Here is a 121,896-nt window from a genome sequence, read left to right as displayed (position 1 = left end):
TACCTAATCTCTTCCACACCAACAGGCAATGAAACAAAATCTCAAATCAAAACTTGACCATGCACGTATTTATATGTAACAACCACTACATAGGAATTGCCTTAAATTTCATGAAAAGTGGCATTATATTCATGGTCATGTAATGGAATCCCATAGAGATGTTAAGAGATTCTTCTTGAAGCTGATTAAATTCAGCTATGAAACAGAAGCAAGGAGCTGAGCAGCTGTGAATTATGGAGCTGCCAGAAGCTGTGGGATGGGATATGTGGCTTGGCTTAAGAAGGAGAAGTAGGAGTAAGGAGCATGAAGCAAGCAGTGTCAGCCCCAAGTTACTTCTGCATTATGCTTGATTCATTTTGAAGAAATGTATCAGGAGGCTGCTCTGAGGAATAATGCCTACACGGTGACTACTGCAGGTTCCTTATTCTTTGCTCAACGGTAGTCTTCAAACCAAAAAAGATCTGCAAAAACGCAATCTGTTTGGAATTGGTGTGAAATCTGCACTACAGGGACATTACTTATCTTTGCGGAAGTTCTTGACAACTCTGAAATATACTCCTATGCAGTAATAGACTAGCAAAGTACTGGAACTAAATGAACATAACATGTTCCTGAGTTTGAACATTTAATCTTTTTCTTTTCTCAAGATCATTTCCATTGCTGACATTTGAGTATAATGCAAAATTGACTGTGTCCCAGAAAAATTCTATATCTTATAATTAAATAACCAGCAGGCACAGTGGTGGTTGGGTATATTTGGCAAGGAATATCGATGAGAATTTCTTACTGTAACAACATGCATGTGTATAAAGTTCAGCAACATGAGTTCTTTGTCTCTGAACATTGTACAATCAATATTCTATTACTGCAGTGTGAACTCTTGCTGCATTGTAGCTAGATTAATGTGCAAGATTCCAGAATGCAACAATGGAAGTTATTCTAATTTCTATACCTAAAATAAATGTAAGGCATTTATTTTAATATTAGCTCTACTCTGATGCCTGTTGCTTCAGTTACTACTGATGTAACTTCGTTAAACAGCAGTGCCGGAAGTATTATTTTAACAGGGATTTTCTTCAGTAATAATTTTAAAGCATTTTCATTTTCTCCTTGATGACTTTGTATTCTTTCTGCTTGTTTCATTTCGTATAATGAAGATCTCGGCAGCATTAGGAGATACATTAAACAGATAGCTTGTATTATTATTTTTTTTTAAACAGAAATGATATTTGACTCAAACCCAACTGTCTATTTTGTGAAATGAGGCTGTTCTGAAAGTGGGATGAAATGCTCCTTCAGAGCAAAGGGAAGGGTGCGAAGCTATTACAGTACAAGTTAATGTAATATTTTGGATATCAGTAAAGTTTTTGATAGTGTTTCTCACAGTACCTTTCTGGACAAAATGTCCAGTGCATAGCTAGAGAAAACCATAATGTGATGGGAAACAGCTGGCTTACAGGTGGCTCTCAAAGGTTTTTAGTAATTGGAACCACATCAGGTTTGTGACTGGTCAATAGTGGGATTCCACAGGGCCCCGTTTTAGGGCCAGTTCTCTTCAGTATTTTTTATTAATGATCTGGATTTAGGTCTCAAATGCATACTAAGTAAGATTGCAGATAATACTAAATTGGGAAGAGCTGTTGCTTGCCTCAAAGGTACGTAGGCCCCATGGAGAAGTCTTTGTAAATCAGAGGGTGGAGCAATCACAGAAAGAGAAAAGCCTCTGCTGTTCTCTGGAAAAACTGCTGTGACCTCTTTTGTCTAGGATTAAAAAAAATCTTTTATTCACCCAACTTGTTTTGCCACTTTTGCTGAATTGAATTTTGAATTTATTTTGCCCTTTTCTTTGGGGGATGGAAATGAAGTTTGTCCACAGGACAAGTCCTGTCTTCACTTTTGCTTTAACTACTTTGTGCAAGTATTCCATTGATGTTATGGAGTGGATATCATACTGCTCTTTGTTCCTCCTCTTTCCCAAATCCTGTGTGGAAAACATAGGAAAACAGTGTTTTTGGAGAAATCAGGATATACAGTTCTCTCTCTCATTTTTTAAGTGTCAAAGCACCATAACACATGTTCAGTATTTGAATGGATTTTCTTTCTAGGACCAGTGCCCAAAGTGAGAAGTCACAGAAGATCATTCCTCTATAGGTACTGATAGAAAGACAGCACCTAGGCCTAACTACTACCCTCTGTAAGATACTACTCTATACCATTGACTCAAAGCTTGCTGCAGGACACAGACGAACAAGTCCAAGCAAGTCACATAGAATCACAGAATGACCCGGGTTGGAAGGGACCTCAAGGATCATGTAGTTCCAAGCCCCCTAGCAGGGCCACCAAACATACGCCTTTACAAGTCCTGGTCAATTATCGGTCCTATCCTTCCCCATCTCCCCGATTAAGATTTGTAATAAATTGATTGGCTCAACATTTGAACTGTTGTTTCTTATTCTCATGCTGGGTATACATATACCAAAGAACCTCTTCTCCCTCCTATAAACTGGAGTGGGACACCCTCAAAAAAGCAGGAAATCACTGGTGTGGGAAGAGCTGTGCTGCAATGTTATGCTATACTAGAGGGTTTCATTTGTTGTAGAGGTGTCATAGGTGGCAAGGATGAAGTGACCTTAAAAGGTCCAGACTGCTATGCCTCTTTTTTCTTGCTGACATTTGTCATATTTAGTAAAAGGCTTTAGAATCCTAATCCTTTCCTCTGGTATGTGTGTGAGCCTTCCTGCTGCACGTCCAGTATGAGCTGTTTCATCCAAATCATCAGCGCAAACATTAAGTTGTTCAAGACTGAGGGCAGACCTCTAGGGAATCCATTGGATGTACAATCTAATTCACGCTTTCTTAAAAGAATCAGCTGAGACAATGTCATAAACCACACTGAAATCTAGGTATTTCAAAGCTATTGCTTCTGCTTGCCTATGAAGACCATTATTCTGTCATGGTAAGGGAGCAGATCAGCTTACCTTGTTCTTGACTGCTATTTATCATGCTTTTATTTTCTAGGGGTTTATAAGCTGCTTGTTTCCTTCCCTCCCCCTCTCCCCCTACCAAGGAAAAGCTGTGGGTTTTTTTGTTTGTTTGATTGTTTTGGTTTTTTTTGTTTTTTGTTTTTTTTTTAAAGCGCCTCATTTGCCTTATTTTTTGGACTATCCATTCTCCATGATATCTCAATGACAACAGCTAATGCTTCTGTGGTTGCTCAGTTACTACTTCACATAAGAGTGAGATTCATTAGGCACAACTGATGTGAAAACAGCTAATTTATCAAAGTATCTGCTGCATCCATCTGATGTCTTACTCCTTTTTCACTGATGCTAATTATATTAACTGCTTGACATAAGATGGTGTTTTTATTTTCTTGGTAACATTGAATTACAAATTGCTGTTTTTAGCAGGGCAGGAAACATTCACCTGGGCTTCCATCTCAATCTGCTTGTTTTCTCTTGCTAGTGATATCTCCTTTTGGACTTTGATCTTTGCAGTTTTTTCTTTTTATCTGGATAGGCTCTTCTTTCAAACTCACTTGTATCAATTCCACCTGACTTACAGCTTCTATGTGATTTGCTATTAGCTCTCAGAATTTCTTAAACTTTGCTTCATTTAAGTTTGCTGTCCTTAATTGGCTGGACAGTTCTGCTCATCTGTCATTTTGTATATGCTTCCACCCAACCTCGATTTCACAAGCAAGGTAACATCCACTTCTCTTTTTCCCTATGCATCTCTCCTTTAGAAGCTGTACTTGTTTATGGCTAAGTGAATTAGTTCACCATGTTTGTTGCAGTGATTAAATAATTTTAAGACTTCTGTTTATTCACTATATTTATTCTATTAGTTTTTTGGTTATCAAAACATACTTGTCATAGCTTCATTATGAATAAATATTCTCCCTAAATTATGAGCCCTTCCAAGTATAACCCTATGAGGTATTTGTTCTTTGTTGCATGAAGCCCTTTCTTTTTTGCCTGTTTTTGAGAGCAGCATGCTGTGTTATTTCTGTGCTCTTCACAGACATGAATACTAAAGCATTTTTAAAGGAATCATTTGAGTTGGAAGGAACTTTTAAAGGTCATCTAGTCCAACTCTCCTGCAATGAAAAGGGACACCTACAGCTAGGTCAGGTTGCTCGCTCAGAGCCTGGTCCAGCCTGACCTTGAGTATCTCTGAGGAGAGATATCCACTGCATCACCAGGCAACCTTTTCCAGTGCTTTCTTACTTTTTCCTTCAATAAAAAAACGTTTTTTTTTTTGTTTTTGTTTTTGTTTTTTTACATCCAATCCATATTGCCCCTCTTCTAGTTTGAAATCACATTCCCTTGCCCTGCTACAATTAATTCTGCTAGAAAGTATTTCTCTTAAATGCAAAATGAAGTTTCCATGAAAAACCAAAGCTCTGAGAAACCTGATTGCCCCTGTGAGAACTGCCTTAAACTTGTGAAACACAGGAACTCAGTGGCCTGCTAAGGCTATAATGAAAGTAGCTAGGTTTACAGTATAGAAAACTGAAACACAGATTCCAAAAGGAAATCATGAATTGGAATCATGAATGTATTTTTAAAATTCTAGTCTCATTTGTATAGCAGCACATGATTACTAGTAGTTGAAGAGTCAAGAGAGATATCAGAAGTTTTGTTACTACTTTAGTGTTCATGATGCAGATAATGCCTTTTGAACCTACCATCATTTATTTACTTTTGTCTGTTTTCTCAGTAAAAGCTAAGGGATATTTTCTGTCCCTCAAGTGTGTTTTTTCTCTCCGTATCTGGCCTCATTTCCTCCCAAAAATAGGTTAGTTATATAGTATACCTATGCAGTCTATTTCTAAGCATGCACCATCCCCTTTGCTATGCCTGTCTGCTAGCTATATGAGTAGTAACTAGCATGGGGCAAAATCACATTGAGACATTCAAATAGTTAAATAAAACTTACTTATGGGCTAGGAAACTACTTCCTTCCTCAGTGCTTTTTTTGCAAATGCAGTTCCAAGAAAACCTCTCATTAAATTGCTGTTAGCTTTGCAGTGACATTCTCAGGAAAGTTGCTTTACTTGTTACTACTAAAACTTTAGTTTTAGAGTTTAGATTTTCCAAACATTTTACCCAATGCATAACTGGAAGACAATGATTATTTCACCAGAGTGAAAAATGTAATAAGTTGTTATTTAAAAATATATATATATTCAACAGCATTACTGTGCATTTCATCACAACACAAATAGAAAAGTTTGAGGAACATTGTGTGTTTAGAACAACAGTTTGATACCAAGAGAAAACTGGGTTCTGACAGCTTCTTCCTAGGCCACGTTGTAAACAAAAATGGATAGACAGGCTGTGATGTCTATGCAGGGCAGTTAAACAAAAATGGCCTTTTAAATTTTGCATTTCTGTCTCTTTAACGTGAGTGATTCAGCCTTGAGAATTTGGGTCTTAAACGTTTGTGTAGAATTAAATGAATAGGTGCTACTTTTAGCAGTCTTATTTTTTAGTATTACATGTTATATAATACTTAAAATAATATATATATTATATATATAATATATATATACTAATACATATATATGTATTTAACTTCAACACTTTTTAATGTATTATGACTGATAATAAATTATTTTTTTAAACTGTAATGGAGCCTGGGTGGTACAAATCAGTGCTATGTACTGTCTGGTGCAGCATGCTGTTCTCAGCAGTTATTTTGATTCTGTGGAACTATGTCTGAAGGTTAACAATGAGTGTAAGCCCCCAGTGAAGCACAGTAATCAGCACAACTTCTTCCCCTGCTTTGTGTCTCTCTCTTGTGATACATCAAGCCAATCCATTTGTATATATCATAAAAGACCTCCCTGGTTTGGTCCCACTCAGGCCAAATAGAAGACCATGGCTCTCTTGTCCATGACAAAAAATTTCTCACCTTGGGTGTGCTATGAATTATGATTGTTTATTGCTAAGGGTTAAAGCTATGTGACAAGCTTAAGCCAGTCTAGAGATTCGGGTATACCTCGAAGGCAGTTCCACTCTCCCATTCTGTCCCATTTTCCTCGCTTTCACTCTTCATCTTGCAGTCTTGACCTCTCTGTTGTGCTGGCTCTGTGTTTCCTCTGATTTTGCTCCAAGCCAGTGCAAACTTGCACAAATAGTAGAAAATCAATCTAGTGGAACATGATTTATTTATTTATTTATTTTACTTCTGTGTTAGGCATTGGTTACTGTTTGTGCTTTAGAGGTAGAATTGTGTGTGTAAGAAAGATGACATTCAGAATGTGCATTTGCATACGTACATGGGGTTCCTTTTTGATCACAGCAAATATTAAATGGGCTCATCTGCATCATGTAACCCCCGCACTTGGAACTGATTCAGCTAGATAGACAATTTACTTCAGGGTAAGTGCATCAGCTGAGTGGCAGTAAGATGCAATAAACTCAGCCATGGATATGACCTTTGCCTAGCTCCAGTTATTTGAATAATAACTCTCTGGTAAGTGCAACACTTGAACTTTGGTCAGATTTCCTCCACTGAAAAGTGTATTTGGATTTCTGGACTTTGGTCAGCAGAAAAATCAATGGATAAATTCCAGTCTAATTCAGCTAACAGCCTTGTGCTTCAACTTAAATGCCCCTACTGCTTAGACAGATAAAAATTTGTCACTGAAGACATTAGCCACTTTCTATTGATTAGGGAGGGAACTTTGACCTTTAAATCGGGAGAACCAAAAGAAGTGCAAATAGGATGCCTAAGGCTGGGTGATTGGATCCTGCTCATTGAGCATTCGAATAAAGATAGAAGAAAAAAGAAACAAAACAAAGGCCAAGTTTGGAAGGCTCCTCTGGAGACTGCTTAGTTCCAAATTACCGCTCAAGGCATGGTCTCCCAGAGCAGGTCCAGGCTGTGTCAGGGAAGATTTTGAATATTTCCAAGAACGGTAACTCTAAAACGTTTCTGTTTAACCGGTTCCATTTTTTATTTAGCACTGTTTATGTTTTTTCTTATGTTTAAATGTACTTTCTTGTACTTCAGTGTGTGCTCATTGTCTCTTTCCTTGGCAACACTGAGAAGAGTCTGTCTGGTTGTGCTTTCTTTACTCTCTGTCATCAGGTACTTATGCACATGTTGTGGTTTTATCTGTAGATCTGTGTCTGTGGCAGGCCCACAAGCTCATCAGCTCATAAGAGAAAGGAGAAAGGGAGAAAAGAGAAAGGAGAAAGGGAGCGAAAGGGGAAGGGAAAAAAAAAACTACCAAAAAAAATTGCAGCAATGCTCTAAAGAGGAAAACAAATAGAGTTCACTAATTATAATAGTGAAAATGAAGTTTCTGAAAACTGGAGTTCTTACTCTGATCCACCAGTGAGCAAAGAGACAGTCCAGTGACTTCCAGTGACTTTTATCTTTCTCCTCAGAAGACGGAAATGAAAAAGCAGTCTTCACTTCAGAGTCTGGAGCTGCAGCATTAACTCTTTATTTCCCAGCACACTCCATGTTATGATGTGGAATTCCAATAACAAACAGCAAAATTGTGACAACCTGATTAATAAGTTCCTCAGAGCCTTCTCTTCTCCAGGCTGAACAATCCCAGCTCTCCTCTTCTGTGTTAGGAAGTTGTTGTTGAAACACTCTAGAAAACTTCTGGATTGCTTGTGCCCCGCTGTTAAGTCCTTCCAGCTGATACTGGGGTTATTCAAGTCCCCTATGTGGACAAGGGCTTGTGACTTTGTCCAGTTTTCTGAAGAAAAAATCTTAACCTTCTACTTGCTCCTGATCAGGTAATCTGTACCACAATAACTTTGTTTAGATAACAATATTAAAATAGACAATTTTATTGTAGTATGGAAACATTTTACATATTTCTAGGAAAACAATCATTCTAATAATCTAGAAATTAATAAAGAAAATTTGAATAATGATATATGGGTGGCACAAGTAGGTAAGAGACAACTAATAAACCATCTAATTTGAGTGTACATGTTTTGCTGTATGTCATTATATTATAACCTTAGTATATTCTAGCTCCACTGTTAATGTTAATATTTTAAAATAAATTCCAGGGCAAAGAACATGTCTTCCTTTGTGTTTTGTTCGCTATGTAGATTGTTGCTGTAAAGTATGAATAACTACTTAGTGATCTCAGCAAAAATGACTGAATCTGTAGAGTAACTTTGTGTAAGCTCTACTTGTCCTTGAATTTTTTCTCACTTAAATATTCTATGTATGCAAGTTACTCTACAGAGGTCAGTGCAAATGCATATGCAGTGCTTAAGCAGAGTGACATAATAGAAGATAAAGCCAAGGAACTAGGGTAAAAACAGTAAATTTAATGGAGAAAGGTAAGCTATATGACTCAGGACAATAGAACTAGGACGATCAAATACTATACTAGGAACATAAAATGGTTTGATAGGTGGGATGTGGTTAATGAGGCTAGACTTTATAATTGTAAAACTAAAATACTAGGACAGCACAATGGGTAAGGAAGTAGGACAGCAGTGATTGAGACGTCTTAGTGGGAAGGCTTGTACTTCTTCACTGTGGCACTTATAATCCTTGATAGATGTTGTAACAGGATTCATTCAGATTTGACAACTTTCTCTCTAGTTACTTGGTTTGTGTGGCTTTTATTTCACTCTCCAGAAGTGGTACTCTGTCAAGCCAGGAGCTTGAGTGAAGACAAGTTGGTGCTGGCAGGGCGGCTCAGCTGCAGCCGGCAGGGCAGGCTTTGGGGCTCACTGGCAGTGTAGTGGAGTGCCCCAAAGGTTTTCAGTGCTGTTGGCTTCCTCGGAGTGTATGATCCATAGCCACCCAGCAGAAATGAGCTGGGTTAGCACAATGACAGTATGTGCTGGTGAATTTTTTCTTTAAGACTATCAAGATTCAAAATAATTCTTTCTGAGGACAGCAGATCATAAAGGTGGATATTATTGCAAATGATACTGTATGAGTGGCATCCAATTGCTGCGAAAGGCAATGCTAAATAACCATCTCCTTACCTCTAACAACAATGAAGAGCATATGTTACTGTATGAGTAACAGCTTGGTTCTGAAATACCAGAGGAGAAAGTTTCTAAGGGAGATTGCTGAGTTTTTAATATAATTCAAGGAAACCAATTTTCTTAGATTTATAAAAGTTTGTGGGATTAAAGCCCAGCAATTTATTGTATGTTAAGCTGGTAGAACAGAGCACTCAGTTTTATACTTGCATTAATCTTCATTGTCGAAGTATAGAAGGACTATGTGCCTGGAAAGGCAAAAGCTATTGTGAATACTGCATTACCATGCAGTGATGTAAAATGCCTCATGTGAGTTGATTAGGGATCTAGTTAAACACGCAGGGATCTATTTTGGTATATGTGAATATCAAAAGCATTGAAAATACAGCTTGGAAAAAAAAAAAAAAGCTGAAGGATAAGACAGTGTTTTCCAACCACCTAAGCTGGCTGCAAAAATGAATTCTCGGGACTTTCTATTTCCAAAAACACTGAGCATACCATTAAGACAGATTCTTGCTTTATTTCAGCTCTCAGATCTTCTGTGTCTTTCCAACATCAGAATACAACAGAAATAAAATGGAAATTAAATGTTAAGTTAGAAGAATAGAACTCCAAACCAAATCTCTTAGTTTTGGATAATGGAATAAATCTGTCATTTTTTATGCTGTCGGTCTCCAATTCCATTTTATATGCTGTTACACCGTATCATTCTAACTATAAAATTCAGGACAATTTTTAAGGAAATAGTTTGTGAGTTTGGGGGCTGGGAGACATTTTCTTATGTAGTGAGAAAAGTGGAGAACTGAGAAAGTGGATCACGAAAAGAAGCACTGCTTCTGGTAGCAATTAGAAAGAGATATTACTAGACGTGAGGAATTTCAGTAGGAAATAATAAAAACCAACACAATGATAATGATTCACATTAATATTATATGCTTATTTGGAAATAAATGATAGTGATTATGCAAATTTTTATTTCTGTTTTGATAATACACGTTGGTGGAAGTATAGGGAATTACATAATTTTAAAAAATAAGTGCTTGTTTCTGATTTAGATACATTGTCACATCCCTCCATGCCGCCTGGTTTAGGAATTGTCAGTCATTTTTGGTCTTGCTGATCATGAAGCACAAGAACATTCCAGTATGAAATTTTGTGACAAGGACAGCATTTCGCAGCAGTCTCTCCAACTTAAAGTCTCATGCCGAGAGCAGATAAGCACCAACACGGCCAGCTTATTTGTCTCAGCATTGCTGACCAGTTAAGTTTAGCCACACTTTTGTCCATCACCAATTAGGGATACTGATAAAGTCATCAGATTCTAGTTCACAAGGAGTGTGTATTGTAGAAGGTATAAGTCTGAGCAGCACAGTCTGGCCCTGGTTGTTTGCCTGAGCACTGTATCATTCTTGAATTTCGAGATTGTGTCTGTGTGTAGGAAGGTAAAGTGTGTGTGTTAACATATATAAATAATATTGATAACTTATGTACATGGAGTAAGGGCTGACATTTCTTAAATGCAGGAAATGAATGTGTTTTTTTCTGTCCTTTCTCTGGCAAATAAGTATTTCTCTGCTGGATTTCTGAAGTAGGCTTCACATGATGGGAAAGGTTTGTCGTAACTGTACAGACAAAATGTTCTAATGTAGGTGCAGCTTTATCAGCATAGAGAGATTGCTTATACCAGTTCCCCAAAGGAAACAATAGTTGCAACTTATCCCCTATCTATGCTTTTGTTTCTAGAATTAAGCCTGAACTTTTATCTATCTATTTATTTATTTATTTTGCAGAGAAATGAGCACAGAATAACACAAGTTTTAACTATAAATCTATACTGACATTTAAGTTTTGCCTTAGTGTTTTGCCTCCTTACTCTCCTACCTTTACTTTGTCTGAATTTCATACAATGGTAAAGACAGCTTCCACTATGTTCTTGAATTTTTATTTAATACTTTATTAATTTATTTTTTGATAGGTGTTGACTTTTCTCATTTTAACCTTCAGCACATGAGAAAGGAAAAGACGTTAGGTCTGTATAGGAACAAGAACAGGAAGAAGTCACCATACTGCCTTATTCCTCTATTTTACCAGTCCTCATATTTTCTGTTTTTCTGCTGCTTATGTCAGCTATGATCAGGAGCAGGAACAACATTATTTAAATGTCTGTGGAGCAAAAGGAGAGCTGACATACTTAGGGGCAGAAATATTTCAGAACAAGAAGAAGAAGGAAGCTTAAAGGTACCTAGTTTAACCTCAGTAACTTTTCAATAAGTAACTGTTCAACCTTTTGTTATGAAGATTCTGTCTAGCCTAGCATACAGCTATTGCCTTCAAGTGAATTGTTCATTTATCTTGCAAATAATGTTTACTATATCACTTCTAGGATTTTACAATAAGGACATAGCTAGAGAAAGTAGGACTCCATCTAGAAAAATCAGGACAGCATGTTCCCATGTCCTTTAACATCAAGTGGATTAATCTCTTGAATTTGCTTTTACCCTCTATGTAAATATGTAAAAGCAGGTTGGATTATTGGGCTTACCTTGTACAGTTGCTCTGGTGACACTGACCTACACATCAGTCTCCTAGAGTTCTATTGAAGATAAGATTGGTAAAGAAATAAAGTTCAAGGGTCAGAATTTTGGTAAACAGCTGAAGTAGAAGGAAGCAGTTAATTGATACAGACACATCAAATAGCTGTTGAGGTTTCAGACCTTGGATTTGTAACATAAGTAGATACAAAGTGAGGCATGTAAGGCAACATGCCCCTAATTCGGATATCACAGTGAATGAAAACTTTCATAAAACTTCTCCCAGACTTTCTAACTACTACAATATTGAAAACTTGGCCATCCTTCAGACAGAATTCTGCCTGTGGGCTTGTCATCACCCAGATGCTACTTTTACCTCGTGTTTTACTTTTACCTGGCTTGGGTAGGGTGCTTGCTCTTGCTCACATTTATAGTCTTTTCTGAGAGATTACACTAAACTCACTGCGTGCTTCCTCAGACCATAGGGGAGAAGCAGGTGGGCTTGCAGGCCTTTTCCCATGCAGAACCTCCTGCAGTAACAGATGATTCAGGGTTGATGCCCGTGATTGTGATACCTGCAAAAGCAGGAAGAGATGTAGTTGCAGCTCTGGAAGTGAGAGAAGTATAGGATATAGGAGAGATTAAATGCAGTTTGGTAATCTGTCTGAAGCTCTGCTTAGTAGTTGCTGTGCTTCACTGCTCACTCTAGGATTTCTGAGTTGGCTTTCTCTTGAATATCTGAAGAATGGACTTTACCCTTTGCGTAGGTTTAGCTTTAAGAGTATAGTGAATATACAGATTTCTAAGGACTGCGTGGATTTTGAACTTTGAGCTTCTTTTTGAAGCTCAGAAGCATGTGTAGAATGAACTCTTATTGCTGGCAACTGTCTTCAGCAATTCCTACAGATATAAAAGGACTTGAGGATCACAGTGGGAAAAGAGGAAAGAAATTCAGCCTTTCTTTCAGAGCTGTGAATCTTTTATTCCCTTTGATCTTTTGCTCAGTATTTGATTAAATGTTTGGATGTAGGCTGAACTACCTAATCAGAGGCAGTTCGTAATAACTCTGTATTAATGCTATATGGTTCTATCTACCTCTGTAATCTTGCAGATCAGGATATAAGGACTTGGTGGTGGTTTCATTCATAAGTGAGAGGATATATAAGGTCAGATTCATGCTGCTTCTAGATATTCAGAGGCAATTCTCCAGGTACAACAAATTCTGTATCTGTTTACTGAATCAAATTGACAGCATAAAAATAATGTCTTATTGTTAATATTCACAGCGGTGGTTATAGGGGGAGAGTACCTCATACTTGCTAGCTAAGACAAACATCAACAGAGCATTTCAGATATGTAGGTAGCTTAACCACAGCCTCAGACCCAGATATCCTTTATCTGAACAGCTCTCTAATGTCAGGATTTTTTTTAATCCTCCTGTGACTTTCACAATGATTCTCTTTTTCATAATGAGTCACACTCATTCTAAAGATAGTTCCAAATGTAACTTCCTACCTTGCTGCTACTTCTCTAGATTTAAAATCTATTTCTGATAACTGAGATTTAGGCTACACCTATGCTGCTGAATTTAACAATACTACACCATTCACAGAAATTTGCTAGAAAGGTCCCTGGCACTGTTTTTGCCCAGGATTGTTAGCATTTTCTGAATCATTGTCCAGGTACAGTGAAGGGCTTAGAACAAGCCAGAGAGCATGTTTGCTGTGGCAGTTTGGATGACCTTTGTTTTGGAGGCTAAGCGAACTTAATTGCAGAGACAGGGCTGTGTTTTGCCAGCTGCTCTTAGGGTCAGAAAATGGGCCCTGGCATGTTTCCTTTACTAGCATAGATATAGCCTTCAGGTTTTTGTCTTTGGTCTTGTTAGGAAATATTTTCCTTCAGATGAGGCAAAAAAATAAATCACTTTACCTATTCATTTATGACTTGGAACTAAGTAGAAGCTGGTGATCTCATGGAACTTTTCAATAGAAAAACAGGAAGTGCTTGTGTGTCCCTTGTTTTCCTTTGTCAATGCTGGTAGTATTTGAAAGGTGAACTACTTTTCTTAAATCATGGTGATGTTGCTGTTTGACTCTCTGGATTTCAGGGTGATTTGCCATATGAAAACCTGAAAACCACAGCAGGCCCGTGAAAAAAATTTACTTCATTCCTTTCTGGTCAGTTCTACCCTAATTATTTGTTGTCTTTGTAGGAAATTTAATTTCAATATGAAGATAATTTTTCTGAGTGCTCTCCTGAGAAAACTTTCTTAATGCTCAATACCTACTGATGTTAAGCTAAAGATGAAGATAATTTATTATCCTCATTAAAAATATATGTATATTGATGAAATAAGGGAAGAGTTATTTGTATTTGCACCTCTAACGTATCACAGGGCTAAGCAGAAAATCATAGTATATGAGCTACTGAATTGAGACTATAAAATTTAAATTCATCTTTCCTTTTTTACTAAAAATTGTGGTTATTTTTGTACTTTATAGAGTCATATTGGTCTCAGTGGTGTGAGGGCAGCACAGGCCTGTGTCCTGAGAGGCACTGGAGGGGTTTGTCCTTGTTGCTTGAAGGTAGTGAAGGACATTCCAAGGATGATGCTTTGGCCCAACTCATTCCATGGTTGAGTGAGAGCTGTGGCAAGCTGATGTGTATCCAAGGTGCAATTCCTGTCTAGAGGAAGCTGTTATGATTACATTATAAGTTGTCTTTATCTTCACCTGCAACACTCAGTCTGAAACTTCAGGGCACATATACTAGTTTGTGGAAGGGAAAAAATGGAATGTAATTAACAGAAAAGCTTTGGGTCATGTAGCCCATGCTTGTCAGCATGATTATAGCTCTTGTATCAGACTTGAACAGACTGACTGCCTCAAATAATAAAGCTTCTGTCCTTTCTGTCTGGGGGCTTTTCCATTGTCAGAAGAACTTTTCTGGTAACTTCCTTTAGATATTTATTTTATTTTATTTTATTTTTTAATGTTAGCCTAGTTCAGATTCTTTTTGTTCCACACCCTACAAAGGAGAAATCAGATCCCAAACTAGTTGCATCTTAAATGTGGACTCAGTAGAAGATCTGAATTTCACATCCTGTGTCATCGCATACCTTGATATATTATAGGGAGCTCTTTATTATCTTTGTAATCTTTTCTAGTTTCCTATTATGTACAGTTAAAAAGTAGATCACATGGGTTGTTAGACTTGTTCAAACAAGCCTAATGGTATTTTAATTCAGCTTTGTTTATGGGGGAACTAAACACATCAGTCTAAATTATGAGGTTAATGGGAATAGTTACAGTTTTCAAATTTGGATTGCACATCATTTTCTTCTTTGTTCTCACATTTTCTTTCTTCTTCAAAGTGTCCATTTTTGAAGGGCAAAGATAATAATAGGTTAATCCCTCCTCAAATGGCAAGATAATCAGGATATTATCAGAGAAATGATCAATTTAATCAAATATGTGAGTATGTAGTGGAAAGACAGAGGTCTACACTGCAGTTTAGCCAACAGCCTGCATCGGTATTGAGGCAACATTGCGTTAAGCAGCATCGATCCCACTGCAGAGCTTAGAGTAGATCAGTGATCTGGTGACTGAGAATGGGGCAGGAAAAATCAAAGCTCTTAACACTTTTATAATATTATATAACACACTTCATCATATTTGAAAAGTTGTGGCTGTCAGGTGAGGTCCTGGGTGACTGGAAAAAGTGTCACATCACTCACATTCAGAAGAAAAGGATCCAGGAGGATCTAGGGAACTACAGGCTGGTGAATCTTACCTCTGTGCCTGAGAAGATAGTGGAGCAGATCCTCCTGGATGACATGCTTGATCACATGAGAAATGAGCGTGTGATCCAAGACAGCCAGCATGGCTTCACCAGGGGAAGGTCATGCCTAAACAGCCTGGTGGCCTTCTATGACTGAGTGACAGCACTGGTGGTCAAAGGGAAGGTGACTGATGTCATTTATCTGGACCTGCAAGGCCTTTGACGTGGTCCCCCACTGCATACTTATCTCTAAATTGGAGAGATTTGATAGGTGGACCAACTGGTGGGTAAGGAAATGGTTGAAAGGCTGCAGACAAAGGGTGGTACTCAATGGTTCCATGCTCAGGTGGAGGCAGGTAATGAGTGGCATATCCTGGGGGACTATATTGGGATGTGTGCTCTTTAGCATCTTTATCAGTGATGCTGATGATAGAGTGCACCCTCAGCAAGTTTGGTGATGACACCAAGCTAAGAGATGCAGTTGACATGATAGAAGGAAGGGATGCCATTCAGATGGACCTCAACAGACTTGAAAGGTGGACCCAGGTGAATCTAAAGAGGTTCAGCACAGCAAAGTGCAAGGTTTTGCACTTGAGCAGGAGGAATCCCAGGCATATATACAGACTGGAAGGAGTAATCCTTGGTAGTAGCCCTGCAGAGAAGGACCTGGGGGTACTGGTGGATGAAAAACTTAATGTTAGTAAATGGTATCCTAGGCTCCATCAGAAGAGGGGTGGTCAGAAGGGCTGGAGAAGTGATTGTGCCTCTCTACACTGCACTTGTGAGGCCTCATCTGGTGTACCGTGTCCAGGTCTGGGGCCCCTGTACAAGAAAGACAGAGCTGGTGGAGAGGGTCCAGAGGAAGGCCACAGAAATGATCAGAGGGCTGGAGCACCTCTCCTACAAAGGCTGAGGGAGCTGGGCTTGTTCAGCCTGGAGAAGAGAAGGCTGCTGGGTGACCTCATTGCAACCTTTCAGTACCCAAAGGGAACCTAAAAACAGGAGAAGAGTGAACTCTTTACAAGGGTAGATAAAGGCAGGACAAGGGGAAGTGGATTTAAGTTGAAAGAGGGAATACTTAGATTGGATGTCAGGAGGAAGTTCTTTAAAGAGAGAGTGGTGTGAGGTGCTGGAACAGGCTGCCCAGAGAGATTGTGGATGCCCCATCATTGGAGGTGTTCAGGGCCAGGTTGGAAAGGACCCTGGCAGCCTGGTCTAGTTTTAGATATGAAGGTTGATGGCCCTGCATGCAGCAGGGGTTTGGAGCTGCACAATCCTTGAAGTCCCTTTCAGCCCAAACCATTCTGTGGTAATGAGAAATAGTAAGTATCTGTAAGGATTATGCTAAGTTTGCACAATCTATCTAATAGTACTTGCAGTCTCTCTGTGCAAGTTTATGGGGTTGCTCTATGTTGAACTATATGCTGATAAAAATACGACAGTGAGCTAAGGATATGTATGTGTACATATATTAAAATCTGATGGATGTTATAAAGCATTCTTGTATGAAATATTAAATTCATGTTAAAAAAGGATGCCAGTGGATACCAAGTCTCCGAGGTTTCCCACTATTTCTCACTCATTTCCTCCTTGTGCCGGCCCCTGTGCTAAACTGGCTTAGGTAATGCCTGTACTATAAGCTGTACAAAAGAGGCTCCTCCTTTTTTCACTAGGCTCTGCTATCTATATAAGATCCCTGCACAGCCCTGGTGACTAACAGTGCGATGCTGACAGCTCAAAGTTGTATGGGTAGTGATTAATACATCTCTTTTCCCAGTACTGCTTCTCTGATTGAGTTGTCTCCCAGTGCAGAAGCTTTTAGTAGGTTATGGATCAAGGTTAGATGTTTGGGAAAGTGTCCAAGCTGAGGCATGCAACACTGACTTCAGTACAAGATGCACGTACCATTTTCAAGAGAGCTTCCCAAAGCATTTTGTGAGCCATACTTTGCCAGTGAGGGTGTCTCTGGACTCTCCTCACCTTATTTTATGAAGTCACATGCTGATGGTTTGTCCTAGATCATGCCACTGTGTGAAAAGAGAGAGCAATTGGCTCATCCTTTCATCTTTCTTCTTTTGTTTGTTTTCTTTTCCTACTCTTCAGTGACATAAATTGATAGTCTCCTGCAAAAAGGTAATAGCATCAGGTAGCTGTAGTATCATTTGATGTTCCAAAAGCCTTTGATTATCTGGCAGCAGTTTAAAGTGCGGATCTACACTGAAAAAATGATCTTAAAAATGGCACTGTGGGGTTCTGTGCCTGTCATCCCTAAATCATTTTCATATCAAATGCCTTCAGTGTGCAGTGAAAAAGGTGCTTATTTTTTTTCTTGCCTGTCAGCCCCTGTGAACTCAGCCTGGACTTGAAGTTCACACTGGGTTCTTTTCTTCTCCCATGTAACTGTCAGCATCTGAGCACACTATGGGCCAAATTAAGCCTTCAGCTATACCACAGTAAGTCTATGGTGTTTGAACTAGACCCATACTGCCACTTGTAAAGCCCTGTCTTTTCTCCAGTTTTGCTCTGGTGGTGGTAACATATTAATTGGTTCTGCTGATGCATGACAACAAGAAATATAAATCATTTCCCTACATTTATCCTGCTTTTGGTATGTGAACACGGGTGGAAAGCACACATTTTTATAATTTATTGTTTTAGGGTTTTTTTTTGTTTGTTTTTTTTTTTTTGTCTCTAATGCTGCACTGGTTACCAGTCTGTGGGGAGAATGTCATAATTTTTTTACAAAGTATTTTTCAGATAAAAATTATACTCTAAAGAAGAAGCAGCCTACTTTTCATATAACATTCTTAACTAATTTGCTTTACTTTCTTACTTTGCATATGTAATTCTTGCTCAGCATGAGCTACTCAGTCTTGCTTTTCCTGTTATTCTTGCTCTTTTTGTACTTTTTTTGAAGGTCTCTGTAAACTTGTCATAGAATACACACCTTATCTGATGACTATGTTTTCCCATCTCCCTACCAGTTGAAGATTATTTGCTTTTCAAAATGTGATATGTTTTATTTCAAACAATCATAAAATCACAGAACAGATCAAAATCATACATTTTACATACATATACATGCAGCAGCATGTTTTATGTGTTGCATGTGTGTTGTAATAGCTTTCTGAAGGTGTTGTTTTCACAGAACAAAGTCCCAATATTCAGCAATAGTAAAAAACAAACAAACAAACAAAAACAATCAGCAGATCCCAGTAATTGTATTTTATCAGTCAAAGAGAGATATAGGGCAGGAAAGGCATGCAGTTCAAAGTAGTTTTGATTTATTGGCCAATGGTTTGACAGGTTTGCATGAAAGAGAAAAGCAGAAGTTCTTAAAAATCAATTAATTCCAACTTTCTGAATAAAAGGTTCCAGTAGTCCTTAGCAGGTTGCTTGTTTCCAGGACAACTAACTATGATGAGCTGACTAGTTCTCTGCCTGTACTCAAGGCATTGCTTTTTCATAGAAGAGCAAAACAAATCCCAAAGAAACCCACCACTGTTCTTTCATACAAAACTAATACAACATACAAGCATAAAAAGAAAACAAAAAAAAAAAGAAGTAATTTAAGCAAATCATGCTTGCTTTGAATTCTAGATGTTTAGTTTTGCTTAATTCAAATAATGAGCTGTAGACCCTCTACAGTGGCCTACAGTCTGTCTGGCTTCCCAAATAGTTCTTTGAAGGTGGGTCCAGGTTCCCTCTGAGCATCTGAGACTAATTTCTGAGTGTATTTAGTAGCACTCCTTTTGAGAAGTTATCTGAGGAAGTGCCTGTTAGTTAATATTGCCCAGTGGTGGGGAGGGTGGGGAAGGAGGAAGAGATTAATTTGCTAATATTAAAGACAATGAAAACTGATTTGTAAAGGAGCAATTTTATCCTAGAGACTGTGCTCTGTATTGGCTGATTCAAAAAACAAAACCAAGAAACATAACAAAACAAACAAACAAAAACCCCACAAAGCACAGAGCCTGATAAAAGGAGTGTAGAGGGATAGTTTAGACTTTGTTCTGCAGCTTGATGTCTGGCACCGTTTTCTTCCTTACTTCTCCTGAACAGGTGTTGATAGCAATAGCCCTGGCACCTGTGAGTCCAATTTCAACTGTACAAATAGAATTGATAGAACTTCATCATGTAAATGGCTGCTGAAGGGCACTGTTACTGGAAGTGTCATTGTGACATGGCCCCCAATCATTGCTCTTCCAACGGGAACAACAACAAAAACACAATTGGAAACTGGGAAGGTCCATCCCCAGAATATTTCATGAGGTGGTGTGGAGTGCTAGAAAAAGGTTTATGTTCTACGCCACTTCTCTGGTAAAGACTTGCATAACTCACTTGTGGCTCCACCACTCCTGAGCAAAGCACTCATCCCAAATGCATGGCTATAAAATCTTTATAGTGCCTTGCAAAGTGTGATGTACTATAAAGTTTTTATATCCATGCATTTGGGATGACCATATTACATCATCACACATTTTCCCCATAAAGATTTAGGCTTACTGCTGCTCTAAGCCAACTAACCTTTACAGATGGTCCCTGGAATGGCTAAAAGTTCCCTGCTACATTTTATTTTATTTTATTTTATTATTTTTTTGTTGTTGTTGTCAGCATAAATTTAATGTACTCCTTTTGTTTCATTAAGTCCCAGAGTTAGGCTGCAGGGGAAGTAGAATAGTGCGGTCAATACGCAACTGGATTTGCTTTCTAGTTATATCAATCACATTGCCTCACTCCATTATTAAACATTTATGCTGTGGTAATGTTTACACAGTACAGCTGATATACAAGCCCAGATGTAACAGCACCATGCGTGTGGCGTGTATCATGGGTTCTCATTTGTATGCTCTCAGCCCTTGGGGAATCTATAAAAGATGTCATTGAGTTAAGCAGCAATATAGACTAAAATGGTGTTTCCGGTCTCAATCTTTATTTAATCTCTGTTCTTTCTTTGAGTAGTTTTCAACCAGATTAGTTTACTCTTCTGCCTTGTTATGACCCTGTGAGCTTTCACAGAGGAGGAAGACCTCAGGAATACACAAACTGAAGTAAAAGATGAAGGACCCCTCCATTCTTGGGTAGCAAAAATTTACTTTGGCTCAGCCAGATAAATTGCAAAAGGGCTTTTTATTGTGTTGAATGCAGGGGTGCGTATACAATTTTAAATTCAAGAATGGCTTTTGGACAGCTAGACAGTGCAAAATGTATGAAAAGGTTAAGGATTATGTAAAGAGATTTGATTGTTTGAGCAAAGATTATAAACTTAAAGTTTATCAGGGTACCTGAAGCAACTTGAAAAATATGAACTAGGTGTTGTGATGAACACAACAATTTTAAAATAAGTAGCTTGGATTAAAACAGGAAGCCTTGAAACATTACCACTTTAAATACATTTCCGTGTTTAAAATTAAAGTTATTTTATAAGTAAATTATTTTCAGGTTTTGTTTGTTTGTTTGTTTGTTTGTTTGTAAATGCACACTTACAGAACAAGAGTTGTTACAACTATGGAAAAAGATTTAGATTTGCAGATTTAAGAGAAAAAAATGAGTGAGAAAGTTTCCAGATTCAAGGGAACAAACAATCTGTATGGAAAGTATTTGGACCAGTCTCCTGAAATAATAACCATTCCTCAATTTTTACATATAATTTCATGACTTTTATTAGCTTAAATATTGGTGCTGATTGAGGAGACTGGGGCTCTTTTGTGCAAAAATGCATTAATCAGACAAGGTAGAATATGGGTCTGCTCCAGAGTCTTGCTATATTTTTAGGTTTTAAAAGTTATTTGTTCGAAGCACTTTCTTTTCTTATTTTTTTATTTATCTCTGGTTTTGATCTTATTATTAAGAAACTGAGCCCACAGGTTGTTTAATCCTTGCTCCTTCAGCTCTCCTTTAAAGCAGGTTCCAGTAGATTTTTAGAAGTACATGATCAGCTGAGAGCTGTAATTTTATATTTGTTGATCATCAGTATGCAAAGAAAGGAAAATAATGTCATTTATTGTAACCCGTTCATTCACTGACATCTGTTTCTGACAGCAGGCAGAATCTGAGTTTCTGCCATACATCTCCAGCAGCTAAACAAATCGGAAAACTTTGACAGTCTTCAGTGCTATGTTAGATATGGAAATTGCATCAGTGTAGTTCACCAGGTAGAATGCAGAGGGTGTTGTATTTGTGCATGAGATAGAAAATGATCATCACTTTCTTATGAAGAATACAGACAGTCATCAAGTAGGTAACATTTGGTGTAATTGAATGAGTTATAGAAGGGAAAATTTGAGACTTAAATGATTTCAGGCTGGAGACTTGTAAATTCTCACAGAATTAATAAAATGGATGAAACATCATCCTTTGTTGTATGTCTAGAGCTGTCTGGTGCTGAAGACTTTCTCTAAATGACATTATGTCTTAATGAGTAGTCCCTCTGTATGTTTATTTATGCTTCTAGCTACTGTTTATATGTGCTTAGTAATGGTGAAAAACATCTTCCAGGTGCAGTATAATGTAAATGTAAAAGACAAAGCTCTGAGGGACATAACTGAGCACTGCAGCTGACAGCTGCACATATGATGTCCCCTGCTGGAGTAGTTTAATACAGCCCACAATCAATTAATTATGTTTATAGTTTGTGGAGAGAACTGCAAAAGCTGTCAGGTGCAGTAAAGAAAGTCATTTTGGAAAGGCATAGATGGAAATGTATACATTCCTTCTTGAAATAGCTAACATCTATATCTAAGATACTCCTCAGTGTCTTAGATTTAGATTATGAGAATGAAAATAAGTTTTCATGACCTCATGTGCTCTTTTGCAATGTCCTTCATTTGACATTTATGTTGGTCCAATCTGAAAGTAATTTGAGTGCAGTTCTTGTCTGAATAATATCTAGATGAAAAGAGCATTTTAGAGTTCACTGCTTGTGTCAGTGAATTTCAGATCAAATCTGATCCAATTTACACAGAAAATTTAAAGACCGCATAATCTGATGTAGCCTTATTTATTTTGAGATGGACGTGGCATTACACATCATTGTACGTGAAAGGATCTGAATCCTGAGCCTGGAAAGAGAACAGTCATATGTGAAGTAGTATTCTTCCTTTCTCTACTGTATTATTTATTGCCTATCCATCAACACTCTTTAAGAATGGATTTTGCAGATGAAATGCGCTGATCAGTCTGCTTAGACTTAGCTAATTGTTCTGGCCCTGCTGAAAGGAAGAGGATGCTCATTCACTCACAGAGCACTTATTTTAACATGATAAAAGAGATTTAAATCAGTGCAAACACACAGTTTGCAGGTTTTGCATGCAACTGGCTGAGCATCTAAATCTATAAACATTTATTCTTCTTTTTCAAACAATTCCTGGCTATGCAGCTTGGTCTAATCAGATGTTCTCACTCATATCATGCAAATGTCAGCCTATATGTAAGAATTATGGACTTGAGATTCAGTACAGGACTTACCTATACACCAGAACCAAGCCCAGTGCGCTGCATTTCCAGAACTGGCTAGTTTGTGTGCTGGGAATGAAGGGGATTTGACGGTTCCCTATTGTGGAGGGAGCTAGAATTTCTCTATTTGAGCCCAAACACAATAGAAAGTAGAGTATGCCAGAGCTGGCTCAAGCAGCTGATTTGGATATTGGTTTGTCAATAGTTGTTTTGGCCAAACTGTCTGCAGTAGAGATATGGCCTTGAATAGAGATTGTGGAATTGTTAATCTTTCAATTAACTCTCCAAAGGGATCAAATAAATGCTTCATCCCTTGCTGAGAGACCATTTGTGAGGTCTCAGAGCAGTCTAAACCACCACTTCCCCAACACCTGAAGTATAGGAAAAGTCCAGAGTCTAGAGAAAGCTACTGTGCCTATAATTCAAAACAAAACTTATTTTCCTCTAGCTCTCTGGGTTTAAGCCAATCTAGAACTTCCCTCATTTCTATTTTTTGTTTTCTCTTTTCATGCTTTTTCCTGTGCCATAGCCTCTGCATTTTTGAGGCAATAGCCTTTGCTGCTCCATTATAGTCAGGAGAATACCAACACTTTTCATCCACTCAGAGCTATGACAAACAGGAATGAAAAAATTCCCTCTAGCAGCTTGCTGTAATTTCCCATTTGTGCACTGCAGTGCTGCATTTCTGCCACTGTGCAGCATTATGTGAGTCACTAAATTGAACTAATTAATGTGATTTAGGTGGATGTCTGCTTAGCAAACTATTGCAGTTTGCTTCTCTCATCAGTATGTCCAGGATTCTTTCTTTCAGGTAAGAGTCTTTCTGCACTAGGGTAGAGAACCAAGGGATCTTCTCTCTGCTCTTTGTAGCTGTAATTTGGCAAGAGGAAGGTAATTTACTGTTTTTAGTATGTCCTGATGTTAACATGTCTTAAGAATATGTGAGGCCCTGGGTGCAAAAGCAGTATGTGAGCAATGACTCTTAGTAGTTTCTGGTTGCTAGGTCTGCATAAAAGCTACATTTTTGAGGTAATAGCCTAATAAATTAGATGGGCCAGCTCAGTTTCTGAACTGAGAGGCCTCCAGGTAAACTTTCTTAGGTTGCTTTGGAGACTCTTTTTGTTTAAGCTTTCACACCCTGTCCTTTTTAATTATCATTGTGTGGTTATCTTCCACAAGAGTTCATCTGTATCTGTAGTTTGGGATATACAACAAAAGTTTTTGGGACAGTCATAAGGCAATGCCAAACACTAGGTTTTTCTGCTTTATGTAGCCTGTCTACATCCTGTTTTGAACATCTTCTGGACAAAGAGTTAGTCTGTCTGCAAAGTATTGTGCTCACTAGTTCTTCCTGTGTGGATATTTTCCTTTTTCATGTTATACTATGAGGACTTCCTCTTTCATAGGGAGTATTTCTGTCATGCTTACTTTTGACCTGCTACCAGCTAGTTTCAGCTGGTGACCTCTGAGCATTTGTTCCTTGTTCATTGTTTCACAGTTTCAAATATCTCTGTTGCAATCCCCCCTCAGCTGGACACTGGAAATGAGACTAGTAATTTTATTTGTTCTTTATAATGGGAGCCATTCTGAATCTGCCTTCAGGCAACTTCTGTAATTGCTTCATTGCTGTTTTCCTCCTCTGCTGTCTTTTTTTCTAGCTGCTTTTTTGATATGGAGACGGAAGCAAGAACAGCAGACAGTTTTCAAGAAGAGATATGTGGTGATGTTGAGGTGTTTATCTGTCTATTAGTTTTCTCTTGATTCTGATACCTGATTTGTTCATTTGGCTTCTGCCCAATGTTATGCTGAAGTTGTTTTTTTTTGTTTTTTTTTTTTCTTTTTCTTCTCCAGTGTGTTACTGAAAGCTGAAGATCTCAGTCTTGTTGGTAATCTTCTCTGAGACCACTCCTCCAGATGTGGAACTGTTTTAACCTGCTTGTATCCTTCTGCATTTATGTGTATTGAATCTTACTGTCAGTGTTTACCAGAAGTTGTATTAAAACAGCACAAACAGTTGATCTATTAGCAGTAATAGTGGCTTACACAGAATGACTGCATTGTTTAGTTTGCAAAAGACCTCTAAAGTGACAGAGTCCAACTATCAACCTAGAACTACCAAATCCACAAATGGTACCACTGAACCATGTCCTTAAGTGTTCTCCACTTCCCCGGACAACCTGTTCCAATCCTTCCCCACTCCTTCTGTGAATAAATTATTCCTAATACCTTAACAATATGAGGGATTAAGGCAGGAGAAACTGGAGGAATAGAATATACATACAGGAGACAGGTTTTTTTTTATACTTCACTGAGTGACTCAGTAAGACATAAGGGTGGCTCAATGCCGGTAGATGGGGTCTGCTGCCTTGTAACACTGAAGCTCTATGACTAGAACGTGTTAATACGCTTGGACACATTTTCAGGCTCTGCTAGCAAAGCCTAACAAAGAAGCATAGGCACACCTGGGAGATTAGTGGCCTCCCACTCTGTTTGACAATAGCTTCTATTAAGCTAAAGTAAACTAAGCTTAAATTAAGTTTAAGATGTTAAAAGCTGTGTGATTCAGTTTCTCAGTATGCCTGAGAACATCTCTTATTGTAGCAGAGTGGCATTTGGCCCTGGAAACGTGTACAATAAATCAAAGTTTGTGTTACCGATGTGGTAACAGCTTGACGCAGCACAGACTGACATGATTTGTTGGTAAGTTCTCAGAAGGAGATGCTGCAGACATTGTGCTCAGACCTTCTTATTAACCTGTGTCTCCCAATGACATGATCCACAGCAAGCAGTTATGGTGTTTCAAATCAGCGCCCCTGGATGCTGTGTGGTCTTTCTGTCGCAGTCCCTAGTGTGTGGTTTGTGAGTGTGTACATATGAAATGAAAGTTATTGTGCTATGGTAGATCTGCAAACAGTGTTTGTTGTAGCAATGAATATAAACAAAAGGGGGAAATATGCTGATGTGGCACACATCTCATTTATATATAGTGTTGAAGACATGCCTGCTTTCACATGTCTATGCAGATAAAAATGTTAAATAATGTGGTTTTAAAATGCCTTACGTTGTCTTAAATTGACAAAGGAAGAACAGTCACAGCTGCCAGAAGAGTCTTACGCTCTCATGTTAGTCACTGGTGCACCACAAAAAAATCATAAAAGTATGATCATTTATTAGAATAAAACTGGCCACCTGTGGGTGCCATCTGGTGGTGAATACTCTGATCCTGATCCAACAATGCATTTGCATGTGTGCTTATCTTCTTCTGAAGTGTGTAAGTACATTGCTAAATCACACGTGAGCTGGTAGGCATGTTGAAAGAATGAATGCTAATGCAGATCCTTCCATGAAGATCCTCTGAATATTTCCCCTTCAAATGAGCTAAGGCTTATAATAATCTTGAAAGGGCTTCTTGCTTATGATCAAGAAGGCATGGAGACTTGTTGTAAACTCCCAGGGCACACAGAAATGCATGGAGATGCTGGGAATAGAGCAGATATTTTTTGCATTCTCATACCTTTGCCCCAGACATGTCTCTCTATTCTTATGAAAACTGAAAATAAAACTTGAAAGTGTTTGAGTTGTAATAGCATGGATGTGTACAGAGAGGGCTGTTCTCTGAGGTGCATTAGCACAGCTCAGTACCTGGGCCCTGGCATGCTTTTGCAGCCCATGAGTTCAGGCACATACTAGCAGGGACTCCTAGTTTCAGTCACAGTTGGTAGAGCTTAGGGCTCCCCACACCTGTCAGTGAGACGTGAAAGTTCAAAGGAATAACTGAACACCAACAATCGACCTTCTCCCATCTGTGCTCAGGTCCTAAAAGATAGAGCTGGTGGGAGGTACTGCTTATCATTCCTGATCAGCACCCAGTCCGGGAGGGGACAAGGTGCTTCCACTTCTGCTGAGAAGTGTTAGGGAAAGCAGCCTCTGATGGAGTGACAGACACTTATAGATTGGTGAGGAGGGTGGAGTGAAGGGCCTTGTCCTACGTTTTACCACAGAGGCTTTACAGACTCTGTCTTTACAGCCGTGAGGTTTCTTACATTGTATAAAGCAGGCAGAATGTGATGCAATCGCATTAAAGCTGAGGAAAAGGCTCAGAATTTCCTTTTTTCTTCACCTAAAGTTTTATCTTAATTTCTGCTCTACACGCACAAATTCACTATTCAGATGAACAGTTCTTGATGTGGTTCAAAATGCTGTAAACTAGAAAGCAGTAGATATCATTCTTCCACAGAAAGCACAGTGGGGAATAAGCAAATAAAGTTGAAACAGATAAAGATCCAAGTATTGATCTCTGCTTGTGTTGCCTAATAGAGCGTAACTCCAAAGGAATATTGTAGTCACTGATGGAGAAGAAATCGAAATAATCTGGCTATCACTTTACATGTCTCAGTATCAGAAAGGTTATGTAGGCTAAAGAGTGCTGGGGATTTACCCTAAGTAACAACAGATTTTCATGAGAGGTATAGATTTGGAGCAGCCACCAGGAACACATTATCAGGAGCACTTCAGCCTCCACTGACACTGACTTCAGGCGAGTACAGCTGGGGTTCTGTGGTGAGGCTCCCTGTTCAACTGAGATGTGTGTTATCTCTCAGCTACACATGCCTCTACTAAATGACTGCATTGAAGGTAACACTGGGATTTTTTACGTTTATTTGTAGTGTAAAACCAGTGCTGAAGACCACACATGAAAGGTGGTGTTTTTTCTAACTTGTTAGTTTCGCTATATTTTCAAAAGATTTTTTTTTTTTTTTTTTTTTTTTTTTTTTAAATTATTCTGGAAGACCACCTTCATTATGCAATTAATGTTTGGTAGTCCCTGAATCTGTAGCTGTACTTGTGATAGAAGAGTGGGAATGACATTTTCTGACTCAGCAATGATGGTTATCACTCTTGCAGATAAAAGGGTTTTATTATAGCTTTACTTCTGCTCAAATCACAGAAGCCACAGTTACAGAAAGGCAAAATGGATTCCATCTGGCTCATACATTAGCAACAATTGTTTATGGAGCTTCAGCTACAGGGACAAATTGCCAAGGCAGAAATGAAGACCTTGAGGACAAATGCAGTTTCACACCTGTAATTTAGAGTGCAGTTTGGCTCACAAAATCTTTGCAATGTGCAATAAAAGGGAGCTTTGCCTGAATTTGAGACCAACTTTCTGTTGAAGTTTTCAGAGCTAGCAGCTAGGAGAAAAATCATTTTGTGCTTGTAAACAGAAAATTCTATCTGAAAGCCCTCGGGACACTGACTGCACAGTAGCATGATGCTGTTACTTTTCAGTGTGCACAAACATCACCTTCATGGTTTGCATTATTCATGCAAACAAGATGCTGTAAATGCTGTCTCCGTCAGAGTGTCTTAGAAATGAGGCTTCAGTCATACCTTGAAACCCTGCAGGCTCTCCTCTTGGGTTTGATTTGCAGGGAAATACTAAGCAGATGCCTCGTGTTTCAATGAGTAAAGATGTATTCCTACTGCCACTTGTAGGAGTCTTGTTGAAAGCTCAGGAAATCTGTGTGGGCATGGAGTACTACTAATGTGTACTGGAACAGCATTTCAGGACTGAGAAATTATGCTCTGCCTTACAGCCATAGGAACTTCCTGTGAAGCAGTGATGAACACCTTCTCAGCTGAAGAGTCTTGCAAGAAAAGGGTGCAGGCTTTATAAACTGAAACCTGTAACAACTGCATCAGGTTGAAGGTGGATTTGGTTGGTGTGCTGATCATACTCAATTTCTGTAGCTTTATTAATTTTCATTTGCTTAGAGCACTGGAGCAACGTGCTTGTTCTGAAATCTGTGCTTTCTGAGTTTTGACTGTGGTGGGGGAGCAGATGGGGAAGGAGCTGGATCAAACTGGCAGAGGCTGAGGATCACGCTGGAAGATGAGAATGATTTTCCTAACCAAATCTCAGGCAAGGGGCTTTATCAGAAAAATTCTTCTTTCTTGTCTTTTTTTTTTTTTTTTTTTTTTTCCTGTGCTGATACAACATTGTAACTCTATCACTTCCTGTAGACCTTAGCTGTCCTATAATCCCTGAATCGTATTCACTGTACTTGAGCTGTATTTGTGATACTTCTCTTAGTAGCTTTCTGGATGGAAGGGAGCACTGGGCCTTAAAGCTAAAGTGATGACTGAAAAACTATTAGCGTTACTGGCTTACTAGGCCCCTCAGGAAACACTTTGCTGAAAACCTAACTGTAAACTTCTGCTTAAACCTCACTGGTTTAACATGTTTTAACTACTGATATATCCCTGCTGCTGGCCCTATAGGACAATTTGTTTTTTTCAATAGCCTTTTTTCACTTCTCCCAGATGAAATGCACTGTGAAAAAGTGAAGTCTATTTTTTCTTACAATAGTACTGAAACATAGCTTGTGAAATAACCAACTTTTAAATTGTATTTCATACGCCATTGACTAGAAATTCTCATGGCTTCATTGCAATCCAGATCTCTTTTATTAAAAGGCATTCTTTCAATCCCAGTATGAGCTCTTTCTGTATTGTGAGTTATTATACACTAAATATGCGTGCTAATCCAAATGAAACTAACTTCCCTTGGGTATTTTTATAGCCTACAGTCAGTTGAATCTGAGTAGAAGCTACAGAACCATGGAGCAATGTACCACTCTGTTTTGACTGACATAAAATAATTTACTGATTTTTCCTTAAGAAAGAAATATTTGTCTTTAAGGAAGGGCTAGAAGGGATTGCTTTTAATGAAGCTGCAAGTTTTTTTCTAGTTTCCAGTTAGGAAAATACTAATTGAGTTTTGTGCACGTTCAGTTACGTTCTGTGAAGTGATGACACACTTTTATCTCTTACACAGTGTAGCAATACTTTCATATCTAATTGAGGCCTCTAAAATGTTATGGGCATTAAATTTGTGTTAATAAGGTGTTCAGGAATGCAAGGAAGAACAATAGCCTGTCATTTCTTCATAAACTGATCTAACAATTTTTCTGTGCTTAGGGTATGAAACAAAAAACGGTGGAGATGTTGTCATTAGTAAGATTTATAACAGCAAAGGCTATGGTGACATAGACAGTAAGGATTACATTTAGATGTAAAAGATCACCTGAAGGAGTACAATTGCAGGCAATTTATCTAATTAAATATTTGGAGGTGACATTTTCTGCAGTACACTGGGGAAAAGAAAACCTGTTGTCCTGTGGTATTGTTTACATACAGCGTTAATGATCTTGATGTTGCTTTCCTAAATATACGTATCCTCTTCCCCTGCATTTTTTTTTCTCCTTTAGTCTGCAAATAAAATGACTGTGTTAAAAGTGGGAGATTCAGTTTATGCTGTTAGTTACACTTCAAGATGTTTTAGTCTCTTTCCTAGAGTCCTTGACAAAATAAAAAGGTTCTTATTCAGAAAAGTGTTACTAAGTGTAGTTCTACAAAGTGCATCTTATCTTGCTTTTGTTCATAAATGATCCTCTGTGACCAAAATTATGGATTCTAGCATGCTGAGTGACAGTTCACTTCCCTGAGAGCTTTTCAGAAAGAAAACACGTTTTACATCCGTGATGTAGCCTAGTCTAGGGGATCTAATTGTTACTGAATATTGAATATTGAAACAGTTATTGTAATTCTAGAACATAAACTGCTTCTGTGGTTAAACAATGAAATCTACAAAGCTCATGTAAAAAAAAAAAATCTGTGTTTTTTTATTTTTATTTTTATTTTTTGTGCTGCAGAGTATGGATTAATCTGTTGTGGAGAAAAGTATTGTTCAGCGATGTATTGATTCAGAATTAGTCCTTCTTTGGGTAGTTTATTTTCTCCTTGGAAACAGCAATGTCCAATGCTGGAAACAACAGTCTAGTTAAACTATTGATGTATTCTGGTGTGTTTCAGAAGGTTATCTTTTCATCACAATGCTGATGCATGAGGACTATCTTTCTGGTCTCATGTAGGGAGATTGTATCCATCACCACATTTGAAAGCCATGACTTAATGACTTTACAAACATTGTTTTTGAAATAGCTTTTCTGATAAATAGTTCTATGGATTTGTGTTTCTTTTAGATGAAAATAGGAAAGAAAAAAAAAAGGGGGGGTGGGGGAGAGACATTCTCTACCATAACCCAAAATCTGTAGAAAGACACTAGGAAACACTGAACCATGATCTAATTCAGTTTTTAATACATAGTGGGTATTATTTTTTCCTGTTGCATTGCCATTACCTTCTGTAGTAAAGAAGAGATAAGCAAGTAATGAGGATAATTCTAAGTAAAGCCCTGTAGCTTAAGTTAAACAGGACATTGGTCTCTGTTTCCATTTATAAAATACGAGTGTCAAAATTTAATTCACATACCTCCCAGAACTGAGAAAATGAAGACATGTGATCTGCTTTTTCACCCAGCAATAAATTTTTTGGCACATCATTTATATCCTTTAACCAAAGTGCTGCAAAAGACCACCCCACTCAAAAAGACAGATTATCTGAAAATAAAGAAGCTTCTTGAAGCATCTGCTAGGGATTTTAGCCTTTAGGATATTAAAATTACCTTAGAAAAAGAATGCAAGTATGTCATTTATCTCCTTTGAGCTGCTCAGTAATTTCTCCCATCGTTTCTTCAGGCATGTATATATATTTTTTTCCTTTTTTTTTTTTTTTTTCTCCCTAGTTCTCATGCCAGTGCCAGTATCTATTAAGTCTTTGTGTGGACATTCATGCTTTTTTATAAGATTTTCTTTGTTTGTGGTTGTTGTTTCACTTAAACCACTTTCTGAGTTGTATAAGTTGTGAATAAAATCAGTTGGGTTTATTTTGAAGATTTTTCTCTAAATTGTCACAATGCTAAAACTGTTTGGTTCAAATTCACCTCTTAGTTCTTCTGATTTATGAACAAGCTTGCCAGAATAGGAAAAATACTGGAAATTGTCTGCTGGGAAATTTTAAAATCATGTAGTATCATATTTCAGAATTAAAATTATACCTGTAACTGTATGGACCCCATAGATGATGAGACTAATTTTTTTTTCCTCATCTGCCTTTATTCATTTAAATGGCAGAATTGCTCTTGTTATATTTGCTACGCATATGTTGGATGTGTCTTCCTGAAGGTTGCCTTCAGATTTTCTTTGTAGGCAGTAGGGAAACACTAAGCACTCCCAGAGGGATGCTTATCCCGTTTTTTAAATTATTTTTAACATGAATTGAATCACCCCTGGGAACAGACTGCTCTGCTTCTTTCTAAACTATAAGGGACTTATAGTGTCCACTATAAGCCCACATTTTAGATTGCAAAAGCTAGAGGGAAGGAAACTCATCCACCCAGTCTATGTACTTCCCATGGCATTCAATAGGTATGCTAATTGGAAGATTTTATTTAGCACAGGGTTAACTGCTTCAGGGCTGCAATTTTAAACCAGGGTTTTGAATTGACTAAAAGAAAGTCAAAGTTGTTAAAATTTTTCTGTTGAGGTACTACCTGCCTTCAGTGGAAATGCATGGGAAGCACAGGCAGCAAAATCTAACGCAGATCTTAGTGCTTCATCTCAAAATCTAGCTTGGGCATCTTGCTTTTACAGTATGTGTAGTAATATCCTTTGGAAAAATAAACATTACATGCTGTGCAAATACCTCTTTTGATAGAAGAGAGTAACCACCAATCTAAAAATCTTTCGTTTGCATGCTTAATGTTTTGTTTTATGCTTCATACTGCTGCACATAGTATTTCAGAGTTCTGCTGTGATGTGACGAGGGGAATTCTTCCATGTTTCAAGGCACTAATTCCCTTTGCTTCATTCTTTAGTTAATGTTTCATTCTTTTGCATCATGCCAGTTATCATGGCCATTTGTATCCCAAATCTCTGGTGAACTCCTTGCAGGCCTAAGGGTTTGTCTGTGCAAAGATCTATTTGCAGCATAGAAAGTTCAGTGCTCAGATTGCTGAGTTCTGTTTGATTTAGAGGGCAATGCCTGAACTCACCATTATTAAATGTGGCAAGGCCTGACAGAGCCTTAATCAGTTTTCTCTCTCGTCTTTTTCTACACTTATCAGTGAAAGAGAAAAAAATAAATTGAAAACTGTGTTCATGGAAAGTGACAAGATGAAAAATAAGATGACTATGAACAATGTGTTGAATTTGTTTTAATTCTTGTTTCTATGCATAGGGATGATCAAATGTCAGGTCAACAATGCTCCATTCTTTGCAGTATTGTTCTTCACTTATTCAAGTTACTTATTCAAGTTGTTTACCTAATGAAATAACATGTTTGAATGTGGCAATAAATATATTCAGTAAGACAGTTATCAGCATTTTCCAGCTTGATTACACTGATTAGGGACATGCAAGAATTGTGACTAGTAGGTAAGGTTTTTGTTTTGTTTTTTACACAAGCTTATGTTTTAGGGACATAGACCATGTATTTACTAAGCGTCTGGCTGTGGGACACAGTGGTGAAGTAGCGTTCCGTGTAGAGTTTGTATGAGAGTGAGCAGAGGCCAGACTACCTCATGAAGTGGTAAACTTCTCTTCTGGGGGAGTACTTAGCAATCCTTAGCAGTCTGTAGGAGGAGGAGGAAACCTACAGCCCTCAGAAAGAATTTCAGACTTTCCCTGATTGCCTTTTGTGCATAAATCTGTTTCAGACATAGGTACAGGCTGTTCTTTTCCTCTCTATTCTAATTTATGTTCTTGCTTTCATTGTTGGTTATAGTTCCTTCTGGGACTGCTCAAATTGTAGGCAGAGAATGGTCTGAGGGGAGGACCTTATTGTCTCAATGGCATTGGGTTTTATCTACAGTATATAAATGGGATAGTAATATTGATGTGCTAAACCTTAATTCTCATACTGCATCTGACTTGTGCCTCCCTGACCACAAATGCTTTTCTGCTAGATTTATTGGCACATTCCTTGAGCAGCTTTCAGCACCTGTGGTAGGGGAAGAGCATTAACAGTTCTCAGGTTGGGATATTTGTCTGTGAGCTGGCAATCCTGCACTCAAAAAATGAATTGAACTGCAGGAAAGCTGCTTAAAAAGAACAGTAATGCATGTCACAGGAAGGGATGATAAGAATGATATAAACTCACTTTTGCCTAGTTCTCAGAACTTATGTTGGCAAGAACATCATTAGGTAGTTGAAATTCCCGAAGGAGTTTCTTCCAGAATGTGATGGTGTTTCATTTGTGTTAGGCTTTATTTTAGAAGCTTCTGAGTCTCTGTTAGTCCAGTAGCACTGAGGAAATGCAGCAACACAGAAATGCAATACAGGAGGAGAGGTGGAAAGTGTTGGTTTCTGTGGACATGGAAGTCTAATTGACACTAAGGATGACCTGCAAAATTATCTTGAGCTTTCGTCACTCATGAGTAACATAAGCCATTTTGAAACCAAGCCTTTTGTAATTCTTTTATATGCATCATGGGTCTTTATTTTTTGTGCTTAGTTTCCCTCATCTCAGTGAGCAATTAACCTCCTCTTCTCTTAGAAAGGTTTTCATGCTTCTCGTTGAGTAATCATTTGAAAGAGAAATGAAAATAAGCATTTATAATAAAAACTGATCTTAGTTGTCACCACTAATTCTAAGCTGACAAAAATTTATTAAAAAAAAAATTCTTTTTCCATAAGAACACTAAGTATAATCTATTTCTGTAGTCATCCCCTGGTGTATTTCATAGAATCACAGAATAGCTTGGGTGGAAAAGGACCTTAAAGCCCACCCTATCTGAAACCTGTACTGTGGGCAGGGCTGCCACTCACCAAATCAGTGTGCCTGGGGCCCCATTCAACCTGGCCTTAGACAGTTTCTGTCATCTTGTTTAGCAGCATCATCTCATCTCACCTCAAATTAGAAAGGCTTCTCTGTGGAAAGTGACAAGGCAGATACTTAATGTAAAGAACACAAAACAATCTTTCTCTAATGACTGCAGTGACCATCAATGCTATGTAAATGAGAGCAGCATTACAGTATCAGTGAAGTTTTGTTTAAGGACACCGCTCATGGCCAGTGGGTGCGTAACTCTGCAGATGGATAATAGGTTTAGTACACTCACTTTTTTTTTCTCCCATCATGTGGACATTGCTTTCCACAGTTTTCCTGAGAATAATTGAATTAAAATTGTGGAATGCCTGGGGCAGAAGGGAGCTTCATTAAAGCATGTATGCTGAAACAGTGAAATCAAGTAATTTCACTTTTATACAACAATAAAAGTTAGGTAACTGGCCAGGAGAAGAAAACTTACTGGTAATTAAAGGTCTTTTTCTAACTTTAATTTTGGAGAAGTGGTTGGCTGATGTTTACAACTCAGCAGTGGAAACATTCTTGTCTGAACTGATAATAGTTGCAAACTATAACAAATGCAGTGGAGAGATGCTCCTCTGGCTGTAGTACTTCAGTAAACTTGCTTATCTGTAGTTGGGTTATATTATAAAACAGGAGTGTTAGCTTTCATTGAGGAGCTGTCACTGAGCTTTTGTTTTCATTGTTTGAAGATGATGCTTACACAGTTGTGTGTCAGCAGTTTGGCTTTTGTGTAAAGCCTAGTTGTGCAAAACAAAGCTTATGTCAGGTACAGCCCCTGTGATAAAACATGATGATGCTGTTCCTAATTAAGGTTTATAAATATTAGACTTAGTAATATCCCCAGCTAACCTCAAAGGCAAAACCCATGCTCATGTACTTTCAAGTGACACGCAGTAAAATGACTGAGCTATTTCAGCAGTTAGGAAATAAAACAAAGACTGATAGGCTTTAAAATAAATAAATAAATAAATAAATAAAATATATATATATATATAATATATATATATATATAATAGATATTACAATTATAATAGATATAACAGCTAGTTATATAGATATAACAGCTATATAAATGCAGGAGCTAAGATGAGAGAGCAGTAACAGTCTTCTACATTAAATCTTTTATCCCTGAAAGTGGGATATATGAGTCATTTCCTTCACCGGCCTGACATGATTCATAGACATCTCCCAGGAGAATGTCATAAGCAACAGAGTGGGATGGTCACTGGGTTAGCTATCAGATCCATAGTTCCACATAATTTAGGAAGTTGAATTGCTTTTAGAGGTTTCTATCTCTTCTATTTGAGTGCAAAATTATACTCAATAGAACTGGGGTTTGTTTCTGTGTTACTGTGTTTGCAAGATCCATGAAGCAAGATGTCACAGCCTACTGCTAGAAGTAATAGGGGAGGGTAGGAAGCACTGCTTTAATCTGATATGGGCCTACATCATCGCTTAATATTTCAGCAGAGACTATTGCACAGGATGGCCTAGGCTATGATGCACTGGTGAACAGAACGGCCACAATTACTCCTTTTTCACCCTTATAGAAAGCAAAGAGAGAAAGATAGTGACCATGTTGGTCTGGAATGGCTCAAGCAGGAACCTGACTTCTGGGCAGATGTACCCTGAGTCCCTAGGGGAATGGCCACCTTAGGGAGATGTGGAAAAGGTGAATGGCCACAGCAGCCAGCAAGATGCTCATGGTGAAATGGATCCTTTGTCTCAGTCCTTCAAATAATTGCTGATACCATGAGTTTTTGAAATTTGCTGTAGTTAAGATGTAGTAAAGATTATTAAAGCAACTCACTCTTGATATATACATCCTTCTCTTCCCAACCATGTGGATCACATCTCTTTTGTACTAAGAGAGCCTTTTTTTCTGGTGCTAGTTATGATAATTACTTATAAGGAATGCAAATATTAGAAAGACAAAAATGACGATGCAAGTCATCTGTGCTCGCATATTTGTGTGAAGACAGATATGGTAAAGGGATTTGGGATTAAGTCCTTCAGTTTAATGATCATAGCTTTTAAGAATATCGTTAATAATACTATGTTTATGAGCAATGGGAGCATGGTTTTCATTGATCACATTTGTTACGCAATGACATTTCCTGTTCTAAAAACCTTTTTATCTGCATCAGCATTAAGCATATGTAATGTTTGTAATGCTTGTTGCTTACATAATGCTTGCAATGTTTGTTGCCCAGGGGCCTCAGTAAAGATTGGGACCTCCACTGTGCTAAGTGCTGTATAAACATGCACAGTTTAAGAAAAGATAAGACCTGAAAAGGGAGACAAAGTAGAAATGAAATAAAATAAATCCATCCTGAGATAATACACATTTGCTCGATTTAACTGTTGTCAGAAGTTGGTGGATGGCTTCGTTTATGCCTCAGGTCATTAATTATCTGACTTTTCTTGTTATAGGCAAAATAGCAAAGATGGGTTTTGAGCAGTGATTTAGATTAAAAAAAGATATAAGATTTTGTCTGCTTTAGGAAATTTGATCTTGAAGTAGCTGCTGGGTGGGAATCCCAGAGATTTCTGGAGCATCAGGGAGCATGCTATGCTGTTTCTGGTAGAGTAAGAAAGCAAGGGAGAAGCATAGCAGAATAAAAGGTCAGGTATCCAGTGGAAATACTGATTTTTATTTACTCAAATGCTGGGGCGTAGGAGAATATTTCAGGTGTGTTGGAATTGGAACAACAGGTTGGAAAGAGACTTGGAAAGGTGGCATTTTGTCTTGTTTGGAGGTATTACAAAACACATAACCCTAGATATCTCCCCCCGCAAAGGGAGTGGCTGAAAGAAGGGCCTGCAGGTCTGCTATCAGCTGTGTTAATCAGTGTATATCTGGAAGGAGTCAAGACCAAGTGATACAGCCAGAAGCAGTAGTAAGAGTGACAATGAGCATTGTTTTGAAGTTTTAGTAGTGTTTTGTAATGTGAGAAACACTGCGGTTTCTGTCTTGGCTCTCTGGACCTAATAATGAGACATCCAAAGGAGGCTGTAGAGCAGGTAGGCATACACAAAATGACAAGGAAAAGTAATGGTCAGAAACACAGGCATCTCACTGCTTGACAGCTGATATTGTACCAAAGGGAAAAATGAAGTATTCTTAGAGGTCAGCTACAGACAAACCAACTAGGTTATTGACACCATTTAAGAAGAATTCTGTTTCTTTTTCTAATACACCAAATGTAGGCAATTTCATTAAATCTGGGATGTTTTGTTCTTGATTTTGAAACTTTTAAGTACTTTTTTTGGTTAGATTCTGAATGTGAAAGTACTTGTAGGCCCATATCAGATTAAAGCAGTGGCTAAATGTTTGCAAACAGAATTAGGAAAATTTTTGCAAGAGTGTTCTTCACTGTTATAAATGTGCTGTAAGACAAAGATACTGGTTGTTTTGTCAGTGTGACTTTATTTTCAGAGCTAACGCACACTGCAATTTAATTTCACTGTTTTTCTCCAGCAACAGAAAGTACTTAGTATTTTACTTTGTCCCATCTTTCCTTTTGGCTATATATGCATCTCAGAGGGGCTGCCAAAGTTTAAATGATCGTAGTGTTGATTAGTGATTTCTTATTTATGGATGGTTTTTCTTTTCCATTAGCCTATTCGTTTCATTTAACAAATTTGTTTTTGTGACTCATTTATTCATTTGTCTTGGAGAAGGGAGCATAAATTAGGGGAGAAAACAAAACTCAGCTCTTTGAAATAGTAATCACTGGATTGCCTTCTGGAAATGTGGGGGAGAGGCTGAGATACAAGGACAAGGAATCTCTATCTGTTCCAACTAAAGAAGTACAGCTGTCAGATAGAACTTATAAGACATTCCTCTGTGCATTTAAACATTTAATAAGGGTGCAACAGAGTGAGGTAGGAATAAGAACTTTGCTGTTAAATCTATAATATTGCTGAAAACCAAGACTGGAAGTAGAGATGCAGAGAGCCACTGGTGATTCAAGAGTTCTGCTAAGATAAAACTTACTCCTCCATCTGATATGTGGCTCCTGGCAGAGGGGATCACTGATGTTCTGTACAGAAATAATAGCTTATCTGGAAAAATCTTAGGAATGTCATCTGCTGTTATTTTAGATGAGGAAGCAAAGAATGTTTTTCTGAGGGTGATGATGATGTATGAAGAAACAACAGTATGCTTGAAATATCAGTAGTGAGAAATGTACAAGTGCAGTACTTTACCTGAAGTAGTTCTGATACAAGCCACTTATAGGAATTTAATGTATGGGAATGGTCTTGAAAATAAAATGTTTTTGGCATTTTTAGGATATTATTTGAAGTGCTATCTGAAGTTTTCTCATGAGAATTAGATCATAAAGAAATGCCTTTGCTTTTTAAAGTTCAGGGGAGTTTTAGCTCCTCCTGAGCCCCGAAGGTTAATTTGTTTATCTGGAATTTCAAAGGCCTTTGACCTAGTCTGTCAGAAAGTTATTAAAAAGCTACTCACCTGAAGTATCATCATGGATTGCAAGTTAAAGACAAAAGAGAATTAAAAGATTGATTTTTCAGCATGACAAAATGTCATCAATTGTTGCACTATGTGTCTTAGAGGACGAAAAAGAAGTGGCCAAAAAATATAATAATTTTGCGAAGAAAACAGCATGGAGAATACAAATGATGTTTATACATTTTCCTTCATTGCAGGCAGTATAGTGTTTGGCTATGGTAACCTTGTTTTTATAAAGAAATAGGATGTGAGTACATAAGGAAATTTAGAATCAAGTGCTAAATTGTATGAGAAGATTTTATTTTCTTCTTAGAACTAAGACATAAACAGTGAAAGATATTCTTCTTTTCCTTTAGTTTAGGAAAGAAACAGTGTGTTAGAAATTGAATGGTAGAAACATATCAAGTAATTGACACTATGGGAAAGATAAACTGTTAGCTTAAAATGAAAATCTGGATGGGATTAATTCTTGTAAATCATCAGTGAACAAAATGAACAAAATCCTTATCTTCCATGTTATGTATGGAAGCTTTTCTTTATGTAAAGAATAAAAGAAAGAAGTTTTTTCCAAGTCTTATGTTGTTTGAATCTATTTCAGGCTAGGGTCAGATTCTGGGCCTTGTTTGCATGAGAGACATTTCATCTTCCTTTAGCTGTAGGTTTTGTCCATCTGATCACAGCAAATTCTATCATATTTTTCCATACAAGATGTCTTGTTTCTCTGCAGCATCTGGTATTGGCCACAGTTGGAAGTGAGATCAATGTTTTTCAAACTTGGCTGTAATGTTTTTGAGCTGAAAGGGGTGCTGGAGGGGAAGCTTGAGGTACCTTAGATGTTGATAGTCCGTAAGAAGTCAGTCATCCCTGGCTTGTCAACAGCTCAGCTCCTTCAGGATACAGGAGCAGCTGTAATGACTGCACATGTGCACAGTAGCCAGAAACAGTAAAATGGATGCCAAGTACTGGTGGGCATAGACAGCAAGCCTGACCTAGTTTTACCAAGGGAGAAAAAAAAAAGAGAATTCAAAACAGTGCTGAAGAAATAGATTTGTGGTGAGGAGTGAAGGTCAGAGAAAAAGCAGTGGATGGAGGAAAATGTAAGGGGACAAAATCTAGAGAAAATAATGAGAAACATAAAAGTGATGGAATAAACAGCACAGAAGGGGAGGAGAGCAAGCAAGCGGAACATCAGCCAATCTCATAGTGAACAGTTCACATTAAGTGAACCCCTTGTCTCTCCAAATTCCCAGGACTCGCTGTCTGAGTGCTTGAACATATGTTCATGTAAGGTGATGAGATGAAACATGACCTTAGATTCTGTTCAGTTATACTATAAAAATATTTAAAGCACTCAGTCACCTGGGTCTTGATTGACTGATTAATACGTTGTGGTTCAGTAGCAATCATTAGTTCAAAATCTACATTTCAAATGGACTGTTCCTGAGATGAGTTCATGAACTGTCATACTGTCTTTTGTCTCTAACTCAAGAAAAAACAAATCCTAGATTTTCTTAAAACCTAAGTGTTACAGTCCTGTTCATGAAATAATGTAGAAATGTGTTATTTTCTCACTTGTACAGCAGGATTTCAGATACTTGTTCATCTTGTAGGTGTGAGTGAATCAGGGGAATAGCTGAGCTGGTACATGCCGTCTCTGTGAAGTGCGTCTTGCAATAGTATTCATTTGGCAGTGCTGGTAATTGATGATACTTAAAACCTTTACATTGCTGCATCATAACTTTTTAGTTGGCAAAGAAGACAATAGAAGCAGTATTAAATGCATACAGATGGCACAGAGGACAATTAGGCTCATTTTGTTTCTCACGTTGATAACTTCAAGGGTGTGCTTTCTGACTGGCCTGGTGACTGCAAGAACTTAAGATGTAGTTGTTGGCGTATTTTCAGTCTTAGCTGGTAGATAAATTTTCAAAGGAAGATCCATAGTTTAGGGAGAGTAGTAAACAGAAGAACCAACTCCCTGAATAGCTGATGTGATGACTGGTGCCCTGTTGTTTCTGTTTTTTCAACATAATGCCTTGTATTTCTGTAAGAGAATGTAGAATAAGAACCAGCTAGGACATCATTGTTAATGAAGAGTTTGCTCTAGCAAAAATACAGAAAGTCATTACATGTGAGAGAAACTAGAAATCTTCCATTTGCATTAAACTTCATAAAATCCCTCCCTTCAGGAAGTTGTAGAGTGCAATGAGGTCTCCCCTGAGCCTCCTCCAGGCTAAGCAATCCCACCTCTCTGAGCCCTTCCTCATAAGACTTCATAAACTCCAGACCCCTCACAAGTTTTGTTGCCATTCTCTGGACACTTTCCAGGGCCTCAATGTCTTTCTTGTAGTGAGGAGCCCAAAACTGAACACAGTACTCAAGATGTGGCCTCACCGGAGAAAACCATACAGACAAAGTGATTACAGTGGTATAAAGCATACAAATACAAGCATCTCTGAGGTACAGATGTTGACTCCTGCAGCTGGAATGGAGTGACAGCACAACCTCATATCCCTGTGTGAGGAGTTACAGAGAGGGGCATATACTGGCTGCCTCATTGAGTGCAGCAAGTCCCTTGTGGCATCTATAGCCTGCAAAAGTTAGTTCATTGCCCTCTCATTACTAGCTCAGTTTTACAGCTGGTATGGATTATATTCTGTAATCATAGCCCTGATTGTAGGGAAAAAACATCTAGTTTATCAAAAAGACATCTAAGTCACATAATTGCTCTTGAAAATTGCTCTTTTCACACTGATGATGTCCTGATCAACCTCATTTCAGAGAATAGATTTTTTATTATTTATTTATTTATTTATTTTGTGGCTAATGAACTCTATCCATTTGATTCAAATGTTTTCCTCATAAATTCTACACTGTGTATTGATTCTTATCTTTTGATGTATTAAAATGTGTCCTTTTCATGGTTTTCCTCACGGTCATAAAGAATAGCTTTGTATTATTTTCCAATATACTGAAGGATGCAAAATGTTTAGGCATCTCCAGTGTTTCTGCAAAGTTAGCCAAAAGAATGTCCTGAGAATGTTCCCATGAACTATCTCTGGCAAAGGGTGGTCTGCTTGTGTGTATCCATTTGTTCTGTTTGGTTCACCACCAGTTTATTCATGAGGAGTTTTATGTGTTTTTACCTAAGTGAGTTTTGTACCTGAGGAATGTTTTCTGTTGACTGTTGAATAGTACCCATAAGCTCTTGTGTCTCTTGACTGAAGAAATAATATGCAATATGGGCCACCAATCACAACTTTAAATGAAATATAGGCAGTAGTGAAGAGTTTATGACTAACCAGTAGGTTGAAATCCATATTTGAATTTGTCAAAGGATTCAGCAATAAATCTACAGAAATCATGATCAGTTTGCAGAGGCCTTGTGCATAAGAACAGGACTTTCCTCATCAGGCACCTTATTCATTCTGAATAAATCAACCAACTCTCTTGTACTGTGAAACAACTTACACTGATTATAGATGTGTAAGAAGTTGCCACTGGTTTGAATGATTTTTTGCCTGCTTAAAAATGTGTGAAAGAATACTGTATACTTAGCTGTGTTTACATTCATGATTTACAAGAGCAACTTAGCGTAAAGGGAGGAGCTTAAATAGGAAGAATAGACAAAAACTGAAGAAGAGAAAGCCAAGGATGAGTATCTGTGAGTAATTTCTAAACATAATTTCTGAAAGTTCTATATAGCATCAAGAAAAGTTGCAGCAGCAGCACTACCTATTCGAATTGAATTAAAATATACAAAGTCATTCCTGAGAAGCAAAACTGCATTAAGAGAAGAATGTGTAAGAAAGGCCATTCTCATATTTATTTAGGGTTGTCTTAAGCATATATTGCTGGACCAAGCATCATATGCTTTTCTTCTTTTGAACAACCTTTTCTGTTTTGGCACTAGTTTCTTCTTGAATTACTCAAAGGTAAAAGTTAGAAATTATAAAGTAAGAAGGCAAAACCAAGCTTTCAGATTAGAACATTAGAAATGTTCAACTAAATTATTTGTTATTACGCTAACATATAGGAACAATTCTTCAAATTTTGACTTCTTAAAAGTAGATGCTAATTTGTGTATTTTACTACTAATTGTTTGCTGTCGTGACACGTAGGTGAAATACCATTCTTTAAAGTAGCAAGTTATCATAAGAAGGGTAAAATCATTTTAGAGTATATTACTGTGGCAATGTACTGCAATATTTTTATGGGTCACTACAAGAATTATCCTTGCAAAAGGCAATGTGATTCCTTTTGAAAAGAAAGTATTTCTTCAAAGGTTAGAACAGTATTGACAGCTTCTATGATTCAATACAATTTTTTTCCAGATAACTCTTGTGTAATTTCAGATATTGCATGATTTCTTCTGGATAAATGGATGTTAGAAAATGAAAAAGGCTCATTTTCTAAACCTGGTGGCAATTTTCTTATTTTGTTGTCATATGGATAAAGCACTTATTCTGAGTTGTGCTAGTTCCTAGGAAGAAAAGTTTGGTCCTAGATTAATGAAATCTACCAAAATAATATTTGTTTTCTTGGACGTTCTATTGACATTCCTAAATGGCTTGTCAGATCTCTTTCCTAAGATCATTAGCTTGCTAGTATAGTTAGACTTCTCATTCAAAGAGTCCAACGTTCAGTGCTGCTCTCCTGCTAACAACATCTGTCAGCGTTTTCTGAAGAAACACAGCCTTCCTCCACAGCGTTCCTTTCTAATGATAAACAACCTCAGAAACATTAAAATATTTGGGAAGAAGTCAGGAAACCGTATTCATAGCTTCAGATATGTAGCTTGTAGCATATCTGAAGACTTGGCCACTCATGCTGGGACTCTTAACCAGGTGGAAAGTTAAAGAAATTGTCCTGGTTTCATCTGGCACAGAGTTGATCTTCCTTATAGTAGCTGGTATGATTATATGTTTTGGCTTTAGGAGAAAAATAATTTTGATAACATACTCACGTTTTAGTTGTTGCAGTGCTATACAGAGCGCAGGACATTTCAGCTTCTCGTACTGTCCTGCCAGCAAGGAGGGCTGGAGGTGCACAAGGAGCTGCAGGGGGACAGAACCAGGACAGCTGGCCCAGACTGGCCAAAGGGATATTCCATGTCATACGATATCATGTAGAACTATAGTACTTGGGAATTTGGATGGGGAGGTCAGTCACTTCTTCAGAACTGGCTGGTCATCAGTTGGCAAGCAATTGTTGTGCATCACTCATTTTGTAAATATATATATATGTATATATATACACACGTGTATGTATATCACCATCACTACTATTATTTTCTCTTCCTTCCCTGTCTTGGTAAATAATCTTCGTCTCAAACTATGTTTTCTATCTTTATTTCTTTCTTTTTCTTTCTTTTTTTTTTTTTTCCCTTTCTTTTTCTCATTCTTTCCTCCATCTCAAACAGAAAGTTGGGTTAAACTACAGCAGAGAAGAGGTGAGCCCATGTTGTCTGCAGGATGATGAATGCAGACATGACTCAAGAAAGGGGACCAGCCACCCTTCACTGTCCAGATGTTTAGAATCAGTCAGTATCTACTGGATGACTGAAAAAAAAATAAATAAAGTCAAGAGGAAGTGATATTTTAAAATAAAAATATTAATGATAAAAAAAAAAAATTGCCCTAACATCTGTTGACTCTACAGGAACTTGAGAAAGACTGCAAAGCTTTAGGAACATGAAATAGCTGAGAGGAAATCAGCTTAGACTGCACAGATTTTTTGGGTTCTGATTTCTTCTGAGACCACATTAGATAGGTTGAAATATCACCGTATTTTACTTACCAAGCTGCAAAACAACATATACTGTGTAATATATACGGGTTGCAATTTGACTGAGTGTGTATGGTGGGTGTGAGGAGTGGTAGTATGGCACTGTGTCCTGTCCTTGTTCTGGTTTCAGATGAGACAGTGTTAATAGCAAACCAGTGATTTGACTAAGGGAAGGGTGCATGCCTGGGGCCAAGCCAGGACTCTCAGCTGAACCAGGACAGCTGGTGTGAGTTAGACAGGGGGTTATTCTCTTTTACTGAGTGTGTGTCATTGGTGTGAGAGGCAGAGTTAGCATGGTACTGCACCCGTCTGTCCCCAGCACTCTATTGTTGCCTACGCAGTCCACACTCATGCTACACACAACAGAGTAATGAAAAATATTGCTAAATATTGCATAATGATGTTAAAAATTTACAGCCTTCTGGAGATATATTACTAGCTGACCCAGGCTGCATGTTGAACATGCCTGTTCTATCTTATAAGGTGATCCACATTATTCTCTATGCCATGAGTCCAGTTTGAATGCACAAGGACTAAAGTTTTGAAAGTAATATCCAAAAGAGTTAAAGGGCAGGATGATAGGTAAGTAAGACAGAAGGGAGGGAGCATAGGTACCATGTCACAGAGACTTTTGCTGGTATGTTAAAAATGTTAGGGTGGTCACAGAGAAATATCAGAATGCCAACTTGTTTTTACAGGTAGAATTGTTTTTGAATAGTAATATAAAATAAGCCTACAACATTATTGTTGTATGTGCTCCCACATGCATGCCTTGTGATAGAGGCTTTGCATACATGTGTATTATTTTTTCAGGGGTGTCAGAGAGAAATATTTACCTACAGGGGCTTGCATGATGCATCCAGGGCAAGCCAATGAGACAAATGAGACAAATGCCACTATTGCTCATACGGGTTTTTCTTGTTTTGTGAAGACATGGCTATGTGTGGGAAGTGAAGCATGCACTGTAAAGGAAAGTGACAAGTTACTATAATATGAAATAAGAGCTTTTGAAATGAAATCAATCCTTCCCCTTTTATTATTTAACTCATTTATTGCATGTATTTTAAAAGATATCTCAGGCTTGTCTTGCTGTAGCACTGTGGTATAATGTGATACGGATCTTTTAGTGTGCTGTACCAAAGCAGACCATGAACCAGCATACCCGATCATCTTCAGATGGGGAAGCAGATGTGTAACAATGTGACTGACAGAAACAGAGGCATGTTGTAAAAGGTGAATCCAGTCATTTCTAGTTTTCCCCTAAACATGAATGTAATCACAGGATTTCTCGTTAGCATGGCAGGGAAAACCTTAAGTTTGGGCTTGTTTTTTGCTCACATTTCTGTTGAGAGATAACATGTATATACTTTCTCATGTTGGTGCTAGCCTATGAGCTTCTTTGACGGTTTGGTAAGGGCTAAGGGTAAGTTCTATCACTGTACAGTGTTAGAAAACCTCTTGCTTCTGTTTTTATAAAAAAGTAATTTACACAACAGATTTTTTTATTTTTGTTTTTTTTACTTTCCTAATGCAAAATTATGAGCCTCTTTCTCCAGTGCTTTTATTCGTTGCACTTCCTCTGAACTTTTTTATATTTACAGCAATTATTGACAAATTTGGCTTGCATTCAAGCATCATATGTGAGTTCAGTTATTCACAGAATCATAGAGTCATAAGGTTGGAAAGGACCCACAAGATCATCTTGTCCAACTGTCCTCCCTTTACCATTGCTACCACAAGCCACTAAACCATAGCTTGTAGCTCCTCATCTAGATGCTTCTTGAATATTGCCAGGGATGGTGACTCCACCACCTCCCCGAGCAGCCATTCCAGTGTCTGACCACTCTGAGAGAATAAGTTTTTCCTTATGTCTAATCTAAACCTCCTCTGGAAGAACTTGCGGCCATTTCCTTGGGTCCTGTTTGTTGCCTGGGAGAAGAGGTCAAATCCCTCCTCATTACAGCCTCTCTTCAGGCAGTTGTAGAGTGCAATGAGGTCTCCCCTGAGCCTCCTCTTATCCAGACTACACAATCTCAGGTCTCTCAGCTGCTCCTCATAAGACTTCACATTAGTGAAGGGCAGGTCTAGCAGGGCACCACCCCTGGTAGGCTCTTGTACCAGCTTCATAAGGAAGCTATCTTCCATCCACTCTAGAAACTTCTTGGACTCCTTCCTCTGTGCTGTATTATATTTCCAACATATATCAGGGGAGTTGAAGTCTCCTAAGAGAATGAGTGCTTGTGATCATGCAACTTCAGCAAGTTACTCATAGAATGCCTTGTCCATCCTTCATCCTGACTAGGTGGTCTGTAACAGATCTTAAATGACAAAACAGTCTATAAAATAAAGGGCTACACCACCACCCTTCCTTCCTTGTCTGTCCTTCCTGAAGAGCTTATAACCATCCATTGCAGCACTCCAGTCATGGTAGTGGTCCCACAGTGTTTTGGTTGCTTCAATAATTGCTTCATTATCGAAACTGAGGAGATCTGCAAACAAAGTGCATAAATTCAGTCTGCTTAACTATTAAAAAGCTGTGGGAGTTATTTAGTTTAGTTTTGTTGTTGTAACTGTGTTTCTTTTTTTTTTTTCTTTTTTTTTCCCCCCACTGATTCAGAGAGCCAAAAAACATTACCTGCTGTAGGGAACTTGCTTTAGCACAGGGTTGGACTCATGATCTCTAGAGCTCCCTTCCTACACCTACAAGTCTGTGATTCTGTAAAAAATGTTAAACCTCTTTGAAGTGCTTCTAAAGAGATATCAGGAAGAATAAGAACATTAGGAGGTAAATTTATCTTTCTGGATTTGTTTTCTCCTACTAAGTAGCATTTGCAGGTAAAGCAGAGCTTTTTGCATTAAAAGGTTACTACCTAATCAGGAGGAGAAAACTCATTATTTTCTCTCTTTACATCACGTGACTAAGTCTCTGCCAGCCAGAAGTGTGTAGCCCTACAAGATATGTTTCCATATGGGGGATAAGTGCATTCATGACAAATATAAATGACTCTTCCATGAAAATTGGAAGCTGAAGCCAGCCAGGTCGCATGGCATTTACTTTCAGAAGGTGGCAGAAAGTCAGACAAATTAAACTTTCAGTTTGTTTGAAACCACAAAGCTGTGCATCCATGTGGCTCCCTGTACTGTGGTGGCCATCAGTAAAATAATGCATGGTCTGTTACTACTTTCAAGTTTAGTAAATAGAGGGTTGCAGCCTACATTTTGTGGAAGCTTCCTGGTGTGTGCAAAGGAGTAGTATGACTGGTCTCACCACTGCTGTGATAGGCATCCCCTCCTGCTTTACAATGTTTTTTATGTAGCTTTTTTTGTTGTACCAATAACTGGCATATATTTGGGAAACATGGCTGTAGTGAAACTAATACAACAATCAAAACCAAACACTGCTAGTAAGAGCTTACATTCTTCTGATTTTATTGAGCCAGGGGTTGCATCTTTATTCTTAACATCTTGTAGATGATAATCCATGACTTTTCCAACTACTTTGAATGTGGTTCATGAATAAAGTATCCCATTATTTATGAATTTTTGAATTATACTTTATTTACCTCAAATAAAAGCTTTAAAGTTTGGAGCATTAAAAAAGAAAAAAGAAAGACTCCTCTCGGGTTTAAGTTTTTGGCAGAGCCTAAAATTCTTTAAATACGATATGTAGACTGCCTTTTGTTTTGTTTTGTTTTAATTGATACCACAAATACCTTCTAGAAAATTATTTATTATGTGGCCTAAGAACTAGATAGAACGTCAGTGCTTTGACTTAGCTGAGTTTCCATATCACTTCTGCGATGGCCTTCAGAATTGCCCATTACCATTGCTTCTTGTTGACTAGAGATAGTAGTATTCTTTGGGAAAATGAAAATGATGGAGAAGAGATGTGTGGTTTGAAAAGAGTATAAAAAAGAAATCAGGCAATGGTATGAAGGGAAAACCTCTTCTTAGTATAGGTCCTAGCTTCTTTGAGGGGTAAGAGCCATTCAATATACTTCAGAAAAGAGAGATTTAGTGGAAAAAATGGATTAAAAAAATATATTGGTCCAAAATAGCTGCGAGAAAATGTGAGAAAGTGAAAACAGTGGAAATGTTGCAGAGTAGCTTTTGTCTTCTTTGTCATGTAATGTTTTCCTACTGATAAATAATTATAATTTCCTTTTCCCATTTATTTTATGGGAAAACAGGAGGAACAGTGATAGATTCAAGCATAACTGCTCCTTTTCCTGGGTTCCTCTTGGTGATAGCAACTTGTCCAGATTTTGCACAGACACCTTTTGGCCTTTATCCTTTTCTCCTGCTTTCCCTTTCTCCCTACACAGGTAGCTATCTCCATTTTGGGCAGTGATCTTCTACCCTCTCTGTAGGCTTGGGCATATCAACCCTGATCCAGGATTCCAAAAATAGCTCTGAAAGTGGCAGGAAATGCTTTTTTCCCAAAGTGCAGGGTGAGATGTCACAGGGGGAACTTCTGTCTCAATCTCCATCACAGCATGAGTCATGATCTTCTCAAACCCAGCCCTCCTCAAGCATCACTTTTGTCATTGCAAGCTGTCATCGGGATCTTAAATCAGTGTTTTATTCAACCTAGTCTTTGGCTAGTAAAGAGGCATGGAAGAAAATTGAAATGCATTTCAATTTCATTTTTTTTTTAAGTGTTTAGATGTTAATATGGTGAATGTTGCAGAAGAGCCTTAGATAGAATCTTAGAATCACTCAGCTTGGAAAAGAACTTAAAGATCATTGAGTCCAACCATGACATAACCATCCTACCCTAACTAACTAAATCGTGTCCCTGAGCACCACAATCAAGTGGTTTTTAAACACATCCAGGGATGGTGACTCAACCACCTCCCTGGGGGGCCTATTCCAGTGCTTTCCTTTCTGTAAAGAGTTGTTTTTTTCTTTGTCAATTAGGTTTTAATGCTAAGTGAGAACTGGTTAGACTTTGGTAACACCACCAAGTGGGGAAAACCATCATCACCACCACTGTCCAGTTGTCCCTGCAGAGCACTGTACCTGTGATGATGATGAGGAGGATTTGCTGTTCAGTTAAAAAAAAAATGGTTTGTATTACTCGACACTAGAGCATTTCTCAAGTTCCTTACCTGTCTGCAAGCCCCAGAAGTGTCTTAACTCCATATTAAGATGGGGTGAATGTGTCTGACAAACTTCCTCTCTATAGTCCTCGTTTTTTTTCTCTCCTTTCTTGCTTTCTCTCACTTTGTTTCACACACAGAAAACTGAATGCATGCTCTGAGTGGGAGTTCCTGCTGTTTCAAGGTGGTTGTCAGTCATAGGGACTGGGGAAACAGCTTCTGGATGTACTGGACATCAAAGGAAGTGTTTGGATTTGTGAAAAAGCAACTTCCTATGAAGACCAACAAGATTAATGCATTTTCCTCTAACAGTTGCAAATTTGTCTTGCTCTGCTCTTCCCCCAGCTCTCAAACTGTGTCATTTTAATCAAGTTTCTGTAAAATACTGCTCTAAATTGTTATATGCCACAAGACTGATTACTAGTTATATGTAGAACGTGAGAAAGGAGAAGGGAAGCTAATTTTTTTAATGCCACAGGAGACTGCATCCACTTTGTCATAAACCTCAGTATGTAAGGTCACCAATGAGAGCATTATTTTTTTTATAAGCATAATAGGTACAATATTACTTCTGAAATAGCTAAGTGATATAGAAGCTAAAGCGCAGGCATCTCGTAGTCGGACTAGCTCCAAACTGTGGTGTTTAAGGAGAGGGGGAAAGCCCTATTTAGGAGTCGTCTGGACTTAATTTTTTCTATTATTTAAAATGTATCATTTTGAATGCCAGAATGTCTTACTGAGTACATTCATTAAAGCTGCGTTTCTACCTCAGCCAGTTTTTCAATATCCTCATACATCCTGGTAATTATACCACTGCCTCTTTGTACTAATATATGAGTTTAGCTGTCATTTTGATATTTTAATGTTAGTCACTATGCAGCTCACAAATATTTAGATAAATAAAATCCTGCATGTCAAACCTCCCACTCACATAACAAAGATAATTTAATATTCCTGATTCTGTATCTGTTGTTCATTGCTTTAGCTCTGAATAAATTTTTATCCTGATTGCGAAATCAACCAATCATGCATTTGCAACACATTTCTATTGATCTCACTATTGAATAATTTCTTTCACAATGACAAGGGTAATAATCATATTTATTTTGGCATATGCATTCACTATAAGCCCTCTCTGCTGTGTAAACAGGCAGGGAGTTGGTATTAGAAAGATCCTGCTTTGCCTGTGCGTGTATCTGAAAAATAACAGGTCATAACTGGTTGAAACAACATAAAGCATGTTTACTGAAGTAACTGACAGGGACAAAAGTAGTCCCCTGCAGGGTGTGAGCATGCAAGACTGGTACAACACACACATAGTGTGAGAGGAAAATACCAGCATCTTGCCTTGCAGGCTTTCTTGCCCCAGTGCAAAGAATGATTGTGAAAAGCTATGACCTGCAACCCATAAGGCATTGACCCCCTTCAAACTCCCTAGAGAGATCATCTCATCAATGCTGTTGTAGCAATGTATTTGTTTTCACAGATATACCTCAAAAAGAAATGGCATTTTGTACAGTGTTTTATGGCATTCTAAGAAACAATTGGAGCCAAACGCCTGTACATTAGTTAAAATCTTTTGTTGCTATTTCCTGGTATCATTTTAATTTTTTTCTATCATCTGAGTAATCTATTAATACTTTTTTTCCTCATGATATGTCAGCTTGTATCTTGTGTTACAGTTATTTACCAGTATGTGTGCTTAACTACCTTGACAAGGCAGACTTCTACTGGCCCTTCTTCTACCTCTGTACAGTCACCTCCTCTATGCCTTTTGATATATGGCTTTTGCTAAACTTTCAAAAGCCATTATTAACTGTTGCTTTTACCTTTTTTTTTTTTTTTTTTTCTCTCTTTTTTTCCTACCAAACATACAGTTCTAAAGAAACCTTATTTTATTTACCTCATTTCAGCCAGCTCAAATCCCACTGGGTGCAACAATAGTGGAGATGCCCCAGGAAGTAAGCCCTATAGACCTTCAAGCATCCATGGAATGACAACTTGATAAAAATTTGCTTGATAATACTTTAGTTTGCTTCTTTCTTGAGGTCTGAGCTATAAGCCATTTGAGTAAATGTTTCCTTTTAAGTGAGCACACTGTGAAACTGGCTCTGATTGAGGAACAGAGTTGGATCTGGCCATGTATTAAGGAGAAATCGTGTCATTTCTGAGACTTAAAGAGAGCAACCTCCATAGTGAAATGTCTATTTAGCATTAGTAACATGGCTAAAGTAAAACAGTTTCACATGCACTGTGTATCATCTAATGTCATCCTTTTGAGAGTCTAATACGCAGGTTAGTAAGACTGGACTTAAGTTCTGATTTAACTGATAGTTCTGGACTGAAAAAAGGTTTTAGAAAAGGGAGTGCAAAGCCAAATATTTTTGCACCTGTTATTTTCATGAAGAATTTTGTTTGGGTTTTCACAGTTGCACAAAGTTTTGACTTTGTTGCATGTATTTGTTTGGCTTTCTGTGACTATTTGTAATCATCTTGATCTTTACTATAGATTTTCTTGCTTGTACACATTAGATTCTAAAACATAGATGGAAGACAACATAGTGAAGAGTTTCTATTTTCTAGTCAAGACTTTTCTGCAGCTGCCTATAGTAATTGGAAGAACTTACAAGAAAAATCAGAGATGAGTAAGTGATTGAAAACATGAGTAAGTGATTGAAAATAGGTGTAAGATGATATGAATGACATTTTATACTAAGTACAAATGGCTCTGAAAAGTGCTGGTTGGTTTGTTTCAAATAACTAATCTCCGTAAGATGAGACCTGATACTTCATTTCTGCTTTTCCTTGTAATGGAGCGTGTGTGTATGTATGCACAGTGGTGGCAAGGTGGAATGTGGACGTGCTATACTGACCCTGGCATCAAGACCTTACTCTCTCTGAAGGAAATTATGTTGAAGTTTGTGAAGCAGCCTACTTGCATAATGTAGAAGTGTTTGCTTCAGAGGAGACTTGAGGTTAATAGCTCTTCTGCCTAACTTAACACTGGATTACCTGTATGCTAAGAAATTTTGCGAGGTTTTTTTATGTCTAATCTTCACCTTTTTTTTGCTGCAATTTACATATAATCATTACTATTATTATATTTTTATATTATATTATTATATTTATATTATATTATTATAAACACGGAGAACAAATTGTTCACTTCCTCATTGTAGCAACTGTTTACATATTTCAGGCTACTATGTCATGTTATCTTTAACTTAGGCAACTGTTCACACTTTCCAGCCTTCTCGATACTCTTGTGACTATTCTTCCTATTCTTCAGTTACTCAACATAATTCCTTTGATATTAACTCTGAAACAGAATACTGTGTTCAAATGGGTGTTTTATCAGCATTAAACAGAGGAACATGACTACTTCAAACATTTTCCAAGCTACATTTTTTGTGGTTTCATCCTAATATGGTATTTGGTCCTTTCACAGAAGTATAATGTTGTTGGCTCCATGATCCAAAATTATTTTTAAAAAGTTAGAGAAGATAGGAATGGTGACAGTAATAAAGAGAACAGAAACTACCACACTTGAAGGGCAGCTTTCTGATATCCAGAGTTAGATATGTGGAGAGTATGAGTCCAAATGGTGATGATAGAGCATTTGCATTCCTGCATGGAAAGTCACAAGTGCTAAAAAGAGATGGCTTCCTTCTTCCTACAGTTTCAGTAGAGATTTATGTGTAAATTATACTTGAAGCCAAAATCCAAGCATTAATACAATTAATACAACTGAGCTGGTTGAGTATCAGAATCTTTCTGCTGTTATCTAGCAGGCTGCAGATTTATCAATTAGATGGTTTCCTCTGGTGACAACCTGTACTTTATACAAAGGGACGTGAGTTATGTTCAGGGTGTAATGAGTCCAGGCCAAGCAAGAAAACAGGGCACTGCTTTTCAGGTCTGTCTCTTCCAAGTCCTCATCCTATACATGAGCATTGTTCTGAGCTGTAAGAAATAAATAACACATTCGAGTGTAGTAGTAGCATTCTTATTGAGCAAAATGCAGTGCTCTATCTCCATTGCTCATAGTCTGAAGAAGTGATGTAGAATGTACTACTGACACTCTATGGTACCTGCACTATAAGCCTACATGCCTTGGATAGTAATCTTGGTTTGAACATGTCCAGTAAATAACCGTCTTCCTCTATGACAAAGTGAGTGGTAAGGAGTGTTTTGTTGTTTGTTTGTTCTCTTAAGCTCTTCTAAATTCATTGCTGGGGGTTGCTGATACATGGAGATAACATCTCAGCATCTCAACAGAGTTGATTTGACCCAAGTAGGCCTAATGTGTGACCGCCTGCTTGGGCCTGCAAATGCACAGCTTCTTTATTTTATATGAAAATGCTGATTAATGCTGTAAGAAAGTCTCGGGTTTTCCCCAAAGAACTTCTCCATAGCTGATGCTGTCATTGCTATTCATGTTAGCAGAGAGTTGCAAACCACAGTACACATGATAGAGAGGCTTCACCTGTCTGGCACAGTGATTTGTAATTAGTTTCTGAGCATGCCAGGTGGGGTGGCTGGCTCTCAAGTGCTGTATCTCCTTGTCAACAAAAAGTTATTCAGCAAATTAGTGCAATACACTGATTTTATTTATTTATTTAGTTTCCAGTTTGATGTTAGGAAGGAAAAAAATGTCTTTCATTTCACCTGTGTAGGATGGTCATTACAGCTCTAGATAAAAACAATGGTAATAAAAAGGGACAGTTATTTCCAGTCTAAATGCCAAAAGGAAGAAGCGGTCAATGTGGTCTTTTTATATCACCTTAGACTGTTTTCTCAAGGTTGTAGATACAAAGAATAATCTAATTCTAGATAAAATTTTGAACTGTTTTTCTCTTTGCTATTGTATACAATGTCATACTGTATTGATGAAAGGTCACTGTATGTAATGATACTGACTATCTCCCTGGTGCAGTCTTTTAACCATGATTCTCTAGGGTATTTAATAGAGTATATATAAAGTCCTGCTCTCTGTTAATTTTCTCTCTTGTTTACGTTGGTAGGTCTGTGCCAGCTGTTCAAGTAATGCATATGTTTTTTTCTCTTGCGGGCATGCTGTTAAAGGTGCTAAAAAGCGCCACGTGGGAGATTTCACGGACATGGACAAACAAGTATCAGTGTGATCTGAACATGGTAGTAATTTTGCTAAGCTTATCACTGTCAGCTTTCATGATGAAAGAACCAAAGATAACTGAAATACAACACCTACGTTGCTGAAGCAGTCAGTCATGTACTGTGGAAAAAAGAAAAAAGCACCTGCCAGTGGTGGCTACCTCATTTTTATATACTGCTTCTCCAGTTTTCTCAAGTGTTCAACACTGCAAGAAATTCACTTAGAGGAACAGATGTGCTAGAGAGTAGTAATGAAAAACAGAGAGTTACACTTTAGGTTATTTGGTTGAGTATGTTTCATCTGGATAGGCATGATAAGTTGTCATCTGATGAATATTTCCCTGCCTTTTTCAAAACAGATGGGAAATATAGTGGTGTTCCTGGGAGAAAAATGTTATTACTTTGGAAATTTCTGTTGGCCCTTAGAATGGAAAAAAAGGGAATTACTCTAGATGATTTGAGAAAAATATGCTACAGCACTGGCTTGTTGAAGCTAGAGGGTTTGAGTCAGAGCAAAACTGAGGAAATCCTGGATGGATAAAAGTCATATTTCCTTGTTTCTATTTGTTAACATTAAACAAAAGCTTTGCCTGGTGTGTTACACTTGTGAGAGGAGTGGAAATATCTCCATTACTCAGCACTTCATCCCCTGAGTTGGTGCCACACTCAAGGTGTGGTGAGATCTATCCATGATAGGTCTCTACTAGTGGAGAAGAAGTGATGAATTGATGACATGAGTCAAAACTCACTGATGGGTGGGGTGGGTTTATTAGTGATTTTTACATCTGTATTAGCAGGGGATAAGTCTCAGTGGTCCTGGTGAATTCAGAATCCCTCTGAAACCTTAAACAAACGGTTCGTTTTGGCATAGCTGAGATAGCACTGAGTTTCTTCTTTTCACTTAAAGAATAACAAAACATTTTTACATAGAGAAAATTTGCCATGTACTCTGAGATCACTGCTACAGCGTACATTCTCATGCAGATTGCATTTTATCAGTAGTGAGGCTGAGAGCCTTAAGAATTTTATTAGTAAAAGTTAAGGTCTTCACTAGAACCTCTGGCCCAAATTTTAATCATATTCTTTTTCCTCTGCTGCAGGTCTACTAGGATTCTTAGGCACATTAAAGACTTTTACATAATAACTAACAATTCTTGTTCTCTCACAAAGGCCTGTCATGATTGAGTTCGAGCCATTTATGATATAATCTATAAGCAATGCTTCTACATAACAGAACAACTACTTTACTATCTTTTCCTGTACGAAATTATAACAGCATAATATTATTCTATAGGGAGCAACTCTGCTCAGTCAAACACAGCTCCTAATTTATAACCTGTACATAGACTGCTTTATGAGTATTTTTACTTCATAGTTTCTGAAATCATTTGCATAGATGATAATTGTCATGGCAGATTTATAAAGAATTGGGATTCCAGTTACACGAAAGTTTATCGCTCTGAAATATCAGATCTCTTAATCTCTCTCATATGTGTAGCAAAATCTATGTTAAAGTTGTTAGATTTTCTCCTTTGTTCCTATGGAAAAACTGTTCTTGTGAACTTCAACTCCTTAATGAATGAGAAACTTTTCTTTCTTCCAGTATAAACCCATTTCTGGCTAACTTGTATTTTTTTATTAGCAATTGGCTCTCGTCTTATATAATGTTTTTGCCCTTATCCCTCTGTGATAGCTCTGAGATTTAGTAGATGACAAAAGTGACTTGCTTTACTTGGGATTAAGGATAGATATAAACACAGTCTTTCAGACACCGCATCAAACTTATGACAAGTATTTTCTATTATTTTATACATGACTCTGCATCCCCAACTGTTAAAGCTTAATTTGGCCCAGAGTGAAATGCTTCTTTTGTAACTGTTTCAGTCGAAACTATTTTAACTAGACTTTATTTTATTTATTTATTTTTTGTAGGATTAACTATAACATCTAGAAGCAAAAACAAACAAACAAACAAAAAACCCAAACAGAATGTTGGTTGTATTGAAAATATTAATATAAAACTTTCCAACTTTTCAGGAATAATTAACTTTAAAAATGGTATGGTATATATATCTTTTTTTTCTTTCCCCTTTTTAAGGAGAAGACACATGTCAGTAATCTAGTATAAGTTATGAAATGCTCAGCTACAATCTCCACAGCCATAAAATCCTTTTGTGTGTAGTGCCAGTGAGTCTGAAAAGTCATTGACTGATGTTTCACAAAATGTTTGTAGGTACTCTACTACCTGCAAATATCTGAGAAATTCCACCTGCTCCAGGTAGCTCTGTAGGTTACTTAGATAAGTTTTGGTAGATTTCCCTAAAGAGAGAACGACAAAGAACATGAATTTTTTCTTGAGTTTGTGTGAATAATTCTTTCTATTTCTGGTGCATACATGGACTTTCCAGAGGGTGAAACAGACAAGTATACATAGCCTGCTTGGGACACAGCAGGTCCCAAGGCAAGGCAGGTATGTCTTGTGCAATGAGAGAGAGCTGCTCCATCCTCTGGCAGTGAATCTATATACTTCAGGGAATTTTATGTATGTGTAAGAAAAAAGGATATCTTTGGAGCCTTGTTTCACTTAATAGTTTTGTAGTGCTTGTTGATGTCCGATAATATAACTTTTTTTTCTTCCAAACATCTGTACACTCTGGTTTATTCTGTCAGATTCCTAGTGTGAAGTTTCACATATTTGCAAATTGGGTATGGGAGAGATTTGCTCTGGGCTGTTGATTTTAATGGTGTTATCTGTCATGGCAGCTCTTGTGCCATTTCATATTTAGCTGTGTGTTATTACAGATGACAGTGAATAATATGAGAAATTCCTTTGTGTAGTGTTTTCAAAAATTAAAAAAGAAAATGCAGCTCAATGCCATGAAAATAACACAGTCTATTTTGAAAATAAGTACTTAGGGAACTTCACATCTTCCTTTGGAGATGCTTGTTACTGTGAGACCTATGTGTATAGAGACTAACATGACAATTAACTTTGTGTGGGTCAAGTGCAGTCTGCTTGAGTGATGTGATCACTCCAGAGTACTTGCTGACAATTAGTTTCATTGGTGTGTGCTGTACTGTAGGGCCACCTGGGAAACCTTGCTGTGATTATAAGACTCTCCAAACTAGTAAAGGCAAGACCTTGGCTCTTGGTGTACTGACAGGTGACTTGTTCCCTAAGCTGAGGAAGAAAGGACTTAAAACGAGAAATGAATATGCATCTGGCATATGACTGGATCCACTTCTCAGCTGTTAGAAGCCTGGCTTTTTATATTGTATAATACTTGTGACAGTAGAAAGATCAAACTTACAGAAGAGAAATTTGTTAGAGCTGGTGAGAAGCAGCCACTTAGCACTGAGTGAAAGGCAGTACAGATAAAGATGCGGCATTGAAAAGTTCTGATAAAAACCACACTGAACAGAAAGAAGCATTTAACAATCACTGTGCTTAACTGTCCTGTCATCATTTACATAGAGAGCTGTTCAAAAAGGGGATGGAATTACAATGGAGGAACCTGGCAAAATCCTGAAAGCTGCTCTTCTTTTAGCCTTCAAGCAGGAATGCATCTGGAATGTATATTTCTACATTGTTCTCTATAAAGCTTTAATTTTGAATTCACATATGGTACTTAATTTGCATTTTTCATGCATTCATTAATGCTTTGGTGAACTCGAAAGGTCCTGAAAACTATTCAAAGCCTTGGATACTTCCCAGAAATGTGCTTATGCTGTGCTGGACTGGAAATTCAGCATGAAATCTAAAGATCAGATCCTGACCAGGGACTTTGATTCTTTCTTTGTGAGGTATTTTAATAATAGAAGGCTTTTTCTTGGGCTTATTTTATATCTTGGGCTAGTTTTCATGCCTCTGAATCACTTTGCTATTGATATGTTTTCAATCACATTTCTATTAGGAGCCAAATACAAAGGCAATGGCAAAAGAACAGGATGCTACAGGGTCATTGTACCTCAAAGGAAAAGCAGAGATTTAGGGATTGAAACTACCCTGGAAAAAAGCTCCTGTCTTAAGCTAAGTCAGGAAAAGCAAGTTCTGGCCATGATAAAGTCGACAATAGTCTGCTGTCCACATCCAGGAGCTACAGAAGTGATCACAAGTCTTGCAAGTAAGAAGGTACAACAGGTGAAATACCCAAATAACAGATTCTGGCTCATTTTCAGGGGAGTACACAAGATCAATGGGATTTACTTGCTAATTTTGGGATTTACTATCAAGCAGGCAGCCATCCAGAAGTGGGGACAGGGCAACAACCTTAACTAGCAGCAGAGAAATACTGGATAGCATGGCATGCTGTCTTTGCTGTGTGGTGGGTAGTCAGATGGTAGGAAGATACGACTAGCTGAAGGCAAATCTTATAGAAAGAGTGTAATCTTTTTTAGTTCCTCAGCTCAAAATAAATCACAAGATATCATGAGAAAACCCATTCTCCTTTTTCTTCTCCTATTACATGAAGTAATAAGCTCTTGAAATGTGATAGAGGAGCAGTGAGAGATAGCTGGTGAGAGATGCAGTAGGACTTCCCCCCCTCATACTCCTCACCCAGGGGTAGTGCAGTGTCTGTTCTGTGTTCTTGCTTTTTTATCTGTGCAGCTGTGATCTTCAGATCTTCATCAGATATCAAGTTGCTGGAGCTACTCTGCTGAGTGGGAGTAGGTGATTTGTTAACTGCTTGTCTTGGAGTGAACTACTTGGTCATGCAAGTTAGTCTGACAAAAGAACAAAAAGAAGAAAGTAATTGGTAATTACTCCCCCAATACCTTCCCTTCTCTCTCTTCTACAGCAGTGTTGTATACCTATTTAATGACATAGACCAGTTGACGAATTAAAAGCTTTTGTCCCTTGGCCCCTTGAAAATTATTCTTGTTAATTATTTTTTAATTATCCTTCCACCATTTTTTTTTTAAAATGCCACTTCCATAATTTCTACATCAGTGAGTGCAGACATGACAAATCTAAAAACTTATCCCAGAGAAGAATTGCTGCTGTTGTGCTGGTTCCAGTGGAGGAATAAAACATAAGGGGTGACTCAGAGGGAGTCAGCCAGGAGTCCCCTGGTGGCTCATCTGTTTTGCTATGGGTAACTATCCCTCATTGGCTGTATCTACACGTATTTGCACATACCTATCATCTGATGAGTGTAGGGTCACACTTGCACAAGTGTATGCACGCACTCATTAATTAGCTCAAATTTCACATTAGTTAGCTAGCTTTTCAGGATGGCTGGCAGTATATTAATCAGGAACAAGTTTAAGCAGATGGTTTTGTCATATCTCTCCCTAATCCTAACAAAGAGGAAAAGATCTGCTTTGTGGAAGAGGAGACTGCAGGCTGCAACCGTCCACAGTTGGTTACTAGAGGCCAAAAAAAGTGAATTCATTTTTGCTGTTGGAAGTGTTCAATGAGGATGTAGAAATTTTGCTTTTATGTACATTGAAATTTACAGAACCCGTATTCAGAAAATTTAAGTCCCTGCACAACTTCTCTGACCCTCACACCTCACTGTTTTAAGGAACAGTGACCAAATTTGCTGGAAGATAAAGATGAAATAGAAGTAAAACCTTAAATATGGATGTACAATTGAGAGAAAGGAAAGGAAATGGAAAATACTGTATCTTTCCCTAGGGGCTGGAGATATTATAAACAAAGCATTTTCAGCCTATGTGACAAAAGTAAGTCACGATGCAAAGAAATTACTAAGCATAGTGTTTACATCACTGTACTTATTTATTCCTTAAACTGCATCCACTGCCTGCCTCCCCCAGCAAATTACTTCCAAAGAGATGCTTTGTTTTACTGGTGTTCATCAAAAATTTTTGTCAGGTGTCTTATGTAAGGAAGTTCAACCTCTAGTCTGCTTGCAGTGATTCACCACTACTGTTTACATAAGGACTGGGCTTGCTGTTTAAGAGCACACTTATACAAAGTTTGATGATTTTGCTCTTTGATAAGTACTAACCACATGGTGCATGTCCCCTTTTATTTGCATGAGGACTTTCTAAAAAGGCAAATTTTACCCCAGTATATATACATGTAGAGGGTTGCCTCTCAGCAAATAGTATTCAGAGTATGCTTTGTCTTCTGCATTTTCCCATCTAGAGGACACTTCGGGCTACATTTTTCATAACCACAATAATTGCTTTCCATGACACCTTGTAAACACAAACTGGCATAAACCAGAACACTCTCATGGCTGAGATTTTTAAGTTGGGTTTTCAATAGGTCACAGCTTATTTAGTTTGTTCCTACAGTGCCTTTGGAAGCCATTAAAACATCACATCGGTTGTTTATACATAGATAAAGAAATACACATGAAAAACTATTTGAAGTGAGCAGATCTCCCTTCAGCTTGCTTGCAGCTACCTGGTGCACACCTGCAAGAGTCCGACTAACTTCTGATCACAGAAAAGAGCATTTTTGTAGCATACTATGAAATGGATTGGGTGCTGCAGGGCAGTAATCCATAGGGTATAGATTTTTGTTATGTAATATTTGTTAATCTCAAGTTATTAAATAGCTTATGCCCCCATAAAATGTATGACCTAAAACTTAGCTATTCTATTTCCAAGTGCCCCCTGTACCTAGATCTGCCTATTACATGAGTAAAATATTTTTTAAATATTAGCAGCCAGGCAGCACATACAACTGCCTGGGTTTTCTTGCTGCTCTGAAGGATGAAGGTTCCCTTTGTCTATAAATTTGTTCTCTCACATTTATCAAAAAACTTAATCACAAATTCTTTTCATTTCTCTCATGAAAATCCCAGGAGCCATTCCTAGCAGTAAGTAATACAATGAAGAATTGGCCATGCTGAACTTTCAGGTGGAAATGAGTTTGAAGACTCAAATCCAGGCAGATACATGGCTATTTTCCAGAAAGAAAATGAGAATAGTAATTATGAAGAGCAGACGAGAAAGGATAAAAAGACAAGGAGATGAACACAACACACAAGTTAAGGGAAATGGTATTACTTAATTCTGAAATGGTGCAATAATCTAACCTCTCGTGAATTGGAAGTAAGGGGCGGTGGTGAGATTTCACATAGTACAAAAGAAACAGAAGACTGAGATGTGAGTTAAGACAAGCAAATAATGAAAGACTGTAATTTTAAGTGACTTTGGATTCTACCCTATGGTTTTTGTTGCCATTCTAACAATAGATAACAAATGAAATGCAGATGGGGCATTTAAATCACAACTATTTCTTGCACAGCTACTATGTCAGTAATTCAACCTACGTGTGATTCAAAATTAGGTCTGATCCAGATTCATGATCAGAATATTTTAAATCCAATTAACTAGATAACAGATCCTAATGTAATTAATGTTAATATCTCCTGATACTAAAGGATATGTACAAGACCAAGATGCGTGGCTCAATATAGACCTTAACTCTCCAGAGGAGAAGAAAGAGATATGGAAACAACGGAGTAATTTTGCAGTTTATTATTTATTTTGAATGTGCAGAGTTTTTTGTTTGTTTGTTTGTTTGTGAGGGTGGGGGGTGGGGGTGGGGGAGGGGGATTTCTTTCCCACTGTTGTCAGTTTAATGACTTTGTGAATACATGTGGCCCCCCCACTAGCCTTCTGTAAGTGAGTGGTTTCTAATAAAGTTGTAACAGATCAATCATCTAAAGGTCTTGGCAGAAAAATCAGTAGGTAATAAAAAAGATAAAGGACACTGAAATGATGGGAGTGACATGTGGCGGGATATTAGCTTTCTGAAGACAACTTTGTCTAAAAAGAAAAGTTAGGTAGTAGTACCAGATGGGAACAAGTGGAGGCTTCCTACCACTGCCAGAAATGCCTGATGCCATTTCTGATTACAAAATGTTATGGTGGGAATAGTAAGTGCTTTCAGTAAGAGATGCTGTTAGAAGTGTTAGATGTGCTTAAACCAAAATAAATGGATATGTCGTTTATGAAAAATTTAAGCACTATCTGTCTATCGAAAAGGTGATGGCTAGACTTTCATTTAAAGTGCTGACCAGGGCAAAGACAATGTGTTTCCACTTCAGGCTATCCAGTGCACTGTGCTCCACACAGCAGGCTCTGCTCTCCTCATGCCTGGTGTTACACTGTGAGTGGTGTTGCACTGTGATTTGAATACACTGAGCATGATGGAACTGCTAAACAAAATCAAGACCAGCCTAACTGCATGCATTGATAGCACTTATTCTGCAAGAATTTATGCACAAATATGTGGAAGAAGATATTGTTCTGTGGAAACACACAGTCCATATTATTTCAGATGGTGCATATGTGTTGACTGGGGGATATATCTTCTATTTCTTTGCAAGACAGCTGCACAAGTTTTTCATACAAAAGTAAATTGATTCTACAGTGGATTGGAAAATATATTTATATTTGAATCCCTAATTGCTAAAGAGTAGAGGCAGGTAAGCAGGACTTCCAGTTGTCAACTATATTACTATGTTAGTAGTAGTAGTATTTTTAAGTAGGATTTTTCTTCTCTCCATAGCTCATTCTTACTGTTGCTTTTTTTTTAGTGTGTGGTATTAATGATGAATTTGTAACATTTACGTTTATTTGCATGGTTTGGGCCTGAGCTGCCATAAGAAAGCATAATGCTTTTAAAGGAGAATTAACAGGAGAAGAAGCTGAATCACAGAGAAGGAAGTAAATTATTCACACTGTCTCAAGCATCAGAAAATTATATTTTATACAGTTTTTTTTTTTTTTTTTTTTTTTTTTTTTTTTTTTTAACCAGTGAACATACGGAGTATTTCCTTTCCCTTTTCTGTATCTGAAAATCATTACACTGTGTTTTTAAATTTTCTATTTGGTAAACTGAACTTCAGCTTTTCATTTTTTTTCTTTTCTTTTTTTTTAAAACACTTTCTGATTCAATACTTCATTGAAGATTGGCAGCCTAAAGGAAATAAGAAAATAATGAATCGACTGATCTTTAGCCTTTTTGAGTTGTGTGGAAAGCTTGGACAGAAAAAGCTCCACTTTATAGGTAAATGCGCTGAGCAGGTAATGAAATTACATTGTTGACTAAATGCTGCTCCCTTTCTAGCAATGTTTCTGATTAATTGCTCTTTCTCTGTTTCATAATTATACATTTGATTGTTTCTATGTAAAAGTAACAGTTACTACTTGCTTTTATTGAGTTGCATGCTTTATGTGCTTATATATGCTCCAATTAATGACTTTAAATTTGAAATAATTTACAGTTCCCTGCTCCTCTGAGATGATTATTTTTCTGTCCAATCGTGAGGACTCAAATGCATGCGATGAGCCTATTGAATTAGCAATATAGAGTCATAATTTCCTTGGGATGACTTATACTTGTTACTGAAGAAAAAGCAGTCTTGGGCAAGTGTTCTACTAGATGCAGAATAAAATCTTATTCAGCACATTGAAGCACCTGGCCATTAGTCAGGAGTGGAATGAATCATGATTTCCTGTGTGCTGTGAGTTTCTTAATCCCACCGATAGTCATCTTTGAGGCCTATTCCTTGCCTAAACTCATCAGCCTTTGCCTCTAAGGAATCAAAGCTCCTTCTCTGTATCCCTAGCCTCTTCTGCTCCTAAATAGCAATGAGGTAACATTCAAGCAAAATGGAGCTGTAGAATTATGGAATCACAGAATGGAATATTCTGAGTGGGAAGTACTATTAAGTTCAACTCCTAGCTAACTAACCTACCAAAGTCCTGCAATTTACCCAGGACCTTGGCTGCTGATAGTCATTTTGTTACAACTCGCCCTATACAGCTTATGTTACTGTGATTATCAGAAAACTACTACTGTCTGTGCCAGCCTCCCTGTCTAAGATTAGAATCTATCTTTTCTCTCTGTTTAGTGGAAAACTGCAGTATCCTGTTGTTTTCTATGACTAGTTCCTATCAGCTCTTGTTCAGCCTACTGTTATGAAGTGGTAATTCTATCTTGGGACTGTCAGTGATATAGAAGAATTAATAGAACTTTTAGATTCCGTTTGATCTGTGGGCTGTATTATTTGGCTGTAGATTGCATGTGCAGCTAGAAAATAGTTTTTATCCCTTTTCCTTTGTACTGGATAAGTTTTTCCATGTATTTTTCAACTCCTGTTCTGGACACAAAGCTTTTAGTACTTCCTATAGGACTAACTAAAAATTTTTGAGTGATTTTTTTTTTCACCTGTGAAATTCACAAATTGTCTTTTTAACTAGCGATAACATCAGACACAGAATTACAGAATGGTATGGTTTGGAAAACTTTACTCCTCTTGAGGGCTTCAGTGGATACACTGACACCTTAGTCTCCAGGTGGGGGTCATAATGAATTGAACTTACCTATTGCAAGTCAGATACTGCTGATCAGATTCTCTTTGCAGTGCCTACGCAGCACTACTGTATATGCATGTAAATTACTCTCCTGGATTAGTACCTGCTTGATTGACTTGACTTTGTTTTTAAACAATGTTATATTTTAAGATCAACAATGCCAAATTAAAAGATGTTTTCCCTGGAGTAACTCACTATTTCTGCTGCTCAAAGTAGGTAACATCAAGCACCTGGAGACAGCTTTATATCTCTTTCAATAAATGAAAAGTTTGACTTTAAAGTCAGATTATATTTTGCCTTGAAGCCTTTTCATAAATGGATTTTTTTTTTCTGCTTAAAAGACAAGTCAGTAAAGATTTATTATAACTTCTCTCAAGAGATATCTTGCTTCTGTAACTCACCTTCTTAAAGAGACAGTCACAGAAACGGTAGCTGTATTCTGCACAGGAGGTTTGGAAAATTATTGCCATTTCCTGAATTACTACTACACTTTGAATTTGAATGTATCTTTAGATAGTAACCCTTTTACTGCTACATTACATTTTATGCTGGAGGTCACCTCTAACATTTTCAGTACTCTAATGTTAAGTCGTCTTTGAGGGGATGGGGGGCTGTAGTCATTTACTAAATTTGATTTCCTATAGCAGTGCACTTATGTAAAGCAGACCTTTAATAGGAGATGATACAGGGCATACCGAAGAAGAAAGCTATGAGATTTTTATGGATGTGAGATTGAATAGGGACTTTCTGGTGTGAACATCATTCCTGCCATGTGTAGTCCAGGATGCTCTCATAGGGAGAGCTTGGTAAAAAAGCCAGAGAAAAGCCCTGTTTCCTTCCATGGAGACAGTGAGCAGTTTCTGTGTTGTTCAAACTTTTTACATGAGCAAGATACAAGGATATACTGTCAAGCGCCATCTTTTTCTTGCTCAGTTTTCTGCAAGGATCACCTTGCAGTCACCTGTAAGAAGTAGAGCTGCAACCCCATTCTCTCTGGTCTGTGGCAAGAGGATGAAGGTCCTTTATATGGGTTGTATGAAGGCTCACACTACATTTGTATCTTGGGACCACAATAAGTGTATGTGTACTGCTGAGCGCAGTGCACTATGGAAATAATCACACTCTGCTCTGTCTTTGGCTTGCAATTCAACATTAAGAATACTGTGTTTGAAAGTGGCTTTCTAATTGTCTTCTGTGTGTGAGGTTCTTTCCAGTGGTGCCAATAGATGTTTCCAATGGTCACGACTCTGTGCCAGTATGAGTGTCCACAGTCTCTTGAGTCCTTTGAATGTCCAATATTTAAATTAGCACTGATCCATATTTTCTATTTTTACATCCTTAACAGGAGTTCTCTCTAACTAAAATGACTTCTGTTCAGTGATGTCATTCCTGCAGCAGCCTGCACTGCCAACCTGTGGGAAAGGTTAGCCTTTAAGACCTTTTACTACATGTATCTATTTCATTTAGTAAAAATAAAATGTTTATTATCAGAGCTGTTGGTGTTTGTCTGTAGCACACCCAGCGCTGCTGGAAATGCTATCCTGCAGAGTAAATCATGTTCTTTCCAGCTGTCTGGAGATTTCCAGAGTCCTTGCATCTCTTGCAAAAAAATATTTAATAGTCAGATGTGCTTGAAGTTTCCTTCTGACACTTCTTAAGCAAGGAGGAATGAAATGGGCCAGCAGTAGTAATTTCTATATTACTCTTGGTGGGTATGCTTATACTGAAATAGTAGTAGGAGGGAAGGCTGTTCATCAGGGATGTTCACTGAGAAATATCTTGAGTGATGGGCTGAGTGATGAATGTATTGCATATGGGCAAATGTTATGGCAGTGATTTAAATCAGGAAAAATATGGTGTGGTATAGCACAACCAAAGTAAGTCATGGGCTCAAGCATTATGGATTGGCTCCAAAAAAAAGCTGACTTATTCTTTGAGTCTCTGACAGATTCATGCTGCTTGAATGTGTGTTTCTATTGCTTATGAAGCAGAATTTGGACTGAGGGCTAGTGAGTAAAATTTACAATTCCAGAAACCTGAAATGGAGGAATGAGTCTTTAAACAGGCATGTGTTCTGCATCTTACCAAAGACAAATGCTTGCTACAAAACCAGTGCATTGCAGATGTTAACCAGTCTTGCCTCCTAAACCTGACAAACAGCAGGAACCTTTGTGCCTATGTACCAAAAAACCCCCAACAAACAGATCAGGCCTTGCAAGCTTATATGCTATTTTGGTGTTGAGAAAAAAGTGGAATCACTGTGCAGTAATATCATTTTAATTATAAAACTCATGTAACCTTATACCCTATAATATCACTGTAACATCTCTACTTTCACCTAACCCCAGACATCTAAAATAAGTGAGGGTTACAGTAAAGGCCAAAGCTACTGAATTCCCTTCATCACTTTAACTTTAGAACAATACTAAAATAAATTGGTACAGTGTTCTCCTGGGACACGAATAACCTAGGATTCAACTGTTGGTCAGATAGTTTGGGAAAAAAAACACCTAGTGATCACTGATGGGTTCATTCTTAGATCAGCAGAGGCATGCACAAAAGCTATTTGAGCTAACAGGTTTGCAGGCACAAATCTGGTCACTTACACAGAATTGTGTTTACCACATTCATATTTCTTCACAATGAGTATCTGTAACTTCTCTAAGCCAATAAAAGATATATTTTATTTGCTTGGGACATAGTGCACATCTATATAAATATGTACAGAATGAATTTAGGCACCATGCCCCCATCCTGGAGGTGGTCCACATCCATCTCCTTTCTCTTCTTTTAGCTGACTGGGGTTAATAAACGATGAGAGAAGATATTTTTAGATGCATGAACTTGGATCATTAAATGTGGAGAAGGCTACAATGAATTGAGGTATAAAATATTATCTTTGCAGGAAGGGATTTGCCTTGGATTTTATGCACAGAATTTAATAAAGGTGGTACTGTAAAGGAAAGAATATGTTCATGTACCTATATAAAGATACAGAGAAAAAATTATATTACTATATATACTATGAGAAATACTTCTCATTTAAATTCTGTTTTGTTTCATGAGCAACTTATATAGCTATCATTTCTTTTCCTCTGCTTATTACCTGTTATTTGTACTGGAGACTACATTAACAGGTAAGTTTCTTGCACTGGCAGATCCTCACATGCATAGTAAGAGACCATTTCTGTCTTTCAGAAGCTTAATATGTGTGTATCTTGCTGAATTCTCCAAGATTTTTGTGGGGAGGGGAATTGTGTTTTGTTTATGATAAACTAGTCTGACAAAAATCTAACTCTCTTGAGGCAACAATAGTTTTATGATATAATCAAGCAACAAATTCAGAAACTAGTGCTTTCTTGTAATGTTTGCTAATTTTTGCTGACTGTGATTAAAATCCTTTCATCTTGCAAAAAGTAACGTAGATACGCTGCACTGAGCTATACAGTTTGTGCAAGATGAGCAAGTAATTATTATATAGACTGGGATATGTAACATTACCTTCCTAGCTTGCAGTCAACGATGTGTAAAAGTAAATTTACGTTCCAGAATAGCTCTATTAACTTTACATAAGAATGTGTATTTCCAGCAAATTCTATGGCACTACTCTTGCACACAAAATTATTCATATCTATAATTTTCTGCCAGGCTCCTCATGCTTGTACCACCAGGGATATGGATCACAGCTTCTTCTAAATAATAAGGGAATCAATTCTTAGTAGTGTTTTGTTTTGTTTTGTTTTTATGCTACATCTGGACTAAATATTAAATAACAATTTTAATTACTTCTTTTAAAGATTTGTGTTTAAATCTGTAAACTTGTTGCTACATGAGGTGCAGGTTTGTTTTTTTTTTTTTTTTTTTTTTTTTTTAAATCTATTTTAGAGTAAAGAAATTGATTTTGGGGTTGAAAGAATTTAAGAAAAAACTCATAGAGCTTAGAAAACCAGTATCCAAATACGTACTACAAGCCAACAAAAAAATAATTGACACAGACCACCAATTAGAACTACTTTTTCCTGTCTAGCACTGGTGGTACAAAGTGAGTATGAACGGATGAACAGATGTAAAAAACAAAACAAAACAAAACAAAACAAACACACCAAAGAAAAGATTTAGGAAGTAATTTTTCAAACTGAGAATTGGCGTACTCTACCTCCTGACCTGGAGGTCTGGGCTGGGTATCAGAATAAACCTCTCATTAGAATATATGGGCCTCAGACAGTAGCAGGATAGCACGCCACTCCTGATTCAGGTGGAGACAGTTGGAGACCTTCTACTTCATCTAGAATGTCACAGGTCCATGGGGTCAGATGGGATCTACCTGAGGATGCTTAGGGAGATGGCAGAGGTAATTGCCAAGGTGCTTTCAACCATCTATCAGTGTTCCTGGTCAACTGGAGAGATCCCTGAGATTTGGAGACTTACCAGCGTAGCTCCTATTTACAAGAGGGATCCAGGGTCTGTCAGCCCTGATTTCTGTGCCAAGAGAGGTTATGGAATAGATCATCTTGAGTGAGTTCACATGGCATATGTATATAGGTTGGCTTCCTCTCCTGCTTTACTAGTGATAGGACAGGAGGAAATGGCCTCAAATTGTAACTGTGAAGTTTCAGTTTAGATATTAAGAATTATTTATTCTGCAAAAGAGTAGTCAGGTGCTGGAACGTGCTTCCCAGGGTGGTGTTTGGGTCACCATTCCTGGAGGCACTGAAGAAATATTTAGATGTCATACAAAGGGACATGCTTTAGTGGGAAAATATTGAGTAGATGGACAGTTAGACTAGATGATCTTGGAAATCTTACCCAAACTTAATGATTCTGTGATTCTGTGAAATATTTGAATATTCTGCTAGACATGAGATTCATGAAAAAAAACAAAACAAACAAAAACAAAACAAAACAAAAAAACCACAAAAAACAAAACAAAACAAAAAAAAAAAAACAACCAAAAACCAGTGTGATTACCCAAAGAAAAATTAACTACCCTCTTGTGTGACAAAGCACTAAAAGGAAGGACACAAGCAGATTGTGGGAACCTTCTGTGTTGCTTTAAAATTCTGTTTTCTGGAGTTATATCAGGATATGATTAATTATTTAGGCACTTACATTTTAGCTGCAAGATGTGAGGATCATTTTCCTTCTCAGAGAACAAGTAAGAAGATTAGTAGTGGTCCAGTCCCCATAAAAATGACAATTTTCACAAACAGTTAAAACCACAGTCTGTGTATAACTATAAGATGTCTGATACGGGATCACTGAGCATATTGTTTTTATGAGCAATTAAGCATTAGGTTGGAATGAAAAGTTTTCTGAAAACACCTTCAATTCATCAAAGCAGAAAGAGTCCTAGCAATTATCTTGTCTCAACTTTAGAAAACATCAACTTCAAAGTATGCAATTTCTCCATAACTCCTGTAGCTGTAACCTTTTCAGTTACTTTAATTTGTCCTATAGATGTCTGACCAGCAGAGTAACTAATGGATAGTTAGCACCAAAATGGTGTTAAAAAGTAAGAGACTCTTTGGTTTAAGTGTTAAATAGGCTTTTCAAATGGGGTGAACTCTAAGAGAGAGTCAGAAGTATTAGTATTGAGGGATTTTTTTTCCTCTTGGGAACTTTGGGTTAGTGGTCAGAGTGGCTCAGAAATGCATCCTGCTCCTGGAAGCACCCAAGTCATAGGTGATTTCAGCATTTGGTGGAAAGAGCTTCCACCCATGTACAGAGAGAACTTGTTCTCCTATGATGGGTTCTGTGCTCTGGCTTTTTTCACCTCTCCACTTTTCCTACTTACCATGGAATTCTTCTCTAGAAACAAGAAGGTTGGAATCTGCCTAAAAGAAAAACTACATACATTTTCCTAATTATTTATTATTCTTGATCCCTGCTGCATTAAGCCAGTATTCCTCTATTTCTGAATGTGAGCCATTTGAATATAGATCTGGAATTCAGACATCAGTTTCACTCCAGGACAATTTCTGAGGACCTGCAATCTCAGGAATGTTTTTCATTGAGTTAGCATAATTTGCAAGTTATTCAGCTAATGAAAATACTGTTTCTAAGGCTGTAACAGTCTGTATTCAGCAATGGTAATTTGTTTTTCCCCAGTTGCATGGCTCAGTGGTCTTTCTTGTGTTCACCCACATTCATTCATTCTGCATTATGGGCCTGTTCCTGAAGAAAGCTGAGAGCCTGTGGTTTGATTGAAAGTTATTTCACTTCTCAGAAGTGAATTTAACTTGAGTGATACTCACTATAATCTAGTGTGTTTTGATGCATTAGAAAATAAAGCTACAGCAGAGTATCTACAAACAATTTTTGTGTCTTATTTGAAGAAAATATATCTTAGCAGAAGAAAGCATAAAATTAAACTGTTTTTTGTTTGTTTGTTTGTTTAATCCTTTAATGCCAAAATTTAAAGGAATGAAAAGTGAAAAAAAAGGTGTTGGTCATAAACAGCCCTCTGTCAGCTGTTAGCATCTAGGATTGTTGGCTTGTTAGCAACATTATTTCAGGTAAATGAGAAGGCAGAACTGTAAACAAATTGAAATGTTCGATTCTCCAACTGAAATGTGGGTTGGTGCCAAGTATTTATAGGTTAGTACATTCTCATTAATCCATTCTTTTTTTTTTTTTTTTTTTTTATTAATTTTTTTTTTTTCTTCTAACACTGTTTGAGGAAGAGCACAAATGCAACATTTCTTTGCTGTTTCAAAGTATTCTGTTATTTTTGAACACTTATGTGATAACATACATTTTTCTTTCCAAAGATCTCATGCAGTTTTACTTGTTTTTACTTGTATCATGCCATGGAAAAGAACCGCTGCATTTCTTAAACTATTAACAAATACTTTAAATGATGAAAACCTACTGAAGCCAGCAGGAAACACAATCCAGCAATTACACAGCAGCTGTAACTTTGATTTTTTTATAATTTGAATTCAGTGAATAGTAGTTGTTGTAATTAGATCTTTGAAGAATGTTTTTATAACGTTTGGATGTTCCTGACTTACCTGAAGATTTCCCTATAAAGTTAATCTTCTGTCACTAAAAGAATCTATATACTCCAACCAAATTTATTTTTAACCTCAGATTCATATAAAAACATTTTAAATGATCTATTAGTGTGTTTTTTTCGCCAAAAAATCTGTAGGGGAAAGAAAACAAGTCATATTGCCTTTTTATATCTTTGTAAAAAAATACAGTAGAAAGACAATTGTATCCATAATCTCAGAAATGCATGACTCAGCCTAGCCTAGTCAAGTTGAAGCAGTGACAGCAATTCCTTTGTTCTCAGTGTGATCTAGCTCATGTGTCTGTCTTCAGATCATGTCCGGACTGGTACAGAATTATTTTTAGGAAATTTTAATTGTAAAGGTATTTCCTGCAAAATCTGAATAGTATGTGTGGTTTTAAAATTTCAAAATTAGATGTACTGGAAAGCCAACATTGCAGAAGCTGTGTTGAATATGGTATATCCTGGTCTAACTGGAGTAAAGACAAACATCCTGGTCTTACTGGACTAAAGACAAACAGTAATTATATCTGCTGTTTGGGGGGAGAGGGGGGAGGAAATTGTTTCACTAGTAGTGATAGATTCTGTAAGCTAGTGAGAGACCTGAATGTAACACTTCATTTATGGTTAGCACAGGTGTAATGACTAATAACAGTAAAAAATTTATTACAAGATGTTGAAAATTTATTTTGTAACCATTTCTGTTTTGAGAAATTATATTTAATTATTATGTGTGCAGTGTGATGCTGCATCTAGAGGTGTGCTTGTTATAAATATGACATCCTGTATTTGATGATCCTTAATAAAAGTAGTTATCTTCCACTTCACACAATAATTATAATGAATGTTGTGGCTTTTGGGAAATTTGAGCCAGTAACTGAAGAAGCACAGCTTTTCTTAAACTCAGAAAAAAATCACAAAATATAGGAGGTTGCTTTTTTTGCCATTGGCATGGCTATGTCAAAAAATGCGTGATCAAATAGGAAGTAAAAAAGACAACCTTTGGTTTGAATTTCTCAGCCAGGATGCATACTTAAATTGCTGTAAAGGAAGTTTTGTTGTGCTTTGGTTTTTGTTTTGTTTTGTTTTTAAATTATTTTAATTGCTAACAGTCATTAAAAGTTAAAATAAAGCTGTAGAAAGCATTTATTAATTTTTGATTCATTTATATGAATCTGTAAAACACTTTTAGTTTTGTTGGCTCTAAAAAGAAAACAGGTGAGACCTGAATCTAATCTGGACAGCCCAAGGCTGGAGAGGGAAAGATAATCTCAGAGAAAGGTCTGGTCCTCTGCTCCTTCTCTTCCCGAACTCAAGAGGTGGTCTGCTGTAATGGTTAAAATTTTGTGACAGTACTTCTGAATCTTGTGAAAAATTGTACAGATATCTCTAAATTTGTGAATCTCATCTGAATACTTCCTTGAAATACTGAAAACATTCCTGTTCATGTTATAACACAGATGTAAGGGTGTTAAAGTTATGGTTTACTACTTGTAGACCAACAGAAGGGCAAAGCCTTCCTAAATGTAGTCTATTTAGTATATATTCCTTGTCTACCTATCATCATTCAAAACCCATTTCTTAGGTGTCTCACAATGTGTTACCAGGTTTGTGCTACTTCTATGTGGAGAAATGCAAACAGAAAGTGAGAGATGGATCCTGAAAACATGAACACAACAGGAGTACCAACAGGTGAGTTGTTGCTAACCTTCAGGAAACTTTGCAGCAATGTTGATTGTTGGAAAATTATGTGAGTTATTTGAAATGACTACTAGGGAAAATGGCTCTCAATTGTGTCTGTTAGCTATAAACTGTATCACCACTCATTAGCTACCTTCTGTCATGATGAAAAGACTTAAATAAAAGTACTGAGAAACAGCATGACAAACTGTGATTTCATAGAAATACTCAGCATGATCAGGCTATCTGTCCTGTCAGGAAAACTTATAAGAAGATTTAAAATATTTTATAAGAAAAGATAATATAGAGTATCAACAAAAGAGTGGCCAGTATTAAAAATTCATGCTTCCTGCTGTCACGGGTTACTTAGATTTACCTATGCCCGTGACAGGGGAAGCCACCCCGTGGGCCCCCCTCCCGGGGCCCGGAAAGGAGGGGGAAAAAGGGAGTGGGATAAAACAGCGACAATCTAAGGAGGAAAAACTTATTTTACTAAATATGATACCGAAATACAAGATAACACAATATAATATAATTGAGGCTAACAAATTGAACGAAACAGAGAGAGAGAGTCCCCGAAAACCGAGAGGCCTACTGTGAACTCTAGGCGACACGGCTGGAACGCTTCCCACTCTCCGAGAAGTTCGAGAGAAGAAGGAGGGCACTCCAGCCTGGGAACGAGATTATACAGCGTCCTGGTCCCGTGACTTATCATTAACCCTGTTGTTCTCTGGGATATGTAGTCTTCTTCTGTGGACTGCACATTCAATAGAAGTATCCATACTTTACATGATGTTATGATGTGGAATACTGATAGCAAAATTACAAAATTACAAAACCATGACATTCCACCCCTTATTCTACATTATTACATCATGATAAATATATATATACATATATATACACGTATGTAAAATTATGATAGCTAAACAGTAGAATTACATGTAACATAACTAAATGTACAACTATAATAACTAAAATACACTACACATGCAAACATATATATATATAAATACATAAAATTATTGACTGCACTCCCCCAGCATCAAATTCCCTTGTGGCACACATTGAACATCCCCATCCTTCTGCATTACCCACCAAGTGCACCCAGGTCCCTGGGCAAAGACAGTTCCACGGATAGGTTTGCCCTTTCCAGAAGCTGGAAGGACCCAAACAGCTTTTCCCAACATGTTCTTTACATGTATAACAGGGACCTTATCTCCTTCTACAGTGTGTAGGGGGCTAGATTGACTAGGACCATCACGATTGACAGATCCTCTAGTATTCACCAACCAAGTGGCTTCTGCCAGATTCTTCTCCCAGTGCTTAAATGTTCCACCACCCATTGCTTTCAACATAGTTTTCAACAACCCATTATATCGTTCAATTTTACCAGAAGCTGGTGCATGGTAGGGAATATGATAAATCCACTCAATGCCATGATCTTTGGCCCAAGTATTTATAAGGGAATTTTTAAAATGTGTCCCATTATCAGATTCAATTCTTTCTGGGGTGCCATGTCGCCACAGGACTTGTTTCTCAAGACCTAATATGGTGTTTCGAGCAGTAGCATGGGGTACTGCGTATGTTTCAAGCCACCCAGTGGTTGCCTCTACCATGGTGAGTACATAACACTTACCACTGCGAGATCGTGGCAAGGTGATATAATCAACCTGCCACGCCTCCCCATATTTATACTTTTGCCACCGCCCTTCCTCCCAGAGAGGTTTCATCCTTTTAGCTTGTTTAATTATGGCACATGTTTCACAATCATGAATAATCTGCGCAATAGCGTCCATGGTTAAGTCCACCCCTCGGTCTCTGGCCCACTTATATGTCGCGTCTCTTCCTTGATGACCTGAGGTCTCATGAGCCCATCGAGCTAGAAATAATTCACCCTTATTCTGCCAGTCCAAGTCAATTTGAGCCACCTCAATTTTGGCAGCTTTATCTACCTGATGGTTGTTTTGTTGTTCTTCAGTAGCCCGACTTTTGGGCACATGTGCATCCACATGACGCACCTTTACAACCATATTCTTTGTTCGGGCAGCAATGTCCTTCCATAATTCAGCGGCCCAAACAGATTTACCCTTCCGTTGCCAGTTGTTTTGTTCCCACCTCTGTAACCACCCCCATAAGGCATTTGCCACCATCCATGAGTCAGTATAAAGATACAGCATTGGCCACCTCTCCCGTTCAGCAACATCTAAGGCCAGCTGGACAGCTTTTACCTCTGCAAACTGACTCGATTCTCCCTTACCTTCGGTGGCCTCTGCAACCTGTCGTGTGGGGCTCCACACAGCAGCTTTCCATTTGCGATGCTTCCCTACAATGCGACATGATCCGTCTGTGAATAGGGCATATTTCTTTTCATTTTCTGGTAATTCGTTGTATGGTGGGGCCTCTTTAGCACGTGATACCTCTTCTGCTGGTGATGTTCCAAACTTTTTATCTTCAGGCCAGTCCATGATCACCTCTAGGATTCCTGGACGATTGAGGTTTCCCATTCGCGCTTGCTGTGTAATCAGCGTAATCCACTTGCTCCAGGTGACATCGGTAGCATGATGAGTGGAGGGAACCTGTCCTTTGAACATCCAGTTCAGCACTGGCAGTCGAGGTGCCAAAAGGAGCTGTGTTTCAGTCCCGACTACTTCGGAAGCAGCCCGAACCCCCTCATACGCGGCTAAGATCTCCTTCTCAGTTGGAGTGTAGCACTCTTCAGACCCCTTATATGATCGACTCCAGAATCCCAGGGGTCGGCCTCGGGTCTCTCCTGAGGCTCTTTGCCACAAACTCCAAGTGGGGCCTTTCTCTCCAGCAGCAGTATAGAGGATGTTCTTTACATCCTGTCCAGTCCGTACTGGCCCCAGGGCTACAGCTCGGGCTATCTCTTGTTTAATCTGTTCAAAAGCCTGCTGCTGCTCAGGGCCCCATGCAAAATCGTTCTTCTTCCGCGTCACCTGATAAAGGGGGCTTACAATGAGGCTGTAGTTTGGAATGTGCATCCTCCAAAAGCCTACTGCACCCAGGAAAGATTGTGTCTCTTTCTTGCTAGTTGGTGGAGACATGGCAGTGATTTTGTCGATCACATCTGTTGGGATGTGACGACGTCCATCCTGCCACTTTATACCTAAGAACTGAATTTCCTGGGCAGGTCCTTTTACTTTGCTTCGCTTAATAGCAAAGCCGGCTTGTAGAAGAATCCGGATTATCTGCTCTCCTTTTGTGAAAACTTCTTCTGCTGTATCGCCCCACACAACAATGTCATCAATGTACTGCAGGTGTTCAGGAGCACCACCCTGTTCCAGTACAGTTTGGACCAACCCATGGCAAATGGTTGGGCTGTGTTTCCACCCCTGGGGCAAACGGTTCCAAGTATACTGAATGCCCCTCCAGGTGAAGGCAAACTGTGGCTTACATTCTGCAGCCAAAGGAATAGAGAAGAAGGCATTGGCAATGTCAATGGTGGCATACCATTTGGCTGCTTTTGACTCCAGCTCGTACTGGAGTTCCAACATGTCCGGCACAGCAGCGCTCAATGGGGGTGTGACCTCATTCAGGCCACGGTAGTCTACTGTCAGCCTCCATTCTCCACTGGCTTTACGCACTGGCCATATGGGGCTGTTAAAAGGTGAGTGAGTTTTACTGATCACTCCCTGATTCTCCAACTGGCGAATCAAATCATGAATGGGGAGCAAGGAATCCCTGTTGGTGCGATACTGCCGTCTGTGCACTGTCTTTGTAGCAATCGGTACCTGCTGCTCTTTTACTCGTAGCAGCCCCACAACAGACGGGTCCTCTGACAGGCCAGGCAAAACAGACAGCTGCTTAATGTTGTCCATATCTACAGCAGCTATCCCAAAGGCCCATCGATACCCCTTAGGATCCTTGAAATGCCCCCTTCTGAGGTAATCAATACCCAGTATACATGGAGCCCCTGGGCCAGTCACAATAGGGTGTTTTTGCCAGTCTTTGCCAGTGAGGCTTATTTCAGCCTCCAGCACAGTCAATTCTTGAGAGCCCCCAGTCACTCCAGAAATATGGATTGATTCTGTCCCTTCATGACTGGAGGGCATTAGGGTGCACTGTGCACCGGTATCCACCAGTGCCTTATATTCCTGTGGTTCTGATGTGCCAGGCCATCGAATCCACACAGTCCAATAAACTCTATTATCCCTTTCCCTCCCCTGACTGAGGGCAGGGCCCCTCTATTGGTTACCTGTGATGACTGGAGCAACTCCACTGGTGGTTGGTATGTCTAGTAGTTCTTTCACCCGTGCTCGTAGTGCAGAAGTGGGCTGATCATGCCACTTCCTCATGTCTTCTCCACGGTCACGTAGGTAGCGCCACATGGAAACACGCGGTGCAATTGTACTGTTGTTCTTTGCTCGAGCTGGGAAGCGTGTGCGTTTAACAGCTGAGACTTTTGATGATGCAGGTGAGGAGTAGGACTGGACTAGTTTGATCAGATCCTTCATTAGACCTGGTGGCCCGTACGAGGATTGACCTTCATCAGTTGTTTCTGATACTATTACGGGATCATTACGATTAGTTGATGGAAACAATTTCTTGCACATTTCATCTACTCGGTTTTCTAGCCGTGAGATGGCAGAAACTGCGGCATGCAGTTGAGGGAGCTGCTGATCGGTGGTTTGAAGCATTATAATCAGCTCAACAACTCGGGGCCATCTGTCCACGAACCCTTTAGAACCTGTTACCAATGACTGTGCCATTCTCTCTGGTGCTGTACTTGTGATTTTCTGCCACATGTCAGGATCGGCCCTCACTCTCTCAGGGTCAAGTTCGCTTGGATCAGGGCTGTACAACATTTTCGCCATGGCCAATTCCCTCAGGCGCTGAATACCTTTTTGGACGGTATTCCAACTATCAAATTTAGGCTTCAAAGCATCCTTATAGGGGTACCTTTCTCCCACGGCTTCTAACAGCCGCAACCAGAGAGTGGCAGCTCCATCCGAACATCTGCTAATCCCTCTGTCGATACCTGCATCTTGGGCAATGCTTCCTAGTTGGCGAGCTTCATTACCATCTAGAGACAAGCTGTTGGCCCCGTTGTCCCAGCAGCGAAGCAACCAAGCAAGGATACCTTCATCTTGACGCTGTGTGAACTCCTTTCTCGAGCCTTGGATTTCAGTCAGCTTCAGAGGTCGACAATAGGTGATTTCCTCCTCATCATCAGTCTCTTCTTCATGCCTCTTGGTTTTTGCCTTTGCTTTTTTCGGTACTGCTCCATGCCCGGCACCTGGGTCTTCTGCAGCCCCCCCCTGTGCTTCTCCTTCTTTTCGTTCTAGACGCGTGGACACCCGTTTCCATTTCTTGCCTTCCACAGGGGCAACTGATATTGCTACTGATGCCTCCTGTGACTGATCAGAATTAACTTGGGCTTGAATCTCAGATCGGAAACTCTCTCTCTCCAGAATAGTATGATACAAAGCACGGTATGCATAAGCCAAACCCCACATAAGGTTTACCTCCTTAGATCTCTGACCCAAATACTCACTTAATTTCTTAGGGTCCCTTAGGTGTTCAAGAGTGAAATCCCATGACACTGCGGGTCCCCATGCTTCTAAGACTTTTCCTAAACCTTTCCATATTCCCTGCCAGTCATCATTCTCTGGTTCTGGAGGAGACTTCCGCATAGAACGAATGCATAGGAACATATATGCATTCATTAATAGTGATAACATGGATGCAAGTATGAACCCTATCTCAGTTATTGAAAGGCGTGTGGAAATCTGAGAGTACAACCTAAATAAAAAGGGTTTTTTTAGCCTGTACAATGAATTAAACATGGTGGTGTTTGTAAAATTGCCTGTTCCATCTGGGATGCAAGTACTTGTAAGATTCGCAATTCCATCTGGGATGCAAGTGTTTGTAAGATTCACAATTCCGTCTGGGATGTAGGTGCCAAAATTCTGACCATACCACATCTCATAAAAGTACCAGGCAGGTGTCTCCATCAGTATCCACCTTATTAGGCTATATACCTGCACAATTCCACAACACCAAATTATGGTGTTAATAGTTGACCAATACTTTAAGAAGATCATAATTGCTTTCAATCCCTTAAACAGAGCAACTGGGATGAAGAGTGGATTCATAGCTGGCAGGCTCTGTAAAAGTCAGAGCTAGCTAGCTTTGCTCTAAGGGAGAAAGAAATCCCTTTGTTTTCTACACAAAAGTTAGATAGCAGTGCTGAGAATGTACAGCAGCCCTTAATGTTGACAATTTGTCTGGTATTTCAAGGTCACGTTCTCAGTGAGCAGCTACGAAAAGATAACACTCCGCTAACGAAGCTCTTTAAGAGTAAAGAGAGAGTTGTTCTAAAAGCTAAAAAGCTCTATGCCCGCATTCTCCACCAAAAAATCTGTCACGGGTTACTTAGATTTACCTATGCCCGTGACAGGGGAAGCCACCCCGTGGGCCCCCCTCCCGGGGCCCGGAAAGGAGGGGGAAAAAGGGAGTGGGATAAAACAGCGACAATCTAAGGAGGAAAAACTTATTTTACTAAATATGATACCGAAATACAAGATAACACAATATAATATAATTGAGGCTAACAAATTGAACGAAACAGAGAGAGAGAGTCCCCGAAAACCGAGAGGCCTACTGTGAACTCTAGGCGACACGGCTGGAACGCTTCCCACTCTCCGAGAAGTTCGAGAGAAGAAGGAGGGCACTCCAGCCTGGGAACGAGATTATACAGCGTCCTGGTCCCGTGACTTATCATTAACCCTGTTGTTCTCTGGGATATGTAGTCTTCTTCTGTGGACTGCACATTCAATAGAAGTATCCATACTTTACATGATGTTATGATGTGGAATACTGATAGCAAAATTACAAAATTACAAAACCATGACACCTGCACACATTCTGCTTTTGATATCATCTGGATTATTACTACCAGACATGGCAAGACTGTGAATGAAGATTTTCCTCCTAGAAACTTTAGGGTTTGCAGGTTGTGTCCAAATCCTCATTGAGATCACTGGATGTGTTACAGGGAAGTCCAAGACAACATAATGCACAGAAATATGGCTTCGAGGAAAGGAAAAATAAAGCAAGGGAAAACTCATTAGACTGAATTTCCTCTAATAGTGTATGTATATTTTTTTTTCGTTTGTGTCATTATTTGAGTTAGATATCCAACACCAGGTTTTACTTGTCTTTTTTTCTTATTTTTGTAAGTGTTCTGTCTTCATAATAGTTGCAAAACTTTTATTTCCACAGTCTCATACATACTCAAGATCTTGTGTACAAATGGTAGCAGACAGTCTGCCTGAAAAAATACAAAACAATAGCCATCCCAATATATATATATTGGAAGAGGTTGAACACCCATGCAGCTGGATCAGCTTTGTGCTCTGGGGTGAGTACCAGGGCTGTTGTTGCACTGCAAGGAGCCTAGGTGGAGGCAAAGGGTCAGGGCTGAATGATTCTTTTAATTCAGCTCCAGCTACTGGGGCTCTGCACAGCTAGCTTTTTACCGAGGTGTTGTCTCAGGTTGGCCTTATGGTGTGAAGCTTCAGCAGATGCAACAGCACAAGCCATGAGCCAGAATTACCTACCAGGTATAGCTGTGGATGTTGTACCTCTAGCATGTGGCAGGGCTCTGGGGCTTAGCAAGACCCAGGCAGCTCAGTTTTCAGTGCTTTTCCAAAGTCTTACGCATGCTGATACTTCCAAATGGGAGGATGAGCCTACAAGAAGGCACAAAGGTGTTCACACCTGGCAGATTTAGTGGTATTTTATGATTCCTGTTTATGCTATGAGTGAAAGAGGAGTCTGTATTTCAGTTCTGATTGAGACATAATATACGAAGGATAGTGGCAGGGAACAAGGCTATGGAAAATAAAGTGATTGAATGACATTCAGTGTGCCTGAAAAGCAGGGAGGATCAACGTCCCCAAATTAGATACGTTATGCATAAAATGATGGCAATTATGCATAGCTGGGATCTGGAGAGAAACACATTCAGACATTTTCAGAGGTGAAGACCTAGCATGATGCCACTCTGGAAAGGTATCTTCAGGTGCAAGCGTTTATGATAGACATGGCACGTTGTACTGCACATATTAAAGATGAGATAGTAGGGATAGCCTGGGGAAAGGTTGTTTTACCAATTTTGAGCTTGGATCATGCTGTTAATTTAGGCTGAATGTCTATGTTCCATACAAATGGTCTAGAGCTGAGCCTTGTTACTGCTAATTTCTCCCAGAATCTATGTTTTGCTGCCAAAATACAAACCCAGATGTGCTGACACAGCTAATTTCCAAGCTTTGGACTGGAGCCATCCGACACGATACTTTTGGTGCATACAAGGAGAGCTGATTTGTTACTGGCTGGTAGCAAGGGTTTCACAGAAGACCATCTAGCCAAGCTAGCTTGGAAATGTTTTTGTCTTGGTTTCCCTTGCTACAGGGCTTTTGTATACCAGCCTGACACATTCATGAAGCAAATGGATTGAAGCTGGCTTGTAAACTGCACTCCTGTTTCAGCAGACTTTGTATTACTAGAGCTAGTTGTCTGGTTTGAGCCAAGAATGACTCTGCCACATATCATAGACCAGCTTTTACAGCTGAGCTCTTCCTGTCACCAGGACATTTCACATATTGAACTCTGCACAGGCCTACAGAGTAGGAATGTGTGTAAATTTTCCTGTTGCCCTTTTCTGCTGTGCTGTGTGCTTTGCTTCCTTATTTTACTGCCTGTTGAACAACAGAGAGAGGTGGAAAATTAAGTATTGTGACAGTAACATGGGAGGTAAGCCTGGATACCTCAGGCAATGCTAAAAGCACTGCCAGGCACCTCAGAACTATATAAAAAATACATGGAACCATACAGCTAAGTGCCAGATTTCAGAAAACATTTTCCTTCTGCCTGCCTGAGGGAATGGCAGACACAAACCCCTGGACATGAAGGCTAGTGCTTGCCATGGCTGCTGTGCTTTTGGCAGGGCCGTGGTCTGTTCTGCTGAAGCACAGTGCCTTCTGGCACAGAATGCAGTAGCATCCTGACAGTGGTTATTTAGAGAGGGAAAGTCACTCAAATCTCCAGAAGAGTTTGGCTCTGCCAGAATGGGCCATGATCTCTATGAGGATTAAGCTGAAGCCTGACCTTCATGAAGTATTGATACAGGAGGGCAGGATGTAGCTGTGCCTCCTTCTGCTGAGGGACATTTCCCAGAACCTGCCTTCCTTCTATTCCTTCTTTTCAATAATTTCCCCTCATTTCTTGTTGTAAATTGCTTTTTAGCTTGGCAGGTGTTGCCGCCTCTGACAAGCACTTGTCTTCCCCATGGGGAAATGCCTGGAGGCAGAGCAAATGCTTACTTCTTCCCAGCTATTGCCAGCGGGAGCACATGGCTTTAGCAGCAGCAGGGCAGAACATGGCATAGGATGCAGAGCACTAACATCATGCACTTTGTAATGTGCTGCATGGAAATGAAACCAAGCTAGCACTGACAACAAAGCCCTCAAACAATCACCTTCTGTGCTGAGCTATTACTCATTTTGCTTCTGAAGATTATTTCATTTTGGTTGAGGTAGTGACTAGCGGCCACTGACAGTTGTGAAAGACAAGAGCAGCCTTGCTTTAGGGACATAAGCAGCATAAAAAAACACCTTACACCAAGTTTATTTTTTTCTCCCATTTCGTTTGCACAGAGTGTGCAATAATAGAGTTTTAAGTATCTCTTTATGCAAAGAGCTGTATGACTGCTTCCACTGTCTGTACTCTTTATATGTTTTGACTCACAGTTACCTCCTGCTGCTCTGTTAACTGCTCTGCTCTGCAGAATAATCCTGGATGTTTATATTGTGGTGGGAAGTTGGAGCTAACAGGGCATCACAAGGCTCTGAGATCACTCTGCCTACTCAGGACTTCTGTTTTCTGAGATACCTGTGGCACCATTATCACAACATCACCTAACAGCAGCCACCCTGCACCCTCTGCCAGGGTCTACTGAAGACATTTCACCTCTGAGGGAATGAGGTAATGCTTGTAATCCTTATCTGCTCAGTAGCTGCAGTGTGTGACACCCCACTGATATCAGAGACACTCTTCTTAATAGATTTTGTGAAAGAATGACTGCATTACATGTTGTTGGAAGTGACAGTGCATTGTCCTGTTCACTGAGGACTAAATTCAACAATTTGAAGGTGTATCCCCACCAGTTCCATTGCAGCGCTGGCAAAGCTCTGGCTGCTCAGCCTCTGAGTATTCTCAGAGATTTGAGCTGAATGCTGAACTGGTCTCAATCTGGAAATGTACGTTGCGGTGCCTGGCACTGGGCTTGTAGCCACGTGCCTGTCAGTGGTTTTACTCTTCCCTTCCTTCCTGTACTTGAATTTCAGTTAATGTCAGCCTTTCACCTAACAACAGCAGAAAGAAAGGAAAAAAAAAAAGAAAAAAGAAAAAAAGAAAAAGAAAAAAAAAAGAATAAAAGAAGAAAAACAATCCTTTAATTTTCATATGCTCTCTCCCATGTATTATTTCCTCCCAAAAACCTAATATCGACATTAATAGTTAAGGTGCAGAGAAGCATTCTTTTTCTAAATTGGTGCAATCATGGGTGAATAATGCACAGGTAAACTTCTCAAAACATATCAGTGTAGATGTATGGTGGCTGCATGAATGTTGACAGGCCTAATAAACAGGAAAGGCTGTGGACCGACCTTTTATATATAAAAGTGAAGCTGGTATTCATCCTGCCCTGCTTTTAAAATATGCATCTATATTCCCATTCTGCCTTTTACAGTACTGATAGTTCATCTTTAATAAATCAAAGGCAGTTTATTTTGCTTCCATGCTCTCTAAAGGAGAGGATGTCAGATCACACCCTAAACAGTTTTGACACAGAGATAACATCTGGTGAAAAGCACTAATGGTAGCTTTTTATTTACAGATATGTTGAGAAATATGTGGGGTAACAATGGTGTTTGTCTTCTTTCAATCAGGAGGAGAATAGGATTAGTGGCACATTCTTCTTTTTATCCACCACCTCCAAAGGAGTTTGGTTTCCTGTCATCTCTAGGAGAAACCCCTTTACACTTGCCTAGCCAGGACAGTTTCCAACATGCATCTTCAGTTATGCTCAGACACCCTGATGACTTGGCTGACACTGATGTCACTGTTTCTCTTGCCGCATGCCCACCATGTGGGCTGATGCCTGTCAGCTGCCTAGAATGCTTCTGCTGGAGCACCTTCTACAACAGTGGACTCCGTGCCACGCAGAGAGGACTCAGCAGGGGCTCCAGGCTTTTGGCATATTCCTGATCTTGATCTGAACTTAACTGATACAACTCGGATCTTTGGGGAAAATGCTAAAGGGAAAAACAGAAGACCAGTGAGGTAGCAAAGTGCAAATATGATGTAACATTTTCCTCTGGCATTCTTCAACTAGAGAGGTTTGATTTTTCTTTTGCAGCTTGGTTGCTTCAGCTTGCAGCCATACAAGCTCCCATTGACAGCTTTTGAGACTGGCGCTTGTCTCAACAACTCTGTGGGTTTCGTTAGCTATGAGAGGTTCAGCACTGATGTGATGCTTAAAGGCTCTTTGTGCTGAAGCTGTAAGGACTGGCAAAACAGCGTTGTCAAAATTGTGATAAATACCTGTGCTCCTACAGGGTTCTAGAGAATGAGCAAAAGGAAAGCAATTTTTTCTGACTTAGGTTCCTGAGTGCAATTTCTTTGAAGGAGACTTTGTAATTGGAGTATTATATAAATACTATTCCTTTCGTAAGAACATACTTGTGTAAAGTGCCCTCATCTACAACAGTCCAACTTGTTTCAGAGATAAAAATGTTTCACATTTCCATTTTTCCTTCTCTTTTCACATATGAAATCAACTCTATAAAGCTCTTTTTTTTTTTCTTTTTTTTTTTTTTCTTTCACTTAGTGCATTCTTCTAGTGCAGGTCATGCTAGCAATATTACTCTGAATTGTTCCAAAGATCTCCAGGATTTTCTGTTCTGTATCTAACTGATGAAAGCACTACCAAGGAAGATAGTTAAAGACATATGTAGTGGCTAAAAAGTAAAAATCTGAGGTTTGCCTATTTTTAGAAATTTACCAGCCTTGTTCCCAAAGATGAATGTAAGTGAATCTCCTTCTAGAGGGGCCTTTTTCTCTCTTGTGACTGTAGCGGAAGTTTATCTCATTGTTAGGTAGCAAAATTTATGGATGGCATTTGTCTGACCCAAGAAAGAAAAGTCATCTTCTGAGGGAGAGATCAAGCTGGTACTCAGACTAGCATTTGGGAAATACAGAGGTAGAGACTAAGAGCCTGTGAGGGGAGTTATAGTAATACTTCACAGGAGCAGGAAACCAGTCATCTCACAAAGGGACCTTGGGAAATCATCTAGTAAAGCTTCTTGCACAAAGCAGGGTCATCTGAATTAAGTTGCTCAGAATTCCAAAGTATATCTGGAATGTATTTTTTCCTTCTTGTATTAGTTGCTTCTCATCTTGCTGCTGTGTGCCCTCCAGAAAGGTCTTCTCTGTACCAAGCAATAAGTTCTTCTATTCTCTTAATTCTGAAGAAGCCCAGGTCCCTCAGCTTCCCCTCACCTTTCTTCTGCCCCCTGGCCATAACAGTGGCTTTTGCTGGGTTGTCCTGGTGTGCTGATTTCGGTCTTGTAATGGAGAGCCCCATATTCTATGCAGCAGTACAGAAGTGATTTCATGTGTACTGAAGAGAGGGGAAAGATCGCTTCCCTGGACCTGCTGGCAAACACAACCCAGTATGCAGCAGGCCTCTGCTGCAAGGATGCCATATTGACACATTCAACTTTCAAATAATCATGCTTAACAGTCCTCTCCTCACTTAGTTTTAATAGAAGAAACATAAGGAAAAACCATAGCATTCTACAAACTGAGATGGAATTTGACACACAGTAAATTTCTGATGCATCATAACTACCCTGTCTGGAAAAATCTGAGCAGGTTTGTCTTCATGCAACTTGCAGTTCTCAGTGCTTAGTTAGAAGTATCTTTTCTATTGTTATCTTTGAAAAGTAATTTCTTTCATTTATTGCAAATTCACCACAAATAAATATAAGTATGTGCATTTTGGGCAGCATCCCATATCAGCGGGTGCTAGAAACATGATGGGAAGCATTGGTATTCTTATCTTTAACTTATACTAGTTTTTGCAAACAGTGCTTTAAAATAAATTAATCACACAAAAGAACATCCATTGCTAAGAAGCCAGATGATACTAAAAAGTCATAGTTTAGATGAGACTAAATAGACATACACTGTTTTATTTACAATGAAGTTCTCAAAAAGATGAAAGGCAGATGAAAGCTCAATGCATGTCCTCTACCTGTGGAAGATCTTGACCTTTAGGCAGTGATTTTGGAAATGACAGCATACAGTGCAAAGGAAAAATGTATCGCTTTCTTAGATAACTCTTGATAATGAAAAAAGGCTAATTTTGTTCAAAAAGTAGTATGTGAAGTAATGAGAGTTAAAGATTCCAGGACCACTTTCAAATGAAGACTGCAAATAAAGCTGAGAAAATTATGATTGAAGTTTTTAATTATTTATTTACTATTTTCAAGAAAATCAGGGTATTCTTATGCCCAAGAATAAAGATTTTAGGTCTTAAAATAGCAAATGTTTTTAATATCTGTTCTTTTAATGGTACATTAAGATTTTAGCTACTGTACGTATAAGTATTTCAAATATTTCATAACAGTTTCAAGAGAGACAATATCTTTCCATTATTAATAATAAAGTGCTAATGATAAATTGGCTGTAGTAGCTATAGGCCTTGCCAAGACTTTTGATTTAGAAAGGCATGATCCCATTATATATGCCGATAAAAATATTGAATTAGGGCCTATTCTTGAAGAAAAATTTCAAGATCTGTATCAGAATTATTCTCATTCAGAAACCAAAGTGGAGCTGATAGTGACAATTATTCTCTTTTATAGTGGTTTTATACAGAATTTTCCATAAGTTCAGATTTTATTTTATATCACCTTCTATTTTCTCTTTTATTAATTGAGGAATGAAATAATCAACTTCAAAATAATTTGTGGGCAAATAATAATTTTGGTTTTTGCAAATATACCTGCTGTTGGCAGGAACTTGTATTCTCATTGATTAAAATTCAGAGTTGTAGAACTGGTTTTGTTCTTGTGCTATGTTTAAAATAAGCTCACATAATATACATAGTATAACTAATATAAAAGATACTGCTATCCTAAGTGAGCACTTAAAAATTAAGTGAAATGAAATTGATAATATAGGAGAAGATTCATTTGAAATATACTTGGGTGTCCAAATTTATCACTGAAGAGTATATGCAATTGTCACCTTCAATTAAACTAATTAATTGGTTCAAGAAATGAAATAAAGCATCAATTAAAGCCTCAGAAATATATATTTTTAAATGCTTATCCTCTGCTTATCCCCTTCCTGGATTATTTAACAATTTATGTACTACTTTTTTTTATTCGTATCTGTGCTGTTATACAGATTTACTTGCAAAAAACCCACCTGAATGGATCTCTGACAAGCTAATGTATTCTGGATTTTGAATAGAGTTCCTTTGTCCCTATCATTTGCCATGTAGCCTCTCATAAATTGGTTAGAGACAGAGAAGATACGCCATTTCAAGAGATTACATGGGTTAAAACCTCTGCCATTTATGCTGGTGAGAGTTCACTGCAACAAATCATCTGAAGTGTTTTTCCTATCCTTCAAATTTCAGCTGAAGACAAGCATAGAAGATAGTCCATCAGTGTCAAGGAATAGGAATAAATTAAAGAAAACTAGTGATAGAAAATCATGACTAAATAAAACTTAAAAGTATTTCTTTAGAAAACCGCCAATTAATTCCATTTTTCAGATGAATATCATGTTGCACAGTGTCTGTGGTCAAAGCTACCAAAGAAAAAATGTCAAAATTACTGGGGCACTACAGGGTACAAGAAAGTTTCAAACTAAGTGGATGAAGGCTGTAATGAAACTGCCCAAGAAGAATAACACTTGTAGGTTCTGCAAAACAACTGGAATTTTCAGCAGAGATGAGAAGACAGTTGTTATATCACAGGAAGATGCGATAACTGTATCCAAAATATAGAGAAGAGACATTATTTAATGATTCAGTGCTTCAGTCAGAGCTGGAACAGAACAGAAGCAGGATCTTATAACACTTTCTCTTCACATCTTTGTTATTAGGTTGCATAGAAAGAGGACAGAAGGCAGTTATATGTTTTCCTGGTCCATGGTGGATCTCTTTGGAAGATTTGAAAGAAGGCTGAACTTTAATGAGTAGTAAGCAGCAAGTCTTACATTTACAGAGAAGTCAAAAAGAATTAAAGAATATATAACAATGTATAGCTTATAAAAAATTGTGAAAGAGTTTGCTTTTTGTGGGTTAATTCATATGTATGACTATTTCTCTCTATATATGAACCTGTTTCCATCTTTTATATAACATCTTATGTAGGTAAAGGAAGAACTCCAGTAGATTTGCCAAGCAGGATTTCTTAAAAACAACAACAACAAAACCAAAACAACACAACAAAGCAAAACAAAAAAACCCAAACTAAACCAAACCAAACAAACAAAAAAAGAAAAAAAGAAAAAAGAAAAAACTTGCCACCAAGCAATTAAACACCACATTGACTTTTCTTCACTTCCCATCTTCCTAGCGTGATGGGGAAGAGAACTGGAAAAAACAAGGTAGAATTCATAGAGATAAAAACTATTCACTAAGAAAAGGAAGAGAGAAATAACAGTAATTATATATATATATATATATATACACATACACAAAACAAGAGATGTATAAAGCAATTACTTACCACCCACCAACTGGTGCCCAGCCAGTCCCCAAGCAGCAGCTGCCTGTCATACCAAGTCCCATTAGTTATATAATTTATTATATGGTATGAAATATAGCTTTGGCCAGCTTCAGTCAGCTGTCCTCGTTCTGTTCCTTTCCAGCTACTAGTGCTCCCCAGTTCCCTCATTGGCAGAGCAGTATGAGAAGCTGAGAAACTGAAACATTCTTGTCTCTACAGCACTGCTCATCAATAACTAAATCATTGGTGTGTTATCAACATTGTTTTTCTCCTAAAGCAAAAACATAGCATCAAAGCAGGCACTATGAAGTAAATCAACATTGGCCCAGCTGAAACCACAACATCTACTCTTCACTGCTAAAACAGGAAAGCATAATTGATGATCTGGAGCATTGTCCAAATATGATAACACTTGGATTTGTGATCAAGGAGATGACCAAACCCTGAAAAGCATGTGCTAAGTCAGTAGTTCGGGCAGGGATTTTGGGTCAAGTATGGATTCCCAAGAGCTAACCAGACCTAGCTTGCGATCACAATCCTCTTCTGGAAAAGGAAGTCAAACAAGTCTGTAGCATTTTTTACCCTACTCATTATGAATCACTGTTATTAGTTATGGACTGCTGTAGCTCTAACAGAAAGGAGTACCAGAAAGATTTTGGAGAGATTTACAGCACTTACAGACATTTCATCCTTATTTTCATTGATCAGAGCCTGCCTTATAAGTCTGAGAAGCAAAGTAATTCAGGCCTGGGATAGGGAAGCACCAGTATAACATCATGAAAATAAAGTTCTTTAAGAGATTGATATGCCAGAAGTGCCTTGGTATGGAGGAAAGTCTTTTAATCAAAGGTTTCTGAAAAAGCAATATGGAACACTGAGGAAAATAATATCTTTTTTGAAGGCAGAAGCTGTTATTTTGATGTTTACAGGTGGAGTGTTGATCTATGCTTATTTCTGTAAAGAATGCTATGTTGATTCATTTGAAATTGAATTCTAACTATTCCTGGAAGAATTTTTTGTTTATTGGCTTTTGTAGATATTTATCTTCTCTTTTTCCATATTTCTTTTCTGTATTCCATACATTTTCATCAAAGTTGGCTTACATCTTCTTTACTGGTGGATAGCTTTGGTTTTTGTCCGTGATATTCTGTAAGTACAGATTCTTAAATCTTAACCTCTTCAAAGTGTGTTTGAAAGTGTAACAATAGGCAATAGCAGATACAGCTGTTTTAAACCAGTTTCAGATCACCCAAGATAGGTAGATGTCACAATCCAGTAATAAAGAAGGAATAGCCTACCCCTTTCTGAGGAGCAGAGCTTGTTAATACTCTGTAGGGGATCACCTCCAAGTCAGGATTCTTCTGTTGTGGCTACCAGCCCTCAAGTGAGGTCAGGGAGGGCTAGAGCCAGAGTCTACCCCTTCTGATCTCAAAAGTGAATTGCTTCCACATGTGTTCCTAGGGCAGACTACACTGCTTCAACAGGTGCTCAATCACTGACTGGTTCAGGACATGACCTAACAGTGTTCATATGGCAAATAACATCTTTTCTATTGGAATATGTTTTTTGTTAGCATTACTTTTTTTAAGGAAACCTACATTTATACAGGCAATAGGCCTCACAATATTTCTAACACAAAAAGGATGCGTCTTAGCCAGCTTCTTGAGAAATTCTTCCCTTTCTCATGCAGGGCTTTTAGTTTCCGATGCAGACTGTGGATAGGCATTAAAATCCTCGCAAACATTTTAGATGTGTGTTATTAATTAATTTCTTTTAGAATTGGGCATGCAAAGAATCTCTGAATTGTACGTTCAAAGATTCATCAGTATCTTAACAAACATGATCCATTACAATTATCAGAAGAGGCAGAGCTCCCACTGCTCAGTCTCTCCAGGTTTGGCTCCTACACCACCTCAGGCCCTCTAAAGTACTCTCAGATGTTTAGTTTAAGAAATCATGAAAAACTGGTCTTTCAGAGCTACTTTTTTTTACTTAGTTCCTTGAAATCTTGTACATACTTGATATGAGGTGGAATCTGCAGAGGACTGCTGAGCTGTGTCCCTCCTGTCTTCTTTAGCCACTGATTGAGTTCTTTAGGCATACCAGATACCTCATTAGAGAAAAAAGACTAAATATACCTGTACTAAGTAATTCCCCTTATAACACTTATAAATAACTGAGTTTTTATGTCAGACAGATGATTATTTATTGTGTTTTAGTTCTCATTATTATGCACGTATTTCTCTGTGAATTTCTCAATAAAATTAGCTACAGTAAGTTCTTTATTATTCATGTGTGTTTTCGTGGCTAGTCCTATCTCTTTTGGCTCAGTAAGGATGATTAAGTATTCTACTTGATCTTTACTTATCATGGGAATACTATGTGAATTATTTCCAAAATGTCCTGTTTTATATTTTATTTATCTACAGTATAACATGAATATTATGAGAAATGTATGCCTTTCTAGTACAATTCTTAGATTTGAAAATTTAACTTCTATTTTGCTTCAGGTCTTACGATTTGTTGTTTACTTGGTCAGCTAGCAATATGCTTCTAAGCCTTCCAGATTAATTATTCTGGCTTCTAACTAGCAGTTCACAATAATTAGTATCTAGGAATAAATTCCTTAGCAATTCAAAACACACATTTACAAGAAGAAGAAATAACAAGGAATGTTTCTAACTTTTAAGTAGTACATATATCCTTTTTTGTTTCTCAAAGTATGCAGCAAAACTTTTCTTTGATGAGATCTGTAGGCCACATGTGTTTATTTTAGTCTCATTTGCGAGAAACTTCATTGATGTGACTGGAATTTTGGCTTCCAGTAAAGAGCATATAGCACTACAGAGAGTTCTAGTATACCTTGGAAGGTATGGTTTTGCTGTTCAAATTTCCTGCCTCTGATGTTTTCCTACTTTTCATCTGTGAATGTGTACTAGTCTATTCTGCTCTCCAGAGAGTTGTTTCAAGTTGGTCACTTTGCACCCCTTTGAGATAATGCCTTCTGTCACTGCTGTGCTAGTAGTGTGTCTTACATTTGCAGGCAGGTATATTTTCTTTTTTGCCCAATAAAGCATAACTTATGCATAAAATGTTTATTAATTTATTTATCAAGTTGAAAATACAGGAATGAATTCAGAGAATTTGAAAGATATTTGCATTCCTTTATTCTTCAGCTTTCAACTTGAAATGATGTATTCCAGTGAGTATTTGTAGTAGCTGAATAGCAATCCTGAATAGAATATTTTTAAAAAAAGCAAATTTTTATTACTGTCATTTTAAAATATTTTTGTTATATTTAGTTGAACTTTCCAAAAAATAATGTTTGTCCTAATGTTATCCATCTTTTGTTTTTTGATTTTGTTTTACTTCATTAAGTAATCTTTCTCAGCAAAATATGTACGCTATTTTCTGCTTCTTAGAAGAATGTATTTTGAATTCACAGTGGATACGTATTTAGAACAGTTACCTTTATTTCTTTCTTCATTATCTAATGCTACAGGAGTATTTCTATGTTTAAGTCTTTTTTGGGTGCATTTTCTTAGGAAAGTTTATGTCTTTTGCATTAGTTACACAATGGATAAAATCAAGAAATATTTAAGAGAACTAGGAGACTTGATCCATTCTTTTTATCAAGGGTAGGCTAATACTCATTTCATTTGTTAATTATCTAGACCTGTGAACATTGTAGTCTCATGTTTCAAAACTTCCTTCATCCATATGCTTCTAGTCTGGGAAGCGTTGCTGTGGGAGTAGATCTCCCATTTGTTTGGTATTTTGACCATTAGGCTACCATGCAAAAGATAACAAAAGCCTTCCCTTCTTTTGACATTATCTCTGAATGAACTCCAAGTACTCAACAAGTCTTATGAATGCTCTAAATACACTTTCCAAAGCAGGCTCTTCATCTGAATCTTGGATAGTAAAGATCATATCTATTCTTATCTCAGGTTGAGGCCTAAATTTAACTAGCATACAGATTTATCAGGGTTTCTCCTCAAGAAAGAAGGTAGTTGGTTATCTGGCTTTCTGTCTTCAGGAACACGTGCAGTTTATGAAAGATCAGAAATTTCTCCTGGATGACTACAAATGTTCATGATCAAAGACAGAGAATGTTTTCCAGTTCTGTTGAGACAGCATAGGATAAATGATCTTTCTCCTGCTCTTTAAAATCTTTTTGCACAAAGCAACATCTCAGATTTTATCCTTAGAAGGATTTAACTTGCCTGTTATAATCTAACTAATTTGATAACAAAGGAATCGGGTTTTCTGCTATGAGATAATTACACTGTCACTGTACCCATTAGTTAGAAACCTATAATCACAGAGTTATAAAATATCCTGAGTTGGAAGGAATCCTCAAGGATCATCACGTCTTTTCTGATGTGGCAGTTGTCTGAGAATTTAAAGAGGCAGTCAAGAGGGATTATAGTGGGAAGAGATAGAAGAAAGGAGAAGCCTGCAATCTTGTGAAATGGAAGAATTCAGCATGACAACCCATAACACCCAGTATCCCATATTGGGCAAGGAAAAATTATGGCACAAAATTTTTTTGTACTAATTCAAAAGCAGAATGTGGTGAATTAATCTGAAATTTGAACAAGTGAAAAAGAACAGGCTATGTTGTAAAATGTCACAAATGTTTTAATTACATTGCCTGTGTGGTAAACAGTGCATGGGATAACTTTGCTCGTATTTAGAGACGCAAGCCTGCCTATTCTGTAACAGAGTATATCTGAACTATAGCCTTAGGAACTTTTCTCTACTCTTCTTGTTTTTCCTTTAGAATTGGTGTTTGTTGTTGTTTGTTTGTTTTTTAATGTACCACAGTTTAAAAAAAAAAGAAAAAAAAGTAAACTGGTTTTCCTGCCCTGCTTCAGCCCATCGGTATATTTTGAATGGCCTCTTTACCTGATAAGCTTGGGAATCCAGTTATTCAGCTGCTTTTGGAACACTTACTAAGTAACTTTTTTTCTTTGCAGCCAAACCTTGCCATTCCTCTGCATGCTTGATGGGCATAGATTGGGAAAATCTTTCTACATGCAAAATGGGTATGGATTGGGAAGCATCTTTAAAATAAGTGATTTTAGCTCCATGAAAGATTAGGTATAATGCAAGATTTTTTCAATTGCTTTAGGGGAGAGAAGTTGAACCAGTAAACAGTAAAATGAAGGAAATTAATGACAGATTTATAAGGACACAGCAACCCACTTCTGACAGAAGCAATTTGGCCCAGTAATTTCTTAGATTTGGAGGGGGAAGAAAGAGAAAAATGGCAACCCTCCACAAAGATAATTGAAAAATAAAGCTGATAAGTGCTTGTGTGATTTTGAAAAATACGAGCTGGCAACTTTTTTCTCTTTTTCGTTAAACAGTTTGGCTAAGAAATCTTGTGCATCTTACTATTGTTTCTCTTTCCATTCTTATCTATGCTTGTTTATGGAAAACTTTTAAAGATTCTTTGTCCACTGTGATCATAAGTTGGGCAGGTAATAGACACAAATGCCTGCTAATCCAGCTTTTCAGGCTGAATTTCCTGCTTGGGTGAATTGAGCTTGCTTATATATATATATATATAGTGAACTACCTTCCTCTCTCAGAAGACATGATCAGAAGTGAGAAGGTGTTAGGCCAGTACAGGAGAGCATACAAGCATTCCAGCTGCCATGACAGTACTGCTGTGAAGTCTCCAGACTTCTGCTGGTCTGAGGGACAGAGAATGAGATCTGTGACTTAGATTTTTGTTTGAAAGTGTGATATTTCCTACATATTCTCCAAATCACAATACCATGCTGATGTAATATTACACTAAACTGTAGCCCCTTTGTACAGAGGGAGCGGAACAAAGGCAATATTAATAGCTGGAATTAAAATTTCTTTGGGTGTTCACACCCCCAGAAAATGTGATCTTCAATTGCCGTGAAGTAAACTTGAAGGGAGAATCCTTTTTCTGCATGCAACAGATTTACAGGATTTACAGGACTTAATGTAGCATCAGAGTTACCTGGCAAAACATCAAGGGTCAAAGGCATTGAAATGTCTAAATTGTGTTCAAAAATCTGCCCCTACTTTTTTTTATTTAAAGAAGGTATTTATCAAAGAAATATTGAAACACTGACATGATCAAGAAAGCAACATGATTAGTGAATAAACTCTTAATGTTTAATCTAAAGAAACAGAAGAATGAACAGCTTAACAACAGCACGAAAGACATTTGCTCATACCAGCACCATCTCCTGTAATGCCACCTCAGCAGCTAATTAAGGAGAAAAATTAAAGAATGAAAATGAGAGACGACTTAATTATTGCTAGGCTTGTGAATTCAATCTCAGAAAATAAAATGATGCTTAATAAAAGCAGATGAGGGGTATCTGGAGCGGCAAATAGGAGAAAGTGAATAGACAGACTTTGATTCTTGTTTATTGAAGAAATAAAGACAATTGTGGATTAAATGTTCTAACTTTTGAAACTGATTAATAACTAATAATATGAAGATTATTGAGTAAGCAGGAGAGAATTATTCAATGTTAGAATTCATACCTTTATCTTAAAATAAAGTGTTAGAATTAAAGGAGAATTTTGATTGCATTCTAGCAAAAATCCAGAAGGTGCTGATCTGAAGAAGACAGTCTTTCTCGTGCATTGTGTGGATGGCAAAGCTTGCAGATGGAGCTTAATCATGATTAAAACATTGATTTTCCCTGATGATTCTTTTGATTGTTACACTTCACCTTTTGGCTTTCAAAATTTTTTAGTCATTCATAAGTGAAATAATAAACACATTTCTTTATAATTCTGACAGTTTAGCTACAGGCCCCAGCAAATGCAGAAGAGACGGGAAGAGGCTTGGACAGGTTGCAGTGTGTGCATGGCTACCTGGAATGTGACTGGTCTTTCGTGGCACTGTTGCTACTGCTGAAAAGCAGCACCCACCACCTCACTGTGCTCACATCCACTATTCGTTCTACTTAAACATTCAACAAGAACCAGTAAATGTCAGTGGGTACTATTTTTTTTTTCCTCAAGGAAGAAATCAACAACACCCCTATGCTTTAAATGCACTGCCATGTCTGATGCTATTTGGTTGGGCTGCCTTTCTGCTGCCATGTGTCACATGGCAACAAAATGTAACAAAATAAAATAGAACAGAAGAAAATGATGGGAAGGTTCAACCTCTGTTCTATCACCAACACCTACCTATGACATGGTGAGCCAACATCATAGAATAAGAGCCATTACTTTCAGAGAAGCCCTTTTATATTGTAAATGTGTCTATGAGAAGTATTTTAGTGCATTCTAAGAAAGATACAATAAAACTGAAAGTTATGTGTGCGTTGTAATTGGACATGTGCAGCATAATTTTAAAATATTTCCAGATAAATATATCAACATAAATAATACATTAATTCTTATGCATATCCCAGGGTCCTGCTGATAGCAATTTAGAGCTCAGTGGAGGTGGTGTACTGCTCCTAATATTCATTTTCCTAATACATATGAGGTTGGTAGTTGTAAGTGTATTTTGCAGCACTAACCAGAAATATTACATGTATTAACAACAGACATGAAATAATATATTGCTGTTTCCTAATTCATTTTACAGAAAATACTGTGAATTTATGGTTCAACTGGCTGTTACTGCCTTGCTGTTTTATCCCAAATGTTTCTTCCAGCAGAGTGGTTTCTTTGTTCTTATTGTTTCTCTCTCTCTCTCTCTTTTTTTTTTTTTTTCCTTCTCTTTTTAGTTCTACATTTTTGAGATGATTGAAAATGTTTTAAAACTACTTACAGCTTATTTTCACTGTAAACTTTTTCTGTTTTATTTTTGTTTTGAGATCGGGAGTGTAGTCATACAAACACAATAGCAAAGGAACCCCAGAAACAAAAGTAGGAGTGTCTTGTTGGTCTCACCATGCTTTGCACATGCAGGAAATTAGAGAGAAAAGGAGCCAGAACGTGTGTTCCTTCTCATACAAGGTCTTGGGAACTTCCTGGAGGATTGTTCAGGAATTAATGTCTCCTTCTTAGACAGTGTATCCAAGAAATTGGTTCATTTATTATCTTTTGAATTATTGTCATGGGATTTTGTCTGCTCTTATCACTTTTGTTTTTCTCTCCCCTTTTCAAATGCTCTTAAAGGACTCAGACACATTTTAAATATGCAGACTAGTTGTGATAAATGTCATATGTAATGAAGATGAGGTGTTTAGCTTCATTTTCCTTAGAGACCCAGAGGCAGCAAAACATCATAAAGCAGCTATGGAAACAACTCTGTTACAACTACAAAAGAAAACCACAAATCTTAATTGGAAGAACAAGTAGGCTTTTCACTTGACTCTTGCTGCAGGCAGCAGGGATTTGGATCTGGTATTATTCTTCAACACTGCAAGTCTTTTGAACTAAGGATGTTTGTTTCTGTTTCCAGCTCTGTCTCTTACAAACACATCCTTCCCTTTGAGAAGGAAGCTGTGGAAAGGAGGTAGATTCCCCTATCTCTTTAGGGGAAAAGATTTTTTTTTCTACATGTTAGGTTTCTACTCAGTGATAAACGTTCCCCATTCAAGCTCATCATGTGAAAGGGCTGTAATTTGTGCTGACTGAAGTTCTCAAATGTATCTGCTCTTTTTACTAATCATGAGGTGAGAATGCTAAGTGTTAGTAATTGAAAGATGTTGTGGGTTTTTTTTGTTTTTTTTTTTGTTTTTTTTTTTTTCCCTGCTGTAATTAGATCTCTTTCTGTCAAGAAAAGAACAATCTGAACAGAGAATTCTGAATAGAAGCTACTGCTCTCTGAATTTAATAGCGTTAATAGGTTATGGATATTTCCTGCCCAAACTAGTTCAATAAATTCAGCTTATGACAGCAGGTTGGACTTCATTATTTTGCTAGTCATTTAAGAAATTATTTATTATAGGTAATCAAGTATTTAATAGCCATATAAACAAAACTTATTATACAGTTGGAAGACGTGGGAGAAAAATGAAAAAATAGTAATCGAAGAGTGAGTACTGTTTTTAACCCAGAGATTTCTCTGGGAACTCTGCAGAGTAAGAACACTAGAGTCAAACAGAGAACTGATGGAGAATAAGACAGTGCAATAATATGAAACTGTAGATACCTCATCTTTGCTATGTTTTAATGTTAGAAATTAAAAAGGAAAAGTAGAATCTAGAAATGTTTCACAAACTTTGATAGGAAGCAGCACTATTTCCTATTCTACCTGAATAGAAACCTTGTTAGGAGACAGGTGTGTAGGAGATGGTGTTGCATCTTCAGACAGACTTAGTAATATTCTGTTTCAGTAGATCCATAGATTTTTAAGAAATATTTTGCTGTAAATGCTTTATGCCTTAATGTGTAAGTTTGAAAAAATATAGATCTGCAGGCAGGTAGATATTTAAGAAAAAAACGTTAAAAAGGCATTTTCCCAGTTCAGCTGTACAGGATGGAGCAGTAATCACTGGAATGTATGCCTCATTGTGAAGATGCTACAAAAATGTTTAAGTATATTCTGCATGCAATAGAGGTGGGGACTGTCTTTTCCACTTGTTTCCAAGTGTGTGCATCTTTATTTTCTTGTAAATTTCTGCTTTAATTTCCCTTTGTTACACTTGCACAGGAAAACCTTACTACTTCCTGCTGTTGTCCTAATGTACCAGCCTGTGATCTTTGCAATAGTCTCCATATGAGAACACAGCTGATATTTTCAGTATAGTAGGAAGGCTAATGTTGAGGTGTCTGCCTTTATTTTTTACTACTAACTGAAGGTAGGATGTAAAACATGCTCTGATGGTATGCAAACCTAATGAATCAATCTACTATGTTTCTTCATTGAGCTTTGTTTCCCACTCATTTAGCCTGTGGCTGTCTGTTGGAATGTGTTCTATGCCACTTATTTTAGTGTCATTTACTGCTAAGAAGAGTCTAAATTTCCCAGTTGTTTTCTTCCTATGAGTTAAATATCATGTCTTCTCCTGAGCTAACAGTAATAATTCAATTCTTAGTAGAACATATTTTGACAGAAGCTCCATACATAATTTTAAAATTAATTTCAGAACTTGTGACTCATTATAGTGGAGCGTTCTATTCCTTCTCAGTCCTAAAAGGCCAGGTAATGAGAGCAAGAGATTTCATTTAATTGCCTTTATTTATTGTTCTCTATAGTCTGGCATCTAAAGTACATGTAGTCTGCAGTTTCACATGGGCAGAGGAAAGGTACTGCTATTACAGGATGATGTGGTATCACGACTGCCACCCTTGGGAATTACAATGCCAGTTAAACTCACATCTTTGGTCAAAGTGCTGCCATTACTTTCTGTGTTTTGATTTGTCCCTCTTCAAATTAGGCTATCACAGCATTTTTCAAAGCAAGGAAGTGGTGAGCAGCACTTGAAAACTTCATATATTTTTTTTCATTGTAACAAGAGAGGATTTTAATTGTATTCGCTGCTTGCTTTTCTCTTTGCATAATCCAGTAATCATGCATGTTTTTCAGTAGTAAGCTTTTGTAAATACTAATGGTAAACGCAGAAATGAAGCCAAAGTAAAGGAAATGAATGAATAGAATAAATGGGAATGATATTAAGATGATGGCCAGGAAAAGGCTTAAATAATAAAGGATTCAAAACAGCCTAGCATTTGACATCAGAAATTGTCTAAGCATATACATGAAAAGACTTCCCCAGGGCAAAACTGGCAAAAAAACATCAAAGAATTTGGAACTGATGTAATGCTAAATAACACATTTAACGGGTTTCTGAGAGTACTGGTATATGAGATCTGGGAATAAAACTAATCTTACTTGTGAACTTTCAGAAGAATTTACTCAATTACTCCAGTATTTTAGGTCTTTTTGATTTCTTGATCTTCAGGTTGCTCAATCAGAACTCAAGACTGCCAGCTTCTGTGCATTTTCTTATGAGAAGTAATTATGGACTTTTGGGCCTGTAAAGTAAGCTGACCAGGCTACAATTTAGGATTTAAATTCCTCAAAGGATTGAAGAAATTTGGAATGGTCCTCCTTATTGAATCAAGTATAATCAGAGAGAGATTTAGGAAGAAAGTAATGTAAACCCAAGGGAAAGAGAATAAGGGAAAAGTTAAGCACAATAATAACCTTATTTCAGAAGCTAATTTTACCAAAGGTGAATATAAAAAAATTCTAGACCTACTGTGAAAATGAGAATTACTCTTGAGGTCAAAATTTCTGCTGTGTTTGAACAAATTATTTGTTATCCTGTTACCGTAGATGCTGCTAGGTACAGGTATTGTTGTCTTTGCTTCTTTCATGTATGGATTTCTGCATCTTTGTATGTAGTGATATTAGGAAAATAAAACAGATACATAACTAAATGTAATCAGTTCTAATTTCTCTAACAGAGAGAAGAGCACTCTCCCAAGACCAATATAGCCTTGTTTCCTCTACCACCCTTTTCTTATTCCCTTACTTCTTCTTTGCACTTATTGTCCTGACATGGGGTCTTGAGCTTAAGTTTCCTGAATGCCATCAACAAGTCATGTTGTTCTGCTCATTTATTTAGCTTCTTTCTCTCCTCTTTTGTCTTTGTGTTTTAATTAAATATTTACTGAACTTGATTCCTTCTTGTTCTACTCTGTTGCTGACAACAAGATTTTAAAATTCCTCCATGGATTCAGTTTTGCTGTCCTCATGATATTGCTGGAAGCAGTTCAAGCTTTAGTAACAGTGAAAATTTCTGATGAATACATTGTGAAGGTAAGTTACCTGTTCACATCTCTGTCCAAATCCACATTTCTAAGCTGGTTTGGGCTTTCCTTTTGACAAAGAAGTGCGTGCTTCGTGGATAAATGAAATTTTTCCTCATGCAATGAACAGATAATCATCTACAACATGTCAACACTTCAGTTGGTGACCTGCTGGCTCCCTTCCCTCTTTCTACTGCAAGAGATTCTGACAGAGTGGCGAACATCTATATACCGAGTGTGTGACACTGAGGAACAGATCTAGGTATAGTTTGTCTTAGTTATGCTGTCTTTTTTGGCACACCCCCTGTAATATACAAGCAGGTTTGACACATTATTCTTCTGTGTTCTCTGTGTAGGTGGATTGCAGGTAAATACTTACACAGAGAACACTGCTTGCATTATGCTGGTGGACTCTGAGGTGATGTAATTAAGAAAAGTTTTCATTGGGTTTGGTTTCAAATTGTGACATGTCACATCCTTCCTGAAAGACAGAATGGTAATGCAAACTCATATTATGAAAATGACCTCCAGTTGCTCCAGCTGGTGTTGTGAACTGTTAATTGTCTGATTCTATGATTAAAAGTAGAATTCTCATTTTGTTGTAGATGTAAGGGTATACAGTGCAAGGTTTTTTTCTGTGAAGTTGGAATTAAAATTTATAAGATCTTTCTGTATTTTCTGATGGAGAATATGTGATATTATGTGTATTTTAGCTTCTGCTAGTTTATAGCAGAACTACAACTTGACAGATTCAATTAGCTGAAGGCTGAATAATAATTTTCATATAACCTCGTGGCAGAAGCTTTATGATACACAGTAAAGCTCTGAAAAGAGATATATTTTAATTAGATGATAGTTGTGATAATATGAAGATTTGTTTATTAGGCAGTCAGAATGTTCTAATGAGCTGTGAATTTTGAAGAAGTCTTTGACAAAAGATGAAAAATATGTTAGCAAAGTTCAAAATTCCTTTTAGTCTGAATGTAATCTCATGAGGGCTATGCAAAAGTGCAAAATAAAATAAGGCCTGGAAATTACGTAGGTGTTTATATATGACATTCCTATTTTGGGAAACGTTTTCTTAAAAACCAGCCAACAGACAAAGAAAAGACCAAAAACAACAAGAAACCTTGTATTTTTTAGAACAGACATTCAATTCGGTAAAAACATCCTTTTGGAGAGGGATATAAGGCTTATAAGAGATAGATGGGAACAAGTGCATTCCTTGTTTTCTAATCAGTACAAATGCATTATGCCTGAGCTCTCTAGATTATTTCTCCAGTTTGTTTGGTCCCCAAATCTTGAATGCATAGGTGATCTAGAGAAGACTTTGTATTACTGTCTCACTATTGCTATTCACTATTTCCTTCTCTCTGACCCAGAGTTGTTTATATCTGTGCAGCATCTATAGAGAAATAACTATACCTAAATAGGCATAAATACTTATGAGGTATCTCTTAAATTACCAGAACTACCTCTCTTTATTCTAAAATATCCTCACTGATGAAACAAATTATTAGAATCCTGCAGGCCTCGTGCTGAGTGGCAATGAAATTATGAGATAAGAGCTAAAAATATAAGAGGAAGACCTGTGAATCTGTCCTGCATTCATCTTCTTGTATATTTGTGGTCATTGTTCTGTTTTCCCTGTCCTAGTTCAGTTTCTGTCCCCTCACTTCTAAATCAGATTTTTTTTCACCTTTGATTAACCCACTTTATTCCTCAGGTTTCATGCAGTCTATATTAGCATGCCATTGCTTTTCAATCAACTCCTCTTCTGCATGGATGCCAGCTATTTGAAACACAGATCACATGCAAGAAAATATAGTAGGTGCATATTTTTCAGCCAATTAGCAGCAAGTTTTATGACCTTTTCTATGAAATGGCAGACCTTTAATTATGTTGGATTTGTAATATTTCTTTACTTGGGTATGCAGATCACTGTTAGTAAGCTTCGGAGAGAAACAGCCTCAATACGAAAAAATAATATTGTTTCAAAATTAGCTATTGCTCCTCAGGAAATTGTTCCTGGGATCACCATAGGCTAGTCCATTAGCCATTGGCTTGGTACTCAGGTGTGCAGTAGCTGGAAGTTTGTGTGAGAGGAATGGAGATCATGTTAAAGTTACTGATATTTTAGTGAATAAATCCAGGACACATTCATAGCTGAGTGGGTAATTCAATGTTTTCTTCATTATAAAAGAATCAGAGGAGATCAACTGGCAACTGTCTACAACAATAAATCAAACAAAAAACCACCCGTACCGAAACAGGTTAAAATTACTGAATAAGTTCATAGTATAGTAATAAAATGATCCATCACAAGTTGTTAAACTCAAAGATGTAAACAGCTACTTACTAAGACCTCAAGGCATAGATTTCTGGCAGCTAAGCGTATCGTGTTTACTGCCCTCTTGTTTCTGACACATCAGTTGCTATCTGCTGTTAGGCAGGCTGCTGGATAAAGTTGACTTTCTCCTGAGCAATACAGCCATTCTTATTCTTCTTTGAATGTAGAACAAGAATACAAAAAAGCATCTTCCTGGCCTCTCCTTTCCTGACCTCTGGGTACTTGTGACCTGAAAGTTGTCTCTTTGCTCTGTATCTCAAAAATGCTAAGGCAACTTAAAGCTTATGAGAAGAAGATATGAATAAGGAGGTTCTTTCAGTTGATCTACCTTGGGGACATTTTTTTTTTTTTTTTCCTCTAGCACAGTAGATAAATTTTGCAACTTCTTTTTGTATACGGTAACCTTGATTTTTTTTTCTTTCAGTTTTGTCTTGATTGCATTAGTGCACAGGTTTTCCCAAAATAAATCCTTATTGCAAATGTGCTTTTTCTGCATCCAGCTTAACATTTTTGCAGCTACATTTTGCAGCTCGGATATATATATGTGTGTGTGTATATACATATATATATATATAAATGAATACATATACATATAATGTATTCAAATGTTCTGGGAGAAAAAATAATAGGATTACTTACAACCTCTACAGGCAGCAAATAAGTCAGGACCTTCCTAGAAAAAATGCCTGTTCTGAGCCCATGCCATTAAACAGCAACACAGCCTTCTCTCTGTGGCTGAGAACATTTATAGTGACCCTGTACCTTTTCTGCTTTTTTTTTTCTTTTTTTTTTTCTTTTTTTTTCTAATCAGCAATATACATTTTTGAATACTTTGCTGTGAAATCATTCAGTTCTGTGAGAAATTTAATATCAGCCACTTTTCTCTCTTCCCAGATGACTTTAACACATCTCAAAATGTGTTTTCTGCATCCCTAGATTAAAGTATTCACTAAGTACCAGTAAAACTGCCGAAAGATTGAGATTGAATAAACATAAACGCTCCTTTGAAGCTAGTCCCATCTGGCAAATAAAAGAACAGACGTGTCAGCAAGGCAAGTTTAACTTACTTCAAAAAGAAAAAGTGTGTTGCAATCAAAAACTTACAGTACTAGAAACTTCAGGCTCAATTTAGATGAGGTATAAGGACATGAAAAATAAAATTGTCAACAGAACTTGGAGGCTAGGTTTCCCTTATAGTTTTTATGTTATAGTTATATGATGTTCTCTAACGTACTCTAGGAGTGCTTTCTTCCTTCTTCTCCATTACATTTACAGGTCAAAAAGTTGTCAAACTTCCAAGTCAGGAAAAAAAAATAAAAGTAGTGTGGCATATGTATATTTTGAACATTATTTGTAAAAAAGACTTGAGGAATGTATGTAGGTGCTCCAAAAGTAATGCTTCCTATTTATTTCTGTGGAAACTATAAGAGATACAAAGAACACAATAACACTACTCCATAAAGCAGATTCTCAGCTATGAAACGCTATTTTTCAATTGTCACCACCATTAGCCTATTCACACACATGAGCTGATAGAGACACTCTTCATTCAGTGGTGTAACGGCTGTGCATGACCGCATAGAAAGTCATATTTTTCACTTCTCTGTTGCCATTCATTGTGCCCACATCCTCCAGTCTCCAAAAATGTTCAGCAAGTGTCAATGAATGTTGGTGGGTGACATTTTTTATTTATTTATTTTTTTTTCTGAATGGAAGAATTCAATTCCACAGCTTTGCTTCATTTGCACTTTTATGTCAGATGCCATTTAGTCAGATTGACTCCCTGCTACCATCTGTCACATGGCAACAACATGTAATGGAGTACTGGTGGGAAGGTTCAACCTCTACTACCATACCACCTACATTGGCCTGTGGCGTTGTGGACCAACATAACAAAATAGGAGGTGTTACTTTCAGGGAAGCCCTCCTACTTCTTTCCTTCTGCAACACTTCCAGTGATTCTAATCCTGCTGATTATCGAACAGCCACTTTTGGAGTGTTGTGCTCTGCATTGCGTTTTCCTGAAATCCCTGGCTTTTTTGATGGCAGCTTTAGAATGGCTTGATGTTACCTCCAGAGAGTTTTCATTCCAGATCCCTGTTAATTTCTCTCTCTTTTGCTTTTTTTCCTCTGTATTTCAAACTTGTGGCAAGTTCTAGGAAGCTGATAACTTCAAAGCTTGATTTGTTTCATTTCTTCCACAAAGCGACAATTGTGTACTATCCGGACTTCACAGAGAAAGAGAAAGAAGAAATCATAACACTCTATAAAGGTATCATATTTATTAAATAATGCAGCTCATGTAACCAGCTTTTTGATTGCAATGTGATGAATGCTTTGTTAATAAGAAATGAGTAACACTGTTTCAGACATAGTCCTACTCTTTTTGTAAGGATTAAGCTAATTTTGTCATTTACAGAAAGCTCCAAACTGGATATTTCTATGGTGGAATTTCTTTGGTAATGGTAGTTTTCTATATTATTATTTTTATTCATGACATTCCAAATTCTAATTCAGGTTTAGTTTGAATATTTATATGATGTTGCTAGCAAAAATAATCTGTTAAAAGAAATTGAGTATAAAAGGATAGGCTGTATGTTTCTGTGGAATACGCTGAAAGTACATACTTACACCACTTTCACAAAGATAAATTTAGTTACATTTCCTGTAAGTGAGAGACTTCTCAGGTGTTACTTAAAATCAATCATCTATAAATGTGTACTTGCTTGCCACTTCTCTTTTAGCAGCAGAACTTTTATACTGCTCTTCCTCACCTTACCATTCAAATACTAATAACTGTGCAGAGAGATAGTGGTTGCTGGGTATATTAGAAATGTACTCTTCCTTTTCTCTGCCCTTAAATACAACTTTTCTTATTTCTGTCTGTTTATTACCACAGTTGAAATTCAGCTATAGAAATATGTGTGCTGCCAAATTTAGACTGTTAACCCACCGGGGACTTCATTAGTAGATAGCTTTTTTTCAGTTCAAAGATTGCACTTGAGAGTTTTAAAACTCTCTGGTTTTCTAATTAGCTTACCTCCTAGGACTGTGCTTAATGGTGTACAAACCTTTTTTATTGATGTGGGCATTTGCACACATCTCATTCAACTTAGAGCGTCACCATCCCCTGTTGCATTCAAGGACAAATGCTTTTAAACTTTGAGTGTGATAGAAGGACTTTCCCTTGTCTATTAGCTCTGATTTTGCAGAATTTTTTCTTTTTATGTGAGTACATGAAATAAATCATCTAATTTTAAATAAATTAATGTCACGTATCGAATGTGTTAAGACAGTGTTACTGTTGCAGTGCAAGAGATTTCCCACACGGTTTCATTTTTGAAAGTTCACATGTAAGTTAATTCTTATAATTGGAATAATCAAATCAATCCCTAACAGAATACTAATCAGAAACCTCGCCACAAGACCTTTCTCACAAGATATTTTTTCTGTGGGCTGTGCAGTTTCTGGACTGAGTAACTTTGGTGATGAAGTCTGCATAATCAATTCCAGTCTGAAGGAGTCTGAATTATATGAAAATTGAATGATTTTTTTTTTTTTTTTTCCCATGAAGACTCACTATGTGGCAGTCCCAGCTTGCCATCCGTTTCAGTACTTCAGCCTTTCAGTGTCTTCTACACAGACACCATTTAGATGGACATCTCTAGCCATGCTGCTTTGCTCCATTTTTCTGTTATGGGTGGGACAGGCTCAAGCAGCCAGCTAGTGCTGGTGGACAATTTTTGCATTGTTTTGAGGAGTTTCTCATTAATCACTCATCTTCTTTTATGTTTGAGAATATGTAGTTTAGTTTGGTTTTTTTTTTAATTTTTGAAAATTCTGGATTCTTTTCTTCAGATTTCAATGGAAAGACAGAGTTCTGAAGGACCGTGGCCTTACGGTGAACCTATCAGTTTTTGTTATACAGAATTACACACACAGTAAAACTAAATGCACACTTAATAGAAGACAGTTTATTGTACTGCCCATTTAAAAGATCATTTGTTCTGGTTTCTGTCGCTGTGAAAGCAGAACCAACCATTAGTGCACATCTAGAGTTTTCTGCTCTCCACTTCTTAGCAACCTGATCAATAGTTTGTTCGTCTTTATTTCAAAGTTCATTTTGCAGAGTTCTATTCAGAAACACACCTGTACACCCCAATATTTGTCCTTGCATTGTTCTTATAGCATATATTTAGATGGAACTCTTAGATATATCCCTAAGCAAGTGCTATCTAAAAGCAGTGTATCTTCATGAAGTGCTTTTCTTCTACAGAGGTGGAGGAGGGTGTAGGTCATGTCTGCCTTTTAGATTGGGTAGGTACTACTGATCTGACTTTAGTTAAATTGTCTGCTAAGTCTTTCTTGGCCATCTTTTTTTCTCATGGATTGCGTCTATGAGAGCTGATAGCTTTAAATGCTCTCAGTTTTGGATTGAGAAGAGTGGATACAATATTTTGAAAAGTTTCCAGCATGAAGTATAATTTTACTGCAAATTTTTCATTCTCAGCTCCTCATTCTTGCATTTAGTTATACACACACACAACTATATGTATAAATATACATATATATATATATATGTATATGTATGTATGTGAAAATTTATGCTTCACCTTGCTTCACAGATGCTGATGCCAGCTGGCTTTACTTTCTGAAATGCTGGACAACTGATGCACAGTGAAGTCAAAAGTATAGTCTGGTGAATGATCAGGGAGTTATCATGTGTATTATAGAGATACTCCTTAGCTAAAAGAACCCACATCCAGATCCATAAAATAAAAGTTATCAACAGTGACTGTATTGCAACAAGTGTAATGAAGTTTATCATTTGACATCTTTTGGAACTTGTGTGGATTTGCTGTGCTTGTACATGACATATCTATCTGAATGCATGCACACATATATATGTACACACACACACACTGAGCATTAATATTATACTCAGATAATGCATAAATGTTCCTCCTTGCAAACTAAGCAATCATAAACAGAAAAAAAAAAATAATCTAACAAGGTCTAAGACTTGTAATCCACCAGTAGTATTACACTGCTTTCCATACTTTTTTCTTTCACCTGTTAGGCTAATATTATGCTCCTGTGATTTAAAGGAAGTAAATGAGCATGTGTGAAAAACTAACCTGACAGATTAGGGAATTGGGTTTGTTATAATGAACATAGTATTCTGAGCACTTTGATTTGAGCTTTATTTCTATTTTGCAGACAATGCAAAATTCTTTAATGAAACTTTTTGCAACAGAAAAGAAACTTGAAAACATAACAGAAATATAAACCAGAGAAGTTATTTCTGGACAATATTCAGATGTGGTTTTTTTGTTTGTTTGTTTGTTTTGTTTTTTGTTTTTTTGTTCTGCTACCCAACAGTTTGGGATATCCTGAAATTAGAAAACAGATGAGGGCTGGATTTCACAAACTTTGATTCCAGAAATTAAAGTAGAAATATGCACCTTTCCAAACACTTACCCCTCACTTTCTCCATTGTTTCTTTTTGAGTGGCTCCTTCCTGTAAAAGTCCTGAAATTTTCTTCCACACAGCCTGTTGATCATGCAGACAGAACTTTTCCCTCATCTTGAACAACTCTTCCATTAACTTAAGTCACTCAAACAGATATTTCTTCAACAAATCCAGAGTAATTAATCTCCTAGAATTAATCACTGTAATGCTCCAACTAGTCAACTTCCAATTTTTCAGCTCTTTTCTTCAGTGTAATTTACTGCCATTCTAACAGTTAATGACTAGGTAGACTTAGTGCTCAGATATTACAACAAAAAAACAATACAAGGAGCTGAATAGTACAACATGTTGTATTTGTTACAGTTAAGACTAATTACAACTTTGACTGGTTAACAGAGAATTAGTTACATCCTTTTTATGTCATCATTCTCAAGGGCCAAGGTATTAACAGTTAAACTTCATTGTCAAAATATTTTTAGGATTTTGGTCAAAACCCTGCTATTCTGCAGGAAAAAAATAAACAACCTACAGATAATCCTTTTTGCTACTGTGTTTGTTTGCAACAGGAATACCTGGGCTTTGCATACAGTATTTATTTTAAGCAATTTGGACAAAAGACGTATTCCAGAATCTACGCATATTAGATCTGTAGCATTCATTTTTGAATGTCCAAAAGAGTAATTCACCTAATGGAATCTTGTTAGAATGTGAAAGTACTTTCTTATGGCTTTTTCTTTTTCTTTTTCTTTTTTTTTTTCCCCTCCAAAAAATAGTAATGCAGAAAGCTTCTCTAAGAATTTACTAATGATGGGCATTCTGCAGGTATCTGTAGGTATAATTCCTACAGATTTATATTGGTTTGTTTCTGAAGTGAAAATCCGTTCAGTGTATCTTGCACCTTGTTTCTACTACTTGAGAGCAAAGGAAATTATACTACTATAAAATGCATGAAAAATACACTGGCTAAATTTGGCCATTGACCTCAGGCATCTGTAGATGTAGATCTGTAGAGTCAAAATCGAATGTGATTCTCATGCTGCTGGGCTTTACCTTCTATAGCCTATTTTATCTAAGAGGAGACATAAGGACAACAAGGTTGAATGGTGTGCTATACAATTAACTACTATCCAATACAAACTCCAGGGAAAAGCCATAATTTACAATAAGAATGTGGGGACATTCATAAATGAAACTGACAGCTATAAAATAAAACTTCAAAAACAGATGAAATTGTGGTGACGTGTTACCTACAGAATGCCCACCATAAGTATATTCTTAGTGAACTTTTGTGCATTACCATGTTTTGGAGACAAAAAAAAAAAAAAAAAAAAAAAAAAAAAAAGCCATAAGGAAGTACTTCCACATTCTAACAAGATTCCATTAGGCAAATTACTTTTTTGGACATTCAAAAATGCCTAAAGTATTTAAACAAATATGTAATTGAAATGCTCTATGCTATTCAAGTAGTGTTAACTGTATTAGGATTGGATATATCATCACTGCTCACTGAAGCAATATTTTCTTTGTAATTGTTCTTATTTGTGGTTTTACTTTCATTAAGTGGTTCAACTGTCTCCTAATTTAATTTCTACAGAAAAATAACTGAAATGCAGCATTTTAGAGGATTTCTGATTAGACATTTCAAACAATTTATCTACCAGTTCAATCAATTCCTGGTGACTGAATTGTGCAAGCTCAACATGTTGTGGGGTGTTTGATTTTTTTTGTGTGAGTAAATTAATTACTACAAGGCATCCCTAAAGTAGTTAAGCTAAACATTCTTCAGAATGGAAATGAGTTTAGAAAAGTTTCTCATCTGCCGTTCAGACTTCAGCCTGCATGCTGGCCCTTTCTATAACATGCCTATCTGTGGGACTAGCAAACATTTGTCATGACAGTAAAGAGGAATTTTAATGTGATTCAGAAAAGAAACACCTGAAAAAGCATTTTTAATTTGTGAAAATACTAGTTGAAAATTTTAGCTACTATTAATATTGCTAAAAAATAAAATAAAATAAATTAAAAAAAAAAAAAGTTCATAGAAAGCTACCTATTTGAATTAAATGAAAGAGTAATAGAGCAATAGCTATAGCAAATGCTGGCAGCTTTCTTGCACTTGGGCCAGGAGTCTACGTTAAGGTAAAGATATACGATTAATTTTCCAAAGATGAAGTCCTGATATATGTATATAGTAGTCCATTCTATAAATTCTTTCTGGTACAGTTTGATGGGATGCTGGACATACAGGAAGATAGTCTCTTCATCTCTATCTCAAAATCTCCTAAATGAAGGTAGTATGCTTTCTTTTTTTTTTTTTTTCTTCCAGTGGGTTGCTACTGCACACGTATTGAAATCTAATTTTTTGCTCAATAGCCCTAAAGATGTAAAACTCTTCCTTTGATGTCAAGGGCAGCCCAAGTAAAACTCAGTGCGTGACCCTAATGTCACTACTAATGTCCCTGAAGTGTATTTCTTGGGAGGAACTACTGCAAAAAAAAAACAAAAAAAACCTACTGAAAACAAACCACAACATGAAACAAGAAATACAGGTTCCTACATCATGAGTTCTACCATGCTGTGAGGCTGACATACTCTTGTTGAGGGAATGATTGTTCCTCTAAAATGATTTTTTGTTATATTTTTTTCTGACATTTACGCTTGTTCTCCACATATTCCCAGCAATGGAAGACAATGGAAAGACAAAAGCAAACATTAAATGTTTCTAGCTATATGTTAGATCTGCAATTATCTTCACTGATTTACTCTGTTGAGGTTCTATATATTCCTCTCAGATACTTTGTGCACTGAGTATGCATGATTAGCCAAGACTGCTGTGCTCACTCAATGAATGTGCTTTTTGTGTTTCTATTACTCATAGAACCCTGTTTCCAACAATCAGTGAGAGTGGTCAGCTGATAGCTCTTTTTTTTTTCTTTTCTGCAAATGCATTCAAATAGCTTTGATCAAGTGTAAAGAGATGTGCAGCGCCAGTGCTTGACTGCTGGTGCAGAGAGAGGCATCCTGCAGCAGGAAAGACATTTTCAGTATTGTGCAGGCTGCTCATCTAGGCCTGATATTGCATGCCATGTGTACCCTACAGCAGCCATCTGACTGACTTGCAGGAAGACTCCATGCCATCTGAACAGATGGGCATGAGTGTAAGCTGACAAGGAAGCCCATATGTTCCTAAATTGTGAATGTTGAGGAGGGGATTCTTGGCCAAGAATGTGCAGATGACTGTCTAAGTCTTATGTGGCTGTCATTAAGAAGAGACAGAATTGCCAGGAGATCACCCTTTGAAATTAAAAAATTTATAGTGGTGCATGTGTTGTATTGTGGAGTGAGTTTCTGGTTGGAACAGGGCAACCTTTTCTCCCAGGATGGACATTAAGCATCCTCAAACTTGAATCTTGATTTGAGACCATTGTGAATTTTGCACAATACTTTCAAGTCTAACCTGTGCTTGAGAAGTCAGAAATGTAAAAAAATTATTTAAATAAAATAAAATAAAATAAAATAAAATAAAATAAATTAATAAATAAATATTTCCAAAGAATAAAATACATGGTTGCTGTAGTTGTGTCAGGAAAAATCTCAAATCTTATTTTCTGCCATGTGATCCTTGGATGCTCATGCGAAAACACAGGTTGTAACAAACAGTCTTAGGACCTTGTATAGTTCATTTACTCATAATACGTGTTTGAGTACATGGAGACAGTTAATATTTTTTTAATTACCGTAATCTGATTTCTGATTATGGATGACAAGTTTTATCATGCTTGGCTGTATAATCATTAATCAAAGGAACAAGAAGTAGAAGAAAATCTTTAAAAATTACACAATCTCTGAGGGCTTTTTTGTTTGTTTGTTTGTTTGATTAAATGGTTCTGCTGGGTGATATGTAAATGTTATTTGTAAAACATTATAGAGATGACAACTGAGTAAAAGCTAACAAGTAATTTTTTTGAAGAAAACTTTCTCAAATTTTAGGAGCCGTACTATGGTTTAGGTTAATAACAGATATTCTTTTAAAGTTGCATGAACTTAGATGATTTGTTTTTATCTAAAACAGAATATTTATTGAACCACACTTAATTTTGCCTGCTGACAGGCAAAAATTGAAATAATAAGAAAATGAATTTCTATTTTGCTAGTATCAGTGTTTTCAGTTAAATTTTCAGTATCAAAGTCCTTATCATTCAGTGTTCATATTGCCAAATTGAAAAAAAAAAAAAAAAGAAGAAAAAAAAAGAAAAAAAAAAGATGTAAAATGAAGACAATATAAAAAGATTTGTTACAGATTAAAGAATCAGGGAGAGAGAAAAGTGTAAAAATATTATGCACAATAGCAAATCTTCTGCAAGGTTTTGGTTAACAGATGATCAGCTAGTATCTCACTATCAGTAAGTTTGAAACAAATAAAATTTCCTCACAGAAATAACATCTCACATGTGAAGAACACCACCCTATGCCTCAGGAGAAAAAAATGAGAGTTTTGAGTTACAGCTGGCCCGAAGTCATTGATGGCAGAAATTTCTGATAGATTTGCATACAGATATCACATATGAGCACTGGTACAGTGCCACGTTTCTTATCTGAAAATCGTGTTTTGATTTACTGATTGGCCAAGTACCACCTGGTGCCTCAGCAATGCCAGTAAAGTCCCATGTAAATCAGCACATCCCCATGTTCCTTGATTAGAGTGATAGTAAGGTGAATTATAATCTTCTGGGCTGAATGTATGTATTTGAAAAATCATTTATTTCCATGATTTGTAGTTTGTCACTAATGGCATGAACCAAAAGCAGCAACAGAAGTTCTGAAGTCTTTGCAGAGTTGCCTGTGCTTGCTTAGATCTCACACTGTTGTGTGAGTAATTGCTAGTTAGCAGCACAAGCATTTCCAGGCTAACACTGCGAGGCTGAAAACTGACAAGTTTTGCTCCCATGCCATAATAACCTACAGTGAAATGCGAAGCAGACAGCAAAGATTGCGGTTAAAAGTAGACAAAAGGAACTTTAGTAAATTTTTACTCTCTGTGTCTGGGACATGATTATTTTAGTTTAAGGAAGATTATAAATTCACCAAGGTTGGAGAAGACCTCCAAGATCATCAAGTCAAACTGTTCATCTACTGTCAATATTTCCCACTACACCATGTCCCTTAGTACAACATCTAAAAATTTCTTTAACTCCTCCAGGGATGATGACTCAACCACCTCCCTGAGATGAGATGATTATGGACAAGGGGGAGATTACTGCTAAAAGAGGTGCAGGCATACCTGTGTGCTATAAAAGATTGTTTTGCTGATACTTAATTTGATTAATGTTTTTGTACAGAAATGTGAATGACAGATTTCACTTTGTCTCTCTTCACGGTGTTAGTAGAAATACAGTATATTTATGAAAAGTTTGTTTTAATAACTTGATAAAAGTTAATGTACTGGATAATGAACTTCAGACAGATTTAAATCCATCATTCTTCATTCACTTTCCAGTAGAGTTTTGTGGATGAAAGGAGCGAAGAATTAAGTGTTTCTTGAAGGAGGTCAGCATCTCTTTTGCCAAACACAAGACTTGTTCTCAGTATTGAACCAGGTGATTCTAGATCTTCTGTCCCAGTAAGGCACCTTGCCAGGAGCTGCACAGTCACAGCATAGTAAAAACATTACAGCTTGCTTTGTTTTAATATTAGAACAGTAAACCCTTAACTGTTGTCTCTCTAGAGGATTTATCACATCTACCTTTTAGAACTCCGTAGTGAGGGCTTGTGTTCTCTTCCTGCTCCTTACTCTCTGCATTGCAGCAATATCTGCTATAGAGGCTGACATGATTTTCTTAAAAGGCCATTAATGCTCTCTTGGATTACTGTAGTTTCATGGTTCCCTAAGAAGACTATCTCTCCCATGATTTCTGGGCCAGGGAGAAAGAAAGAAATACATGATTTTATATAATTCTGTTCTTTCTGTATTTTGAACTTAGAGCGATTTCAATTTTATTTTTTTAATTTATTTTTTAATCTTGAAATTGCCATTTTCTTTAAAAATATAAAAATTAAACTTTAATCATTTGCACTGTGAAACCACGGTCTTTTCATCTTGCAAGCAATACAAAAAAATTAGTAAAAATTCCAGTATTTCACAGAATCACAGAATCACAGAATGACCCGGGTTGGAAGGGACCTCAAAGATCATGTAGTTCCAACCCCCCTGCCTAGCAGGGCCACCAAACATATGCCTTTACTAGATCAGTTTGCCCAGGACCCCGTCCAACCTGGTCTCAAACACCTCCAAGGACGGGTCATCAACAACCTCCCTGGGCAGCCTGTTCCGGGACCTAACCACTCTCCTAGTAAAGAACTTCCCCCTAACATCCAACCTAAATCTTCCTTCTTTTAACTTAAAACCATTTACCCGTGTCCTGCTATTGTCAGCCCTTTCAAAGAGTTTACTCCCCTCCTGGGAGTAAGTTCCCTTCAGGTATTGAAAGGCTGCAATGAGGTCACCCCGCAACCTTCTCTTCTCTAGGCTGAAAAAACCCAACTCCCTCAGCTTGTTCTCATAGGGGAGGTGCTCCAGCCCCCTGATCATCTTTGTGGCCCTCCTCTGGACCCTTTCCAAAATCTCCATGTCTTTTTTGTACTGAGGGCTCCACACCTGAACACAGTACTCCAGATGGGGCCTCACAAGAGCAGAGTAGAGAGGGACAATCACCTCCCTATCCCTGCTGACCACCCTTCTCCTGATGGAGCCCAGGATCCCATTTGCTTTCCGGGCTGCCAGAGCGCACTGCTGGCTCATGTTGAGTTTTTCGTCCATCAGGACCCCCAGGTCCTTCTCTGCTGATCTGCTCTCAAGGACAACTCCTCCCAGCCTGTACAGGTGCCTGGAGTTCTTCTGGCCCAAGAGCAAAACCTTGCACTTTGCCGTGTTGAACCTCATTAGGTTCACAAATAGTGTATTTGCAAAAGAAATCCTTGTCTACTTCTTAAGCTCTTTTCCGAATTTGAATATCTTGCAAGGAAGATGCTGAGGAATACTTTGAACTATTGTTTTATTGGAGAGGCCTATGAACAGAAGTGTCTTTTCGCTAAAGGTGCAAAAGGGGCAAAGTGATTATGAGAGGCTAATTGGGTGGTGCCTTATCACAATTACTGTGGGTCTATACGAGTTTTTCTTGGACACAGTAACAAACTTGTTTGCATTTATAGTTCCACACTGAATACTGTATGCTTTAGAACTTGCTATTCTTTTTCAGTTTTGTGTATGTTTTTAACATTGCCTCATCACAAGGAAGAACACGTATTACCCGAATTACATGCAGGCTTTTTAGTGGTGTGAACTTTGGGAGGAAAGGCTCCCTCTAACTCCTTAGATTTACTCCAGTGTTGTCAAAGTGCTCTAACATGCTTACTTCATGTCATGGTTCTACAGGCTTCTTCTTCACTGATAAGGAAGGTTTGTGGAGTTTTTGCTGTCACTTGTTTCTCACTACTATCCATTTACTGCTCTTTGTTTTTGCTAGTGCTCCTTCTCTGAGGACTGTGGGCTAAAGTCCATTAGTGAGCAAAGATCACTAAAGCTCTTTCACTGAAGCCAGAGCTGCCTTCTGTCAGCAAAGTCAAGAGTTATTTGGAATTGTATGTTTGAGGAGCAGGATAGATTCAGGTAAGCATGTTGGAGGTGTGCCATCTCTCTTCTTTGTGTGCAGGTCATCTAGATGTAAGATCTGGGCTCCAATCCAGAGCTTCTTTCAGAGGTATTTGTTAAGGTGTTACACCGATATTTCTGCAGAATGGCTAAACCATGAGTTGCCCAGCGCAAATGCTTAGATTATCTGTTAAAGTGAACATCTCCCAGAAGACCAACAGATTTGAAACAGCTTCCCCCCAGTTCCATATGATCTGATTTTAAAGCCAAAAACTTCTGTAATTTTTTAAACACAGAAAATGTAAAATGGTTATTGAAAGCAGGACAGAAGGAAACAAAATGTAAATACAGCTCTCTCCCTGCCTACTTTCTCTTGGCAGGTGACTATTTGCTTCTATGCTTGGCCTTATCTATCTCAGCAACTTTGCACTGCAGCACTGCTACCTGTGCCCTGTCACATCCAGCCTGCCAGGCTGCTTCCAACTTGTTGTCACAATCTAGTTTTACACAAGCTGTTTTTTTCCCCATGTCACCTCCAGTATCTTAGGAACTGTATAGAACCATAGAATCATAGAATTGCTCAGGTTGGAAAAGACCTTAAAGATCATCAAGTCCAACCTTGCTTGCTTTCCATGCTCAGTAGCGTTCCCAGGGGAAGTACAGTGGCCTCCTTCTCCTATGTGACTTTTCTCAAAGACTCTTTTACTCTGTGTAACTGAATGCTACCAGAGCTGAGCATGTGCAGCTCTGACATAGTTACTGCTATGAGTACAAACAAGTGTATGCTTCTAGGTGCAGTCATGTATCACTTTTCTCCACCCCGCCACACACACCCTATTTTAGTTTTCTTGTACAAAACATAGTAAACAAAGACATTTTCACCTAATAAATAACACATAAAAGCCATACTTATTTGGACTTTTTCTGATTTCAGAATAGTTCTTTATGTTCTCAGGTGTCAAACATAAAGGCAGTTGATACAAGCTTCCTTTACAGTCTCAGAATGATTGAGAGGTATTAGAAGTGGCTCTGAATGAATGGTTCATAAGGCTACTAATTTAAAGGTTAGTTCAACAGCTGTATTTAGTAGTTAGTATATTTGGATCATTTTTAAGCTGTTCTAGTAAAGTTTCCCTTGATTAGTATCACAGCAGTCAATTCTTCACAGCTTAGCAATGAAGAGATTCTGAAAATTCAAAGAATTAGTGATAAATGTATATCCAATATGTTATTTCTTCCACTAAAAACTCATAAGTTTTGGAACAGAGACATCTCCACAAATTCCCTTCTGAAACAAGTTGATTTTGTATCACAAAATGGTGTTATTGCAAAACAAAGTTAGGGCTTCCAAAATTTATGGTTGTTTTGAAGAGTAAAATCAATAAAACCACCTGAGTTTTTCAGTCTTGGTTATGAAGGATTGTGTTGAGTTATTACATCTTTAAAAGCAAGTTTTCCGTTTGTATCAGAAGACATCACTTACTTGTAAAGCTCAATCTTATTTCATTGAAGCTCCAAAACAGGAAGTTCAAATAGGTGCAGCTGAGACATGAGAGTATCTGGATCATGATAATTGTTATGGGAATCTTGATAGAGCTTGCAGAATGTTCTCTATTTTTCCAGGAGATGTTAGGTTCAAATATAGGTTACATGAGGAGAAATTGCAATCTGGAAACAGGATACTAAAAAGGATTTAGAGGTCATGAAGTATGAAAGAAATCAAAATGAACTTTTCTGCTTTGATGTAGCAGAGAGGCTCTGGTGTATTAGTGTGTATAGACAAAAGCAGTGAGATAACTTGACTACCATAAGCAGTACAGTACTAAAACGCTAAAAACGACTGATAACAGAGTTTGAATGTTAATTTGAATTGGTTTAACTGAAGTTCAGCTTTCTGAGAACTGAGTGTGTGGTCCATCTGAGAGGCCTCAATTCCTGCTGCAGTGCCTGAAGAGAGAGGCTTGCATCCAAACTGTCATTACCTCACCCTGAGTGAGATGTGTGAGGGATTAGCATGAATTGATTGCTCTCTGGAGTTGCCTTCTCTCCACTGTGGACCACAGGAGAATTTGCAGACCCGCCTAGGCTGGACACTCAGCTTTTAGACAGCAAAAATGAGATGAGATGAATTAAAATTTTAAGAAGAATGATGAAAGACTGACAGCACAGTAAGGACCCACAGAAACAGTATTAGGGTTGAAGATAATATGAGGATCGAGAGAGCTTAATACGTCTGCTTTTCTCTCGAAAGTAACTAGCACATAACTTGATGGTAAGGGTTTTCATGTGAATAAGTTACTGGGTACCACAGAATTCTTTAATCTAACTGGGGACTGCATAACATGAATCAAGAGCTGGAAGACAAAACCAGACATGGTCCAGCTGAAAATAAAATACGAGCTATTAAGAGTAAGGATGACTAAACTGAAAAATATAGTCTTAGAAAGTGTTAGATTACCGTTTCTGTAGTTTTAAAATCATATGCCTGTATTGTATCTCTGGCTTCACAGGTGATAACATTCTTCTTGTTGGTCCTGTTGTCAAGGGATCCTCATCTTCAGCTTCTTCTGTGGTGGTCCAAATTCTACTGCCAGAACATTTCTCCACCTTGTCCCGGTGTGACCTCTAGGGGCAATGTTGTCATTCTACCGATCAAATATTATCACTTTTTGCCTGTCTATTCAGACTCCCAGGAGCATCAAACCACTGTTGAAGGGACACTTCTCACTTGACCAGGTTAATCAATGCCCTGTACCTCCATCCATAACACCTGTGGGCCTCCAGTATCTCACCACTCTCAGAGTAGACCTTAAATCTTCTCCTGAGTTTTTACCTCTTTTTTTATGATTGTGTCATACTATGTTGCCTTGCTCTGCCTTCTCTGCCTTCAGTGTATGCATTCCTTTTTTTTTTTTTTCTCCTTATTTTTACTCTCCTTTTTCTGATAGCCAGTCCACAGGGTCTCTGAATCTGTTGCACATTCTGCTTTTTGTATATTGACAGGTGACATGAATTTCAAAGCTCTCTTAACAGTTCTCCCTATTGTATTTTCTCTAAATGACATGAAACCTGGTCCTGGTACGAAGGTTAGTCAGTTATTGTGGTTGAAGACAAAATCAAGAGACAATTTTCCATTAACATCTTCCAAAGACTGCACACTTGAAAATTTCCTCAGATACAAATAACATTTCATTAGTTCATCTATTAATCCTCTCTTTTTTGTTGTTCTTATACCTTCTTCCTCTTAGGGATAGAGATGGTTACCATGCCGATCATCTTGCTTTGAGCCTCATTTTTAGTGTAAAGAGCTATTCTTCATTTTATTTCAACAGGAATCTGGCAGAACCATTTGTTTAAATGTGCAGGGCAAGTAGGTGAGTTTTTTCTGTCTTTGTCACCTCTACTTCCTATCAGTTTTCATTCTTGCCTCAAATATATATCTCATACCTTTTGCTCATGGCAGATATCATACATCTTCCTTTACTGCAACACTTTGGATGACAAAACTGTCAATTTTACATTGAAACCTATAGTCAATATCTATTCCTGATTCTGGTGTAAATTTTAGGCTTTCTTTTTTTTTGCTGTCAGCTGATCATTCTGTTCTTCTTCAGAGCCTAGCAGTAAGTCATTCCATCTCTCTTGTGTTATAGTTTTCAGCTGTTTCAGCCTTCTCCTTGCTTCTTTCCTTTTCACCTCTGTATTTCCTTACTGCTTTTCTTTGTGACATACTTCAATTCCACTTTATCAGGTGTGCAAGATAGGTTTGAGACCTACAGGGATGTTAACATTTTGCACTCTTCTTAGGCTCAAGTTTTAAAGGTGGATTGGTAAAAATTGTCCAGACTCACAAACAAACATAATTTTTTCTTTGCTTTTAACAACTGCTGCTATTTTATTTTATATATATATTTTAAATTTTAATTCCACTCCCTAACATGTCAGTCCTTTCTCCTTGTTAAAACTTGGTAGTTTTCATTCTCTTGTAATCACAAAAAGTGTTGCAGGTGAGATGCAACACTTGTCTGAGAGACTGATATCCTTATCTCTTATATGGATGCCACAAACACTGATGAGTAACAGGGAGGAGAAGGCATCCATTTAATTCAAATGATCATATAGCTGTTCCTTCCTCATCACACAGTCAAGTTCATATAGTGTTGCTGCCTGGATCACTTATGAAGAGAACCACCATCCTTTTGAGGATCCAAGAGCTGAATGAGTAAGCATGAACATCGAAAAGTAAGAATGGTGCAGAATCTCTTTAAAAGATACACATATTTTGTAAAATTCCCACTAATCTTATGTCCTTTTGGAATCCTGCACTCATGAATGCAGACTGCAATTATAATCTTCCTCAGTTTTGATAATTAGCTGTTGTTTTTCTGCTGTTACTTCTTCCATGAAAAATGGCAGGAGAAAAGAAAGAATCAAAGTTGTAAGGTCAATTATTGAAAATTCCAGGAGTGCCAGAGGTAAGATTACAACCTTGTAGTTGTTTAGGTGTTCATGCTATACAGTAATCTATACTTAGATGATGTTTTCTCTACCACCCCTTGAACATGGTATTTTCAGTACAAAGATGCAGAGTGCTCTCTTAGTGCTATATGCTATATTTTCCTGTCACCAATCAATGAGTGACCATAAGCCATATTTACTGATTGTCAATAGTTTCCATTGAGAATTCATGACTCCAGGTGGAGCTCAGCCAGGATAAGTAGAACTACCAGCCTGATACTTTCTGTTCTTACAGTACAGGTGGTTAACTGCCTGACAAAAGAGGTACAACCAGAAATGAAGTCACAGTCCAAAGAGAAAAGTAAGATTGTTACAAA

The 121,896-nt window shown here is 37.7% G+C and overlaps 1 long non-coding RNA gene across 3 annotated transcripts; it reads left to right on the top strand.

Moving 5' to 3' along the window:
- The first annotated feature begins 3,532 nt into the window (after positions 1-3,532).
- On the top strand, positions 3,533-97,211 carry LOC116653222 (uncharacterized). Of its 3 annotated transcripts, XR_014944107.1 has the most exons (6): positions 6,638-6,928; positions 73,955-74,039; positions 81,276-81,414; positions 83,804-84,038; positions 94,849-94,917; positions 96,669-97,211. It is a non-coding gene; the product is annotated as an uncharacterized LOC116653222 (long non-coding RNA). The 3 variants fall into 3 exon arrangements; XR_004306738.2 differs by lacking the exons at positions 6,638-6,928; positions 81,276-81,414; positions 83,804-84,038 and adding an exon at positions 3,533-3,703; XR_014944108.1 differs by lacking the exons at positions 81,276-81,414; positions 83,804-84,038 and having other exon boundaries at positions 6,709-6,928.
- Positions 97,212-121,896: the final 24,685 nt, after the last annotated feature.

The sequence above is a fragment of the Coturnix japonica genome, chromosome 3 (assembly GCF_054131305.1).
Source record: "Coturnix japonica strain WE chromosome 3, WE-NBRP24, whole genome shotgun sequence".
Classification (NCBI taxonomy): Eukaryota; Metazoa; Chordata; class Aves; order Galliformes; family Phasianidae; genus Coturnix; species Coturnix japonica.
The sequence above is the reverse complement of the archived record's forward strand: the minus strand, read 5'-3'. Positions and strand labels throughout refer to the sequence as shown.